At 32.7% G+C, this 114,413-nt stretch overlaps 15 protein-coding genes and 1 non-coding gene across 18 annotated transcripts; 8 read left to right on the forward strand and 8 right to left on the reverse strand.

The window, feature by feature from the left end:
- Positions 1 to 2,777: 2,777 nt before the first annotated feature.
- LOC122606970 (40S ribosomal protein S4-like) lies at positions 2,778 to 5,270 on the reverse strand. Its single transcript, XM_043779876.1, has 5 exons — positions 5,169 to 5,270; positions 4,497 to 4,574; positions 4,227 to 4,407; positions 3,908 to 4,005; positions 2,778 to 3,382 (listed from the first exon to the last, which is right to left on the reverse strand). The coding sequence occupies exons 1-5, from the start codon at positions 5,169 to 5,171 to the stop codon at positions 2,951 to 2,953; spliced, it is 792 nt and encodes a 263-aa protein (XP_043635811.1). The 5' UTR covers positions 5,172 to 5,270; the 3' UTR covers positions 2,778 to 2,950.
- Positions 5,271 to 10,775: 5,505 nt separating this feature from the next.
- Positions 10,776 to 11,925, reverse strand: LOC122608146. The gene is made up of 2 exons (XM_043781238.1): positions 11,210 to 11,925; positions 10,776 to 11,101 (listed from the first exon to the last, which is right to left on the reverse strand). Exons 1-2 carry the CDS (start codon positions 11,793 to 11,795, stop codon positions 11,037 to 11,039), a joined length of 651 nt encoding a protein of 216 aa, XP_043637173.1. The 5' UTR covers positions 11,796 to 11,925; the 3' UTR covers positions 10,776 to 11,036.
- Positions 11,926 to 14,568: 2,643 nt separating this feature from the next.
- On the reverse strand, positions 14,569 to 20,264 carry LOC122607806 (protein TIC 56, chloroplastic). The gene is made up of 5 exons (XM_043780857.1): positions 19,493 to 20,264; positions 18,408 to 18,605; positions 17,220 to 17,502; positions 16,222 to 16,384; positions 14,569 to 14,983 (listed from the first exon to the last, which is right to left on the reverse strand). Exons 1-5 carry the CDS (start codon positions 20,193 to 20,195, stop codon positions 14,768 to 14,770), a joined length of 1,563 nt encoding a protein of 520 aa, XP_043636792.1. The 5' UTR covers positions 20,196 to 20,264; the 3' UTR covers positions 14,569 to 14,767.
- A 3,714-nt stretch (positions 20,265 to 23,978) lies between these two features.
- On the forward strand, positions 23,979 to 41,832 carry LOC122607625 (gamma-interferon-responsive lysosomal thiol protein-like). Of its 2 annotated transcripts, none has more exons than XM_043780641.1 (5): positions 23,979 to 24,324; positions 24,663 to 24,728; positions 40,938 to 41,078; positions 41,289 to 41,381; positions 41,536 to 41,832. In XM_043780641.1, exons 1-5 carry the CDS (start codon positions 24,082 to 24,084, stop codon positions 41,704 to 41,706), a joined length of 714 nt encoding a protein of 237 aa, XP_043636576.1. In that variant the 5' UTR covers positions 23,979 to 24,081; the 3' UTR covers positions 41,707 to 41,832. The 2 variants fall into 2 exon arrangements, with proteins under 2 accessions (XP_043636576.1, XP_043636574.1); XM_043780639.1 differs by lacking the exons at positions 40,938 to 41,078; positions 41,289 to 41,381; positions 41,536 to 41,832 and adding exons at positions 26,451 to 26,591; positions 27,172 to 27,264; positions 27,430 to 27,763 and having other exon boundaries at positions 24,035 to 24,324.
- Positions 41,833 to 42,940: 1,108 nt separating this feature from the next.
- Positions 42,941 to 44,236, forward strand: LOC122609501 (protein NODULATION SIGNALING PATHWAY 2-like). Its single transcript, XM_043782540.1, has one exon. The coding sequence runs from the start codon at positions 42,941 to 42,943 to the stop codon at positions 44,234 to 44,236; it is 1,296 nt and encodes a 431-aa protein (XP_043638475.1).
- A 2,432-nt stretch (positions 44,237 to 46,668) lies between these two features.
- On the forward strand, positions 46,669 to 48,105 carry LOC122609502 (protein NODULATION SIGNALING PATHWAY 2-like). The gene has a single exon (XM_043782542.1). It carries the CDS (start codon positions 46,669 to 46,671, stop codon positions 48,103 to 48,105), a length of 1,437 nt encoding a protein of 478 aa, XP_043638477.1.
- Positions 48,106 to 50,153: 2,048 nt separating this feature from the next.
- Positions 50,154 to 51,596, forward strand: LOC122609503 (protein NODULATION SIGNALING PATHWAY 2-like). The gene has a single exon (XM_043782543.1). The coding sequence runs from the start codon at positions 50,154 to 50,156 to the stop codon at positions 51,594 to 51,596; it is 1,443 nt and encodes a 480-aa protein (XP_043638478.1).
- Positions 51,597 to 52,203: 607 nt separating this feature from the next.
- Positions 52,204 to 52,285, reverse strand: TRNAS-CGA. The gene has a single exon. It is a non-coding gene; the product is annotated as a tRNA-Ser (tRNA).
- Positions 52,286 to 54,861: 2,576 nt separating this feature from the next.
- LOC122609504 (protein NODULATION SIGNALING PATHWAY 2-like) lies at positions 54,862 to 56,289 on the forward strand. The gene has a single exon (XM_043782544.1). It carries the CDS (start codon positions 54,862 to 54,864, stop codon positions 56,287 to 56,289), a length of 1,428 nt encoding a protein of 475 aa, XP_043638479.1.
- Positions 56,290 to 56,978: 689 nt separating this feature from the next.
- LOC122608438 lies at positions 56,979 to 57,884 on the forward strand. The gene has a single exon (XM_043781548.1). It carries the CDS (start codon positions 57,034 to 57,036, stop codon positions 57,694 to 57,696), a length of 663 nt encoding a protein of 220 aa, XP_043637483.1. The 5' UTR covers positions 56,979 to 57,033; the 3' UTR covers positions 57,697 to 57,884.
- A 488-nt stretch (positions 57,885 to 58,372) lies between these two features.
- Positions 58,373 to 63,249, reverse strand: LOC122607299 (BAG family molecular chaperone regulator 4-like). 2 transcript variants are annotated; one of them, XM_043780244.1, is made up of 5 exons: positions 63,011 to 63,249; positions 61,288 to 61,556; positions 60,519 to 60,665; positions 59,024 to 59,140; positions 58,373 to 58,692 (listed from the first exon to the last, which is right to left on the reverse strand). In XM_043780244.1, exons 1-5 carry the CDS (start codon positions 63,141 to 63,143, stop codon positions 58,687 to 58,689), a joined length of 672 nt encoding a protein of 223 aa, XP_043636179.1. In that variant the 5' UTR covers positions 63,144 to 63,249; the 3' UTR covers positions 58,373 to 58,686. The 2 variants fall into 2 exon arrangements, with proteins under 2 accessions (XP_043636179.1, XP_043636178.1); XM_043780243.1 differs by lacking the exon at positions 58,373 to 58,692 and having other exon boundaries at positions 58,788 to 59,140; positions 63,011 to 63,247.
- Positions 63,250 to 65,195: 1,946 nt separating this feature from the next.
- On the forward strand, positions 65,196 to 69,147 carry LOC122607808 (septin and tuftelin-interacting protein 1 homolog 1). Its single transcript, XM_043780859.1, has 2 exons — positions 65,196 to 65,343; positions 66,278 to 69,147. The coding sequence occupies exon 2, from the start codon at positions 66,305 to 66,307 to the stop codon at positions 68,867 to 68,869; it is 2,565 nt and encodes an 854-aa protein (XP_043636794.1). The 5' UTR covers positions 65,196 to 65,343; positions 66,278 to 66,304; the 3' UTR covers positions 68,870 to 69,147.
- Positions 69,148 to 69,873: 726 nt separating this feature from the next.
- On the reverse strand, positions 69,874 to 71,670 carry LOC122608047 (UPF0098 protein TC_0109-like). The gene is made up of 3 exons (XM_043781130.1): positions 71,403 to 71,670; positions 70,299 to 70,639; positions 69,874 to 70,124 (listed from the first exon to the last, which is right to left on the reverse strand). The coding sequence occupies exons 1-3, from the start codon at positions 71,491 to 71,493 to the stop codon at positions 70,050 to 70,052; spliced, it is 507 nt and encodes a 168-aa protein (XP_043637065.1). The 5' UTR covers positions 71,494 to 71,670; the 3' UTR covers positions 69,874 to 70,049.
- Positions 71,671 to 75,760: 4,090 nt separating this feature from the next.
- Positions 75,761 to 77,162, reverse strand: LOC122608668 (UPF0098 protein TC_0109-like). Its single transcript, XM_043781760.1, has 3 exons — positions 76,985 to 77,162; positions 76,339 to 76,679; positions 75,761 to 75,935 (listed from the first exon to the last, which is right to left on the reverse strand). Exons 1-3 carry the CDS (start codon positions 77,073 to 77,075, stop codon positions 75,861 to 75,863), a joined length of 507 nt encoding a protein of 168 aa, XP_043637695.1. The 5' UTR covers positions 77,076 to 77,162; the 3' UTR covers positions 75,761 to 75,860.
- A 1,532-nt stretch (positions 77,163 to 78,694) lies between these two features.
- On the reverse strand, positions 78,695 to 82,337 carry LOC122606560 (receptor-like protein 7). Its single transcript, XM_043779404.1, has one exon. The coding sequence runs from the start codon at positions 82,276 to 82,278 to the stop codon at positions 78,865 to 78,867; it is 3,414 nt and encodes a 1,137-aa protein (XP_043635339.1). The 5' UTR covers positions 82,279 to 82,337; the 3' UTR covers positions 78,695 to 78,864.
- A 24,205-nt stretch (positions 82,338 to 106,542) lies between these two features.
- LOC122609505 (receptor-like protein 34) lies at positions 106,543 to 109,608 on the forward strand. The gene has a single exon (XM_043782545.1). The coding sequence runs from the start codon at positions 106,543 to 106,545 to the stop codon at positions 109,606 to 109,608; it is 3,066 nt and encodes a 1,021-aa protein (XP_043638480.1).
- Positions 109,609 to 114,413: the final 4,805 nt, after the last annotated feature.

The following is a 114,413-nucleotide window of genomic DNA, read 5'->3' on the forward strand; positions in this document are numbered from 1 at the left end:
GGTGTCCATACATGAGTGTTTGTAGGAAAGGATTATGAAGGATGCAATGTTTTAATTACTGGTAAATACCGGCCGATATTACCGGTACCGGAGACCACGCCGGTATTTTAAGTCTAGTATTTTTCCGGTATTTTCACTATTCAATACCGGCCGGTATTTTCCGGTATTACCATACCGGTATTTCCGGTATTTTCACCAAATAATTTTGATTTTTTTAAAAAATTATTTTTATGATACTTTAATGTTATTTTTTGTTATTTGTGAACTTTAAAACCTATATTTTGTTATGAAATACATATTTGGTATTATTTTTGAGTAAATTATAATTGCATTTTAACTATTTTTGTTAAATTGTAACAAGTTTTGTAGGATTTTTACACAAAAAATATAATAAATTAAAAATAGTCGTACCGGCCGGTATTTCCGGTAATACCAGAAAATTTTTCCACGCCGGTATAACTAAAATACCGGTTTTTAAAACATTGGAAGGATGAAGAGAGAGAGAAAGAGAGAGATTGTTTGTGTGTGTATGTATATAATAATTGTATATATAATAATTGGATATTTGTAGAAAGAATGAATATATTATTGTTATGAGTGAAAAATGTTTGTGAAAAGGATGTATTGAAAGCTGATGTGTCATGTTGATGCGATAGTCTTATGTCCTTTGGGTAAAAAAGTTCAAGATTTAGTCTTGTGAAAGTAGTGCAACTTAATACATATAGACATTATTTATACATTCAGCATATTAATACACTCAGTACTTAGTGACTAAATCAGAAACTGGCCCTAACTAACTTACAATACACTCTTCTATGGGTTATGAGTCTTAACATCATTTTTTATGAGTTATGAGTCTTAATACCACTTTATGTTTTCGTTAATTTCAGTGTTCATTCATGATTAAAGTTTCAGTCTCAATACCACTTTATGTATATATCTATCCCTAAACACTATTAAAGTTTTTTGTTAAATTATAAATAAATACAAAACTTAACTTCTATTTCAGAAAAAGACAGATATTGAAATTGTGTTTAACTTATCCAATCATGCATCACTAAGTTTCTGTTTCTTAAATATTTATTTGGCAAGCTTAATTCTTTTGAAACTTCTTAAAATTTAGTATAATTTGTAACATTAGGCTTCTTGTCTCTATGGGTGTTCCTTTGTTCTTTGTCCATTGCTATTTGTATTGTAGCAATAAAACCTTCCCTTTTAATATACATATAATTATGCGCACACACATAATATATATAGTTAGTGAGGTGATGGAGTTGACTTAGAGTTGTGGACAATGGGGAGGTGGAAGTGCTGGTATTGCTTCAAATACAAAAACTCTTTTCTTTCATCAACAAAAGGCTTACTTTTCAAGTTAAGATCATGTCTCACAAACAAAGCTAAAGGTAATATATAGACACTAGATCTATCTTTATCTCTATCTCTAGCTCTCTGCATTCTCGCTTTATGACTCTTATGTTTGTACGGGAACATTTTGCAGGGCACAAGAATGGGCTAGTGACTATTTACAAAGACATGGAGGCTTGTGCCGGATATGAAGATATACAAGTTATGTGGGAGATGATTCAATCTTCGTGTCCCCCTTCGAATGTCAAATACATCAAACGAAACGACAATGCCCCTTATTGGAGATTTTGTTTTGCTACAACTTAGTTTTTTTTTTTCCTCCTCAATTTCATCAAATAAGTCACGCTTTTCGACTTTGGTTGCTAGTATAATATAATCTATTTGAATAAGTGGAGAAAATTATTCGCCTCCATGGACCTATTATGTTCAATGGAGATGTGGAGTATTTTTTAATTTATGAAATGTAGTAAACCAGGAGAGGAGATGTCTACGGTCATATTGAGTAAAGAAATATAGTGTCGATATCCAGCCAAAAGACATTTCCCTTTATTGAATAGACCAATCAAACTATCAACTTTACCGCACGACATTTTACTATGATATTTGTTAATTGGTTGTATGGCTATTATTACTTAAGAGGGTGAAAATGAGAGCATTTTACTATTGTTATACATTTGAAAAAAGCTAATGCATGCATTTTTTTTTTCTTGGCAATGCTTATTTACTGAAAAAGACTCCTTTGGCAAAATTCAGAAACTTGAAAGCAAAGAGAGCATTATACAACTGTAGAGTCTTCAATCTTAAGGGCAAAGGTTTAGTGTCAAATCCTTGGTAAATTGACAAGTTTTCCACCAATAGAAGCATGTCAAGTGTTCAAACCAAAAACAAGCCAAAACTAAAAAAAAAAAACATGGTGTAGTGTGTTTGTTGCCAATTTTTTTGGCAAAAATAAAATATATAAAAAAAAAAAACAAAATTCACACTTCCACATGCCTTATATCAGCCAAAATGGCCATGTGGTCTTGCTTAACGTTCACTTTCATCAGCCAAAACTAGCCAATGTATCTTGCCAATGTTTGCCGATTAAACTTGCCGATAAAAGCCGATGCACCTGCTATAGTATACCCGAAAAACCGATGTTTGCCGATGGTACTTGCCGATAAAACAAGCCGCCTACACCCTTGCCCCTTACAAGTTCATGACTGTTTTCACACGCAAATCGTTCATCTTAAAAAACTTGAATTTCATTCTCTTATCATGACTGCTTCATCCTTTACCAACCTGTAACAGACTCGTGAGGGCGTTTGGGTTTTTATTTATCACATGATTATGTTAGACCCAACCATCAAAGCTACATACAAAGATACGTGTGTCGCATAACGAAAACAGCACGAGAGGAACACCAAAACGAATTTTAAGAACACCACAACGCATTTAAAGAAAGTTTACAATAGGTTCAAATATAACTAACAGTGAACAAGTTTAGCAAAAGCTGTATGAGAAGTCCACATGTTCAAAATTGTACTAATATCAAAGCAAGAAATGAACTTCCCATCAATATGTAAGAAAGAACAAAACAACCGATCTAAGCAAGGGCTTCCTGGGCTAACCGCCTTTTCCTAGCTTCTTCAATGATGGTTAGCTTGATACCTTTGCCCTTAGGTAGGGACACCCAAGGCTTTGAACCCTTCCCAAGAGTGAAGACATTACCCAAACGGGTAGCAAACTCATGGCCGGTAGCATCTTGAATGTGAACTGTCTCAAAGCTGCCCTTATGTTTTTCCCTGTTCTTCAGGATACCAACACGACCTGTGTTTCTTCCACCAGTCACCATAACAACATTTCCAACATCAAACTTAATAAAATCAACAATCTTGTTTGAGTCTAGATCAAGCTTGATGGTGTCATTGGCCTTGATAAGAGGATCAGGATAGCGGATTGTCCGTCCATCATAGGTGTTAATGTAGGGAATGCCCTTTGAGCCAAACTGAACTGACCGAACCTTGCATAGCTTGAACTGCAAAATAAAGTTTATTTAGTTAGCTTAAGATATTATAATTTAAACCAAAAAAGTATTCCAGAAAACAATGTAACATGTATATGTTGCTATATAGACTCGCTAGCCTATTAATGTGTCACTTTAAGTTTACCTGTTTAAAATGAACAATCAAGGAAATAAAATTACCAACAGAATCATAATTAGTTAGTATCAAGGAAATAAAATTACCCAGAATCAAGGAAATAAAATTACCCAGAATCTATTTTTTAGCAACAAAAACTGTAGATTCATTATCCAACCAATACACCAGTGACCAATTTTTGCAAGTTACCCGCCACCTAATCAGGCTAGCCGATTTTATCACAGTATATTAGAAGCAGCTAAACTAACATAATGGCATCCCAAACAAAAGAGGCTAGACATAAACATACAAATTATATTAAGAGTAACATAATGTTTATATTAAGTCAACAAAATTCAAGAAAGATAGTTTGACACAACACATACAAGATGCAAAAATTTATTGAAGACACATTTACAAACCTTTGACTCCTCGTCCCTGATAGAGTGAAGTCTGAATCTGCCTTTAGTATCATAGAGAAGACGGAAGCTTTCATTGGTCTTGGGGATGGATACAACATCTGATACAAACAGAAACCAACAACATAAAGCCCTATACTTTAAAAAAAAACACAAAATCAAACTACAAACTAAAATTTCATTTGATAATTTGATTCATAAAACAAAACATGAATGGCAATTAAGCAAACTCCTAGAAAAATCGCATTACAGGACACATGACAAGCAAACATAGCAAACAAAACATCAAAAACGGTAACGTAAAGATGTCAAGTATACTAACCCATGAAACCAGCAGGGTAAGTCTTGTCAGTCCTGACTTTGTTGTCAACAAGAACATGTCGTTGCATCAAGATAGATTGAACCTCACGGTATGTCAACGCATACTTCAACCTATTCCTCAAAATGAGAATCAAAGGCAAACATTCACGAGATTTGTGAGGTCCAGATGATGGTTTGGGGGCCTGGTTAAACAAATAGTAACAATTAGTAAACTAACAACCTAGAACAAAACACAAGTTGCAGGAAAAAGAACGATAACGAATAAACTTACAAAAGCACCACCGAGTTTATCGAGCATCCAATGCTTAGGGGCATTAAGCCTCTTCATATGTTTCTTCAATCCACGAGCCTTAAATACAGTACAAAATACTGTTAGTGTCAAGCAAACTAAATAGATTCAATCGAATACGATTGTCACGACTAACTACGAACAACATTTTATCTTCCTTGTAACTTTCTTAAATTCAGCTTATCGCCTTATCGATAATAACAAATTTCAAGGATGAGTTTGGTCATTAAATATCCAGTTACAAAACCAAAAATTAAAAAATGGGCTTTCTTGTGTAACCCATTTTTTTCATTAAAAATTTAAACTTTACCACATATTTCATAATTTTTTCCTAGAAAATTCTCTACAACCAAATAACCCTTTAATATTAACAAAACATAATCCAATGTTCTATATTTGTTTCAGAATTTTTAAATGAATTATCTATTATACAGATCCAGAAATCTAGATATATATATACACACACACACATATACTTGCATATAAAAAAGATAGCCAAAAAAATAAATCCACTTTCACAATATAAAAGGACTGACATTTATCTAAATGTAAATTAACAACATTACTAATAAAAAACAATTGTAAAAACAACAATAATGGCAATAAAAACGAAACAAGTGAAAAAAATTTATAATAATAAAAAATGAAACAAACCATGATTGATGTGTCTGATAGGAGATGAAATCTCCAGATAAATTGTGTTTTTAATCTCTCTAAAAATCACTGCTACACGCCCACACTGTATAACCAAAACCCTAGGTCATATATCTATCTATATATACAAACGTGGGCTTCATTATAGGTAAAATGGGTTTTATCACTTGGGCCCATTTATTAGGTTTTGGGTTTTATCACTTGCGCCCATTTAAAATGGGTCAAGGTATGGATGCTCTCGAGACTTTGTATGGATTTGTCCACTATTTAGAGCCTTAGGGATGTTTAACATAGACGTGTCAAAAAAAAAAAAAAAAAAAAAAAAAGTTTCCAAAAAAGCCGAATGAGAAAAAAAAAAGCGAAAATCGAAAAAAAAATAGATTCTTGATAAACCAATTCTTGTCCATGAAAAAACGCCGATTTGGACCGGTTCCAATTTTCGGTCCCAAAAATCGGTTTCTACCAGTTTTAAGTTGACTCGGTTTCCAACTTTTGGGGAAAAAATCGAGAGAAAAAAAAAAGTCAAAGGTTGACCAAAACCGGTTATGATTTAGTCAAAACCGATTTTTAGTCGCAATGGCTTCCGGTTTGGAACTGGCATCTGGAGGAACCCATTTTTGGCCATGCCTAGTTTGGCCTAGTTTTTTCGTTTGAAAATGTTATGTTTACAAATTAAATACAAACAAATATTTATAAAATGATTTGCTAAATTAGGTGGACCTATTATATGCTAACTTATTTTCTTTTCTCAATTCCCTCTTGATTGTATTGGTTATATATGAGTTTGTAAATATTTGTTTGTAATTAGTTTGTAACTCTAATATTGTTTTTTCTTTTTGTTCTTTTAGCCTTTTTGGTTAATCTTCTTACAATTAAGCTTTTTTGGTTTGTAAAAGCCATGAGTTAATCCAGAAATTAAAGAAAGAAAGCAAAAAGTTACTTACAAAATATAAGTATAAATCAAAACAGAAAAAACAAATAATAAAAAAAATTAGACCAAACACCCACTCATTGTTATTGACTTATTGGTATTCCATATACAAGATTTAAGTCTTGTAAAGATTAATCTTGTTATTTCATTAGATATTTGTTTCCATTAAAAACTTATGAAATAATAAATGTATATTTGCCCATGTAAAAGGTTAGTGACGTAGCTTGTTGTCTGCTTACCTTTTATTCTTATGTAAAATTTTCAAGTGAAACGAAAATTAGATGTTTGTAATTTTCTAAAAATGAGTTTTATAGTTTTACAATGTTTGATGGATATATTCATATATATATACACAATGATGATGCTCGTGTTTTCTAAAAATGAGTTTGTTATGTATGATGGCCTTAAATAGTTTTTGTTTCTTCGATTTGAACAACAAAATTAAAGAAGCATAAAAAATTGCATTCCATAAAAATGTGCATTTCATCGTGACATCATAATTAGTTAGTATCAAAGAAAGCAAGATGACCACAGGTAACAGCGTTTTTGTTTCTTCACTTTGACAATTGTATCAAGCAATCATCATAGTTAATAGAAGAAATCAGAATGATTATTTGAGTTCACATATTAACACTAATTATTATTATTATTATAGTCATATATGTAGCAAATTATGTGGATAGTAGTAAATACTTGTGACGATAAGGAAGATGGTGCCTTTTAGTTCTTCCATAATATGTATCTTTCATTAAAAGCATGATATATCTATACATTTCTTCAAGGCAGGAAAGCTTTAATTATTATTGTGAATGACATGATAATGATAGGATAAGATGATGTATTATATCCTTTATTAAGACAAATGGATGTTAGACAAATGGACGTATATCAAATTTAGCAAATTTAAAACAAAGTATATGTTAGTAAACTTTGTTAACAAAAGTTTGTTTGTTACTCTAGCATTATTCTTTTTTATTTATGTTTAGCACTCTCATATTTTGTTTCTGGCTTTCTTTTCCTTTTGGATTTGAAAATGTCAATCTAGCCCTTTTTTTTTCTTTCTCTATGTAATTGAAATTCTATTTTTAAAATATATTTTTGTATATTTTATTGTAATATATATATTTATTTAGTTTTTGACTTTTGTTTTATTTTTCAATCTTTTTTCCCATGATTTTTATCTTTGATTTTTTTATTTTAGCATTTTTATTTTCTTAATTCCTTTTCTGATTTTGGGTTTTTAAACATATTTTTCCTTACTTAAAAAAAAAAGTAAATGATCACTATTTCAAAACGTGATTATCTTTAACAGTGTCTTTATTTATTGTACACTCACACAGTTGAAACGAAAATGTACTATCCGTTAACGAAAATATCGGACCTAGTTAGCAGTCAACAATTATCAAAGGAAACAATGAATCTGACTAAACTATATGTATATAAATCAACCAATATGAAGAACATCATTAACATTAGGATAATGATGAGCTCCAAACTAATCAATATATAATCGACGAATCGATAGTAGCTTTTAGAAAAAAAGTCTTCATAAAATATTGATAGAAGTGATAGAAGTTGCAATCAACTAAGGCAATCGACGAATGTTATAAATATTTCTCCCAAAATAATTAGAATAACATCTTGAGATATGTAAAGTAGCAAATTGGAAATCATTACCAACTTCAATGCCAAAATTTCAAAAACAAGTAATACAAGCGAAGCCTAATTTTGAGGAACAACTTAGTTGACTTATATATGAAACTAGTGTTTAGTCTGGACGGGTAATCTTAAAATATATTAATCAAATTTAAAAAAATTGAAATTCAAGTATATTAAATCCCCATGACCAATATCACAATTTAATCAATACGAAAAATAAAGAAAGAAACGTATGAAAATTAACTCCATACAAATATTGATTCCAGTTTACTTTTTTTTTTTCCAACTATAGTTAAATAAACAATTTGCAAGTTGTAATATCTAAACTTTAGATTAAACGATTTAGAGTTAAGCTCAACAAATAGACGGATAGTTTCAAAACAGTAACTTGAAATAGTTTCAACATGTCTTGTGAGATAAAAGCTAAATTATAGTAATGGTTTCAAAATACTAACTTATAGTAATGGTTTCAGTAACTATACAACCACTTGTGCATCTACTGATCAAAAGTCTTGCAAGATGACCAACTACACTAATTTTGGACTGCATATAGAAACATAGAGCTTGGGTAGAACCGAACAGAGGCAGTAAGCATATCAATGGCAGTGAATCGACATAAAAGATCAAAAGACAACAGTAACATAAGTTGCTATGTGTTGCATTCCATTGATCAAACTAAGTCTTGACAAAAACATTATTAATGTTGATGGCCTAAAAGGGACAAATAAAGAACTATGTAGAGGTCTTAAAGAAAAAAACCCTTTATTATATCATCAAAAAAATTACATAACCAATCCAATTTTCTATGAAGGACATCCTAAACACTTGATAATTAGGATCAAATAGTCACCTATACTATAATGAAAACTATCAAATACAAATACTGACTATAAATATCAATATATCTAAAAAAAAAATTAATTCAATTTCTATACTCAAGACATCAATTAACCATAAGAATAACAGTTTCAGTCCAGTCCAGGTCTATGCAAAATATTCCTCATAAACCTCCCAATTGCTTCTTAACACATTCCAAGTCTATAGCCTGCAATTTTTAAACTTAAATACGTATAATTGATTGAACTTTAACAAATGTGTGATCAAACAAAATGCAATCAAGCATATGAGTAAAATACTAAAATGACAATACCTTAAAAGATAGATGGCAACATGGTGGGAAGAAACTTAGAATTTTATAAGATTTTTCACTCACATCTCACGTATTATTGATTTCTTTCACAAACATAATAACATAATTACTGCCTCGCCTCTATCTTTTGATGGCTACAAAGAGCTTGTATCTAGTGGCGAAGCCACTTAATTGGTTTAGGAAAGGCCAAAAAAAATTCCGGCACTAGCTAGTCACAAAGGTTTAAAAGAATTAATAAAATCAAAGGTCTAAAAGAATTAATAAACCAATTCCCAATTTAAAGATGTTAAATTATTCCATACTTTATAATGAATTAAAATAAATAAATATTAAATAAGTCATACTTATAACTAAAGAAGCATTGATTTATGCTATCACAATCACAATCCAGTAATATGTAAGGAAAACCTATATAGGTTTGTAAATTGAGAATATTGTAAAGTTCAACTTAAAGAAAACAGTAATGTCACTTGTTTTGAAAGCTCCAGTGACACGTTTGAAAGCTCCAGTGACACGTTTTGAAAACAGTAATGTCACTTGTTTTGAGAGCTACACTATATTTTATTCATTTGTTAGAGAGAAAATTAAATTCGAAACTTGACAACTTTATTATTTTGTAAGATCATGACTCAAAAGTGTAAAGCTCATAAAATAATTCAAGAAGGTCCAGTTTAGTGTTTGTACGTCAAATCAGAGTATTATGATAAATATAGTTCACCTAGCCATAATCGAGAGAAGTCATTGTTGAATATTTAAGAAATTAACCATATAATCAACAAACCTTGAAGCTTTTGGAAGATCGACTGGAAGATGGAGTATATGGTTATTCAATCTGCACACCATATAAAAGAGAATTGGGTTTAGGGTTATATGCTTGAGAAGTTTTGCCGGAAAATATTATGATAGCATCTAGAGGCGGTATCTGAAAAAAATTCCATAGGGGCAAAATTAAAAAACTTATAAAGTAAATTTAAAAGGGAACAAAATGTTAAAAAATAAAAACCTATAGAAAAAATTTTTAAAATCTACAATATTTTTAAAAATACATGACAAAATTTAAATTTTTAAAGGGCATTGAACCCCCTTGCGCCCCCCCCCCCACCCCCCACACACACCCTATAGCATCTATTAATTAATCTATTATTAACCAAATAAAAATAATCAAAAAATTAAAGAAAATAAGAAAAGGCGTATCGTATGGAGTGCCAAGTGTACAACAACTTGCCGTTAAAAAAAAAAAAAGTGTGCAACAACTTAGTTACTCATATTAAAAGGGATTAGGAGTGTCAAGTGTACAATAACTTAGTCACTCGTATTAAAGACCTTAAGAAAATAACAAAAGAAGATTTGGATCTACAACTCGAACTGAGGAGCTCCCTCTACAAAGCCAGTGCCTCCACCACTTCTTCTAAAAATGCTTTTGATTCTCCTCCATGTATCATTTATTATAATGATCGGGTGTTACTGTTCATTCACTTTTACTGTTCATCAATCCATTTAAGTTAATATAGCTACGGTATATATAATTATCTTATATTCTACTTTCAGTTGTATTTTAGTGAGATCCAAATTATTTTTCAATATAAAATGAGTTATATATTTAGTTAAAACGATAATTGAGACAAAAAAATTTTGTTGTTGTTTTTTTTGGTAGCTGATGGTCAATAATTTCGTAAATAATTGATAATTGAAACATTTAAGTCACTCTATAATAAAACAGATATAAAAAGTGTAAATCATTTCCAATTTTATATATATAACTGATACATTGTGTTGTAGAATAGAAACTTAATAGCATTCATCATTTCATAATTAAAAAGTTTATAAAGTTCAAATTACACAACTTTATATCTTAAAATTAACAATATCTAATTAAATCTCATCCATTAGGTAAATCTTTTGAAAGACAAAGAACGTACATATAGCGCGGATTACAGGAACTAATTATAAGTCTATTGTGTGATTAGTACAAATTACATATATGAAAACTTAAAACTACCAAACTGTCGTATCGAAGTCTCTTTGATAAACAACAAGCTAGCTCTTGGATATTGTTGGACTCCTTCGAAGCTTCCCACATAGGTCGAATATATATGGTCATTAATTAGTTGCGTTCTACTTAATTCGATCAATTGTTGTTCAAGAAAAATACTCTTTCGGAATAATCATCTGGCTTCATTTTCGACTTGTTTCCTGTTACATTAATTATTGTTGTACATATATATATACATCATAAAATATAATATCAAGAATAACGAATTGATTTATATAATTAAGGGAATATAGAAATGAAATATATACCTGCTTCAAGATCTTTACTAGGCAAATGATCAGACCCTACTACTACATCGTGCTTCTCGACTAGCTTTTCAGCATTATTAAGATCCTTTAGTTCTTCACCACCACCATTTTCGAAGTTGCCATCAATATATATAGTACCTACCTCGTCTTCCTTTTTGTCCACAACTTCGTTAACAGGATCATTTTTTGCTTCATTAATGTTATCATCATTTCCATTACGTTGAAATATGTTTGAAAAGAAATCTTTGATGACGACGACTCCACCTTCTCCTCCTCCTTCACGACCACCATTTTCGACATTCTCATCGACACCTAAACTGTCTCCTTTGTCTTCGACTACTTCACATTCTTCTTTTGTAGTAACACTTTCATTATTCTTATTGTGAAACACATTTGAAATGAAAGTGTCAATAATACCACCATTATTTTGTTTTCCTTCTTCATCAACACCTAAAATTCCACTTGGCCTCTTTTCTAGCCTTCCCAAAACGATTTCTTCATCACCATTTCTATCTCTCTTGTTGCCAATAATATTTACTTTCTCATCAAATGCCATACTTGGCCTATCTATCATACTATCTTCCATAACTTAATTTCTTTTGAAAATTAACCTTAAGAATCTGAGAAAAAGCTAGCAAGTTTAACTTTTAAGAGTCTAATGGTACTCTTGTTCAAAAGCAATAGTGTTATCTATTCTCTTATCTTCTCACTTGCACACACATATATATAAGCAGAAAAAGTATATGTTGGTATATAATAAAAAGACTAGTATTTGCCTTGTCATCCTAAACTTATATGTAATATCTTATTATCAATAAAGCGTTTTGAAATAGTCTTTGATGATAAGATAAAGCCAATAGTAGTGTCATGGGAAAGAAAGAAAATGACATAAAACTTAATTATATGATTTTTTTTATATACTCAATAAAGATAGAAAAAGAAAACTTAAACAACTTCAAATCCAAATATTCATGTATTCTAAGAAAGATATATACCTTGCATTAAAAAATTGCATATCTTAAAGTTTTTGTCGGTTCAATGGATTTTGTTCGCGAGGTGCTTGACTAACTTTTAATGTTTCATATTTGATTCCATTTCTTTGTTTTTTTCCCCTCTTAATAGAAAATATAGTACAATTTTAACTATCACGTGCGAATGATGTTGCGGAGGACACGCCGATTAATGGACGTGTGAGTGGTCGGTGGCTTTATGGATAACACTTTTATTAAAAAATAGTTTACATAAAAAGTATATATCTATATCTATATTTATATCTATATTAGGATACAGATGTGTCCATTATGCAATAAAGTATTAAGTATTTAGCGTTAGGTTAAAATGTAAATTGATGATAAAAAATTAAAAAAATGTAAATTAATTTAAACATATGGTAATTTAATTCATTTTGAAAATTGAGAGTTGTGATTAGTCAATAACTATTAGGTCAATTGTCTTATGTCACTGTAAGAATTTGAACCACTAACCAACTAACACTCTGGTAAAAAAAATAAGGTAAGATAATATTAGTTAATTTAAAGGATAAAATAATTAAAAACATAGTTTGGTTACGTCTTTTTAGCTAGTATTAGTAGTTTACTATTTTTAAAACATAATGCTAACAAAAAAAAAAAACGTGTTGATTAAAAGTTATGTCACCTTGTTTCAAGACCCTTCAATCATGTTTTAGACTTTTAGTATAATGATAGATAAGTAGATAACTATGAACATACTTTTTAAATAAAATCCTAAATTAAACCAACTAATGAAACAAAATAATCATCAAAGTTATTATGGATATATTTGAAAAAATTAATTGTAACTTGTAGTTATATTTTGTAGCTTTTAATCGTAGCTCTATTTTTTATACAAAACTTTTAGTTAAAGCTTTTATTTTTCAAAAATATTTAATATGATAGCTATAACTACAATTTCAATAAAAATTTATAGAGTTTTTAAATATTGAAAGCTTCATAAGACCATGGATAGTTTTTTTGTTTCGGTTGGTTGAAGATAGTGGGAAGTTTATGGTGGGGACCATGTAATATCCGATCCACCCGTTCGATTAACCGACTGTAGACTACATTGTATATATTTGGTACACGTATATTTTTTTTATATGATGACGATGGTGCCTTTGCTATAACTTCCAACGTGACATTTCAATTTACAATGTACTCTTAAAATGAAGTTACTGTAATTCTGCAAACTTTTATGTTTTACGAGTACTTTTTATCGTTTGATTTTTGATATATAGTAATTTGTTTGTAGGTAAAGTTACTTGCAATGAAATGACTAATTGATTATGATGTAGTTGTTTTTCTCAGTTTTTTACCTTCTAAGTATATCATTTAATTTATATTTATATATAAAATAATTTATTTATTTTGTTAAATATGTATAATGAAAGTGAAATATTTTTATAATCCAATTAATATATTTTATTGTTGATGATAAATACCTTAATTTTTATATAAAAAAATGTTTTTTATCTTTCTTTTTTTAACTAACTTTGAATATATGAAATGTTAATTATATAACATTATTATTTATTAAAAATATAGTTTGGGTGAGTTGTGAATGGGGTGTAAAAGTTAGATTTAGTTGGGTTGGTCAAATATAAGTAGGGTTGTAAACGAACCGAACGAACACGAACAAGACCTTGTTCATGTTCGTTCGTTTAACTTAATGAACGGTTCACGAACAAATAAACGAACAAAATGATTTGTTCATGTTCGTTCGTTTGTGTTCATGAAGGACTGTTCACGAACACAAACGAACGAACATTAATGAACGAACATAAACGAACGAAATATTTATAAATTAAATGTATTTATTTAAACTTTTTCTTAAATAGTTAGGTATTAATAATATATATAGATGTTATATAAAGTAAATATTTATGTTTGTAAATAAACATAAGGAACAAATGTTCACGAACATAAACAAACTATTGTTCACGAACGACGATTCATGAACAGAAACGAACGAACGTTCACGAACAGATTCATGAACAGAAACGAACGAACGTTCACGAACAAATTATCGAATGTTCACGAACGTAAACGAACGAACGAGAGCTTTGTTCATGTTCGTCGAACGAACACGAACGAACTTCCCGCTGAACAGTTCATGAACTGTTCGTGAACTGTTTAGTTCGTTTACAGCCCTAAATATAAGAGAGAAAAATTAGTTTCTTAATGAATAATATTAGTTGGTTGGGTTGTGAATGAGGATGATCTGAGAACTTTATGTTTATTCATGTTCTTTTGCTCATTCTCTCTTTTGCCTTATCATATCAACAAATTCTTGACAAACAAATATTTGGTAATAATTCATTTTCACGTAATCGATCTCCCAGCTAAGACATAATGCTAATTTCCTTGAAACCAACTTCAAACCATACAACAAAAATGGAACACAAGTAGGATTAATGTAACATCTAGACCTAGTTACAACGCACTTATCAGGTACATAACCTACCAATATAGCTGATAGCCCGTGATGTGAACCTCCAAAATCAGTTTCTTTGATAAGAAAGAAAGAGAATTACATAATAGCTCATAGATCATCTTCATCGTCATCGGGATCAACTCGTTTTGGGCGTCGAGCCCGCTTTATTGCTTCAATCTTTTTCTTCCCGCTTTCCATCCGTCTTCTGTATTTCTCCTCAGCTTCTGCATCAACCTTGTCCAATACCTTGTCGAACCCAGGAATAGCTTCTTCCAAAAACTCACACATCACTTCAGTGAATTGTTGGTACGAGTCAATGAAGTCCTGAAATAGTCAAACAAGAAAACTAGATGTAGATGGAAACCATTTACCGAGTACTAAAGATGTAGCAATGTGATAACGGGTCAAAATTGATCACTTTTCAAAACAGGCCGGGTCGGGCTGGCCTGTCAATACTATGTGGCGGTTCTTAAGACTAAGCAATAATACATTACATTAGATTGAGTAAAATAGAATATAATCTTGTTAAGACTATGACATGTCTGGTCTCTTTTGTAGTTCGCTAATAAACTACTCATATTCTCACCACTCGGGTTCTGGTCAAAACATGTAACACTTTTGAGTTACTCTATTAATTATGATTACAAAAAAAAACTTTGTCAATATAAAATGAATATTTAAGATAAAGTGTTTAGAAGGTACAGAATTAAGCAAGTGAAAACCCTTTTGAGTAATTTTAACTCTTTTGAACGAGTTGACCCGTTTTCATTATAGATACATTTCAAAACTTTACAGATCGAATACATACATATATATATATATATATATATATATTACAGCCCGAAGTTACCACTTATAGGTGAATGGGATTGTAATTCTCACCTCTATATACTATGGACACGCATGTGGGTCTTTGTACAAAGTTTCTTTTGTATTTTGATATTACATTATTCTAGCAAGGTTAAAATCATTCTTACAGGTCCGTACTATTCCCAATATATGGTTAAAGATAACTGACCTTGTGCCCTAAACACTAAACCCCCCGACTGTTTCTGGACTATATAAATACGAAGTAATTCGATGTTTTCCTATATTGCTGATCTTTCATTAAAAGATTGGATGAAGAGTAGATTTTTCAATTCCTATTTTGCCAATAAAAGTTACTGATTGTATCATCTCTACCGGGCCAAATGAGGTAGGTTAAACGATTTAACGAAGAAAAGAAACATGTAAAACAGGTCCAAAGTCATTTGACATGTATTCAAATACACAAAACCTTCTACATTGGTCAATAGCAAAAAGATATCCCTTCGGATATTATTCAAATGACATAACTTGTTGATCAGAATTAAACATTAGTTATGCATCAGTTTGGAAATGAGAAAAATGGTCTTTGCAGGTTGGACCAACCCACCACGAACCAATCTGAAAAACTACCATTTTTGATCCATTACCTGACCGGTCATTCAGTCTCATTCAAAGTTGTAAATTCAACAGGTTTTTCCAGACAGGGTATAACATTGTCTAAAAGATTCAAAACAACTGTGAAGACTATTAAATACCTCGACATCTTCATTCCAATCCTGAATGTATGGAGGCCCGGTTGTATATGCACCAAGAGGTTCACGATACCATTCACCGCCATACGTTATCTGATCCATGGCTTGTTCTACACTTAGTACCTCCCATGGCCTCAACCCTGGAATAGCTTTTTGCAGCTGTTTCCTGTTCTCCATAGAAAAAAGAAAGACTTCGTAAAGAAACAGATTTTAACATGTACAAAAAGACCATGCCACTCCATTTTAGATTAGAAATTTAGAATAGCATTAGTTAACAAATGATCTTTATAAACAATGACAAGATAAACCCACCCTTACTAATGTTTCAGGTTTTTTTGAACATAATTAGCCTTAAGAATAACGGTACAGTGGTTTTAGTAATGATTTCTGAACTTCAGTGACTAAAGAACTGAAGTGTAGCCTACTGCTATCTATTGCCCTACCACAGCTGATTAACTTTTGTAAAACACTTTTCACATGAAAACTTAAAGTGTTAAGGGAGATAATATCGGTTAATATGTAAGATTGAAGCAAAGAATTTGAATATTTGTAGCTCATATCTATGATTCTCATTAACAGAAGCAAGCGATAGAGAATACTAGTTGTATTGACATCTGAAAACATGACGGCAAATAAGGAAAAACAAATTTTCCGTGTGCATGCAAAGAAACTTGAGGTGGCAATGCTGATCCATTTCACGATATTCAGGTTTTTTATCTCTACCTGGTAAAACTAGTAAAATGAAAATAAAACTGAAAAGAAAATAGAATGAATGAAAACTCGCCCAAAGTGTCTTTCAATGTATAAAACCACCCAAGCCATCTTATAACTTGTATCTCTAATAAGAATATTATCATATTATAATACAACTTGTAATCATATCTTACACACCAACTGTTAACATTTATTGGATAAGATAAGTTTAAATTGATACCCAATGGCTCAACCCACCCATCTTGCCACCTCGGATGCAATCAAACCATGCAAAACAATGGCATTACCTCATATCTTTCGGTATGTATTTGTTGGGCATGTGGTCTTGTTCCAAAATTGTTGTGAGCTCAGCGCCACTGGCCCAAAGAAACAGAGCATGACTAGGGATTCTCACGCCCGGCCAGATCCCATCATTAGCTTCTAGTACAGCTAAATCCCGTTTCTTGCTTTCATATGCTTCATCCTGAAGTTGCTTAAGGCTTTTTTTCTCGAAACCTTTTAGGGGGGCCCATGGAGGTATACCCTTTTGCAGTTTGTGAATGAAAGCGGTGGCTGCAGCACCCAATCTCACTGACAATTAAACTAAGTCAGCATAGAAATTTCACCTTGTGGTCGACTTGCATAAATCAAATAATAGCACGAAAGAATACCGAGTTCGGGTTTTTATTAGATCTAGAGATGACAATTTTGACCCATACACCTATAAATTTGGTTGATTTGGTTAAATTTATCTCTAACAGGTTAAGCTAGAAAATTGAAGTAAAAACAAAACTGTTCAAATGGGTGAAAAGTCATCAATAGTATTTCAATTACATAAACCTCTTAAATTGCTTCCTTAGATAAATGGCTGGATTGTATGTAATCAGAATAACATGCTTTTGTAACCTCATTCAACGAATTAACTACTAACAGATGTTACTGAAATTGGATAAAAAAAAATGTTTGCAGATGCGCCTGAAAAACCAACTGTTGTGACCGGAACACATACACACCCATTACCCAGCCTGCCCATTTTTCCACCTCTAATTAGCTCCTAAGCCGACTTTCATGATTATTCAAATCCGCTGTGCACAATATATGATGCTACAACCCTAGCAAACTATCATTTCATATGAACTTATCTCACTATGCACTACAAATATCATTTAAAAAGTAAAGAGAATGTTTGGAGGGGTGACTAAAACTTCAATAATCAAACCAAATAGGCAGAAAATCAGTCGCTTAAAGTGAATGATAGTCGCATAGATTTCAACATTTATTTCACTACTCCTTTAATGATTATCTAAAGCTTAAATATCATTTTAAATGCACAATCCAAAGGCCACATAAATATATTATGAACTTTCAATGCTCGGCGAGTCCACTTCATCGACCGTTTAGTGCAAAAATAAAAAGAAAAAGCTCTTACAAAAAGCAAGATATGGAAAGACATTGCAAGGAGGTATTTAATGGTTTAAGGGGACACAGAGACAAACCTTCCCAAGTGGCAATTGCACGCTCCATACCATAAAGCATACCGATTGGGACCCACTCATCCAAGTCTTCGCCCCAAATAAAAGTATGTTTATCAATAATTCCAGCGCCCCATGCGGTCTTAAGCTGTATCAATTCACAGGGTCCTCTTGTTCGACCTATCCGGTCTTTGTAGTAAAATCCACCAGACCTCATAATAACTAGAACAAAAGGAATATCTCAAAACTCGGTTGTCAAAATCAAATAGGTAAAAATTTGATACTGACTCATCCTATTCAAGCCATGTGTTTTTCTTCCAATATATATTATTATAAAGGTCTCAGGAGAGGCTTATTTCAGATAGCATAACACCTCTTAACTTCCGAATGCGATTGGAATTCAGCCATTCTTGTTTTTTTTTTAAAATTTTTGCAATGCTTATTTGCTAAAGTGGACAAAATGAAGCACATTTCGGCAAATTTCAGAAACTCGTCAGCAAAAAGTGCATTGTACGACTGTACAAGCATTTTGTATCTTACATTCTTCATTCTTAAAAGACGAGTTCATGATTGTTTTCACACGCAAATCGTTCAAGCTGTTTAAAAAACTTGATCTTCATTTTCTCTGATCATGACCACTCCATCCTATACCTACCTAAGACACTCGTATGATGATGCTTGGGTTTGCTTATTTGTAAGTGCTTATCGCATTCAAGATAAGACACAGCCACGGTCCTTAAATATACATACTTTTTTTAGTGTAAAAATAAGCTAAAACACCTAAAACCCACATTTCAGCTTTCAAAATATGCAATAAGCGTAAGCACTGATTATCATTCATTAGCAGATATATTTCAACTCGAAGCTTAACCTTATAAATTTCATTTAAACTTGACACAACTTTGTCTCGAACGTACAAGATTCATTCTAATTGGACAATGTCGATTCAACAAAGTCCATCACCGTATTCACTACATTTTATCTAAATACTTCTACCTATATATCTCATGGCAGAACCTAAAGATAATAAGTCTTATAGTACACAATATATACAATTTCTATGCATACACACAATTTACGATATAACAAACATATATACAAAAACTTACAATCATAATATCTTTTCTCAAGCCTCTTATACCCAACAGCCTGAGAAACATCAATGGGCCTGCCCGGCGGATACGGGCGTTGCCTAAAACCCCACAACCCGAAAAAAAACTGCTTAGCAAAATCCCAAAACTTATCATCAGATTCTTTCTTAGTCTTTATAGCTTTCCTAACCATAGGTCTACCATCTGGGCCAATCACATGTGGTATGGATTTCCAATACTTTTTATCCTCCCATCGATACGGTTCCGAATTCGCCTTAAGTTCCATGTCATTTAGCTCATCTGCAACTTCCTCTGCCCGGACCAAAAATTTCACAACTGGGTTTTCTCTAAACTCCTTTAACCATCTCTCATTCTCTTCAATCTCTTCTCGGGTCGGGTTTTCTTTGATTTCAAAAAACGGGTCATCTTTCAAAACCTTTTCAACTTCAGGGGTGTGTCTATAATCAGGCCGGTTTTCAGATTCCCAGTAGAACTGTTCAAGCATTTTCTTGTAAGTTCCGGGTTTGGGTCTTTCGGGTTCTGGGTCGGGCTTTTTCTTGAATGGGTTGGAAATGGAAATAGCTGCAAATGGGCTGGAATTGGAATTGGGTTTAAATGGGTTTAAAGATTCTGTTAAAGATTGGAAATTTATGGGTTGTAAAGGGTTTGGGGGTTTCTTGAACCAGTTTTCACCAAATGGGTTGAAATTAATTGATGCCATTTTTAGTGACTGTAAGTTGTTGGTTGAGAGATGAGGAAGATAGCAGGCGGAGTAGTGAGGTTTGATGGTGTTTGTTTCTGGGGGAATTTACAAATCAATGAAATGGGTAAACGGGTTGATGGGTCACTGATTTGGGCCAACTTTTTTAGTTCAAAGCCCTATAAGATAAGCTATCAATAATCCACTTAACATCTAAACTAAGCCTCATTGTCTTTGTGTAAAACTTAAAAATATGACACTTTACACTAGAGGTGCACAAAAAAAACCGGTTAACTGAACCGATTCGAAAGTTAACCTATAACCGAAACCAGTTAGTAACCGATACCGTACAAATCGATTATAGATTAGGAAAAACCGCAGGTTAGTAATCGATTTGAACTTTCAAAAACAAAAACCGATTCTTAATCGGTTAATCGAAAACCGGTTATTTTTTTTTTAAATATAAAGATTAATTGGTACCTTAATTTATTATTTTAGAATATTTAGTTAGCCACCGAATCACCGATCTACTCTCCCAGTCTCCCACTCTCCAAATTGATAGATCAATTCCCAATTCAATCCCCAAATCCAAAAAAACCCCAATTCAATCCCCAATAAATCAATCGATCGATCAATCCCCAGTCTCCCACTCTCCCAATTCAATGCAGTTGATGTTGCTCCTATTGCTGTTTGTGTTGCTGCTTGATGTTGGCTGTTGTTTCTGTTTGTGTTCCTGCTTAATTTATGTTTCTGTTTTGTTTCTGGTTCTTGTTTCTGGTTCTGTTCTGTTGTGGTTCTGTTTGTTTAATACATATAATTAGTCCTGTCCTGCTTAATTAGTTTTGGCTACTGCTTAATTAGTTTTGGACTTTTGGCTACTGTTAAACACTCTGTTATGTTCCTGGTTAATTAGTTTTGGAACTGTCCTGTTTCTGGTTTTGTTCTGTTTCGTTTTGGAATTCTGCTTAATTAGTTTTGGTTCTGTTCCTGCTTAATTTGTTTGTTTCTGGTTCTGTTCTGTTTCGTTTAGGAATTCTGCTAATGTGGATTTCCGGTTAACTGGTCAGTTAATCAGAAGCAGTTAACCGATTATTTAAAACCGAAATCGGGTCCACCAGTTAGAACTTCCATACATAGTAACCGGTTATTAACGGTACCGGTTAACCGGAATTGGTTAATTTTTTATAAAAAAAAACGAATACGATTACTAAAATAATTAACCGAAACTGGTTAACTAGTTTTTACACCTCTACTTTAAACTTCACATCATTATATAACGTGCTAAATAAATACTCGTAACTTTTTAAATGTCATTGCAAAACACCATCGATGTGGTGAACTACTCCCTTCATTTTCAACTAGATTTCATTGATAGATATAGTAATTAAAATAAAAATAAAAGGCAAACGTGCAATCCTAGATCTTTTCATCGTTAAATGTTAATGTTAATCATTTTTTGTGTTTTTTATTTATTTTTTTTAACGGCATTTGATCTTGCTTTTATTTTTTTGTTGTTAATTATCATACTCTAAATGTTTACTTTTGAAATTTAATTATTAGTTTAAATTATATAAATGAAAATAATTGTAAATTTCTAAGATAATAATTTTTGTACATACAAGTATACAACTACCTTTAAAGCTCAAGTAGTCATATATTATAGCCAAAAACCATTTTATTCATTTTCATTAAAAACTTAATTTAGTTAAATATAAAGATCTAGAATAGGAAAAGGAAGCAATATTTAAACGTCTTTATATTATTTTTATCTTTATTTAATAACTTAAATATTCTCACATAATATATTTATAATACTTTTAATGATATATTTTATCTATAACATAAATTACTCAATTGTAAATAACTATATCACTACACAACCACCGCCACCGCCACCACCACTGTTGCCCCAAACTACCCGACGCCACGACTATCGGTACCACTCTTTGTCACCACCGCCGACGCCCACCGCCAACACCCGTCGACATCACATAGTAGTGGCTCAAGGGTAAAGCAAATGAAGCAAGGGCTTTAGGCCCAAGTATCCGAAAACCTCATATTTTTCTAGTTATGCATGTAACTATGTAGTAATGAGAATTAGAACTTAATTTTTATCAATTAGGTGATAGTTGTTTCGGCGGATACAAATTTTTAAAAACTCAACTTATGCAAAGATTAAATGAAATAACAATTCTATCAATTAGGAGTGATTTATTATTTTAAGTTAGTGTTTGAAATAAACTCTATTCAAAATATCAATAATTTTGTTACTTGAAAAATGCTCCAATAATAAGTACTTGATTTAGGCCTCCGATTTGATTGGGCCGCCACTGACATCACAACGCGCATGTATGCTTTTTATTAGTTATAATTTATTGGAACCATATTTATAAAACATCTTGTAATAATTAAACATAAAAAGTTTTTTGAAAACACTTACCAAAATTCCTGATTATATATCTGAAAAGAAAAAACCACTAATATGCTAATATTTATCACTTTATTACCGAACTATTTCGCAACGTATGTTGGTAAGTAAATGGGAATGACTACACAACTACCGCCCTTTAACTCTTATTTATTTGACTTGGTTGTTTTAGAATCATCAATGTATCCTTATAAAGAAAACGTTTTTTGTTGACGTATAAACAGCCTTTATAGGCCATATTATTTTAATTATTTTAAGTATCTTTGAAGTTTACATGTAATTTGCATAACGGTACAAGTTTTTTATATCTAAAGTCTAAACACATGTATTGTGTGATTAGGCGCCACAAAAAACGAAAAATAGTGCAATAGTTTTTAGCGCTCTTTCGACACAACACTTGTGATGATGGTACAACATGTTGGATGCTCCTTATGCATTAACAGTTCTACAGTGACAAATTTGTAGGTTTTTAACTTTTAAAATTCTAAGTATTCGTTTTTTTTTTTATCTTATCATTTAATGTTATATTGTTTTTATATATAAATTTGCATAATCAACTTTAATTTTTAATACTCTAGCAATAATAACACACATTTTTATTTACCCTTTAATTATTAGACAGTTTAAAACCTATGGTGGCTTATCACCATCATTTTTTGACGCATATACCGTGTGAAGTTAAAGAATATTATGAACATTACAAAAATACATTTTCCTTTTAAAAATTAAAACTTAAGCCACACCATACGTTGCTGAGTACATTTTTAGTTTACACAATGTGGACTCGATCAAGAAAAAAACATTCCATTATAATGGGAGTTTTGATAATAAAAACTTACGATTTTTATTTTTTTAATTTTTTTTTTCAAAGTGGTCACAAAATATTCTATCGGAATGAAGTAACAAATAAAATAAATGCGATATAAATTCTGTTTGACTCATTCAAACACATTAAAGAACAGAAAAAATAAAAAAAAAGTTTTACCAAATATTTACTGCCAAACCATTATGGGATTTGCTAATTAGTGTCCCTAGTGCACTAGTTAAGAAGCATTTAATGAACATGTTATTTCCTTATTAAATAAAAATTGTATTTAATGTGTATTAATTCAACTTAACAATTTTTATTTTTAAATCAATAATTAATACATATTTTCATATTTAATGAAAGTTGGACTTCATTAAATACTTTATTAAATACTTCTTAACTAGTGCACTAGGGGCACTAGTTAGCAAATCCCAACCATTATTTACCCACAAAAATTACGTACCTTATCTAGTTGACATACTTTTATGCAATTAAAACTTATACAATATGTTTGAAAAGCTGAACTTTACACCATACCCCAATTATTTCATCACCCACAAAAAAGTGTTTGACCCAAGAAAGCTAAATATGAAACAAAGTAAGATCCACTTCTATATAAAGGCAAGAAATTCTTGTATTAGATAATTCTCAAACACTATCAAAGAAAAACTATGGCCTCTTCTTATAAGATGCTTATATTGTTCTTCATATTGACAATGGCAAAATCATATTGTGTTAAGGAGAAAGTGAGTGTAGCATTGTACTATGAAGCTTTATGTCCATATTGTTCAGATTTCATTGTGAATCAACTTGGGAAAGCATTGTTTCAAGACAATCTAGTCTCTATTGTAGACCTTAAGATGGTCCCTTGGGGTAATACACAATTAGCCCCTAACAATGCTTGGATTTGTCAAGTAAGTACTACATCTTTTAATACATGTTGTACATTGTAATGTTTTGAACATGTGATGATGATCCATCAATTAACATAGATGGATAACATTTAAATATTTATGGATAAAAGAATCCAGTCTTTTGGATTTTTCAATTATTGATATGAGAAAATCGTGGAGTATAAAACTATAACAAAAGGCTTAGATATATATATATATATATATATGTAATGTTTATATTACTTGTATTATATGTCACCTTTGTACATAGATTATTTTACCAAATGGTTTAAAATAACTAATCTGTCATTTTAACAATTGAACGTGATATAAACAAACTTATATTATCAATTTTGCAGCATGGCCCTGATGAATGTTCGATTGACGTAGCAGAAGCTTGTGCAATCGAGTTGTTGCCTCAACAGGTACGTACGATTTAAGTTGTAGACTAATTCTAGTAAAGCATATGGATTTCAGTTTCACTTTTTCACTGTTGAATTCTATCCCATTAAGAAATAATGCTGGCAACATTTAATATTTTTGGTTAGTATAAGACGTTTTTGTAAATTGCGTAACCGTACGTTCAAGAATTACAAGTAGTTACTGGTATCTAATTATGACTTTTACTGTTTTACATTCCATTTAAAGGTTTATTGTTCCAAGTATTTGTCAGATTTTCCAAATTAAACCAGAACCATGAATTCAATTTAATGATAACAAAATAGATAAATCTTTTTAAAAACTTTATAAAAAAGTAGCAAATCAAAAGTATAATGTCAAAATGAAAAAATAAAATACTAGTGTGTAATTTGGTTCAGGCTTTCAGGGCATCTTATCATTATACCATATCTTACTCTTGGAATTTTTCTAAAAATTGATATTAATTTCGGTCTCATTTCTCATTCGATATTATTTTCAGTCCCATAGTTTCAAGTATTGCGAACTAACAAAAGTGAGTCTCATTACCATTCCAGATATCCAGATTGAAACGATACTAATTAAGACAAGACAAATATACTTAAAGAAATATTATTCATACCAATAGTATATTAAGTGTGTTATCACGTTACATCTATCTATTAATCTATCTAACTATAATAAATAAAAGTAGAATATTGCTGTCGAATTTTAAAGTAAAACTATATTCTTTTCTTATATATATTTTGTACATAATATCATGTATAACTCTTAAATACAATCGCCATTAGAGTGTTACACTAGCGGTTTATTTCACAATATGTTTTTTTTTAGGTCTCAGGTTCGAATCTAGCCACATGCAAATGTGGTGAATGAGTCTTATCAACACTATACCCATTCAACACATGTAGAGCAAACCCTTTAGGGTATTATTAGGGCTCGAATCAGTGCACTGAGACGTCTTAGTCATTTAGCCGTCGTTGATGACTTTCGAAAAAAAAAAACACCTCTTAAATACAATCATTATATTTGAATACACCTTTTTAAGCTAACATAATCAATAACGCATCAACATTAAATTTTCATTAAGCCAACATAATACTCGTAATCAAAATGTAACTGATTTTTCATTCTTAATTACACAACCCCCATCAAGATACCCACATGGAAGCCACGTGCATCAGCTGACAAAAGTTAAGAAGTGCCAAATATGTGATATACTACAGTAATCTTTTGTTTTGTAATAATGTATTTCTATAGTCTTATTAATGATATATGATAGTGCATCCATTTATATTACTCTGTCGATCCTTTCGTGTCTAAAAAACAAAAACAAATTCATATTTGAAGTTGTTGTCATAGTAAAATCAACTAGGACCTTCATTATCGACTTCTTTTTTATTAGTAAAATGTTAAGATTCATGTTCCGGTTACTCGATATGTCAAATGTCTAGTTCTGATGTAGGTGGTCTAAATGATATTCTCGTTTTGTAAACCTATTTTTTCTTGATATTGGCTTATTGCATAATGCTAACCCTATAAGGTGTGAATATATCTGAGTTTTTTCTGAAACTTTCAGAATGCCTATATCCTATATCCCAAACCCGTTTTGACCCGCATTTCTTAAGTGACCCGCTTAAACTCGCACCTGCTTTGACCTGTTATCCAAACCCGCCCGACCCGTCCACTTGCCAGGCCTAATTTTAATTCATATATATATTTTTTAACAGGGACAAGGGTTTAAGTTGATTGAGTGCATTGAAAACTTGAATTTGGAAGGAAGGCATAATGAATGGAAATCTTGTATGGGCTTACTAAAAGTGAACCCAAAACCCATCATGGATTGTCATCAAACTAAACAGGGCTTTGATGTAAGTACATCTATTCTTATATATCCTTTTACTTTATAGTAGTGTGTATCTCTTTTTTAAAACTTTTTCCATGTGATGCTGTATGCTTTGTCCACCATTTAAAATGCTCACATGGTGGTGAGTTGGTGACATAAAACACCAGCTTTAAAAAGGATGACGCCGCTACTATAAATGCTAGTACCTTACCATTTTTTTTATCTAATATATCATCAAATTTTATATAATGAAGTTGTATATATCATATATATGATGACACACAATATGATTTGATAGTGTATGGATGAAAATGTTAGGTCATGTGTTGTCACTCATTCATTAATACAACTAATTGATGAAGTAGATCGACACCTCTCATCACTAGAAGAAAGCTTAATGGTTATGTTAAGATGCAGCTATTCTGGCAACACTATTTTAAAATTCCCTCAAATGCAAAAAAGTTGTACCATTTCTTGTAGGAAAACACGTATGCCATAAATATTCACGTATATTTAAATTTAAAATTTGCTTATCGATCATAGTTTGAAATTTCGTGTGCATCCATATTTATTCATGTTGTGGTGCGATATATATAATAATGCAGCTTGAGCTAAAGTTTGCTGAGGAGACAAACCAACTGAAACCACCTCATAGATTTGTACCATGGGTTCTGGTCAATAACAACCCACTTCAAGAGGTAAATTCTCTGTTCAACTACTGTACCTCATTTCGCCGAAAATTGGCATATATATATGGAAGAATAAACCAACTAAAGTCTGCTATAAAAAACTGTTATTATATGATCATGGTAGTATAAGATTGTACTAATTAATTAACAAGTAACCGAAATTATATGCTGCAGGATTACCCAAATTTTGCTGCATACGTTTGCAAAGCCTACAATGGACAAAACAGACCGAAAGCTTGTGAGCAACATGTACTCGAGGCTAATTCTGTCAAAGAGAGAAACTCCAGCGTTTGCTATCGTGGTGAAAACAGGCACTCCTCCATACCGTTCAACTATAACTTCTAGCTTATGTAAACTCATAAGTTACTATAACATATTGATTCTAGATTTGACAACGATTTGTTGACTCTTATTCAAGTACGATGGTAGCGATCTAAAGCTAAAAATCAGCTTTGTGCTAATTATCTGAAATCTTAGTGGAAATATATGCGTTTAATTAACGTTTGAATTTTTAGTTGTTAACATTTCATAAGTACATTGTTGTATGCAGTTGATACCCAGTGTGCATAAGGATTTTTGCAGGACAAACTCACCCTGCGAAATTATATATATAACAATTCACGAAAAGGCGGCTGTGAGAGCTTTCACTTTAGCTAAGGCTACTGTAGCTAAGCACTGTAGTAATTTTTATTTTTTTCCCTATCAACTTTAAATTTTTACATCTTTCAATTATTACCACATAAACTTTTGAGTTTTTAACTTTGGCCACAACCTTCTCTCTTTTTTTTACTTGTAACCCTTCAATTTCCTTCAACCATATACCAGTACAATTATTCAGCCCACCACCGCCGGCCAGCTACCTTGACCACAACCAAAACTGCCGGTCAAAAACTTTGACCACCACCATCGATAACCACCTGAACTGGATCTATAAAACTGATGACAAAACACCACCACCAACAATCTTTAAACCATATACCAGCGGTTTGGGGTGGATCTATCATTCGAATCTCATAAACAAATTTAAGTTGTGGGTGGCTGAGATAGACTGATGACGGTGGCGGCCGCAAAATGACGACGGCGCCGGAAAAATAATATCTCCACAATCGGATGAGCATTGACGAACCAAAAACAATAATAATCATAAAATCAACATCGGTAATTTCGTTTACCGTCGGAAAAACCCAAAACGGGAAACCATTTTCTTTATTTTGGCCCAGATAGCAAAAAAGAAATTGACATAATGATATTGGTGAATGATTTTGTTGCAAAAATAAGGATGAGATAATTTTTTGTGAGCAGAGTAAAAGAGGTTTGAATACATATAGACTAAATTATAAAATGAGATTTTGTAAATTGTTGATCAGGGTAGGTGTTGATGTGTGCTGGGTAGGTGATGATTTGTGGTGTCAAACTATCAATGTGTCATCCACCCTTTCATAAAACCCACACGTGGTTTTCAATAATAAATACTCGTAAAAGTGTTAATTACAATTTTGGTTGTTGTCGAGGGTTAAAAATTATCGTTTTTATCTCTACCTTTTATATATTACCGTTTTGATAAAAAAAAAAACTTAGTTGTTTAAAGTTGGGATATTATGATCCTGCTAAACAGTAGAGATGCAAATGTTTACAATTTACATCCTAGTACACAAAGAAACTAAGAACTACGGAGTATTTGTATATAGATATATATTGGAAGAATAATAAGAATTGAATGTCATACACAAACAATCAAGTATATCTAAAATAAATTAGGACAGAATAAAGATTAGTCTAATAAAACACAACAACCACATTCATATATTACTCATAAGAATATACAAATAAGATTATACCAATTAAGACAGAGTTTTAATGAAACCAAACTGTTGGACATTTATAACAGCTGTAATATTTTTCCTAATAGGTCAAACTATTCTTCATCATGAAAAAAAACACATAGGATTCATGGGACCCACATGCAAGGTGCATCCACAATATCATTCCATCTTCAAGGGAATGACCAAGAAATGATTAATTAGTAAGATGTCAAATGAAAGGAAACTCACCCTATAAGTAATGGAGAAAAAAGATTCTTGGTGTAGAATTGAACAATATAATATCAGAAAAACACAAGATCCTTTCAAGGTAATAATCAAGAACAAATTAAGTAAAATGAGAGTAAAAAGAAGGGAAACTATTACTTCAAAAAGAAGAGAGGAACAAGATAGGATATATATAACATAGAATTAAGACGAAAAAAATGACTTCGTTAAGAAGTTTACTTGCTTCAAGTCCTAAATATATAAGCCTTAGTTTTAACGTTTATGTCGACATTCTTTGGCATATAAAAAACCAGCATACAATTATTGTAACTCAAGAATTTATCTGTTTTTACACATAGCTTAACATCATGATACAGAACAAAAGGGATGATGCAATTAGGACCTATGGATCAGCCTTTTTGGCTGATTTCCTCTTATGAATGTCCTTTGATATCTGATGATGTATACAGATGGTTATGTGATAACGATGTTGATCAACAGATTCAAAGGTTTAGGAGTTTTTATGCATGTAAAAGGACATTAAGAGAAATCTTTTTGACCCGTTAGATATATAAAGTTTAATCCAAATCAACCCAAATCTCACCACTGACAAAATCTCTTGCATGCTTTGTTGATCAGCTGAAGTATATCATCCACATACCTAAATGAAAAGAATAAAGTGAAAAAGTCATATACATAAGTTAAAGGATGAAACATACAAAGGCACCGGAACGTTATGTAGAGAAAATGCAAACCATGATAGACCAGGAGCAAATTTCTCGGCAAGAATAGCAGAGCTTCCAAAGCCAAATCTTCACTATTGCAAAATCTGGTGGGGCAAGTTACTACAACGAGGTGTTTGTTAGTTGCATGCCAAATTGGCTTCCACGTACGTGACTTAACGTCTGGACCTATAATAATAACAATAGGAGTAAAAGAAATGGAGAAGATATATCCTGTAAATGTGAACCTGCAATAATTATTCAACAATATATGTCTTTGGCGTTTGAAACATCACACATGACAAGAACGTATATTCGGAAGATGGTCAAGCAGGCAGGAAATAAGGTAACTTAAGATCTCATATAGAGAATGTAAATTAACTAGCCGAGCTCAGCTTGCTCCGAGCCTTAAACGAGAAGCAATGAGAAACTTCAAAACAACGTTCACCACCTTAAACATGGTCTTTCTTTATGGGCGGTTTACTCATTTCAAAGTGAATTCAGCGATCACTGAAGAGCTCAGCGGTTTACTCATTTCTTTATGGGCGGTTCACCACCACATTAGTTTGCCATACGTGGAAACAATTCACATAGTTGACTTTGACTTATGTGAAGGAAGTCAGTGGCCTCCACTCATGGAAGCCATAGCACAAATGAACAAATCATTGATCATCATACATAACAAAACCTAATCAACTTTAGGCAACTTTCCTTTGCAAGAAGATTTGGTGCAATTAAGAGATGGATATCTCACAAACTGGCACGAAATGAAGGGACAAGAGTTTGTAGTCTTTAACTCTATGTTTGACCTACCACATATGGGACAAAACAGAGATGAAGTTACAGATTTCCTAAAACAAGCAATAGCAGTTTTAGCCAGAAACAAAGGAATTATAACCTTTGAAGATGGAAAAAGAATGCGAAAAAAAAAAAAAAAATTTTCAGATTTTTCTTCATATTTTTAGCAAGAGCTTAACACACTACAAAGCAGTACACAAATCAATGGAATGAGGTTATCCAAGCAACCTCAATGAAGCAAAGTTAACTATGGAGACCCTTTTTGTCGAGCCTTTTATATCATCCAAATCTTGGTTCCAAAAGTGGGCGGGAGAAAGAAAGAGAACACGTGGCTTTCCAAATGGGCTTAGTCTAAAAGGATGGCCAATGAGTAGAAAAAGCTTATATGAAGCCAGGGAACTGGTGAAGGAAGGAGACAATGGGAATACGATGGTGTTGGAATGGAAGGGTACTCCACTTATGACAGTTTCCGTTTGGATGTAGATAGCTTAATAGAACTGCCAGTAACTAATTTGATTGTGGATATGGATTCTTGGCTTCATTCAAATTTGTATATTTTTATGATTTTTTATATAAAGTTAGTTGTTTTTGTGAATTTGTGTAATTTAATATATATACAACTAAGATATATACGCATAGTATAGAAAAATAGATCATTTTTTTTCTTCCTGAAAGGTAAAATTATAGAATATTTTGATTGTTAGATCTGGAAAAGAAGGTCAAAGAGGAGTAAAGAGTATTTTAGATGGTGTATCAAAGAAGAAGATAACTAAATAACTAAAATACTCTTATGTGCAATGCACGTGAGGAGTATAACGAAGGGTTACAAACAACTCATAGACGGAGGAGTGTCTAATGATAGAAAAAGTCACAATAGAATGATGTAATAATAAAAAAAAATTACGGGATTGAAACTTGATAAAATGACAAAACTATATGATGATGTAATGAAATTTTCTCTTTTGATTATCTCATAATTATGAGGATAATTAAGCTATTTGGTTAGAAAGACTAATCATTTCTCTTTTCTCATAGACGCATGATCATAATGGAGGATTTTGATTAGTTTTGGATATATACATTGGGAATAATGACGTACACATGTGTAATTCTCGAACAATTTCGATACAATTTTACGTGACAGACATGCTAATTTGAAATAATTTTTGAAATTTTAATTGATGAAAATTCTAATTTTTATTTTTAATTTTTATATATTATTAGTATTAAATAGAATAAAATTATAAATATAAAAGGGGGAAACGAAAGATATTTTGTTCTACCACGGAAAATTATTCGATTCTTGCTTTTCAAAGAATTTTCATGATATACAAGAACAATCGTTTTTTTAAATCCCTCCCAATAATGACGTACACGTGTGTAATTCTCAAACAATTTCGATGCAATATTCTAAATTCTAAAATAAAACAAAATTCGAACTAAATAATTTTTCTAAAATTCTTTTAACTATGAGATCATGAGGCCCAATAAAATCAAAAGATGAAGTTAAAAAAGATAATAAATGAACTACACTTAGATAAAATCAATAGATGAGATTAAAAAAAAATGAATTACACTTATTATGTTTTAAAGATTTTAGAACAATTATTAAGCAAATTCTTAAAACAATATATCATTTTTCGAATTTTAAAAAACAAAAACTACTCAACAAAATACATATGTCAAAGTTTGAATATTAAACTTTTTCATTATTGGTATCGTTACTTTTAATTGATTTACCGCACTTCACAAGTATTATTACATGTTTTAATACAGTAATAATTAATTTTTTTGTCGCTTATATATGTTCAAATAAAATACCTTCTACATAAATGATAAATGGATTATTGTTAAGAAATACTAAATATAAGAAAACTGCAACAAAACATGGTATTCATTTTCCTAATTGACACCCATTAAAAAAAGTAAAACCTTAGTAAACATTACTACCAAACAAATGTCAAAATGTATGAAAAGCTAAAATTTACACCATATGTCCATATCCAATTATTTTATCACCCACACAAAGGAGTTTGGCCCAAAAAAAGCTATTTCTATATAAAGGCAAGGATTTCTTGTACGTATTTCATAATTCTCAAAACACTTCAAAGAAAAGCTATGGCTTCTTGTTTTAAGATGCTTATATTGTTCGTCTTGATGACATTGCCTAAATCATATTGTGTTAATGAGAAAGTGAGTGTAGCATTGTACTATGAAGCTTTATGTCCATATTGTTCATATTTCATTGTGAACCAACTTGGGAAAGCATTGTTTCAAGACAATCTAATCTCCATTGTAGACCTTAAGATGGTCCCTTGGGGTAATACCCATATAGCTCCTAACAATGCTTGGATCTGTCAAGTAAGTACCGCTTTTAATACATGAAATCGATTAGTATAAAACCACGGTAAATACCTAAAGAGTGAAAACCGATGGCTTGACCTCTTTAGGTGGGGTTTTTTCTCATGTCCCCAGTGACGTGAGTCTTTTCATCCTTTTACTTTCCTCGCAATTAAGGTTTTTTTTTAGAGTTGAGTTTGTTAAATTATTGTTATAACTCTTCTAGTTCTTTTTGTAATTTTTGTACACTAATCGACTAGTGTCTTGCTAGAATGCTAGTTCTGTTGATTTTAATATATAATTTTATTCTGCCGTTCCAAAAAATAGAAACTATAACTGAAGGCGTAAAAATGAGTTAGGCATATTTTTTGTATTTATGTAATGTTTATGTCACATTTAATTGTAACTAGATTATTTACCAAATTGTTTAAAATAATGGGATATTGTTAACATGACTTACACCTGCATAATTATCTGTCTCGTTGGTAATGAAATATGATAACAAACGTATTAACAATTTTGCAGCATGGTCCTGATGAATGTTCGATTGACATAGCAGAAGCTTGTGCAATCGAGTTGTTGCCTCAACAGGTATGATTTAAGTTGTATTCGTTTATTACGTTTGTATGTTATTTTTATGAGTCTTAATATGATAAAAAATTAAGTTTATCATAGATTACAAATATCATTATCCTAAAAAGTCACGGCTGTAGGATCTATATCTATACTACTCGTAGTATATAAAACATTTGGCTATGGTTTTATACCATACGCTTGACCTAACAATTATTATTACTATTACTATTATATATTAATACTAGTGCCCAGTTTCAAAATATATTAATCACCGTCCCCACCACCGTCACCACCTCCGCCATCACTATCCGTTGCCGCCACATTTGCGCGGGCATAAGTATAATAATTTCAAGTTTTGAGACATTTCTCACTAATTACGGGTGGTTGGCAAATACAGACGTCGGACGTCTTTAGTTGTATTTCTAAGCTGAAACGTACGTACTGCCACACATTATTATGTGAGTATAGGTCTAGTTATAAGTTCAAAGCGTATGGATTTCTGTATCATTTTTTTAATTACTCTATCCCATCTATATCTATAATTTTATATTATATTATAAAAGAATCTTTCATGTTAGAAAATTATATGGGAGAAAATGTCTAAAATACCTTTAATAATCATATAACACTATTAGTCCATCATCATTTAAAATATCTGTATTAATCTTTTATATCAATTACCTTAACATTAATTATATACATTACTCGACGCCGCATCTAACAACAATAGCCGTCCTCCACCACCACATGGTCGCCGCCACAATACCGCCGCATTCCGCGGGTACCGTGCTAGTCAAAATTGAAGTGTTGGCAACATTTGATATTTTCTGGTTAATATAAAACATATCTTCTAAGTTCTAAGTTTTGAAATTGACAATTAGGTGTATATAAAAATAAATAAATAAAAATGTTGTTGAGTTGCAAAATATAAATTAACCATTTGAATAAAAAAAAATTATCCGCTCAAGAGTTGCAAAATATACTGGTATCTAAATACAGTATGATTTTGACCTTCCATGTAAAGAATTTTATTAAAATTATTTGTCAGATTATTAAAATTCAAACCAATACCATGAACTCAATTTTATATACAATAATACATTTTAATGATAATAAAGGTAGAATATCTTTTTAGAAATTTTAAACAAATTAAATGTAAAGTATAATGCCATCTCATAAGGTAACATGTAAACAGAAAAAATAAAATACTAGTATCTAAATTGTTAGTTGAATTTTAAGTATGACTTAACCTTTTTTTTTTTTTTTTTTTCATGTAGCTTATCACAGCTCTATGATTGTTATTGACATGTATGGAATAGTTATAAGCTTTTTCATAACATTGAAAGGGCGAGCTTTTGAAAAATACAATTTCTTTATGTATGATAACAACAACTCATTGTATGAAATTCTGATTTTTTTATAGAGATAATGACTTGTGAATATATTGAAATATGGCAAAATGTCTATGTTATGTATTGATCTACTCGGGGTCTATGTTATGTAACGAACTTACCAAAACTGTCTAAGTGATGTATGTTACCTGTAAATTTACATGTTGCCGGTTACCTTTAACTTGAAATTCATTTTCCCTTTAATTATTGCTGATGTGGATTTACCATGTCATTTACTTTGCTTAGTCACCTATATATGTGTGTAAAGAAATGTTATAAAAAAAAAAAAGATACTCGTATGAAGCAGAAGACATGGAAATAGATAGATTAATACATATATAAGTGTGTGTAATTGAATAAGTACTACTGTATATATTAGGTGACTAAGCAAAGTAAATGACATGGTAAATTCACATCAGTAATAATTAAAGGGAAAATGAATTTCAAAATTAAAGGTAACCGACAACCTGTAAATTTACATGTAACATATATCACTTAGACAGTTTTGGTAAGTTCGTTACATAACATACACCCCCGAGTAGATGAATACATAACATAGACATTTTGTCATAGTTGATTACATATACAGGTCATTATCCCTTTTAAGTGATCTTTTAAAATTTCATAATGCCATCGACTTGGGAAGCCACAAGCTGACAAACAGTTGAGAAAGTATGTGAAATTATAAACTTTTGTTCTTATTATGATAGTGATTTTTATTTTTTTCTATCAATCATCCTTTCATATCTAAAAGAAAAATATGATGTTGAATTGTTGTCATAGTAAAATTAAATGGGACCTGCATCATCGACTTCTTCTTTTAGTAAATAGATTTCTTTTTCTATTAAAACTTTTATAAGTAATATATGTAAAGATCTGGATTCATTATATTATACATGTCATTTTATAAGTGTTTAAATAATAAAAAAATCTACTTTCTTAGGGGGAGGGAATACCCCTCGGCTTCGAGTCGGGTTCAGTGAAGCCGATCGGCAACACCGCCGCCACCATTCTGGTACGATTCGGGTAAGGCAAATCGGTATCAATTTGATTAGTGAAACTGAGAGTTGGGTATGCATTTTTCGACCGTTGCTTGTATGGAATATATATATATATATATATATATATATATATATATATATATATATATATATATATATATAGGAAAAGGTTCAAATGAGAACCATTTGAATTGGAAGAACCATGAGAACTTTTAATTATAACTTGTTGTTCATATGTGAATCGTCTATGTGAACAAATTCATACACATATGAACATGTCAAGATATAACTAATATTACCTATGTTCATATACGAATGATTCTCAAATGAATCTACGTGAACGGATATGTTCACATATACCTATCACATATGAACAACAAGTTATAATATAATAGTTCTCATGGTTCTTCCAATTTAAATGGTTCTTAATTGAACCTTACCCTATATTTACCCTATATATATAGGCCAATTAGAACGGAGAGAAGGGAGAGAAGGTCCTATAGGCCAATTAGAACGCGAAATGGGTCAAAATTAAAAAAAAATGCACGGTGGCATTTTTGTAAATAAATCAAACTTTTGTCTGCCTGGTTTTGGGTCAGCTTGGGTCTGGGTCAGCTTGAGTTATGATCAGCTTGGTAGGTCAGCTTGGTTTGGTCAGCTTGGGTTCTGGGTCAGGTTGAGTGGTCAGCTTGGTCTGGGTCAGCTTGGGTTCTGATTAGCTTGGTTGGTCAGCATGATCAGTTTGGTCAGATTTGGGTCACGGTCTGATTGGGTCAGCTTGGGGTCAGGTTAGGTCAGGTTGGGTTAGCTTGGGGTTGGGTCAGCTTGGGGTTGGGTTGGGTCAGCTTGGGGTCTGGGTCAGGTTGGGTCAGCTTGGGTTGGGTCAGCTTGACACAATCTACACAGATGTAGATTATGGGTTTTGGGTCAGCTTGGGGTCAGGTCGTTGGGTCAGCTTGGGGTTGGGTTGGGTCAGCTTGGGGTCTGGGTCAGGTTGAGTCAGGTTGGGTGAGCTTGGGTTGGGTCAGCTTGACACAATCTACACAAATGTAGATTAATCTACACAAATGTAGATTATAAGTTTTGGGTCAGCTTGGAGTCAAGTTGGGTCAGCTTATGGTTTGGGTTGGGTTAGCTTGGGGTCTGGGTCAGGTTGGGTCAGCTTGGTTAGCGTGGGTTGGGTCAGCTTGACACAAAACTACACATAATCTACACAAATGTAGATCCCAAGCTGACCCAGATTCTAGACTGACCAAGCTGACCCATAACCCAGGCTGACCATTCTGACCCAACCAAGCTGACAAACCAAGCTGATCATAACTCAAGCTGACCCAGACCCAAGTTGACCCAAAACCAGGCTGACAAAAGTTTGATTTATTTACAAAAATGCCACCACGTTCTTTTTTTTTAAAATCTACATGTCGCGTTCTGATTGGTTCATAAGACCTTCTCTCCCTTCTCTGCTAAAAAAAACATTTTCTCCACATTTCACCTTTTAATTTTAAACACACAACATACACACAAATTATTCACATACCACCTCTACCAAATAATCAATACTTTTTTACAGTACAACTTAAAAATGTCTTCAACTTCTTCGGAATCTCGGTATGTCGTTGTCGATTCGAAATCGTCATCAGAGACCGATGTTGGGTTCTTGCAAAACGCGCTTCAATGGATGCAAGACACGACATCCTCCAACAACGTTCAACACCGCCAAACCGTAAATCGGCAACAGGAAATTGCTCATCAAATTTTACTAAATGATTGGTTTGTTGACGAACCAAAATACGATGAAGCTTACTTTTGAAAGAAATTTCGAATGGATAAAAGCATGCTTTTGAAAATCGTCGACGACATCGAGGCGAACGTTCCATATTTTCAAGAGGGGATCGATGCACGTGGGAGAAGAAGTTTCAAGACGCTCAAAAAAGTCACCTCAGTCGTACGCCAACTCGCAACAGGCAATCCGCCCAACGAGTACGATAAGTACTTACATATGGCCGCTCGAACCGCGCGCGAGTGCCTTACTCATTTTTGTGACATCATCATTAAGTTGTATGGTCATGAGTACTTATGTAGGCCTACTCAACACGACGTGGCTCGCATTTTCCATGTCCATGAAGAGCGCCATCACATGCCGGGGATGCTTGGTAGCATCAATTGTACACATGTCGAGTGGTTAAATTGTCCTAGACACTTGAAAGGACAATATATGAGAGGCGACCATGGTGTTCCCACTATTATGCTTGAGATAACCGCTTTTCAAGATATGTGGATTTGACATGCTTATTTTGGTGCTCCTAGTTCAAACAATGACATCAACGTGTTGAACCAATCCGACTTGTATCTTAGGGAGCGAAATGGCACGACACCGGACACTTCATTCTACGTTAACAACCGCTATTACAAACGCGGTTATATCTAACCGATGGTATCTACAACAAGTACTCGACGTTTGTTAAAGCATACCCGTATCCTACTAACTCGAAGGAGAAAAGACTCAAGAAGTTACAAGAGGGGGCGAGGAAAGATGTGGAACGTACTTTTGGGGTTCTAAAAGGGAAACGAAAAATTCTTAGGCGTCCTCTCCAACCGATGACCAAAGATAAGATTGGGCAGTATGTTTACATAATGAACCCGCCGGTCCAACCGGTGTTCGACGATAGCGTGTTAGGGGAGTTATTAAACGAAGACATCCATCATCGTCTTCGCTATGACCTCACTGAACACGTGTTGGCTCAAGACTTGGCATATCTCGACGATTAGTTTTGTTTTTTTTAATAACTATAGTGTATTTATTTTAATGTAGTTTTTTAATTTTATTATTGATTTTTTTACGTGTTATGTAATGTTTATTTAAGTTTTTAATAAAAAGTTTAATTAATATATATATGTAATAAAAAAATGAAAAACAAAATGAAATTGAGAAAGTTTAATGAATTGGGTATATTATGCTTAGGATTTAGATAAGAATTAGGTTGTTGTAAGTTGGAAAATTTTGATTGAAGGAGAAATTGGGTAAGAATACTTTGTTAGGTACCATTCCCCCCCCCCCCCCCCTACTCCCTACCTCGTTATAATAAGTTTTTAGAATAACTAAAATCCTCCTTATATCGTATGATTGACCACAAAATAGTATTTGAGTTTTGAATATCAAAAAACTCATAAAGCAAACCTAAAACTCACAAATCACAGCTATTTTGCTCGACTCGTGATAATGAGATCCGATATAAATAATTGACTATCTGTCGAGTTAAGATTTAACCACACAGTAAGAAAGTGTTTGAAATAAAAAGAGTTTTGTTAATGATAGCCCTTAGGGCTGTCAGTATTAATTAATTTGATGCATTAAAATTTGTAATTTGTCTTGCGAAAATTCAGGGGGCGGTTATTAATACATAAAGTACTACTTTTTATGCATGTAATAACCTGCTAATGACAACCCTTAGGGCTGTCATTATCATTTTCCAAAAAAAATAAATAATACATAAGGGGGTTGGCAACGGATGGAAGATAGGCGAGTGGTGGGCGTGGCACCACGTTGGAACACCGCCACCTACCTTCTAGCACGAGTGGTGGCGTCGGTTTGAGTGGTCAGACCATACAAGTGAACTTGTGCGTGCGTGAGGATCGAGGCAACTAAAGGCTCTTTTTGACTGAAATTTGCAAATATAATTTTAAGTTTTAAATAAAAATGAAAAAGGCAGTGAGTGGTGGAGTAAGTGGTCGGATGCCAATAAAATTTGGATGAGTGTTGGGTGAGTGGTAGAGATGAGGTGACATAAAGTGATTGGTTGAAAGTGAGTGGTGAGTAGGGGTGAGCAAAAACCGAACCGAAAACCCAAAAACCGAAAAAACCCGAAAATCGAACGAAATCCATTGGTTTGGTTTTTGTTTTCCAAAAACTGAACGGATCGGTTCGGTTTTCGGTTTCATATGTTAAAAAACCGATCAAAAACCGAACCGAACCGAACCCATTATATTTTAATTTATTTTATATTTATATCATATTACATTTATATTTATTACTTATAATTTGTAAATATGTTAATATATTTAAATTTTTTTTTATCTTTTTAGTGTACAAATCTATATAAATTATATGTTTTAGATGAAAATGTACAATAAAATCAATTCGTTGTATAAAAGTTATATCAATTACAACACCTAAAAAGTATAATTAGTTACTAAAAAACAGATCTATATTTTAGTTTCTATATCATAATTGTTTTTGTTAACAATTGAAAATTAAATATATAACATCATAAACAAAAAAGTAATTTAAAAAAAAAAAAAAAAAAACCCCGAACAAAAACCGAAACCGATCCAAACCGAACAAAAAAACCGAACCGAACAAAAACCGAATCCAACGGTTTTGATTTTCTAAAAAACGAATTGATCGGTTAGGAGGTCGGTTTTAGCCAAAAACCGATCCAAACCGACCCATACTCACCCCTAGTGGTGAGATAAAAAATGCTCCGACCAATGCCAACGCCTTAAGTACAATATAATGAAGTTTATTGGGGGGTTGACCACCCGTGGGCCCGTCTGTTCCGGCCAATTCTACTATAATTATCAAATAATAGCTTCCCATTTTCTAGATTATATTCGCTAAAGTATAGTGATTTTATTACAAAGGTTAGTTAAATTTCATATACCAAGTAAAACTACAGGATTCCTGTTGAGGTTACTCAAGGTACGTCACGTGTTTAATTTGTCTCTAATGTAGGTGGTCTAAATTATATTCTCGATATCGTGTCAAATCTTTATTTTGTCTCTTGATATTGCAAAATGTTAATCCTATAAATATTATTTTGTTAACAGGGACAAGGGTTTAAGTTCATAGAGTGCATTGAAAAGTTGAACTTGGAAAGAAGGCATAAAGAATGGAAATCTTGTATAGGATCACTAAATTTGAACCCAAAGCCCATCTTGGATTGCTACCAAACTAGAAAGGGTATTGATGTAAGTACATTTAAGCATACTATTTAGGCATATTAATTATTTTCCAATACTCATTGTTATCCTCTTACTTTAAAATGCATCTCTTTTAAAATTTTTACAATGTGATTCTGTGTGCTTACACAAAATTTTTATGTTAGTTATTAACTTTAAAAAGGATATATGATTATCATGCCACTATGGTTAATCTTGTGGTTCAATATATATATGCAGCTTGAGCTAAAATTTGCTGATGAGACAAACCAACTGAAACCACGTCATAGATTTGTACCATGGGTTCTGGTCAATAACAACCCACTTCAAGAGGTAAATTCTCTGTTCAATTGTACCTTATTTCACCGAAAATTGACATATATAGAAGTATAAACCAACTAAAGTCTGCTATAAATAACTGTTATTATATGATCATGGTAGTATGAGATTGTATTAATTTACAAGTAAACGAAATTATATGCTGCAGGATTACCCGAATTTTGCTGCATACATCTGCAAAGCCTACAACGGACAAAACAGACCAAAAGCGTGTGAGCAACATATACTCGAGGCTAATTATGTCAAAGAGAGAAACTCCAGCGTTTGCTATCGTGGTGAAAACAGGCACTCCTCCATACCGTTCAACTATAACTTCTAGCGTACAAGTCATTGGTTGACTGATATTCAAGTATGATTGTAGTTGATCTAAAGCTAAAAAAACTTTTTTGCGCTAATTATCTGAAATCTTAGTGGAAATATATGCGTTTTAAAGTTTGAACTTTAAGTATTAACATCTCATTAGTACATTGTGGGAGATAACCACGGTAAAGCGTATACACTATACAATATGCATTAACCAGCAGGTACTTAGCATACATACATGTTGTATGTACTTTGTGACATCTTAAAAGCCATGGTGACGAATGACGATGAACGTGTCACTTCACTATAGAGGCATAAGGATTTTTGCAGGACAAGTCACCCACTCACCCTGTAAATTTTGAATATATTTTAGGGTCATTGTGTTTTAAAAGGCCATGCATACGAAATAATGATCAAGATCATACAGTCAGTAAACTGTTGTAACAAAATGGATCGCAGAAGATAGTGTTCGATGTACCTTTTTGTTTAAAGTTGTGATATTATGATCCTGCTAAACAGAGATGCAAATGTTAGAAGAATAATAAGAACTGAATGTCATACATACGGACATACCAATCATATATATCTAAATCAAATTAGGTTAAAATACAGATGAGCCTAATAAAACACATCAATCACTTTCATATATTATTCATAATAAACAAGTAAGACTATACCAAGAAAGAGTTTTCAGGGAACCAAACTGTTTGACATATTTAACTACTGATGTAGTATTTTATCTAATAAGTCAAACTATTCTTCAACACGAAAGAAAACACGTAGGATTCGTGGGCCCTGCAGGCAAGATTTGTTCATAATATCATTCCATCTTCAAGGTAATGACCAAGAAATGATTAATTAGTAGGATGTAAAATGAAAGGAAAGTTGCCCTCTGAATAAGAAATGGATAAAAAAGATTCTTGATGTAGAAATGAACAATAATATAATATCAGAAAAACACAAAACACAAGTTCTTTTCAAGGTAATACTCAAGAAATAATCAAGCAAAATGAGTGTAAAAAGAAGAGAAACTCACACTTGAAAAAGAAATGAAGTGCACGATAAAATATAATATAGGATTAAGACGAAAAATGACTTCATTAAGAAGTTTACTCGCTTCAATTTCTAAATATCTAAACCTTAATTTTAACGTTTATTATGACATTCTATCGCGTATAAAAGAACTATCATACTATGACCGTACCTCAAGAAATATATCTGTTTTTACACATAGCAATAATTAGGCTACTATGGATCAACCTTCTTGGTCAATTCCCTCTTATGACTGTCCTTCCATATTTGACGATGTATGCAGATGGTTATGTGAGAATGATGTTGATCAACAGATGGAAGAGATTTCAATTGATAGCTATATATGGGACCAAAGCGTCTCCAACAACTCAAGTGATGTGTGTGCATATGTCCCATATGAACTGCAATCATCCGTTGTACATGAAGATGATGCCATAGAAACGGAGTCATGTTTGGGACTCGAGAACTTACTCATGGCTCAAGCAGAGGCCATGGGGTTAGGACAAATAAAGCTAGCCGAGGTGATACAAAATTGTGTAAGTCAAAAGGCTAGCCCTGTGGGTTTAGCTCTTGAACGTTTAGCCCTTAACTTGTTTAAAAGCCAAGAAGAGGAGTACCTTAAACAAGAAGCAATGAAAATCTTCAAGAAAGCATTCACAACCTTCTATACAGTCTTTCCTTATGGGCGGCTTGCTCATTTCACAGCGAATTCAGTGATCACTGAAGAGGTTCCACCCTACGTCGAAACAATTCACATAGTTGACTTTGACTTATGTGAAGGAAGTCAATGGCCTCCAGTCATGGAAGCCATAGCAAAAATGCACAAATCATTGATCATCATACGTATCAAACCTAATCAAGATCACGACTCTCAATTTGAACAAACAAAGAGGCAACTTTGTAGCTTTGCAAGAAGTATTGGGCTAACTTTTAAGGTGCAGGAGATGGATATCTCACAAATTGGCACGAAAATGGAGGGAAAAGAGTTTGTGGTGTTTAACTGTATGGTTGACCTACCACATATGGGAAGGACACGAAACAGAAATGAAGTTACGGATTTCCTAAAACAAGCAAGAGCAATTTTAACCAAAAACAAAGGGATCATAACCTTTGGAGATGGAGAAGAATGCGAAAGAATGAAAAATTCTTCCGATTTTTCTTCATTTTTTAACAAGAACTTAACACACTACAAAGCACTATACGAATCAATGGAATGGGGTTTTCCAAGCAACCTTACTGAAGCAAGGATGACTATGGAGACCCTTTTTGTTGCGCCTTTTATATCATCCAAATCTTGGTTCCAAAAGTGGGAGGAACAAAGAGAACATATGGCTCTCCAAATGGGTTTCGGTCTAAAAGGACGACCAATGAGTAGAGAAAGCTTCAATGAAGCCAGGGAACTAGTGAGGGAAGGAGAAAGCCCTTATGAAATCAGAATCGAAGGTCAAAATGGGAATGAGATGGTGTTGGAATGGAAGGGTACTCCACTTGTGAGAGTTTCTGCTTGGATGTAGATAGCACTGCACAGAAACTAGGTGTTACTGAACATATATAGTCAACATACTCCTATTAAAGATTAGCTGATTTCAACTATTTTCCAATGTGGATCAGTTATTTATGTAAAATTATGTTACACCATTATAATCTGCTAAGATTGTAATAAATTGCATTTCATTTAGGATATGATCCTGCATATATGATCTGTAAATAATTATATTTCAAAGCACATACTTACATTTTTTTTAAACGAATATCCAATCAGATTGCCATTCACTCAGAAGATCTTGCTAGGAATCAAACTATCCATACGGTTAACAAGGGTAATCTTTCTCAAAACAGGTCAAGTTAAGATTCAAGAAAAAAACTGTTACGGATATGTGGGTCCCACAAACAATAACCAGTCACAATATCATTCAATCTACGAGCTATTACTCAACTCCAAGACTGAGCTGAAAACAAAAAGATAATAAAATAAACAAATATATGTGGTTAATGTTGTGTTCTGCATTTAAAAATATTCTCTCATGACTTTTATCATCGTAAATAACTGAATTGCCACAAGAAAATCATTCTTGATTTAGACATGAACGGTTATCTAATGAGATTCTGATTGATAACTTAAGAGTATACTATAGGAAAGCCATCACTAGGGGAAATTCCAAAAAAAATGAGTGAATACCAAAAATGGCTTATATGAGTAGTTAAGTTGCTTCAAATTCTATTGTTTTAAATCCTAGTTTTTGACTATCTATCGACGTCTTTCAAGTGATATAGTACTAGTGCATAATGGAAAACCCCAAACAAACATGATAAATCAAAGCCACTAGGACTCTTTGAATTTGGATTTTAAATCATCAGAAAGACAAAACTGTGATGAAAGCTGGCATTTGCTTTAGCTTCCTTGACCAACTCACTCTAAGTTTGACTGAATGGTCTAAACATGGACTTTTATATAATAAGGTTAGTGTTTGTTCATATTTAGGTCACTAATACAGCAGGTTCGTTTCTAGAACTTCCAAACCAAGGTTACCGGTTTGTTCAAGAACTTTAAGCCCAAACGGGTCAAACGGGGCGGGCACATTCATAGATGGTCAGATGGAAGCAAATTAATATATAAATTCTAAATACCATTCTGGTCTAAAATATGTTCTATGGTGTATACTCACAAGAGCAGATTTATCAAAAGGAGATGCTAGGTTAATATCTACAGGGCCTAATTCGGCAAAAGCTTACCCAAGTACTTGGAGTTGTTTTGCCGACAAGAATCTAAAGGGCAGAAAGTATTTCATCCAACCCTCAGGACTATCGATCAATAGACAAAACAAGAACTCCAAACAAAAAGATTCATAAAAAGATAAAACCCTATCAAATCAAGATATTATATTTTAAGAGAAAATATATCAGGATGGCTGCAGATATCATATATAACCAGTATATCCAAAATCCAATTTTTTAGAGTGCAAATCACATTAAACTTCATTAAAATATCACAATAAACTAATAAGATTATTACAAGAAAGAGTTTGTAAGAAACCAAAGACTGTTATGTTCTCTAAATAGAGCAAATTTCATAAATGGAGATTACAAATGACAAATTAGCATTATGGGGGGCCCTATAGACCGCAAGCAGCCATGATTTCATTCAACCAAACAAGTGAATAGACAATTACCTCAATCACTTACTACCAACAAGATTAGATAGATTAGTATATCAGAATATATACATGTACATTCTTATTGGATGAAAACATTTCCATTACTTTAAGTCCACTAGAAGTATATATTTGGGATCTTGTGATTGATCAAAACAACATATCTAAGTTGGTTAAGTCTATATCAAAGACTATATCGTTGAGCCGTACCTAAGCAAAAATGAAAGTTTGAGAGACGAGCATTTGGTACTGATATAAACCCCATGGCCTTTTCTTTTCCTAAGCATTTGGCTCTGATATATCAAAGTCTGTATCGTTGAGCCATACCTAAAGCAAAGTAACATTTCTAAATTGGTAAAGTCTATATCATAATATAATTCATTAAGTTTGCCACCAATATGAGCAAAGGAACTATGCTAGCTTAAATTTGGGCAAAGAGGAAAAGTTTGCTGCAAAGAATTGACATGCTAAAGTTTAACTTTGTTGTAAATTGTAAATTTTCTGGAAAATTGATTGATTGAGATTTTTCCAGTATAATATAAGAGTGATGGTACAGCTAACCAACCTCAAGAAAATTCCAAGCTAATAGGAAGACAAATGGTGAGGTAACTAAGTAGTTAGCTTGATTCAAATTCTACTTCTTATATCCACTTTTAACTTTTATGCTGAATTCTACTAATATAGATGATATATAAATATATCAAGAAATACGTCAATAATCATCAAACCTCAACGGTGCATAATTCTCTCTACTTGGCTGCAGAATCATCTTCAAGAAAGAAAAGAAACAGAAGATGATGCAGTCTGAGGTTCTCGTTCAAACTACTTGGCCATTTCATTCTTGTTTTGATACAGATCTTGATCATTATGAGAGTGATCACCATGAATCTCTTTCTTCAATCAGCAACTCACCTGAAAGCTCATTGATTACATCTGAGTCATATGGAAATGTAGAATATCCAGTTTTGGGTTATGATCAAATGCAACACCTCTCACCGGCTGACAATGATTCGCAGAACATAATGGATCTTGATGATGTGTGCCGATGGTTGTGTGAAGAAGACCAAGATAAGGAAGAAATTCAATCAAATGACGTTTCTGATTGTGTACTACCTGAAGAACAGTCACCCATGGAAGAACCATATGATGTCATGGAACCCGAAATGGGCCTCCAAAATCTACTAAAGGCTTATGCAGAAGCCATGGCAGTGGGACAGACAGAACTAGCACAAGTGATCATCAGATGCACAAGTGAAAGAATAAACCCCATTGGCTCAGCTTTCGAACGCATAGCCTTTAATATGTTCCAGTGTGCTGAAAATCAAGAAGAGTACTTACAACAAGAATCTACAAGAAACTTCAAGTCAGCGTTCAGAGCATTCTATGAGATCTTTCCTTATGGTCGGTTTGCTCATTTCACAGCAAATTCAGCCATCCTTGAGGCGATTCCAACCCATGTGGAGTCGATTCACATAGTTGACTTTGACTTAGGCAAAGGGAGTCAATGGCCAACATTCATAGAAGCCGTAGCACGAATGAAAAAATCATTGATCATCACAAATATCAAACTTGATCAAGATAAAAGCTCGCAATTTGAACAAACAAAGAGGCTACTTGGTAGCTTTGCAAGAAATTGTGGTCTAAATTTGGAAGTTCAAGAGATGGAATTCGCACAAATTGAAAGCGAAATGAAGGGAAGAGAATTTGTGGCCTTTAATTGTATTGTTGACCTTCCACATATGGGAAAAACAAGCAAAAGAAGTCAAGTTATGGACTTCCTAAAAGTAGCAAAAGGGTTGCTAGTGAAAAATAAAGGGATTGTAACATTTGCAGATGGAGACGAATGTGGAAGAGTTATAAATTCTTCAGATTTTTCATCATATTTCAACAAGAACTTAATACACTACAAAGCTTTATACGAATCAATGGAATGGGGTTTTCCAAGCAACCTCACTGAAGCAATGATGACTTTGGAGACCCTTTTTGTTGCGCCGTTTATATCATCCAAATCTTGGTTACAACAGTGGGACAAAGAAAGACAAAATATGGTTTTCCATATGGGTCTCGGTCTAAAAGGACGACCAATGAGCAGAGAAAGCTTCAACGAAGCTAGGCAACTGGTGAAGGATGCAGAAAGCCCATACGGGATCAAAATTGAAGGAGACAACGGGAATGAAATGGTGCTGTCGTGGAATGGAACTTCTCTTGTCAGAGTTTGTTCTTGGATGTAGATACTATGACAGCATAATAGATCTGCACAAAAACTAGTTGTATTCGTACATAATTTAAGAACTCAATATACAGATCAACTGATTCCAATTATTTTCCAATAATTCATCAGTTAACATAGGCAAAGTATGTTACTACATTGAAATGTGTTTAGACAGTAACTAACTATATATGTCTGTTAGGATACAATCCTACTTCAAAACATAAAGACATCAAGGACGACATATTACATTAAAGCAAAGGTACTAAAACTAGATGGATGATAACTAAAACAGGTTAATACATACCAGGATCTTGCAGGAAATCAAACTGTCCATATGGTTAACAAGGTTAATCACTTAATCTTTCTCGTAACGGGTCAAAAGATTATTCAAGAAAAAGAATGGTATGGATCCCACGAATGATAAGAAGACAAAACATCATTCAATCTTCAAGTTAGTACCTAATTCCACCATTGACTTGAAAATGAAAAGCATAAAATAAGTACATATATATTCATGTGGCAGAAGTTATGTTTCTACATTTGAAAATATTCCCATGACTATTACCATCATAATAGTTAAAATTTAACCATAGACATGGATAGTTATCTAATAAGATTCTTGGTTAAGAATTTCATTTAAATGTATAAGGAGTGGGGAAATTCCAAAGCACGAGAGAAGACTAATCACGATTTCTTTAAGTAGTTAACTTGCACCGAATTCTAACATTTTGAAACCCAGTTTTCATTTATCAGTCAGCCTTTTTTTCAGACGAGGAACTACAAACACACATAAGCTCAAATCGGATATGATAAATACATGGCTGTCTCCAACTGGTCGTTTTGGTATATAAAGTCTCAAACCAAAGTTGATGGGTTTGGCCGTTTTGTCAACAACTTAAGCTCAAATCGGCCATCTGAACCGTGACATCCCTAAAGGAAGCAAGTGTCATACTATGCATATAACTATTACCCAAAATTTTTGTTTAAACAAAGTGCGAATATATATAAGTAAGGTTAGTATCAGTAAGACTTAATCCAGTAGAACCTCAACAAGTATTTTGAGAATTCTTCTAAGAATTGTTCTACTAACAGTAACATCTATGCTACCTGAAGGGGATAAACGTCTCATCCGGCTCTTTATGCTACCTGACATTCGACAATAGACAAATTCTTATCATAAACAATGTACAATTAATAAGAAAAGCATTATCACAACAGAATATTATAGTTAAAGGGAGTACCAGATAACATAATAAAATGCCTGAAGATATCATTTTGAACAAGCATATCTAAAAACACACTTTGACCAACTAATTCCAATTCCATTATCCAAATCCAGAAAATGTCACAACTCACATCCATATCCATAATAAAGTAATAAGATTATAACAAGATAGAGTTTGTAGGAAACCAAAGACTTAATACCAACAAGACAAGTTATCGATCCAGGACCCCACAGACAGCAAAAGCCACAATATCATTCAACTAATAAGTGAATACCCAATTACCTCAAACACTTAATACCAACAAAAAACCACCACCAAGGTCTCCTAGTGATAAGGCATCTTGATGTCCTCACAAGAGGTCTCAAGTTCGAAATTCACTAAGTAATAATCTTGGGGGTTAAGCCACGGACATCTGAGGCAAAGACTCATCTTACCTTAGTAACTTGAACTGAAAAAATCTATATCATACACTAACTAAGCAATACATATGACATACAAAAGCTGAGTTTCCGTTGTAAAATGTAATCGTAATTTACTGAAAAAATTGATTGATTGAGATTTTTGAAGTTTAATATAAGAATGATGGCTACAGCTGACCAAACTTAAAAACTTCCAAGCTATAAAGAAAGACAAATAATGAGGTCTCTAAGTAGTTAACTTAATTCAAATTCTAATTCTAATTCTAATTCTTATATCCACTTTAACTTTTCTGTTGACTCCTATTAGACAAGATTGGTATATATACACATTAAGAACCATCACTAGAATCATCTAAACTAGAAGGCAGATAGTCCTCTCTTCTGGGCTGCAAAAACATCTTCGAGAAAAGAAAGAAAAAAAGATGATGCAGTCTGAGGTTCAAATCCAACCTTCTTGGCCTATTCATACTTATTTCAATACAAATCTTGATCATTATGCGAGTCATCACCATGAATTTCCTTCATCAATCAACAGCACCCCGGAAAACTCATTCATATCCTCAGAGTCATATGGCTATGTAGAATATCCGTTGCTGGGTTATGATCAGATGCAACAGTCTTCATCAGATACCAATGATTCACAGAACATGATGGTACTTGAAAACATGAATCGATGGTTGTGTGATGAAGATCAAGACATCGAAGAAATTCAGTTGAGTGACATTTCTGGATGTGTACCATCAGAAGAAATGTCACCCATGGAAGAAGTGAGTGATACCATGGAACTTGAATCCCAAACGGGCCTCCAAAGTTTACTAAAGGCCTATGCAGAAGCCATGGAAATGGGACAGACAGAACTTGCACAAGTTATTGTAAGTTGCATAAGTGAAAAGATATACCCCATTGGTCCAGCCATCGAACGCATAGCCTTTAATTTGTTCCAGTCTGCAGAAAATCAAGAAGAATACTTAAAACGAGAATCTGTGAGAAACTTCAAGTCGGCATTCAGAGCTTTTTACGAGATCTTTCCTTATGGAAGATTTGCCCATTTTACAGCTAATTCAGCCATCTGTGAAGCTGTTCCAACCCATGTGAAATCAGTTGACATAATTGACTTTGATCTCCTCGAAGGAAGTCAATGGCCTGTTGTGATAGAGGCCATAGCACAGCAAAGAAAATCTTTGACCATTACAAGTGTCAAACTCGAAGATCACAATTCACAGTTTGAACACATAAAGCGGGATCTTTGTAGCTTTGCGAGAACTTTTGGGCTAAACTTGAAGATACAAGATGTGGATATGGCACAAATTGTAAACAAAATGGAGGGAAAAGAATTTGTGGTCTTTAACTGTATGGTTGGCCTTCCACATATGGGAAGGACAAGAGAAACAAGTCAAGTTATGGACTTTCTAAAAATAGCAAGAGCGGTTTTAGCCAAAAACAAAGGGATCATAACCGTTGGAGATGGAGCAGGTGGCAGACTCGCAACTTCCTCAAACTATACTTCATTCTTTAATGAAAATTTGGCTCATTACAAAGCCTTATACGAGTCAATGGAGTGTGGTTTTCCAAGCTACCTCAATGAAGCAAGGACGGCTATGGAGACACTTTTTGTTGCACCTTTTATATCATCTGAATCTTGGTTTCAAAAGTGGGAGGAAGGAAGAGAAAACACGACTTCCATCAAGGGACTCGGGCTGAAAGGAAGAACAATGAGCATAAACAGCTTAAATGAAGCCCGGGAGCTGGTGAAGGAAGGGGAAAGCCCATATGGAATCAGAATCGAGGGTCAAAACGGGAACGAAATGGTGTTGAAATGGAATGCAACTCCACTAGTGAAAGTATCTGTTTGGGAATGTAACTAAAAGATTTTAGAATCTTGATACTTTAACATGGATAGTTCTAACTGTACAAAATTAGTTAGTATTATACAAACTGGATTCATAATAGATATCAATTTTACTTTATTCAATCTATATGATCTCAACAAGAATGTATGTCAGCCTAACCAATTCCGCATTATCCAAAAGTCAGTATGGCCCCAGACCAAAAACTTGAACTAGGTCAATTTATGAAACTCGAGTCAAGGCTAGGGTCAAAAACTTTTGAACGACTCGGGTAGGCTTGATTCTTATGAACGACTCAATTTATGAGACTTGAACGCACGACCAACAGGTGGCATTCCTTCCTGGCCGAGGCGATCGGCTGTTTGTGAAAACAACACCAGTGTAGGATATAAACTGTCAAATTTTGTTCTAAATTAATGTAGGGTTTAAACTTTTAAAAATATCAATGTAGGTAATATACTATCAAAAAAATATTACTTCAGTATGTAGGTAAACAAACCCTTATCAATAACAATAATAAGTACAGTAGTCCGTAATAGAAAGATTGAGAATCTAGACAATCAAATAAACGTAAAAGATAAATCAAATGAAGGAAAAAGCAAAATGAGCCAAAAAAGCAAATAAACGTCGACAGCAGGATTCGAACCTGCGCAGGCAAAGCCCAACAGATTTCGAGTCTGTCTCCTTAACCACTCGGACATATCGACCTGCTTTTTTCAGTAACTCGGTTTATATTGTCTTAAATCTTTAAATAAAGTGAGTTTGTTTTTACAACTTTACTATTTTCATTTTTTCTTGTTTTTATTTTTCCTTAATAAAAATAATAACAAGTTTAATTTATGTTTTTAGATAAAATGTCTACATTATGAATGTACGAGAGATAGTGTCCGCGCGTTACGGCGGTGAGATGATGGCGTGATAGGTCATAGGAGGTGATAAGTCATAGAATGTAATAGCTAAATGCTTTAGCCGTGCGGGCTCCGCCATCGAATTTAAAATTTTTTCAAAAGTATATCGTATGAAATCTCTAATGAAAGAGCATGAAATTTTAAAAACACGCATACAATTTTTATAATTTATCGATATACGGTTTTTGAGATAAAATATTTGAATGAATTAGATAAATAAAATGATTTATGGAGAAGAGAGAAAAAAATGAGTGATTGAGATTTGAGGAGATGGAAAAAAAATGAATGGTTATGATTCAAAGTTATTATAGGTATATTAGATAGAAATGTTTAAATTAATGAATAAGGAATAAGAGTATTTTTGATAGTTCAAATCATCTTTTCTTAAAAAAAAAAAAAACAAAATGTTTTATAAGATAGTATTAGTCTATTAGATATGGGTAAACAAAACCTTTTACCTAAAATCATTTACGAAATTCTTATATTTTTTTTTTATCATATGAGTTTTTTCAGACTCGCCATTTGAATTTTGTATACGTATAGACACAATTAGGCCATTATAAGTCGAATAAAACACATCATGTGACGCTAAAGTCATTACCTAATCAAGTAAACTAATAGAAATTTATAAAAGGGAGTTTGTTAAGGACCAATTGGAAGTTGGTTTAGTCAAACTCAAATGTAATGAGCTTATCAACTTTATTAATGTTTTCATATGAGTACTTACATGTACATTCATCCATATTTGAAGACAAAACCAATGAAAACAAATTAAAAATAATATCATATCGTATCACATCACTAATCACAAATTAAGTAATAATGCTAATATGACAAGAAATTAGAGTTTGTTAAAAACCAAACTCTTATATGATTAACATGTGTATATGTATGTTCTGAGTCAATTGGTCAGATCGTAACCATCTAAATTAATAAAGAAACATTTAGAGAATACGTGGACGGTGGACTTAATTCATAGACAGCAAAACAACCACAAGTCATTTAACATTTTCTATGTGTCATGACATGAGAACTCAAACAATAATAGGGGCTAACTTTATCCATGGTAGAAAGCCAAAAATAGATAAAAACACAACCAATGTAATACCAAAAAATTAACTGGGTTGGATCAGTGGTTGGAGCTCATGTCTCTAGAAACAGAGGTTATAGGTTCAATCTTCATGCCCAGCAAGGCTAGAGGTCCTATTCTACCTATAGTAGAACCTGGAAGCAGCCTCTCTACCTTTGGTAAGGATAAGATTGTCTACATATCAACCTCCCCCATACACCGTCGAAGACGGTATTGGGATCCAAAACCCGTAAAAAACGGCATTGGGAATTATTTTTTTTACAACCAATGTAGCTAATCAATGAAAACATAGTAGCTAATTATTTCAAATTCATGTTCATCTGTATCTATACTATTATATAAAGCATCAACCTCTTTACTTTTTTTCAAATTATAACTTTAAACTATTCAAAATAAAATTATAACTTAAACTACTCACAATAGTTCTTTATTTATTAATTTAAACATCTCTACATAATTTACCTATGATACTCTTAATAAAATAATTTAACTTAACAACATAAATCCTTTTTACTTTTAAAATAACTACATTACCACCTCTAACATAAATTACTTTAACATTTAACATCATTGTCCCCCCATCAGGCCACCACCCGTCACTGCCACCACTTTCGACATTGACACCCCCCATTGATGCCGCCGCCACCATCCTGCGCCGGCGCGCCGCCACCATAATCATCGTCGCATTGTGCGAGCATATTATCTTTTGGTCACATATTATCTTTATGTTCCATTTTTATTCGTTTTTCGTATCTAATTAAGTTGTTTAAATGTGCAAAATCGTATTTCATTAACTATAAAACATGTTATATCGTCAATTATATAAACTAGCTTTATGTTAACTTTTATCATAATTGACTCAAAAAAATAAAAATAAAATATAATTTATGATAATTTACTTCTTTTTAACATGTCATCAGATTCTACTAATTCGAAACAAACTATTAGTCCAAACCAAATTAATTAATTATGATGATCTTGCTTTCCAAAAAATTCTTGATGGTGATCTTGATACTAATATATTAGTTGTGATGGGTATCGAGGCCTACTTCAAAGAAAACTACAAAGTCATTTGAACATGATAGAAGAGGAACAATGACTTCATTTGGAAAGCTACTTGCTTCAAATTTCCAATTTTGTAACGCCAACTTTTAACTTTTTAGTTGACAATTTTCAACCAAGATGATGTATATATAAAATATATATCAAAAAAATACACAAGATCAATGATAATTCAAACCCACAAAGCTTTCTCTAAACTTGATTAACTTTGAGATCATCAATCATGGAGTTATCTGAGCTAACAACTTCTTGGCCAACTCACTCTTATTTTCGTTCAAATCTCGACCCATATGATCCAAAAATGATGAACGGTTACGACAGTAACTGTTATGACTCTTCAATTATCACCATGACCACCCCGGAAAACTCATCGATTTCATCCGTTAACTTCTCCATGGTATGTGATGATTCTAGTTATGGTCATGAAGATATACATAACCCTCCATTGGTTAACATGGAAGGAATTGATGATGTATGCAAATGGTTATACGATGATAGAAATGGTCATGGGACAGATGAGGCTTCCGTTTGTGTGGTAGAGGATGATGCCATGGAAAATGATTCTCAAACAGGAATCAAGAATCTACTCATGGCTTATGCGGATGCCAAGGGGATGGAGCATGAAGAATTAGCTAAAGTGATTGCTAAATGCTTAAGTGAAAAGGCAAATCCGATTGGTTCACCTCTAGAACGTGTAACATTTAACTTGTTCCAACAAGAAGAACATGAAGAAGAAGCATATCTTAAACAAGAATCTGTGAGAAACTTCAATCAGGCATTTAGAGCTTTCTATGATATCTTTCCTTATGGGAAGTTTGCTCATTTAATGGCGGGTTCAGCCATCATTGAAGCAGTACCAACCCATGTGGTATCGATTGTCATAATTGACTTTGACTTATGTGAAGGAAGTCAATGGCCTCCGGTCATAGAAGCCATGGCCCGGATGAAGAAATCATTGACCATCATAAGTATCAAACTCGATCAAGATCAAAACTCGCGCTTTGAAGAAACAAAGAAGCATCTTTGTAACTTTGCAAGAAGTTTAGGTCTAAATTTGAAGGTACAAGAGATGGACATGGCACAAATTTTCAATAAAATGGTTGGGAGAGAATTTGTGGCCTTCAATTGTATGGTTGGCCTTCCACATATGAGAAGCTCAAGAAATAAAACTCAAGTGATGAGCTTCCTAAGAATGGCGAAAAGGGTTTTAGCGAAAAACGAAGGGATCATAACCTTTGGAGATGGAGAAGGATATGAAAATACCAGAAATTCTTCGGACTTCTCTTCGTTTTTCAACAAGTTTTTAGCGCGCTACAAAGCACTATACGAGTCAATGGAATGGGGATTTCCTAGTTATCTTAGTGAGGCAAGGATAACTATGGAGACACTTTTTCTTGCACCTTTTGTATCATCAAACTCTTGGTTTCAAAAGTGGGAAGAACAAAGAGAAGACATGGCTTTTGATATGAACTTGCATACCGGGTATGGGTTAAAAGGCCAAAGAATGAGTCAAGAAAGCCGAAATGAGGCTAGGGAACTGGTGAAGGCGGGAGAAACTCCATATAAGATTAGAATTAAAGGAGATGATGAGAATGAAATGGTGTTGGAATGGAGAGGAACTTCATTAGTAAGGGTTTCTTCTTGGAAGTAAATAATATAAGATGAAGAATTTTCAATCAATAGTAGATATATATAGAATTATACTGTAGTTTTTATATAGATGTGTGTATATATATAAACCATTAAATCAGTACATACATACTATTACTTTGATCTTTCACTTTCCAGGATCAATCTTTCTCACAATTATAATTTGTTCACAATCTATTCAAGATTTCAAGCTTCATTAGTGATTATCATTATAGAATGCTTAAATTAACAACTATCCAGAATTGAGTTTTGTATTGAAAAATGATAATCCTCATAAAAATTAGCCTAAACTTTTACTGGCAATAGAAGAATGACTAATTTAAGTGTATCCAAGCTAAAGACTTAAAATCAACTTGCCACAATAGTAGAGGGTTCATAGGATTGTAGGAAGGATTCTGCTTGAAATACCTTCTTCACAAATTTAAGGACATATATTCAAACCATGTGTTGTACAAGTGTTGGATTGCTTATTCCAAACTTAAATTTGAGCCAAGTTTAGGTGCATGTCACCTAGGAAAAGTGAAGAAAACTAAAAGTAATTTGGGTGAGCACAAGTCCTTTTCAACATCTGTGAGGTTTTCTAAAGTTGCACTTTTTAGAAGATTTGCACGAGATGCATATAACTCCCAGCTGTTCTTTACCTATATAAAACTTTCTTCTACTTCTATTTACTAAAAGTTTCACCAATTAAGTTTCTAATCTCTTAAACCCCAAGAGCCATCATCACCATAAGCTTTTCTATTCAATGGCTACGACACGCCCGAAAGACCCAAGAAAACTGAACTTGGATGCACCGTTACTATCAACTAGACGACCCAATGGGCCAAATAATCAATCTCTTTCACGAGTAGGTTCATGGGATTCGCGCAACAGGGTTCCTTTTTCATGGGAACAAAGTGCTGGTAAGCCAAAAGACACGGGATCAACTAGAGACGTAGATGAGTTTCATGTCCCTCCTCCACGACTACCTCCTGGGAGAAAACTTCCTGAAAATGAATACGACGGTGATGATGATTTCTCAGATGCTATCGACACGTTTTCTTTGTCTGCAGCCATTGACATAGTGGAATCAGCAGAGATGGCAAAACGGAATGGAAATATGTTAGATGGTGTGAGTTTGGATTCAGGTGGCAATCAGTCTCCTACTTTTATCATCCAAAGGTTCCTTTCAGATGCTAAAGCACTTGCTATTTCATCTGGTTTACCCATTCCAAAGAACATCAGTAACCAAACTGAAAAGTATCAGCCTCGAATGATCAACACTGCACCTAAAGGATGTGGGTTAGGAATCAATAGTTTATTCCCTTGGCGTACAAAGAACAAAGTGCCATGCAGTGTTAAAAGTCCAGTCAGGGTAACTTCTGCAAGTGTTAAATCTCAATGGGGATGGAAACCAAGACCGAAGTAGTAGTAGTTAAGCAAATAAGATGTGTATTGTCTCTTTGTTAAACCAAAAACCTCATCCTCATGGTAGTAAAATGAGAGATAGAAACCATTAGATTTGACTGCAAACAAGTGGTTATTTATCTATAACTTGCTGGAATGAGTCGCAATGTAATCTTGTGGATGATTGTATGCAAAGATTTTTGTTAAGTATATGCACAAAGATACTTTTGTCGGAAATCTGTAGCCTGTTTTTGGATATTTAATTTCTCACCGGTGAAAGTAAGCAGATCTTAAACAAGTATTTATCAATTTTTATCTATTTAAGTCTAACTTAAAATACAACATCATAATAATTTTCTTATAAAAAATTCTGTAGCAATAAGTTGTTTATTTATTTAATATTTACTGTTAATTTAAGATTACTAGATCATTATCATTAGCAATTTATCCAATTACCATTATAAAATGTGATGTGCAATATCATTATCATTAGCGCTGTATTCATCACGAATTTACGACTACTTCTGATTGTTTGAGGGGCAAATTTTCTAATGAAGAATAGCATTATTATTACATTTAAAAAGAAAAAAAAAACACTTCAAAAATTCACTTTTTTCCAAGCAGATATTATAAAATTAATATGGGTTAAAGGCTTAAAGATTTGTAACATAAGAGAAAATAAAATAACATCTAGGTCGTTCTTTAAAAACCAAATTTACTGTAAAAGCTGATTGTTCAAAATTTAATCTTTAACCCCCTCAAAATAATCAGGCAATCAATATTTTACTTTACCCAACTACTAAAAAGTAGAAACTGATTACCTCAGTAATCAAAGTACTCGGTTTCATAAGGCTGTACATCTTATCAAGAACTCCTGACTTTAACCAATGTACAAGTACGTAAGCACTTAGTACAGCATACAAGCAGAAATTCCTAGTCTTCAAAACGGTTGCTTGCCCGCCTAGCAGCTGAAACACAGGTTGACTTGTCTAGTCGTCTTTTCTCAATGCTCTTACATCTGCCAATAGTTGTACCACAATCACATTCACATTTTTTCAAAGAATACTGACGACACTCACGGACCCACAAACGAAACTGATGACCAAGAAAAGAAACAGGATAAAGCATCTATATTTTCATTTGATATATTTCGGCCATTACAAAACTTTAGCCAATACAAACAGGGAATAGAATATATATTTTCATTTAAAAATAAACTGCAAGTATCTTGGACTCCAATTGTAGCCATTGATATTTTGCACAAAACCCTCGTATTTGCAATATTGACGAGTACAGCCAAAAAAAAAAGAGATTTATTACGACTCAAATACTTCCCACTCTTGAGTCACCTTTGAAGATTGCAATGAAGATTCACTTGAAGCTGTTTCAGGGGTCTCGACACTTAGCTTGGAGTTTACTGTCTTAAGATCATCCAGTTTATCAACAAGGGCTTGCACACGACGCACCTGGAGCAATTTAATGTTAAAAGTATCCTTTAATTTAAAGCCCAATCAAAATTAATGTTAACAGGATAAAAAATAAAGACAATATGCTGGCTCCTAATCTTTAAGTTTAACAATTGATATGCAACACACAAGACAAATTCTAAATTTGTATATAGGATAGCTGAAAAGCTAAAAAAATATGCTGCATATTAGATTAAATTACTAATACATACACAAAGTTGAACATTGAACTATTTGAGAGAGAAGGAATGTACGAAAAACTAAAAAACTAACAGAATGGAGCTATTGCTTTACTCCCGTTGAAAACAGTCGGAAACATGGGATGAACAAGTTTATTTCCTTGTCTAACAAAAAAAGAGAAGATGATATACTTGACCAAAAGACGCTTAGAAATGCATAACTAGAAAGATGGAGATGAGTAAATTTAGAACTGACAGGCCCTTACAAATATGTCTTCCGAATCAAAAACATATAGATTTAACTTTATTGCACCGACACTCTCTTTACCCAAACAATGATAATCTAGATTGTTCGGGAACAAATTTACACGTTACTTGTTTTCATATAAATGAACTGAAATTCCCTTTTATGCTTACAAGGGTAAGACAATTAACCAGAGCTTCGCTCAGACAACAGTACACAATCCAGGTGAATGTCTTTTTTACAGGACGCAATTTCAACCCATCTACTTATAATATGGGGTAGACCAGGAGATGCTATATCTCTGGAAAGGAAACACCTCGAATTGTTCTGACGCTCAAAAGTTATGTATTTTTTACTTTGGTAATGATAGTGTGTTATTGATACACTAACTGTTCATACAAAAGATTTTAAAAACAAGTGTTAGGTGTCGACCCGGCCTAACTTGTACAGCAATTTCCATTTAACGCATTACCCGGCCCGTCTGACCAATCACCAGTTTGACACACTGCCCCGCCTGTCTAACCAGTCTATCTGCCCATCCAATATTTTCCAATATCCACAATGCTATTTAGGGATGAGCAAAAGACCTGGAAACCCGCGCCCGACCTGGAACCAACCCAAACCGACTCGCCCAACGCCCTAAAGGGCCGGGTCACGGGTCACGTTTTTAGTGCATTTCCGGGTCACGGGTTGGACGGGTCGGGTGAAGCCAAAAACTGACAAATTGTGAAGCAAACCCGCGACCCGTCCGAACCCGACCCGAACCTTCACAGGATGGGTCACAGTTCCATTTTTCATGCTCTTGCGGGTCACGGGTCATCCTGGTTCGGGCCAGGTCGGGTTTCGACCCGTACACATCCCTAACTCTATTTAATAATTTTGTGCTAATATATACCAATCAAGCAATAACAAAAAAAAAAAATAAAGAGGTTCCAAATCAATTGTAAGAACTAACCTCCAACTTTCTTTGTGTTCTCCCCTCTCCTTGAGCATCAATTTCATCCAATTTCAGCAACTGTCTCATGAGCATCTCAGTTAAAAAAACAAAATCTTTATCAGCAACCTGTGTCCCAGAGCTAACTACAGCCTCTAAACTTGCCACCTTCAATAAGAGAAAGAATCAACAATTCAACATCTGGCAATTATTAGGCTAAAAAGAATATGATTAACTTTTGAAACCATCAATATTGCAAAAATACAAAAGAAACCCTACACTTTGCATGAACAGTTTCGAGAATAAGTGTCAAGCATGATAAGTTTCTCAACGATAAACAATTATTTCCCGAGGCAGAAGTTAGTTTATTAAGGCAGGCCATAACAATTTTGAATAGCCGTGGGTGTTTAAATTTACATTTGGAAGATATGAAATACCTAGTTTATGATGTCTACTATATAAGAAAACATGTACTAAATATTGTTTCAATGTGCTTCTGTATTATAAAGTTAGAAAGTTACGATAATCAGATATTTAACTATTTGTCAAAAATAATAATCAACTATTTGATAAAAAATAAATTGACCAAAAGAGAGATCACTGTATAATGTAGAAACTTGGACTTTTGATAACTTAATATTGATATTATGTCAAAAACTCTAGTAACTACACTAATGATGGAAATTATTCTAGAAGGCATAAGCAGGACAGATAATTAGATAAATACATAAATTCCCAAAATCACACTCATAATCAAATCACCATACCCAACTACCAAAAATGGCTTTACCTGTTCTGCGAATTCATCGTTCTCCTTCCTTACTAGACTAACAGCCTCAACCCCTCTAGATATCTCTTCAACTTTTTCCTCTATTTCTTCATCCTTTACAATATCCACTTCTTTACCAAGTGGTTTCTCCATCACTATCACCTTCGTATTGTCCTTCACACCTGCCATGTCCAAGCCTTCTTGGTCATCTTTTTCCTTTCCTCTGAATAACAAGTTTTGCACTTCAGGATCTAACCCAGTTGTTTTAGCAATCACGTTCTTCAAATCAGCTTTACAAACAAAAAGATTTTTGATAAGTATAAGCAATTAAAAATATAAGAAACCATATAGAGGAATTGTTGAAACATTTTCTAAAGAGCCACTAATGTCTACTATCATAGTAACCATTATGCAAAATTACCTCAAGGGTACATGCACAAAGACATCTGGAGCGTTAAGATTATAAAGTTGTGAGGTTTTAAGGCCTTCTTTCTTTTTGGAAAAACAGCTATCAATTCTCATTAGACAACCAGTGCTAAAAAAATATTGTAGATCAGTTATGATTTGCCTCTTACTGGATAGAATAAAATAAAAGTAGCATGTCCTATAAGGCCATAACTACCTTTTTGTAATTCGAGGAGAACATTGGAACATTAAGTCACATAAACCCAAAGAAAATTTGAGAAGCGAGATAATACCATTTTAAATTACTCACAAACTGATCTTGTAAAAAGAGACAGTGCTATACCTATTGAACTTAAGGAGGAAGCTTAGAAAAAACACAGCTTATAAGCTACTCAGTATGTTGTATCCAAAGAAAATGCAAGAGACAGTATCTGGATTTGTTTCGGCTTATTTCATATGAGCAGAAGCTCTTACATATAAGCTGCTCCAACACTGCTTATTAAACACTCATACAAGTAAATAGAAGTATAGTGTGTGGTTATATTAACACAAACAAGAGTGCTTATTACTTTAACAGATCACAATAAGGAGTGTTTGGATCATCTTATTTTAGCTTATTTGGCTTTAAAAGATAAGTCCTGTTTTTATGACTCATTTTTAGAGTTACAAGCTTATCATGACTTGCAATTGCAATATGAGCTGATAAGTCCAAAAATAAGCCACAAAAATGCGGTTATCAAACACAAGTCAAAATCAAAATAAGCTTGAAAATAAATATCAAAATTGCAACGAATCGTTTATATCCAGCCTCCAACCTACTATCTCTTATTCTACGTATCAAATTTTCACACAGTACTACTGCATATATCCGACCTCCTATAACTTATAAACCACTTGTGTAACACCGATTTCAATGATCCAACAACTTACATGACTGCCACATCGTTAAAAAGCACCGGCTACCTAATATACAGGTAACTGGATACATACAATTGCAAAACATAACAAACTATATACGTTTTCGTGTATCCTAACTTGTCGCGTCCTGGTATCGTGCGTATCCGACTTCTAAACTATCTATCACTATATATATATATATGATCTCTAATAACTTATAACCCACTCGTTTATCACCGATTTCAATAACGCAACAACTTACATGACTGCCACATCAGAAACTCCATAATACACACAATAGCAAAATGTAAACTATATATACATTTTGAAGTACTTAACCTAATATATAAACATAATTTTAAAACTAATTTTAATTTATTTCACATAATAATATAATATAACAAATGAGATTTGATAAATAAAAAAGGAAGTAATTATATACCGAAAGTGGATTGAGGAGAGATGAGGACGTCGAAGTCGTTTGAACCATAAGATACTTTGACTTTGATGTTGCCGGAACCGCCGTCTTCAGCTCCGGCAACCGTAGAGGCGGTGGCTTCACCGTTATCTTCCATCGCCGAATGAAGAGTAAAATTACTGTGTGTTGGTGAAGTTGGAAATTATTAGGGTTTGAGATAGATATAGGTCGGAATGTATGTATAGGTGATGTGTTTTATTTCTTTGCTAATTTTATTCAGCGGGTGAAAGTAAAAATTGTAGGTAGGGCCGTAGGACTGTAGGAGTGTCCAACTGTCCATAACTATTTGTTATCTGAATTTTGGAATTTGATTTGATTTTTATTCACACTAGAAGGTATCCGTACGTTGTAACGGCGATGGTTTATAACTTTTGAGATGTTGTACGATAATACAATTTGTTTATGATACTTTCATGAGATGTGATGATGAGACATCTAACCGTGATTATCCTTCTAAATATAAGTCTTGGATTATATACAAAAAAATAATAAGGTGCAAAAACTAATCATTCTAAATATATTTGTCAGGGTTAGTTTGATAATATTGAAAAAATGACTGAATTTCATAAAATAGAGAGTCAATATATTTTATAAGGGATTACATAAATCAAATTATTTTTCGAAGAAAAAATCCATATTTTTTCATTCCATTGATCACCTTTTATTTTTAAAAGTTTTATTTTTAAACTTTGACACAAATATATATATCTATACTACCTACATAAACAATCTACCCCCTTCCCCATTCAATTCTCTACCTTTGAATTACCTATATACCCTCTATATTTAAACTACCTCCACACACCTTATCCCTGAAATTCCGAAATTACCCTTAATAAAAAAAACCCTACAATTACCTAAAACCTCTATTGTTATAAAATCTTCATTAACTCTAAAATTATTGCTGAAGGTATTGCTACAGATAAGAAAAAAACATCTTAATTGTCATAGATTATATTACAAAATGTTTAAACAATAATTACCTTTTTATAACTCATGAAATTACGAACCAATTATGTCCTTTGTATATTCGTATTAAATTTTAATCATTGATTATTTATTTTTTTAATTGTCTTGTTTCCTCCCCTACAATTGTAAATTTGTATGTGGTTATTTTTCATGGTTAATGTTTGCACTTCATTATTTTTTGCACCTAATACGCGGCTTATTTTTAGAATGATATATACGGTTAGATCCGGCATTGACGCATCTCATGAAAGTAAACTGCACGCTATAAACTGTTACGGTGTCTAAAACATTATAGACCGTCGCCGCTGCAACGCGCGGGCACACTCTAATATATATATATATATATATATATTATGTTATATAAAGAACGTAATAAAGTTTATACCAACGAAAACAGTTTTAAAAAAAAAAAATTCAAATAACTTTAAACAAATATTATCAAACGATACAAACTTAATTAATGTCAAAGTTTATTAACGTTTATGTTAAAATAAACTTAATTAACCCTTTAATATGTTACGTAGAAAACTAAAATACCAAATATAACATTTATATTATTCAAATAAATTTGTTTTTTTTGGTAAATATCAAATTCTTAACATAACAGTAAGCATGTTTATTAACCTTAAATAATAACAAAGTTTATATATAAATTAGTTTTAAAACAAAAACTAAAAATATTTATACAAGATCTATTTTTATAACTAAAATCTTAAAATATACATATATTTACTAATTAGGGGTATGACGATTGGACAATGTTTGTTGAAATCACTTAAATTAAATCAAAAAAGATTTCAAAATGTTAATTGTAAAATTGGTTATTGTGGTTTTACCAATTTAATAATCAAGGTCCTCTTTTGAGTTCCCTAGCAATAGGGGTCCTTTTTTGTGTTGTAAAGGATGACGATATTGCCCTGCATGTGATGACCTCATAAAGATTTAACAACCCTCTCTAACGTTTTTATTAAAAAGAATGGAAAAATGATCCGTATTGCAGATTTTACCTAAACTTAAATACTGTCACATTAAAAAAAGTTACATATTAAATCTTTAAATTTGATAAACATACATAACCTCCTTAAATTTTACGCTTTACCTAACCGTTGCCTTAAAAGAAAACCAAACAATGTTGCAATCAACTCAAAATAAAAAGGAAAGAAACCTTATACAAATACAAACTTCCCTTGGTACCCAAATGGCGGTTATAGCCGGGTTTGATACTTGAAAACGGGTTATATTTACCCATCCCCCCTTAATTACAAACTGATTCACAAAACAAATCCTTCTTCGTCCCTCTTCTTGAAATCTGTTATTCGTATCAACAGGTATGTATCCCTCTACATATATATTATTTACATAATATTTTTTATAGACTTGTTGTAATTTGTTAATTCTTTGTTTCTCAATTTCTTCCCCCTTATAAAAATTAGGGTTTTTTATACTTATTTCATAAAAAGAAAGCGATTAATTCTGGGAACTTAAGAAATTTATCTGCTTGTTTTGAATTTTGCTATCAGACTGTGTTTTTGAATAATAATAATAATAATAGAAGGCAGACTTTATGTTCATATGGATTCAGGAATTCGTTTAAATGCAAAACTGTTTTGACTCGTTACGCAGCCTGACCTTTTCGTTAGGCTGATATTCCTACAATTTATAGTATCTGTATATCTATATCTATATATATTGGTAGATTGCTTTTCTGTATGTTTCCTGTTCCAAATTTTAAGTTTAAGGTTCTTACTAGTACAACATTCCGGATACATAGGTTTGTTTGTGTGTAAGTGTTTCTAGATGGTTCAAAGTACCGTAGGCAATGATTAGTAAAATTCGATATTCATTGGGTTATGCGTGGTTTTTTTCCGTAGGATACAAAGAAAGATGATTATTCTTGCACCTGGCTGGTCTCTTGCATCCTTAATATGTTCCTAAATTGGGCGTTCCTCGCATTTTTTAGCAAAGACGTGCAAGTATTGGGTTATAGATGGGTCAATTTCGTAGGATACGTGAAGAAAAATGGTGTTTTTTTGCACCTAGCTGGTTCTTTATTAGCAAATGCGTTCCTGGCGTTTTTAACCCAATATGTGTGTATTTTAGGAAATCCAGAGATTTATAGGAAAACCAGAACCCTTTTTGATCTGATTTGGATTCTACAGCTAATAGTATTTGTATCCATCTTGGTTATAATTAAGTACTTACTTGTCTGTTTTCTGTTCAGATTTCAGAGTTCTGACATTCTTACTGATGATTTTGTTGCAGCCTTGCAGGTTTGTTCTCTGAAAAATCATGGAGGAAGACCAAGAAAGGGAGAGATTTGGAATGGAGAACGATTATGAAGATGGTCAGTGGATTGGTGGTGAATTTTATGGGAAGCGCAAGGAAAAACGCCATCAAAGCAAAGATGATGTTCTCTATGGTATATTTGCTTCTGGTGATAGTGATAGTGATTCTGAAGGTGGCTATGGTAAGAAAAAACGGAGAAAAGGTTTGTCTAGGAAACAAGATCTTACCAAGCCACTAAATTTCGTTTCTAGTGGTGTTGTGATGCCAATTCAAGAAATTGATCAGATTTCCAAAGCAGAAAATGAAAGAGAGGATCAAGATGATGGTCAACGACCTGGTTTAGGTCTAGGGGCATCTGGTCCAGGGCTCGGTTTTAATGGGTCTAAAGAAGCAGATGTCGATGACACTGAGATTGACTTTCTTCCTACTGCGTTTGGCAAGAAGATCAAAGAAGGTGCTCTTCAGAGGCGTCAGAAGGAACTAGAGAAATTCATGTTAAACAAAAAGTCGTCTCAAGTAAAATTGGGAGGTAGAGAAGCAAAAGATGATGGAAATGTAGGTGTTTTCGAAAAGCACACAAAAGGAATCGGGCTGAAATTACTTATGAAAATGGGATATGGAGGTGCTGGCTTAGGGAAAAATGCACAAGGTATTGTAGCTCCAATTGAAGCGAAGTTGCGTCCCAAGCAAATGGGAATAGGGTTCAACGACTACAAAGAGGCATCTAACATTCCAGCATTACAAGAACCATTAGAAGAACATAAGGGTCCGACTCAACCTCTTGGGATTCAATCGAAAGAGAAGACATGGGCAAAGCAAGGTCGGTCAAAAAAGAAGAAGAAAGACTATGTAACTGCAGAGGAGTTGCTGGTTAAGAAACAAGAACAGGGATTTGATGTAGTTCAGACAGTGCTTGATATGAGAGGCCCACAGGTTCGGGTTCTGACAAATTTAGAGAATTTGAATGCTGAAGAGAAATCAAGAGAGAATAATATCCCAATGCCTGAGCTACAACATAATGTGAGACTAATACTTGATATGGCTGAACTTGATATACAGAAAATCGACCAGGATTTGAGAAATGAAAGGGAGACGGTTGTCACTTTGCAGAAAGAGAGAGAAAAACTTGAAGTGGATGCTAATCGGCAAAAAAGGCAGCTTGATAGTATGGAAGAAATTATAAATGTGCTAGAACGACTGGATAAAGAGAGCCATTTGGGAACATTGACTCTTGAGTCGCTTGCTAAGTCATTTGGGAACCTGCAAAAGCGATTTCCTGATGAGTACAAGCTAGGTAGCTTGTCTACGATTGCATGTTCATTTGCTTTGCCTCTGTTCTTCAGAGAATTTCAAGGGTGGGACCCGCTGAAAAACCCAGAAAACCACTTGAGTGTTTTATCATTTTGGAAAGATTTGTTGCATGGGGACGAGATATTTGATTCTCCCTACACTCAGCTTTTCATGGAAGTCGTTTTTCCGGCTGTAAGGATATCCAGTACCAACACGTGGCAAGCTAAACAGCCTGAACCATTGCTGAAGTTTCTTGATTGTTGGGAACAGTTACTACCTCCCTCGGCTCTTCAAACTATACTTGACCACATTGTCATGCCAAAGTTATCGGCTGCAGTTGACTCATGGGACCCACGTCGGGATACGGTCCCCATACATTTCTGGGTTCATCCATGGCTACCATTACTGGGTCAAAAGCTTGAGACTCTGCATCATACTATACGGGCCCGACTCGAAAGTGTTCTTCATGCTTGGCATCCAAGTGATGTGTCGGCTTACACGATATTATCACCTTGGAAACCTGTTTTTGATCCGGGAAGCTGGGAACAGATAATGGTTCGGTTTATCATTCCCAAGCTGTTGGCTGTCATGCATGAATTTCAAGTCAATCCAGCTGACCAGAAGCTTGACCAGTTCTATTGGGTCATGAGATGGGCTGATGTCATTCCTGCTCACCATATGATTCATATAATGGATGTGTTCTTCAACAAATGGCAACAAGTTTTGTATCAATGGTTATGTTCAAAACCAAATTTTCAGGAAGTTACGAATTGGTTTTTGGGTTGGAAGGATCTTATTCCGGCCGAGCTGTTATCTAATGAACATGTACGACTGCAGCTCAATAACAGTCTAGAAATGATGAACCAGGCAGCTGAGGGTTTGGAGGTGGTTCAACCGGGTGTGAGAGAAAACATTAGCTTCTTGAAAGCACGTGAACAGCGGCAGTTTGAAGCCCAGAGGGCAGCTGCTCAGGCTGCAAAGTTCCAGCAACGGGTTCCTGCAGGTTTTAATGCAGCCCAATTGGATGATATGGGTAGTGGTGGTGACATGAGCTTGAAAGATGTAATTGAAGTTCATGCACAACATAATAATTTGCTATTTAAGCCCAAACCAGGAAGAATGCAAGATGGTCATCAGGTATACGGGTTTGGAAACATTAGTATTATCATCGACTCCTTAAATCAGAAGGTGTTTGCTCAAGTTGAAGATAGATGGACTCTTGTAAGCCTTGAGCAGTTAGTGAAGCTGGAAAAGAACTCGATATTGAGAAGGCGATAAGATTTGAAGCTTTGAGGTGATTTTAAAGCTATGTTAGCTTATCTTGATAACCTTTTTGACATTAAAGACTGTGTCATATTCTATGATATTGTTTCACGCGATTATGAATTTTGATTTGATAGGGTTGCCGGGTCAAAGCACATTATGCAATTATGTATGATGAAGTTAAGATTTTTGACCTAAATTTGTAGAACAAGAACTTGTATGAACAAAAAGATCTCCCTGTTTGTATTTGGTATTTTGGTGAGATATAAAACGAGTGATGGGATAAAGTACTATTTATATTGTAAGTAGGATTTCTTAAGAAATTTAGCAAAAACTTTAAGTAATTATATTCTAGTTGTTGATCACAAGAAGATTGTTCAATTCTAGCTGTTGGGTCATGAGATGGACTAATTATGTCATTGGTCATGTAAACATATGATTGTTGATTCATATAATGATGGATGTGTTTTTTTAACAAGTGTATCAAATTAGTGATAATGGCCATCATCGTTCATCAAGACAGGATGGAGAAGAAGTTATATTAAAGAATCTGTCATATCGTCGACTTTGACCATTAAAATTATTGTTTGTGTTTTATAATACTTGACGAAAGTCATATGAATATAAAATACATTTAAAACTTAATCAATTCATATATATTACATTATTTATTACATAATAAAATTAAAAATCTAAACAGTCAGAGTTAAATAAGAAAGATCCAAAATATTTATGATATTTAAATCGGGATGGAGGTATACTTTTGCTTCCTATCTGAATGTTTATTTTTCCTTTATAGAGAGAAGTATTTCCAACGTATTTTTCTTGAGTTTTAGAAGGTCATGGAGTATGAGTTTGAAACAAATTATTCAAGGACATCAAGTATATTCATTAACATTAGTAAAAACATATGGCTCAAGTTAAAGAAGATCGATGGTTTCTGTATCTAAAAAAATGGGATTCTGATGTAGAATTGACTAAATGTCTAAATGTATTGAATCTTATTTATACCCCAACTGTTAAGCATTTAACTAAAACTTAATTAAGTGGTCCTTTAACATACATATAGTAGAAAGAGTACTACTACATATACACGCTTTTCAAGATGATGACAGACGGATGACAAGGTCTAAAGCAACCATCTACATAAACAAAAACAAACGATACGCAACACCCGCAATGTAGTTTTGATCAATTAATATATGGCCACCAAAACAGCTTCTCCAAGTACATGCCCATCAATTGCCTCTAGTAGCTTCTCCTTCGTCACCTATATTGATGAACATATAACCAATTATTTAGACATGTAGTAGTATATATGAGTACTTGATAATGTTTACGAATATGCTTTATTGTAAGAAAATTAAGTAAATGCATAGAAATTAGCATAATATTAATAAAACAAACACATGTAAACAAAAAATGAAAAATGTACTATATATACCTTATTCCCCAAATCAATTTCATCATCCAATGCATAGAGTTTGAACTCAAACCGATGTCCCGCTGATGGCATTGTTGGGCAACGCCATCCTGGTACCTTACAATCGTTATTCCCTTCTTTAATTTTAGCATAATCGCTTCCCGTTTTGTCCTCTTTGCCTGAAAACCCCTCAGGTAGTCCTTTCAAGTTCGGTGGTATACTGATCACCACCCACAAGGTCCATGGAACAAGCGAGCTATTTGGTTCCGTTTCATCTATATCTTCCACCACTAGTGCTAATGTTTTAGCCTCATTTGGGACATTATACCATTCCAAGGGTGGTGATATTCCACTTTTTGCACCTGCCATGGAGATATCCAACAACAATGAACATATCAATTAAGTTGTCGAACTATAATTAATTGATGTTCTTGGTAACTTTCAAAAAATAATACTAAATAATTAATGGTCTTGCTGCACTATTGTTAGGTCGGAAGTTCGGAACTCACGATGGTCATGTCCAATAATTAATGGTCTTGCTGCACTATATGTTGGTAACATTTTGTTATGAGTCATTAAAAGATTCAAAGTTCCAAGTAATGTTGCAAATAAAGGGTTTAGCGTGCCATATGTCTTGTAACATTAGTTGAACATTGTTAAAAGTTACTCGTATCACTCTAGCTAAGATATTCACTACAACAATGTACAAATTTACCAATATATTAAAAGAAAATTTAAGCATTTCTAAAGCAACATGTAGACTTTTGTTTAATGGACACGTAATTTTTGATGGGGAAATTAATGGGTATACTTATAGGAATTTCACACGTATAATTTCAATAAAAAAGATAATTGCTATATAGTGTAGAAAAGTAGAAACCTAATCAATTAATTTCTTTACGAAAACTTCATAACATAATCAATTCATTTATTAATTTATTATATGTTGCACTAAACATTGTAATATCTAATAATATCATATCAAAAGCTCGCTGACTGATTACAGTTATCTATATCATGTTCATTACATTGTTCTTTAAAGTATAAAAATAAAAAATTAAGGTATTTGAGACAAAATATGAACATTTAAAATGTATATATCATGTATGTAGCTAGTATGTGTACCTTGACCTTCACTTGTGTATTTTCGTGGCAGCCTGCCTTCATGGTCTATGCCAGATGATGCTAGCCTAAACTCATCACTTGCATTTGCCATTTTTTTTGCACCTCGATTAAAAATTATTATTTCAACTTTCCTGATAGTTTTCTCCTTGTTTTTTTGCTAATCTTTTTCTTGGATATATGAATATGTATGTTTTGTGACGATTTTATAGAATTTGTAGAAGATCGATGTTGGGATATTTTAAATTGTCGACAGGTGTGTGGAATCAAGAGTGGTAGTGTTCTGGAGAACCTTACTGGCATGTCGACGTCTTTTTATATATATCTTTCTTATGAAGCAGGCATGTCGACACACTTTTCCTTTTCAATCTGTTGTCGTTTTCAAGTTTCTATCTTAATAGAATATGCCGTTTAGTCAATTATCTACTTTTCTAAACAAGATATCTCTTAACTCTTGTCACCTATAGTACGTATATTGTTTGATATTTGTATTTATGAAAATTATTTATATGTACGAGAGATAGTGCTCGTACGTTGCAGCGGTGAGATGGTGATAGATAAAATCATAGAGTATGATAGTCAAATTCTTAACCGTACGGACTCTGCCCTCGAATTTAATTCTTCAAAAGTATATCGAATGACATCTCTAATGAAATTAAGAGCATAAATTTTAAAAACACCCATACAATTTTTATAATTTATCGAATATACGGTTTTTGAGATAAAAGATTTTGAATGAATTAGAGGAATAAAATGATTTATGGAGGAGAGAGAAAAAAATGAGTGGTTGAGATTTGAGGAGAGGGGAAAATGAATGGTTGAGATTTAAGGGTGTTATAGGTATATTAGGTAGAGATGTTTTAAATTACTTCCTCTGTGTCATTTTAATTGTCTTATTTTGACTTGTCAAGTTTTTTTCTTCCAATTTTGACCGTAAATATCTTTGTTTGTATTATATATTAGTTGATCAAAGTTATATCAATAAAAAATACATTTAAAACTCAATCAATTCATATATGTTATATTAAGTGTTACATTACATAACCAAAAATATTTACAGTCAAAGTTGAAAGAAAAACACTCAAAAAGTTAAACTATGATACTTAATATGAGACAGAGAAGTAGTAAATAAAGAAGGGTAACTTAGGTAATGAGATTTAAAAAAAGCAAATCTATAATACTATCTATATAAACAAACTCCCTCCCTCAAAATTTAACACTCTACCTTTAAAATCTCTAATTTACCCTTTTAATCTATATTAACATCAAACACTTTATCCCTAAAATTCCAAAAATACCCTTAAAAAAAACTCTTACGCATGTCTCTTCCCTTCCCTGCAGTTGTTCACATAGTATACCAAAAAAACACACATGTGTTACTAAATTTAATAATAAATCAACGTAAAAATCGCTCACTCTAAAACAACAACGGCGGTTTGCACTTTCAGCCGGACTAAGAAACACTTGAGTTGAATCATACATTCATGTAATAACACACTACCATTACTTAACTAACGTTTTTTTCCTATATCTCGCCGCATAGCGCGGGTACAAGGCTAGTTGTTTTATAAGATAATATTAGATATATATTTTAGGAAAAGAGTACGTTTGTGCGGAATCTGTTCTTAACTTGAGTTATCAAAAAATAATACAAGGCACGTGGAATTTGGAATGTAATCCGTTGTAGATAAGAGATGGACCCATCATTTTTTATTTTTTAACAGTTAGTCGGTATTCGACATCAAGGAACACCTCATCATATAATAATGAAGCCATGCATGTACTCTAGACTACGAGATGTAGACTATAAGCCATTACAGGTGATTTAGGGGAAAAAAAACCCACGGATTTGTCACTCATAAGAATCGAACCGAAGACTTGTGAGAAAAATTAAAGATGCATCTGTCCGTTCAGATAACTTCATTTGCCCGGACCCATCAATTTTACTAACAAAGACTAAGTTTATTTTTTCTTTTTTTTTTCATTTATATATTTTATATTAATACTCATATAATGTACGGATTAATTATATATATTCACGGTTGGTTTTCTATAATAATAAAAAAAAAAAAGTTTAAAGATAATTGATCACATGCATTTGACCACTTCAATGATAACTTAATAGTGACAAACATATATCAAGATTCAATATTACCTTTGAGATTCGTAATTCTATCACTTAATCGAAACATATAATGTAAAACAAACTTCGCATCATTTCATGTTTCATTATACTAATAGATGAGTAATAAATAGATAATCAGTAATATTAGTTTAAAAGTTAAAATATAAATATGTTTTTAACTTATGGAATTTTTTTTATACAAGTTGCAAACTAATAACTATTCAAAATGGATGGTATTTCAACCACGATAATCTTGGTTGGTGTCAAATCCGATAATGATTCTTTCGATTCGTATTAGAGTGATGACCCCTATTTCACTAATAGCTGGGAAGGGAATACGTTCTCTAATCGGCATGTATTAACCATTTTCTATTCTTCGAATGAAATCTCGAGATTTAAGAGAAGATGGATCAGGTCTTTTATTAAAAGGTGGACCTTGAAGCAATCATTGTCATTGTGGATTTGGGGGTTCTAAACCAGAGGACAGGCAGCGAAAGAAGAGAAGCTTACTCTATTCCAGAAGCAGGAATATCAGGACGGAGATGAAAGGAGTCTTGCATTAGTAAAGGAAAAAATTAAAATTACTATCGAAAATAATAATGATGATGAAAATCCATATTAATTTAAAGTTCAATTATATATGGTATCTTAAAAAATAACATTTTTCAATATAAATTGAAAGGGATGTGTGTCGTTTAAAGATAGAAAATTTTCATTCCTGTTTAAATTTATATATAAATATATTTCAAATGTATATGTAGAATTTTTTTAATTTCCCAATTAATTGAGAAAAAATTTTATATATACCCATATAACCTTTACATTTTTATAAGAGTTTAATACTCTTACCTTCTAAAAAAGTTACAAAAAAATTAGACTAAACACGACCCATTTATTAAATACTTGCTTACTCAATTTATCATTAACGACGAATTAATATACCCTTTAAACCTTATTAACTAATTTACATTTTGGGCCTTATTTTTTAACATATTTTCACTATCACCACCTGTATTCACCGTCACCAATTCTCGACTAACAACCATCATCACATTACGCGGGTAGCATGCTAGTATATCATTATATTTACTACAGAGTTTTTTTTTTTTCAATTCATTGTATACCTTTTATTAAAAAAATTCAGTTATATTTTGTCAAATTCTTGAATAAATGTTTTCTGTTACAACTACCGTTAGCTTTGCTTGGACATATGTCATATATTCATGTAAATATATATATGTATGTATAGAGTTTTGTATTTTGAGAACCATTTTTTTTAAGAACTATGAGAACTCTTAACATATATGTTTGTTTATATGTTTTTTTTGTTCATTAACATGTGAAATAATATAAAAAATGTTTTTTTTTTCATTAACATGTGAAATAATATAAAAATGTATGTTGTAGAAGAAATTTTTTGAAGAAACTTTCAAAAGTAGCCTTTTGTAAACTTATGAATGAATTTGTTCACGTTTTCTGTTCACATATGACAAATGACTATAAATAAGGTTTTGAAATTTTTTTTCTTAAGCAATATATATTTTTATAACGTTTCACATGTTAATGAAAAAAAACATATAATCCAGTATAAAATTTAAAAATTCTCACCGTTTTTAAAAAAAATGAATTCTCAAAATAAAAATATCATATATATATATATATGATCCTAATCATATAAATGTACAGTACGTGTACGTGCTTTCCAACAATTAGCAACAAGCTAGTTGTGTATACTGAAGATCGACGACCGAATGGTGGACAAGCAATGAGTTGGCATGTATCCCAGATGAGTTTTGTCCAATGAACATATATATATATACGGTAGTACTGGCTTATAACATATATAGGTTGCAACATGTAAACACTAGGAACTGGCTGAGGCTGTAGATGGTCCAGACGAATATAGGATATAGAAGGTCGTGGAGTACAATTCAGTTTGGAAGAAATTATACAAGTTCATAAGCCGCAATGAGGAAGAATGCAAGCTAGATGGTAATCAAGTATATATATTCATTAATTCACGTACATTAGTAATTTCGTACCATCATCTATATATATAGCTCAAATTGAAGTAGATAGATAGTCCCTCGCTCGTAACCCTTAATAAAAACGTACAACTATATATTAGAGCTACACAAAAGTTTGGTTAATTTATGTGTCAAAATAAAGGGATTAATCGAAGCCTAATTAAATGTATTGAATCTTATTATATATACCCCAACTGTACGTAATAAACTTAATCAAGTGGTCTTTTAACATGCATACATATGGAGAATAAATAGTACAGCTACGAACATTAATTAGTACGTAGATACATATATTATACTTTTGATCGATTAATATATGGCCACCAGAACAGCTTCGCCAAGTACATGCCCATCAATTGCCTCTAGTAGCTTTTCCTTCGTCACCTGTATTGATAGATGAACATATAACCAATTATTTAGACACGGCACAAAACAAATTAAATAGTTCTATATTGGTCGATCATCTGGTTCGGTCAAGCAAGATGGACTCTTGGGTTGATCACCTAAAAGGCTAAAACTAATTTTTCATTTGAGTTGTTTAATTAAGATGAAACACAATCCATAGAAACGATCGAAGACACAACTCATAAGTAGGCATTTAGCCCATATAGAGTTATGGACTAAACCTAACAACCTGACTGAAGAATAAAAACCCAACTTATAAATAGGCATATGCCGGCCCAATAACAACCTACAGGCCGTGGGTAACATTTGATACTCGTAGAGTCGTAGTTGATAACTTTTACGAATTATTTATCATCTTGTAGTTGATGGAGAATATATATACCTTATTTCCCAAATCGATTTCATCATCCAATGCATAGAGTTTGAACTCAAACCGATGTCCGGGTGTTGGTATTGTTGGGCAGCGCCATCCTGGTACCTTCAAATCGTTATTCCCTTCTTTAATTTTCGCATAATCCCCTCCCATTTCGTCCTCGTTGCCTGAAAACCCCTCAGGCAGTCCTTTCAAATTCGGTGGTATACTGGTCACCACCCATACGGTCCATGGAACAAGGGGGCTATTTGGGTCGGGTGCATCTATATCTTCCACCACTAGTGCTAATGTTTTAGTCCCATTCGGGACATTATACCATTCTAAAGGTGGTGATATTCTACTTTTTGCACCTGCCGTGGAGATCGATTTCCAACAACGATTAATGGATCAAGTATTCGAACTAATTAATGGACATGTCCAATAGTTGCAATTAAGGCTAATTGTGATTATTCAATTTTGATCCAATTAACATTTTGGCAATTATTTTGTTTGGTGACATAAATTTTTTTTAAAGTTTCTGAGTAATTTTGTAAGTAAATTGTTTAGTGTGCCATGTATGTAAGTTGTACTAATTAATTCTACATATTAATATACTAAAGTGATAAATGATTAATCAATGAAAGGTAAATATATATATCATGTACGTAGTACGTACCTTGACCTTCATCTGTGTATTTTCGTGGCAGCCTACCTTCATGGTCGATGCCAGAAGATGCTAGCCTAAACTCATCACTTGCATTTGCCATTTTCTTGAACCTCAACTTAATAAAATTATTCCAAAACTTTCCTAACTTCCTCCTTAGAAATGAAACCCGGTTATCTTAATTTGTGTATCTTATTTGGATATGGATAGATGAATATGCATCTTTTGTGATGGTTTTTATAGTGTTTGTAGATGATTAGGATATAGTGGGTTGTTAACACGTGTAATCAAGAGTTGTAGTGTTTTGGAGAACCTGCTGGCATGTTGACACTTTTACATGTACGTGGTTGCTATCTACAACTAGAAATAATGATACTTACGTTTTCAACCGGTTGTCGTTTTCGACTTTCTATTGTTATTGTGTCATTTATTTCGTTAAAATTCAAGATATCTCTCGAGTCTTTGACATCTAATATTGGTTGATTTTTTCGTAAGGAAATCGTTAAATAAGGTAATCAAATATATAAATTAAAAAAAGATTTATAATCAAGTAAGTGTTTGTGATTATCGTAAAAGAAATGAAACAATACATTAGAGCTAGGCCAATTATTATATGAGATTTATGATGTGAAAGAAGCATATTTTTTAAAGGTGTGAATCGAATATAAGGCAGGAGGTTTAGACTATGTTAAATTCACCGAGTTCAAGTTGGAGAGCTTTTCTTCCAATATATAACAAGAAAACCTCTAATAATTTGTCCGAATGCACGACAACATATTAGAAAAATAACATGTCTTCTAAAACTTGAAACTAGATCTCATCAAATCCTAGTCTTAGTAGAATTACTTTCTTACTATTAGACTATTAACCTAATGATTAATAAATCGATATAAACATTATAAGTTATCCATAATAAAATCAGTTATTGTTGGTACCCTATTTATTTTTACATTAAACTAACTTAAACATTCAAGTGAAATCTAAATAACTACTTTTTCTTATAAGTAACTTTCGAATAGAGACAAATCCTTTCATCATGAAATGATAGAAGCCTAATACCAAACCTTGTGAAATTTAATTTTGGGCAATGGTTGAGATTGATTAATTATTAACTTCAATAAGATTTTAATTAAACAAATATTATATTTTTAATTGTCTGATCGTATTTAACGTGTTTAAAATATATATAGAGTTACTTTAAAATTTAAGATGTAGGTTTTTTATTTGAAAAATATAACTATTTTTATGCACGTTAACTACGATATTTAAGGTTGTATTTAACGTTTTTCTAATTATTTATTAATAAATTTTGTGAACATTTTTGTTAGCATAAATATAAAGCTAAAATATGAAATGTAAATGAGTCAAAAATCAGAAGTTTAACCATTTATTAAAGCGTAAGGACCAAAAATGTGAATCACTAAAAAATTATTAAATCTATGAATATTGGCTGGAAGATACTAGTACTCAGCAAGAAGTACAATGAATTCCCCATTGATGATCAGATTTTTTTCCTGGTACATATACATATCCCTTTTTATCGTCAGTAAATCAATGAAATATCAATATAGAATCATGAGGTGACATAAGTATTTTTTTATGGTTGCCCACCATGTGTTTGATGAAATTCCTGAATGAATATTATATAGTTGAGTTTTTTTTTTTTTTTTTTTTTTTGTTAAAGATTTAAGTTGGATATAAGCTAAAATTTGAGAATAAATATTAGGCAAAATAAAATGTAGATTCTTATTAAGCTAATAGTATGTCAAATAATAATCCTTATTACTTCTTTTCCATATATCGTACCTCAATAATTCACATTGTGTATCTATCTATATACAACATTGAAAAATTTAAAAAACTAAAAGAAAGAATTTTTAGGCATCAAAATCTCACAGTTTGGTGAATGGAGACTCTGCTTCGGAACACGATGTAGTTGACGAAGAAGTAGATAATGGATTCAATCGGTCAAAGCAACTGCATTTTGTATCGTGTATGGCTTGTTTTCTTGAGAAATCAAGTTTAGTACAGAATACACAGTATCTGCCCTTAGATTGATCGTATTCTGACTCGAAGTCACTTTCGTCCGTGCTTTCATACATGTCCAGTGTCTCGGTTTCATCATCTTTGTTCTCGTTAAATAAACCACAGCTAGCGTAATGGATGCCTAGAGCCAAACAGATCATCTTTACAAGTTTGTTTGTGTACTCGTCCCAGATATGCCGACCTTTTTTAGACATCATAAGAGGCCCCATAACAATGGCTGCACCTGAACCAAATCCCACCCCAGTGAGTATGAACTGCCAGTCATATCCGTTATCCGAGTCTTTAAAAGTTTGTTCATAATTTTGTTCGGGTAGGTTTCGACTAGTACAAGTTACGTTCAATGGAAATCCGCATAATTCCTTGTTTCCTAAGTAGGAATTTTCCTCAAAGGTCTGAAGTTGGCTGCCTGTTGGGATTCTTCCATTTAACTGATTGTATGACAAATTAAGGGAAGAAAGGAATGTGAGACTTGTGAGTGTCTGCGGGATCACTCCGGTTAATCTGTTTCGTGACATATCTAATGCTTCTAGCTGACTCAAATTCCCCATATATGATGGGATCGGGCCAGTGAACTCATTATTTGATACATTGAGAAGATAAAGTGCTCCGAGTCTTCCAATTGTGGTTGGAATTTCCCCTGAAAAATGGTTACTTGAGATATCAATGGATGTGAAGAGTGTCAGAATTTTGACTAGTTCCACCTCGAGTCCTTTGACTGTGACTGTAACCGTATCTTGATAGTAGAACTCAGTAAGTTGTAACACCCTAAAACTAAGGTGCTTCTTGCTTGATAGATCATCAGTCATCATAGCTGCCCAGTGCGAGAAACTTTCAGTGGGAACTTTACCACTTAAATTGTTGGAAGCGATGTCTAGAATCTGAAGCTTTGACCAATTATTGTGGTGGTTTTCACCACAACTCACGTTTCCATATAACCTGTTGGATCTCAGAACAAGAACACGCAAGTTGGTGTTGTTACCCAAAGAACACGGATACTTGTCATATATTTTGTTGCTCCCGAGATTCAACACTTCCAGCATTGTGCAATTGAATAAAGATTTAGGAATCTTCCCTTCTAAAGAATTTCCATGCAAATCTAGAGTGTTTAGCCCACAGGTGCTTGGAAATGTACCCTCTATGTGACCACTAAGACTATTGTTACCCAAGTTTAGTACCCCCAGACTGCTACCGAATTCAAATAAACATTTTGGTATCCTTCCACTTAAATTGTTGTTTGACAAATCAAGAACCCTTAGGTAGGAAGCATTGCATATGGTGTCCGGAATAGGCCCAGTAAGTAGATTGTCAGAAACCGAAAAAAAGTAAGCAACACTGAGGTTTGTCCCCGTGGCTGCAGGGAGAATCGAGTTGAAACGATTTTTTGAATAGTCGATGAAGGTAGCCGTTTGTGGAGGAACCGGAATCACCCCACTGAGAAGATTGGAATGCAAGTCGAGTACCAAAAGATCAGGAAAATGATATGGCTCTTGGATACCAGTTAACCGGTTATTAGAAAGGTTCAGATAGGAAAGGTCTCCGTTTCCAATTCTCCATATCCAGCTTGGTATCTCTCCTTCAATTTTGTTGTTAGAAAGATCAAGATTTATCAATCTCGATTGGTTTCTTAGATTAGGGAACATTTGAAGATTGCAAGAAGCCAACTTTAAGGAAGAAAAGTTTGGAAGGCGATTCACTAGCGTGAGATTTGCGGTTGTAACAATGGATAAATTATTGAATGAAAGATCGAGAGTCGTTAGGTTGGTCAAGCGACCCTGAAAATCTATGGTTCTTATGCTTCCACTTAGTTTATTTAATGATAATAACAAGATACTTAGCTTTCCAAGTTCAAACAAAGATTTTGGAATTTCTCCGTCCAGTCTGTTACTTCTTAAATCAAGTGTATCCAATAAAGATGCAGACGGATTAGAAAAGTTAGGAATTAAACCATCAAAATTGTTATTGGAAAGCTGTATCTTTTGAACTTGTTGCAGAGAAAACAAAGATGGAGGTATGCTTCCATTAAAAGCATTGAACCTTAAATCAACATAAACAAGACTTTGAAGATCTTGAAAGTGAACAGAAGGGATCGTACCGGATAAACCATTCCTTGATAGGTCAACATGGGTAAGATTCTTGCACATCTGAAATGATGGGATTTCGCCACTAAAGTTGTTTGATGACAGATCTAGGTACGCCAATCGGGTGAGTTTTTCCATAGACTTCGGTATCTGTCCACTGAAATTACTCTTTGGCAGCTCAATTCTCGATAGATTCTTTAGATTTCCAATAGTGTCAGATATCCCGCCAGAAAAGTTTGTGTTACTGAGTACCAAACTTCGAAGCGACCCATTAATGGGAAAATCCGGTAAAGAACCAAAAAGATTCATATTAACGGATAAATCAAGAAGCTGTAGTTTCTGCAGCTGGAAGACTTTTTGAGGAAATGTTCCGTTCAAGTTACAAGCACCAAGATTCAGTACTGTCAGATTCTTGAAACTTGCAAAGAAATCAGGAACTGGAGCACTTAAGTTGTTTAGACCTAGACGAATTTCGGAAAGTGACTGTAATCTCTGAAGGGAATCATCTAAAGGGCCCGAAAGTTGACAATTTGACAAGCTTAAAACTTCCAGCTTAAGCAAAGATGAAGACAAACCCTTTGACCAATCAAATCTTTGTGATGATATATTCACATTATTAAGATAAAGACCTGTTAACCTTGTGAGGTTTTGCACAAGTGTTGATAGATTCGGTTTCTCCAGTTTCAGTGAGCGACTTCCGAATGAGAAAGGCTCAGAAAGATCAAGAACTTCTAGTTTTGTCAGCCATGACAATTCTACCGGAATCTGACCCGAAAACCTTGAATTCGACAAGTTCAAATACGACAAACTTGAAAGACTACCGAATAGTGAAGGAATCTGTGAGAAGTTGAAGTTATTTCCAGCAAGATTCAGGCTTTCAAGATTGTCTAGATCAAAAAGAGCACTAGAATCATCTATTGGACTCGATATCGTTTCGTTGCTTAAATCTAGTCCAATAACCTGACCCTGTGTGCTGCAGTTGACACCTATCCAGTTGCAACAATCTGTTGTGACATTTGGGTCCCAAGAAACCAGTTTTGTTGAAACTAAAGAATTGAAGGTGAGATTGTTCTTGAATTGGATCAAGATGGATTGCTGTCTGATTTGACATTGACCAGAAACATTAAACAGAATCAAGTAAAATGGTATGAAGAAAATGTGTAAACAGAAATGGATTCTCATTGGAAACTAGAATTTGAGACACCCATATGATGCTTATAAAATATAGAAGCTACTGTATAAAATTAATGCCTCTCAACTATAATACAAATATAGATATATATTTCTGGGATGAAAGTACAAAATTCCAAGAAGTGTTTGTTCAAAGAACATAGAAAGATAGATTGAAAGAGAGAGAGAGAAGAAAGACAAAGGTTGAATATTTGGTATTGGGTGTGGTTGGCATCAATCTGTTTTGTTTACCTGGTCCTTTGGTTGACTTATGACTACACTGAATTTGATATTTGCTCTTTAACCCCCATAATAAAAGTTAGGATTTTTTTTATTTTTATTTATAATTTAATAATTCGTTGCTCATAAGATGCATACAAAATAATCCATGTAATGAATGTTACCACTTCTATAAAAAAAAGTTATATAAAAATAAATGTATTTTAAAATCAACTTTTAACCATAATCTTAAGGGTTAGGAATAACAAACTCCATACATGTTTATGTAAAGTTGTGACATAGACGTGCTGTAAAGTTTTGATGTCGAGTCAAAATGAGTAATTCGTTAATACGGATCATAATAAATAGTCCGCTAGTACGGGTCAAAAAAGTATGTTGTTATAACAGATAGAAATGAATCGGACTTTAGCGTTAGGCAGAGTTGCACCAAAAATCCTTTGTCCACTTTTCTGGGATTTTTTGAACTACTCAACTAGTAAGAGGCTACCCAATTGGTAAAACTCATCCCTCAAACGCTAGTCTCTGTCAGCGTCACATCAACAAAAAACACTCCAAGGACCAATTCCTCCAAAATCCATTCATCCCTCAAGTATTAGTCGTGGACTCACCAATTATTTAATTTTATACATTCAATAATAATAATAATAATAATAATAATAATAATAATAATAATAATAATAATAATAATAATAATAATAATAATAATAATATTTATTTAGAGAAAAAAAGAGTTTATATATTTTAGGGTCATTTTTAAACTAACATTAAAGTGTAGGTTATAAATTGGAAATTTTACACATAAAAGACATATACATAAAAACAAATCTTGAACCCTTCTTCTTCATTTCAACTTCGGCTGCTGCTTCTCCATTTTCCGACCGCCGGAAAAAATTAAAAACTCACCATCTGCTTCTTCTTCATTAAACACACACGTATATCTATTTATTTATGTATATATATGGGGGAAAAAATCACACACAAACACTCGTCCCTGCATGGACTAATCAACCGGACGAGACCCGCGCACGAGCGAGGGACGAGTCCCACCCAACGGTATGGACTCATCCAAGGATGCCGAACGAACCCAGGGACGAACCCATTGGGTAGCCTCTAATCTAACTGTAACAACCCTCATTTTCCAATTAGGACTATTTACTTATACTTGTCTAGGTATCGATCCCGAGAGGTTCGTTAGGGAAATTGACCTTCTAGACATTTAGGCATATTGACAATTGCCCTCTAGTACGGTGAAATGCCTTAGAAATGCCATAAACAATAACTAGAATCATCCGAGATAATCTCAAGCAATAAACTAGTTTTAAATGAACTTCATAAAATACCTTTGAACAAAAATTTTTATTGTTAATCAATTAAGTTATATAAACAATAAAGTAAGACTCACAAGTTGAGATAACAATCAAAATTCATATAAGTCGTCCAACAAATTAAACACCAAACCAAATCAAGTAAATATAATCTTGGTGAATAAAATTTCCAACTAAAAATATAATTGGAAGTTATATGTGCGTAAAAGCGTCGAAACCTTAATGAGTAAGTATATATATGCTTAAAAATAAATACAAGTTTACAACTAATGGCTTATGTAACCAACTAAAAATACAAGAATATATCCATGCATACATATATACATGACATATACATACACTTATATATTTTTAACCAAAACAACTAATTACCTACATTTAACTAACATAACACTTACAAAACAAATACCCACTTAACCTATACTTACACTACAATATATACACTAATTTTTATACAAAAAAAAAGAGAAAACCCTTCCCTCTCCCCTTATTTGGCCGTCCCCCATACATCCACACACATACATCTCCCTTTCAAATTTTGCATGTCTTTTTAGTCTTGGAACTCACCACAAACACATACTAAACACCACTTTACACACACAAGTCATTTACTCTCTCAAAACAACTTTCTCCTCTCTTTTTCTCTCTTATTTTCGGCTGGAAAAAGGGCAAGAAAAGCAAGAAAAATCAACATAAACACATACTAATAATAAGGGTTTAAGATAGATTAAGTAAGGGTTATTGTAAGCATAGTTTAAGGGTTGTATTAAGGTGTGAATAAGGGTTATTGGAGGCTTTAAGGGGTCACGAAAATCTGCCTATTACCATCTTCAAAAAGTGATTCTTCAAGGGTATAATCTTCCCTCCTTTCACTAGATTAAATCTTGTTTATGTTTATGCTTAAAGGTGTTATCAAAAACTCATGTTTTCTTTATGAATCTTCAAGTTTTCTTTTGAATATACACTTGATGAGGGCAAGTTAATAGAACCTTTTCTTTCATGCTATTGCATGTCAAGATCTAAAGAAAAGATTCAAGGATTCAACAAGTTTAAGACCCAAAAGTGTTGTTATAGATTAAATAACTTTTAAAGTGATTTTTCCTTTGAAATATGGTCATATTTTTATATAGTTTGATGAATATATTTCTGGAGTTTTTCATAAAAAAATATGTTTTTAAGTTGTTGAATTAAATATGGATAAAGATTTGTTGTTAATATGATGAGATGATTACATGCATGCTTAGATTTGCACTAGTTTAAGTTGTTTTGATTTGAGATTTGAGATGGGTCTTTAATTGATGATTTCATATATATTTTGATGTTAAAATACATGTTAATAATCTGGGATTTATGAAGTTAGTACAAGAAATAAGGATTTTATAAGAATTCAAGACAAAACCATGCATAAAAACCACTAACCGAAATCACAAGAACACAAATATAAATTCATCACTTTCATCACATGATTCGTCCATAAAATATGAAATAAAATCTGGTGAAAACACTAATGAAAGATGAAGAGATGAATTAGGATGAACAAAATGTATTGGGTTTGCCAAAATAAGTATTGGGTAAAGCCATAAAGTAAAGGCATGCATTGGGCAAACAAAGCAAGCAGACAGAATTGATCTTCTGTCTTTGAACGGGAAAACTGGGCATGTGAGGGCATTTTCAAGAAAGACTATCAAAATAAAAGTTGTAGACAAATGAGTTAAGATTAACCTCCAACTGGAATTACTCAAAAATACTGAACCAAACGAAAGATATGATTTTTCTACTGAAACTGGTCAAAACTGCAATTTTGTATGAATATTTTATAAACTTTAACAATTTTTATCTCCTAACCCATAAAGTTCCAGGAAGTCATACTTGGTGGAAAGTAATTTCAATGTGTTTTGAACTCAAAATAAAATCATGGGATTTTTCTAACAATCAGAACATCAAGAACTTTTATAAAACTTCTGATGTCGCAAGCAGTGCCCATTCGGGACACTTAGTGTTTGGATAATTTTTACGGACACCAAACATCATCTAAAAATTCATCAAAAATTCACGAAAATACTAGATACGTATAAGTCACTGTGTAAAAATCATGAAGGTCCAAATAATTCGGCTTGACCCCAAATTGGTAGCCAACATTTCATAAAAATCTGAATTAAAAACAGAAAATTTGAAAGGAAACTAACCATTTGTATAATGGGCTAAAAGATGCACTAGAGACCATAATGGGCTAACCCGGCCCAAATACCAAACCCATAGAACCATAAATCAGTAGGCCCACTTGGCCCAACAAACCATAAAATCCAATAACCAATATAACCTATTAAGCACATAACCCAAATAAGGTTAAGCCCAATAACTAAATTAAGCCCAAGTCACTTAAGAACTCATCACATTTTGGCCCAATTGATAATGGCCCATAACACTTAAACGAATTTCATGAGATAAGTGTAATCAAAATAAAACAAAGATAATTAAGTGAGATTGACATAAGTAATTATGTTAACCAAGCTATATATTGATATCACAAATGTTAACTCGCGCTAAAATCGGTTACACAACAAATGATGAATAAGGATAACATAACTTAATAAGATATTTCTACATGATGACCTAAGATGCCAAGTGAAACCACAGATGAAGCCAAATTACCAAAAACTTAACAACTTATAACTACGCATGTCATTAAAGTAACCTTTTTCACCATCAATCGCTACAACCAAAACAATGCAAATGTGGGCAATATACTTGGATTCCACAATTGATAGCAATATAATGAAAGTGGCATTTCTAAGTGATGGCTTAAGATAGGAACTTACGTATATTAGTCCTATCGTAGGGATAGTCTTGGCTTGAAATATGATGGAGGAACATAATGGATATATGGTCAAGGAAGCTATAGATGGGAAGTACCCATTTTGGATAGATGAGTATAATATGCGGCATATCAAGGTGAGTCATAGCCCCCTTTCAAACTCTTTTACGTGTTTTACTTTCGGGGTGAAAAGCATGATAAATGAAACTACTTTCTATATATGCAATGTTTCTTGAAAGAGAGTTTGTTACAATGAAATGATTCTTGATATATGAGTATGAAATGATATTAAAGGATTTATGTGATGAGCTTGAGTTCTGTCAAACCGCGGCGTTCGGTACACTACTATTTACTCCGAAAGTGGAGGCCTGTAGTTAGTTAGTTGCGCAACTAGGTTTCGTCCGCCCACCCAAAGCGTACCGTTGGAAGGTTGGTTGCCTTCGTGACAACCTCCACTTCTAGTCTGGCCCCCGGGTGTTCTAACTACCTTAAGATAATCGGGCGTCTCCATGGCACGACCCATTATCATTATTGACATTATTATTACGGCACTTGATTGACAACTTGTGCTATGAATTGAGTTATTGGATTGTAATCGGACTTGAATAAAATGGTAGTAGTAGTGGCTCAAGCATTTACTCATCAAAATTATGTAAATTATGCCTTTGTGGCTAAATGAAATTTGACATTGAATTATGCCTTGTGGTTAAGTGAAATTGATATTAATATTGTTGATAATTGGAAATTGTTTGAACATACGAATTGGGTATCGTCCCTCATATGATATCTTGAAAGACGTTGAAATTGGTGATATTGAAATGATTTTGGTAACCGAATGATTTTGGTATGATATATGAGTAATCAATTTATATACTTTTTCTCTCATGGTGATCTGATAAATGAGAACCTGACATTTTACTATGGATTTTTCCAAAGTCTTGATATGACATTATGGTATACGGAAACTTGATAACATGATGTGAAAATTTTGTCGATCATATGGTTTGGATATTTCGAAATGTAATAGTAATCAGTTTTTCTAAGTATTAAAATGGTGATGTACCAAGATTTATATAAAAACCTATGCACTCACCAACTACGTTTTCGTAGTTGACACTTCTTCTTCATGCTTTTCAGGAATTAGCATAAGCTTGAGGATTTATATGCATCATGATTATTTGCATTGCACTTTGGAGTCAAAGATCAAACCTTGTGATAGGCAATGGAATCCGCCTTGATCATTGTAGTATACTACTTCATGTGCTTGTTATTTGTTTCGTGAACTTAATATTCAAGTACGGTGGACGCATTTGTATTTGGAAGTTGGTTCACATGCTTGTACATTTGTAAATTCTTTTATCAAATAAAACTATGGTGAATGTTATTTATAATCCTTTGTTCAGAATACTCGACTTTCTGTACATCTCATTGTTCCGCCTTAGTTGGGGTGTTACACTAACTTCTGTATAATGAGTAACTTCAGTTCGTTTTATGAAGTTGATGATAACTTGTGGTGTGTCACTCTTTTCATGAAGAAAATAAACCCAAGTGTAACGAGAGAAGTCATCAACAATGACCAGAATGTATCGTTTCTTATTGATACTTTGAACACGCATAGGTCCACATAAATCCATGTGGAGAAGATGGAGAGGGGCATCAGTGCTCAAGTGTTTCTTTGGTCGGTGAGACGCTTTCTTAAGTTTACCCACGGCACATGCGGAACAAACATGATTGGTGTCATATTTGAAGTCCGGTAGACCATCAACTAGTTGTTTGTCTACAAGAGCGTTGATAGAATGAAAATTAAGATGAGAAAGACGTCTATGACATAACCAAGATTGTTGTGCTGAAGCTTTTGACAGAAGGCAAATCTCCGAAGTAGGAGAAGGAATACAATTCAAATCTATGGTAAATAAATTGTCATCTCTAGACCCAGTGAGAATATCGATTCCATCTTCAGTTTGTACTTTGCACTCATATCGTTTAAAAAGAACTTGAAGATCGTTGTCACAAAATTGACCAACACTAAACAGATTGTGACCAAGACCTTCCACATATGAAACACGTTTGATAGTGATCCCATTCTGAATAATGTCTCCATAACCAAGTATAGGAGCAATATGATCATTGCCAAAACGAACTGTGCCCAAAAACTTTTCAACAAAGTTCCGAAGAAGGGATTTATTGCCAGTCATGTGTCTGGAACATCCGGAATCGATATACCAGACACAAATAAGGAATTCCTGTAAAAACAGGAAGTATGGGTTTAGGTCCCCACTTTAAACTAGGTCCATAAGTGGTTAGAAGATGATTCGTAAAGAAGTAAGATAGCAGAAAGATATAGGAGTCTGGAAACAAAAACATAGTATGACCAAAATGCATGAACTACATAACAAGCACACAATACATCTAAACATTTATTGAAAAATAAAAGCACACACATACGAGTTCAAATATGAAATACAAATTACAGACATATGAAAAATTAAAGTGTTTTGAGAAGGATAAAAATTAATCGGAGCTAGTCCTACATGACTTGAAACTATCTAGAGAACTAATCCTACGCCGAACCCAAACTTGTTTCTCAGAAGGTGACTGTTTATCAGACTTGACTCTCCTAGATGCATGTAAATGTCTATCTTTAGGAAGCCAAACACTTCGACAGTTTAAGCATAAGTCACCTGTAACATGAACAGTTTTAGAATTAGAAGAAGACTGTTTGTGATGAACAGGAGATACTCGTTTCTTTGGAGTGGAAGAAAACCAACCATATTGATCTTGGTATCTAGTTATTCCTACAGCTTCATCTCTAAACACTTTTAAGGTGTACCTAAGTGTGGTTAGAGATTGTTTATGGGAACTAGAAAACTTTCGATCCTTGGGTTGCTTTTGAAGATTCATTTTAGTGTTGGGAGAAAAGTTGGTGTGGACTGTAGAAGTCTTGGGGGTTTTGTTCTTGCGACTGTCAGACAAGTTCCTTGGTCTGGTAATGATTACTTTTTGTTTTGGAGTCTTTCTTGGTAATGAAGCTGCTTTCAAGGGATGTGAGAGTGGAGTCTTTTTCAAAGAATGTTTGTTTTTCTTGAAAAATTTATTTTCAAAATCCGGATCATAAGTATTATTTTCTTCCAAAAATTTGTTTAGATCAGGGATTTTAGAAATATTCAGATTAAAACAGTTGTTCTTTGAATCGGAATCTACAGTCACGTTAGAAACTGGAGTCTTCAGAGAACTTGAAGTCTCTTTGTTTGAATTTGATGCATTGTCATTTGGACAAACAGGTTTGTGGCTCATTAGTTCTTGAATGATTTTACAGTATCGTTTTTCTCTTGTTTCAAAAAGTGTAGACTTAATTTGAAATTCCTTTTTCACTTTTTCTAATGAGATGTTCAATGCATCAATTTCATCCAAATAGACTTGGACATTGATTTGAGAGGTGGTCGAGTTGATGGAGGAGCATGAAGTATCATTAGATGATTTTGAGTCATGAGACAAATGTGGTGGAGTCACATTGGACACAAATTTTGAAAATGGACCTGAGGACAGTAACTGTGTTGCCTTTTCAGTATTGTTATCCACAAAGGCTTGAAGTATAATGTTTTTATACTCCATTTCCATCCTAAGTTTATTAAGATCAGTGAGCAAATTCAGTCTTTGATTTCTTTCAAATTCATATTGCTTGGAAAGAGCGTTAAACTCGTTACAATACGACTCAGTTTCTTTCGAAAACTTGATTGACTCAGTATCAAATAGATTTGGAAAAATGTGTTCAATTTTATCCACCGACATTTGTTCATCATAATCTTCATCATATACACAATCAATGTTAGAAATACAATCATCTTCAGTTTGGGTGGCAACAGAATTGGTCTTGATTGAATCCCAGTTGGGTTGCACAGAAACATCGTCAATGTCACACACTTCATCATTGAAGGAGCAATTGTTGGGATTCACAATGACACACATTGGTTGTTTAAGATCAGAACAGTCATAAACAACACTGGATGTGCTATCGGGAACAGATTTGTTATGGTGATTTTGAGACAAGAGAACATTTATCACATCTTGTTTTTCAATTATAGTTTGTTTCAAATCTTCTATTTGTTTTTCCAAAACACTTTGTGGAATATATGGTCGAACTGGAGCTGGTTTTGGATGAACGATTACTTTTTCAAGTTTGTTCTCACTTGTATGAACAACAGATTGTTTTTCAGTTGAGTCTGTACTTGAGTTTTCATCCAGTTCAACTATAGTAACAGAGTGTTTTTTAGGTTTAGGACAAAGTGGAAGATTAAACAAATCATAAGAATCATTGATTTGATCATAGTTAATTTTGACTTCACATTTGAATAACTGTTCTTCTGTTTCAAAATCGTCATAACTGGGTCGAACAAATTGGGTTAGCAAACCATATCGCATCATGGTTTCATCATACAGGGGTGGTATGATTTGTTTACCCTTGAGTAAGTTCTTGGGATCTTCAAATCCTAACCCTTTGGTGAAATCTTCAAAATCTCTTGGTTTGTTTAAAAAGATTTGTTTGTTGGATTGATCAATTCTGTAAACCTTAACTTTATAAAACTTGATTTCATCAGTGAGTTCATCAATTTTATTTTCAAGTTTTTGGTTCTGAGAATCCTTGATGCAACATGCATGATTAAATCAGAGATTTGATTTTGTAATTCTTTCACAGAAGGGTTGGAAATGTTGAACTTAGACTGGAGGGCTTCAAGATCTTCAGCCAAAGCATTCGCTCTAAACATTTCATTTGACTGAGCAATTTTTAATTCTTTGATGGTTTTGTTTAGTTCAAATACTTTGAGCTCAAGTTCTTGATTAGCAAGATGTAATTCAGAAAAAGCAGTCTAAGAGACCGATGCATTACTGGTTGAAAGATCTTTAAAGTCCTTTTGTAGGGTTTGAAATTTGTTTTGAAAATCAGTTAAAGAGGTTTCTTTTTCTTGTAAAGCATTGGTTAAGTTTGCTACTTATTCTTTTAAAGATGTGTTAGTGAGAGCAGTTTGTTCACATTCATGCAATAATTGATCTAAAGCAAGTTTCGGAAATTCGCATACCTCATCATCATCAGTTTCCGATTTGTTACCTTCATCAATCTGCTCATTGGAACGCTTGATCTTAGTCATGAAGCACACATTAGCAGCAAGTTCTTCAGTTTCTTCATCAGAGAGGTGTAGCCATTTGTCATCTTCAGCAAGAAGAGCAACTCCACTTTCTTGTTGCTTTACTAACATGAGTTTGTTTTGATAGTATGTGGAGTTCTTCTGACGAGGCTTGGAACAATTGATTGCTAAATGACCAGTTTGACCACAATTGTAGCATTTCCTTTCTTCTGGTTTCCGTTCAGCAACTTTCTTCTCGAGTGACCTTGGAGATTCAAACTTCTTATCACCAGTTGTGCTTCTCGGGTACTGATCAAATTTGGTAGCTTGGTTGTTCTTGACATAAGATGAAACAGAAGATGTTTGAAGCTGATTGTTGGTCGGTCTTCTTGTCATATACTTTTTCTTGAAGGATCGAGTAAAGTATGCAAGATCTCTGCACATCCCCTTTTCTTTATCATCCATGTCAGATTCAATGAGATCATTATCACCAAGATCAGAAAAAGTGTTGTCATCATTGGAGTTCATAGAGAGATGTGACATTCTGTTGGCCACAAGAGCAAGAGGATCAGAGGAAGAACTTTCTTGAAATTTTGCTTGTTGTTTCGGAACAGCTTTTTCATTCAGTCTCAACTTCTCGTAGAGATTGTGAATGTTAAGCTTATTGAAATCTGGTTGGACGTTTATCTGTGTGCCATAAGGTTCCCAGACTTCTTCCAAGCATCGGAGAAACTTCACATTGAGCTCAATCTCAGTTTTGTTCACCTTTTCTTTTCTTAAATCATTGATCACATTGCAGAAACGATCATATGTTTTCACTAATGGTTCTCCCTTTTCCTGTTTGAAGGTCTCATACTGATCAATTACAAAAGATAGTCGAATGGTTGTTGAGATTTCTGACCCTTGAAACTGTTTTTCAAGTTCATCCCAAATTTCTTTTCCAGTGGTGTATGAATCAACGTTTCAATATATCTCATTAGGAAGAGCAAAGTAAAGATATGTAACAGCAAGATCATCTACTTGGGATCGGTTTCTCTGAGTGGTATTCTAACTCTCGGGTGGTAAAAGTTCTTTAGTTACAGGATTTCTGTGAACAGCCAGTCCTTCTGTGAGAGATGTCTTTACATCTGCCCCATTAGGTTGTTTAGCAACCTAGTTCAGAAAACGATTCCTCCATTGAGGATAGCAGTCACGATAGAGGACAGGTGGGCGAGTTTCAGAACCAATTATCAAAGAATCTTGAGAAGCCATGATACAGTGTAAGGAACTGGTAATCAAGCTGAAAATTGAGCAGTGTAACTTTTCCAAAAAATTGATGAAAAGAGCACAAATACCGGTTTTGGTATAAACCAGGTATTACAACATACAATCACTCAGCAAAGCACAACAGAAACCGGTTTTTCAGAAAGGAAGAACTAATACCGGTATTCGTAAGTAGGAATACCGGTTTTTTAAGAAAGAAATTGAACAGAGTTTTGATTAAGGAAAATGATTAATGAAGGAACAAATACCGGTTTTGGAGTAAACCTGGTATTAATACATTCAAAACACAACTTAAGCCAACAATCCTTGACTAAAACCGGTAATCAGTAATAAGGGTACATATACCGGTTTTCTTAAAAAAAAAATGAAGATAATAACAGCTTGAAATTTAACTATTAGAGGAACAAATACCAGTTTTGGGGTAAACCAGGTATTATAGCATTCAAACAATGAATCAAGTACTAATACCGGTATTCTGAGAGTAACAGAAAACCGGTTTTTGAGAAATTAAATCAAGATTAATTAGAGTTTTAATAACTTGTAAATGAAAGAACAAATACCTGTTTTGGTGTAAACCAGGTATTCTTAATGAAATTAAAAGTTCTTGAGAAAAGTAAAACCGGTATAGAAACCCGGTTTTAGTATGTCCAAAACAGACAGAAACCCGGTAATAGTACTGAGAAGAAAAACCGTAAATGAATCGCGGTTTTTGAAACAGAAACCTTAAATTTTGATTTCAAGACATTGTGTTTAGAGATAGGAAAAGATACTTTATGGGTGATATCTTGGGATGATAAGGAGTGAATTAACACAAGAAATTTGATTACTTTAACAAGGTAAAGAGAAAAAGATTGAGGATTTCGGTATGAAAGTAAAAACACAAGTTAGCACAAGAAAAAACAAAATCAAGCAATGGATCTCTCACACGTTGTGATTTTGATCTGATACCAAGTGTAAACTATGCTAATATGTGTAATGAACCTTTATGTGAAATGGGAAAGTAGGTATTTAAGGAGAATGTAGGTATTATAACTATGAAAGATTAATTGGTCAAAAGGTTAACTTTTCATTACATGTGGAGGTTTATATAGCCACACAAATTGCTATAAAACCCCTTGGATAATTACAAACAAGTACAAGTCTAATTACATGATAAATCCTTCACCATAACATAATAAACATAAAGGACAAGACAATTGTTAATATACAAAACACGCACTACAAATTATAAAGCTAACAATATATCATATATAATTAATTTAATATAATTAATATACATTTTTATAAATAAATATGAATAGGATTTATGTTTAATCTACATGGAATAAGTTTTTTAGAACAACAATTTTAACTATGTTTAATGTCAGAAAATTATGTTTAATCTGTTAAGATATGTATAAAAGTGTTTGACGTTGCACTATAACCATTCCATGTACATAAATATTGAAATACAACTAATATATGTATACTTGTATTTAGTTCCGTCTATTGGACGGTTAGTCTCAAAATATATTAATCAAAGTTAAAAAATTGAAATTCAAGTATATTAAATCTCTATGACCAATATTACAACTTAATCAATACGAAAACTAAAAAAGTGAACACATTAAAATTAACTCCATATAAATATTGATTCCAGCTTACCCTTTTTTTAACCTTAGTTAAATATAAAATTTGCAGTTTGTTAAATCTAAATTTACTACAGACATAAACAACAATTTTAGACTAAACGATTTAGAGCTAATCTCAATAAAAAGAGAAACAAAAAGTGTACAGTATATAATTTGACAAATGCATACTTTTCATCAACAAAGACGATCTCGATCGTTTTGAATTTTTTCGGGTTAATTTGAATATTTTGTGAAGAAAAATAATTAACATTAAAAATTAATTAAAAGTTTGGAAGAAGTTGTACTTGAAACTTACCCAGGGGAATTTATAATGGGGTTTGACTGAGAGTTAGTTTGTAGGATATCAAATTAAAATGATGGAATTTAGTTCATGGATACGCCGATAAACATGACTTAAATATTTAAAAATAAATGTAGTAGTTTCCTAATAAAATTAGGATTAATTAATAATTAATAATGATATAGGTGATCAGGTAATTTTTTTGTATGGAATTAATTATTGGGACTAATTTGTATGTAAAAAAATATAGAAAAATAAAAGATTAATAAGGATTAAGCATCAGGCTAAAGGAGGAGGATTAGAGGTGTCAAGTGTACCCCAACCCCCTTTTTTAATTATATTATTATTATTATAGATAGATAGATAGATCCTTAATAAATTAATCATGACCCAGGTGGTATTTTAAGTGTCGAGTCGTATATAATGATTTAGAAAACGTAAATTTTGCCGTTGGATTTTGACCGATAAGAATAGGGTGATAGATACGTTAGTGGCCTTTTCTAAACATAAGGAACGTTGGCAACCCACCCGAAGACTTTAATTGCGTGTTTATAACTTTTTGTTTTTACTACAATATATTATTTATTTATTTTTTCGGCAAGGCAAATAAAATAGAATAAATATTATTCCGATTTTTAATATTAAATTCTACTTTATATAATTTAATTAAAAAGTATATTCTTGACTAGATCAAAAGTAAGATTAGCAATATTCACATTAAACTAAAATGGGTATTAAAATAATAAAAGAATATGGAATAATTATATTTTTCTGGAACACAAATTTTGATATTTAAAAAGTTAATGTAATAATATATGCAAACAAACTTATGTGCAAAAAGTTTTAACAAGAAAAAAAAAGTAACCACATGGGTTTTATTAATTACTCTAAATTTGTAGGTGTCAAGATCAAAATTTTTTTTAACGAGAAATGTTACATTTTCGTGATTTAAAACTCAATAGTGATTTTTAAGGTAGATAGTATTCTTGAAGTTGTCAAGATTTTAATCTTTAATATGTTATAAAAAGTCTTTCATGGTTGTATTGTTTTTACACTAACTAGGGTGCGTAGACATTACTAAGACGAGACCGATAGGGTGCGTAGACATTACTAAGACAAGACCGAAATAACTTAAATTACTTTATAATATTTTTGGTTTTTCGAGTTTTTTAGTGGAGTTGAGATAAAACAATATAAATTCTTAAGGCATCTCTAATGATTAAGTTGTATAAAAGCTTTTTTATAAAATTACATAAAAAATTTCTACTCCAATGATAAAAAAAAAAAAGTTTTTAAAGACTATTTATTAAAAAAAAATTCCATTATATTACAATTAATTTAGGTGATAGGGAATGTTTATTTCCATCAATAGATTGAGCCATTGAAAAATTTCAACCTATTCATTAAAAAGGACATCTTATCCAATAGTAAAAAACTAAATTTTTTGAAACAAAAGAAAGTTTTGTATCAAGTTCTCATTGGAGATATTCTATTGAGTTTGAGTTTAAAACAAATGCAAGTCATGTGAAAATCGAGAGCAAATTTGTAAATAGTAAATTACACTATACAAAACATAGGGTTAATTGAAAAAATCGTCCTTGTGGTTTACCTATTTTCGTGGTTGACAAACTCTCTTCACGAATTTTGGTGGTATTGGTCCAAATTCGATAATTTTGTTGCAAGTTACATTCTTACGTCTTTTTATTTTCATTAAATCCCATCACATGCCGCTTACATGTGGACATCTTAGTCATTTTCACTTACTTTTTTTTTAATAAAAAGTTACAGTTAGTAGTTAGCATTCGAGATATCACAACAACCAATTGGGCATCAGATTCTTGGATGAATTCATCATTTTTTCGATCTTATGGAGTTGAGCCATGGATGAAAAGTGTGTAGTCATAGATGTGGGACAGAATGAGATCTGTGGTGATTTATTTGTAGAGAAGGACGGAGGCGTTGATTATACAACATCGAATAAAACGTCTTTGGGGTGGCCTTGCCATGTTTGTGGTGATTTCAAATGATGAGGGTTACCTCTTTGGTGTTGTACAATTCAAGAGATTATTCTTATCAAAGTTTCAGTTTTCATTTGTTTGGGTTACATATCTAATATGGTCGGTGGTGATAACTGATTTAAAAATATAATTTTTTTGTGTAATTAAAACTTTGAGGATAATTTGTGTAGGTGTGAGAGAGAATACAACATGGAGTAGGGATGGGGGTAGGGTTTATCATTAGCTAATGACAAATCTCAAAGTAGAAGGCAAAAGGAAAAGACTAAAGTTGCCTTTAAGTGAAGAGTATAGGAATGAGATTTAACAATAGATGTAATTTGCAACAAAACGGTCAAGTTTGAACCAATTTAACTAAAATTCGTGAAGAGGAATGCGAATCATGAAATGAATAAACCCCAAAACAATTCTTGCAATTAACTCTAAAACATATAAATATTGCAGTTAGTTATTCTACATATCATACTATTTTTAGAATACATGTTAATCTATATCTATATATCTAATAAAACAATAGTTATCCTAACTTTTTAAAGTCATCCAACTCAACTTAAAGCTATATTTAGATTTTGCCACATAAGATATTTCCTATGTGTCATTTTTATACATTTTTCCTATTTAATATATACTACATTCCTTTTTTGTTACAATATCAATAAAATAAAATCACAACATATTATGAATAAAATAATCAATTTTTAATTTGTTTCCAAATAAATAATTGCTAGCATCTTTTTTCCAATATATAAGTTTGTTAATTACTAACATATAAAAGCATCAATATATGTTTTATACTAAATCAATATAACAAGTTTATTTCACAAAATTGTTGTTGCTAATTGTTTAAATGTATTCTAATATTTTGTTTGTCCACTCATTTATGCAGTGGATTTGACTATTAAGAAAATTTTGAATATTTGATTTTTAAATATTTTTAATTATTTTATATAATTTTTTTTTATCTAAACGTTACTTATTAGATATTTTATTGATTCAATAATAAAAGTTTTGAAAATATAATTCAAGAGCCGCGCATCGTGCGGGGTAAAAATCCTTGTATAGTATATAACTAGATTATTATTTTGCATGTTACACACGAAAATATATCTAATAGTATTAGTATACATTTTCAAAGATGTGAAGTCGTCGACATTATATATCGTAAAGTAGTAACTCAGTTGTAATTTCTAGAAAATATAACTATTTGTAAATATGTCATGAGGAAATGGCCGGTTAGATCAAGCTATGCGATATATAAACATTCACCTGAATATGGAATTGTAATTGTAAACTATGTGTATGCTATGATGATTTAGTAAGATCCTAGTTTTTGTTCCCGGACGTTGTCCCGAGAGACATTTCGTAACATCTACACATGTGGCGAAAATTATATAAAATGAAACTTTCGTGGCAAAAGTTAAAAAGTGAAAAGTTATAGAAAATGAAACTTTCGTGAAAAAGGTTACAAATTTGAAAGTTATGTGGCGAAAACACAAAGTTTTATGCTAAAAAGTAAAGTAAATAAAACTTTTGTAAAAAAGCGACAAAAGTTGAAAAACTAAAAGTATAAAAAGTAAATAAAACAAAACCTTTGTGCGGAAAGTAGAAGAAACGAAAAGTGATTTGACAAAAAGTAAAAGGGTGAAAACTTTAGTAAATTTATGTGATAAAAAGTAAAGAGAATGGAACTTTAATGGCAAAAGTTAGAAAAATAAAAGTTTAAAAAGTAAATAAAACAAAAATCTCATGCCAAAAGTAAAAGTAATAAAACTTATGTGACAAAAACTAAAAGTTTAAAAGATTATGTGATAAAAAGTAAAAAGAATGAAAGTTTTGTGGCAAAAGTTAGAAAAACAAAAGTTTAAAAACAAAATAAAACAAAACTTTCGTGCTAAAAGTAAATGAAAATAAAGTTAGGTGACAAAAAATAAAAGGTTAAAAGTTTATGTGATAAAAAGTAAGGAGATTGAAACTTTTGTGGCAAAACTTAAAAAAACAAAAGTTTAAAACTAAATAAAACAAAACTTTCATGCCAAAAGTAAAAAAAATTAAAGTTATTTTAAAAGATTAAAGTTATGTGACAAAAATTAAAAAATCTAAAATTCTAAATAAACTAAGTTTGTATTAGAAATAGAAGATATGGAAGTTTGGTATAAAAGTGTGAAACAATAGAAGTTAAAAAAAAATGGGCACGTAAAACGATTCATGGTTTTTAGAATATACTAGATACATCACCCGCGCGTTGCAGCGGGACGAATTATTAAGGAGGGTGATAATCATGTCTCGTATGCCTAGTCGTTCCTAACAATCTACCAATAATATATACTCATATTATGTCATGCGTAACTCATATCTAACCATGCCTAGCTTATGACAACCATGTCTTAACATATTTTAAATAATTATTAAATTAGGCATACTCAAGTTAAGTTAAATATTTTATAATTTAAAGTTTAGCCATCTAGTATACTATCAATAATTTATTATTAATTAATGTAATAGTTTATGAGGATAAATAAAGGAAAAACAATTTGTAGTGAAGTAATGTTAAAAAGAAAAATGGTAGTGAAGTAAATATTTCCCATTTACACGTGTTGTATACCACCTTACATTTAGCCACACAGATGGTTTAAAATCAAAAGTATAAAGTCTTCCCTAGTCAGCAACCTATACCTTTAACTCATTGTTTTCTTACCCACAGAATGTTGGAATTAATATGATTTGTATTGTATATATGATGAAAACACGATAATAATATGAGAATACCTGACGATCCAGAGGACCCTGTAAGAGCAAGAATATTTTCCATTTGATTGTCGGGTTCCCAAAACGAGATGATTGTTTAATGATGAGATAGAAAATAATGGGGAGAGAATTACACACACAAAGAGGTGAAAAATTAGAGTAGAAATTATTGTAAATGGCTCTCTATTTATAAAGAGAGCATTTACACTTTAGACCCTGGTGTTTAGTATGTGTGTTATAAGTCCCTGTAGTTCCAATCATTTAATGGGAAACCCTATAATATGTCTTTAAGAGTAAATACGCCCATCGTATATTTACTAGACATAGGATTTCAGTTATCGTCAATTATCATATCACGAATGATAAACGATCAGTGACGGTCACATTTAACGTGGTTCCAACACAGAATTCCACGTCTTTTACAACTACCCTTTTCCAAAAGACACACATAGATGAAGACCAAGAAAGAAAAACACACATATATTTCAGATTTCTCATACTCAAATTTATTATTTGATGTTTGTATTCTTAAATCTTGGAAAGTTGAAATACGTGTCGATGAGGAATTGATGATGATTAAAGTAAGTATTTCCATATCTATGGGGAAACTCTTTGGTTTATGCTTTATATTCTTCTTATTTGTTCATAGTCAGTGTTTTTGTAAGTAATAATATTACGATTTCTTCTCATATATTTTTTTATTTGATCTTCTACTAATTAGAAAAATGGTTTCCTTTTGTTCTCTAGCATTTGATTTATCCAAAAGCTTCTCGACAGGGTACTTTAAGCCAACGGTTTTCGACACTGGGGAGTAAAAATTTGGTCAGGTGTACCGGATGCAAAAAAGAATGTAAACACATTCAAAGAAAAGTTAGTAAACTTGCACATAGAAAATTTGTACTATGCATAAAAAGATGTACCGACGGTGTTTTCTGGTGAGTGGCGATGAACTCAAAGGAAGAAGATGAAGATAGATTAATTGAAGAAGACGAAGGTCGAAGATAGATGCATATGGTGTTGTTTGTGTTAACAACTTGTAGAGATTGAAAAAGTGTACCTTTTTTTCATAACAATTGTACCAAATAATCAAATGTATCTGGAAAGTCAAAAGTTGTATTTTATGTTTATAGAATTGTACCAAGTATATGCATAAAGTAGTTGAACTTGTAGCTTTTAAAAAGGTAAAAAATAAGTTAGTTTTTAGTATACTGGGTAAATATAATAATATAAAGGATTAATATAAGGGATTTGTTAACTACTGCACCTAGTGCACTAGTTAAGCAGCATTTAATAAAGCATTTAATGAAGTTCAACTTTCCTAAAATATGAAAATATGTATTAATTATTTATTTAAAAATAGAAATTGCTAAGTTGAATTAATATTAAATACAATTTTTGATTAATAAGAAAATAACAAGTAATCAAATGCTTCTTAACTAGTGCACTAAGGGCACTAATTAGCAAATCTCTTAACATAATACCTTTTTTGTTCCACCCATAAAGTTCAGATGGCAAAATATGTGGATTTAAGCTCGAATGCATTTAAAACTAACTTTCAATACCGTCTTTCATAAGTTTTGGGTTCCAATATCGTCTTCAACGATTTATGGGGAGGTTGATATGTAGACAGCCTTACCCCTACCAAAGATAGAGAAGCTGCTTCCAGGTTCCACCAAAGTAGAAAAGGACCTCCAACCTTGCTAGACATACAGATTGAACTTATGACCTCTGTTTTTAGAGACAAGGTATCAATCACTAATCCAACCCTGTTGTTTTATGTTCGAATGCATTTGATGAATCCAATTTAATTTGGTATGCCTGTCAATTTGTCATTTGCTGGTTTTAATATTTGTAAAGCTATACAATATCCTATATTCCATGTAAATTTAAGTGTGTGTTGCAAAAATGGGTCAAACATGTTCCAATTAATGGAATAATATATATACTCGTAATAGATATAAGAAAATAGTCAAACAACTTGAATTTAAATACTCGTAATACAAAAGATTCTGAATTAATAAATTATTAAAGTTATGGCCAATATCATATTATAAAGCCACCTGTATAGAAGCAACTCTACATTTTGTCAATAGATATATAGCTAAAATACTTACAAATTAGTGAAAAAACGTTGTCCGATAATTTGCGAAAGTTTTGTGATCATTTCATGAACTAAACGGACCTTCACAATTTCACATTTGACAAGTTTATAGGTAACTCATCTAGAGTAAAATTGCCATTAAAACAATTAAAATATACAAAATAATTAACGGAACTAAAAATATTATGTTTGGCGAAACTAGCTGGTAGCTGAAAGTTATTTACGGTCAAAGTTAGTCAACATGACAACTAAAATGGAACGGAGGAAGTATTTATTAGTTGGTATAGTACTATCATGTATTACGTTTAGATGTCTGCGGCAAAAAAATAAAAATAAATTAACAATCAAAACCAAAAATCTATATTACTCGTACTAACATGCGAAAGGGTAGTTAAATAATTTAATACACTAAAAGCTTGTAACTACTGGAATACTGGATAACGCTAGTATATGTAGCGTTAGAATATAGAGCTTTTAGATATATCTAAAAGCTCAAACCTCTTCTAACCAAACGAAGCTTTTTATTAAGTGTGAGCTTTTTCTTAAAAGCTTAAAGCTTGTAGCTCCTAAAAGTTCTTTGCCAAACACATTCATTATCTTGGAACATACACGGCTCCATTTACAAGAAAAGTAACTCCCAATGCCGTCTTCCACGGGTTTTGGGTCCCAATACCGTCTTCGACGGTGTATGGGGGAGGTTGATATGTAGACAGCCTTACCCTTACCAAAGGTAGAGAGACTGCTTTCAGGTTCTACCATAGGTAGAAAAAGACCTCCAGCCTTGCTGAGCATGAAGATCGAACCTATGATCTCTGTTTCCAGAGATATGAGCTTCAATCACTGATCCAACACATTTACATGGCTCCATTTACAAGCTGATGCAATATTAGTATATAGAGATTTGATTGGTATATATCAATATGTGATAGAAATCCTTTATAAAATAGGATTTTATTGTATTCTTATGTACATGTCTAGTAGGTGGTAGGCATTGTTCATGCCTATGTGATGTTAAACTTTTTTGTATGAAGTTTGTAAAAAGGCAGTGTCCTCTTTGGGTTAAGAAAAAATGAGCATTGTACCCGCGTAATACAACGATGGTTGTGACGATAACGGCGTGGTGATGGGGCAACTATTGGTGAAGTCAACGTCGAGTGGTGTAGATGATTGATATAAAAACAATTAATTTAAAGGGCTACTAGATATATTTTAAAAAATAAATGACTGCTAATGTAGTTTAATCCTTAATGTTAAGGAGATAGTATCTGTAAATATATTTTAAAGGGTGTTAGATGAACTTATTACATAGTTTGAATAAGGATGACATTTTAAACATTTCTTCTTATGTAACTTAAAAAAAGTGTTTTTTTAATAAGTAATATAGATAAAATTAAGAAAAAATAGTTATTTTGGCCAACTTTTTCAGGTTTCCATAATTAACTTACAAATTTACAATACGAAATCAAACTCGTCATGTGAAATCGAAAATCCCAAAGCAAAATATTGAAAATGTTATTTATAAAATGGTCGTCAAGTGATTATCTATCGAAACAAAATCCCATCAAAATCGGATATTCCTCATTGTGATTTCGAAGTCGCAAGAAATTGTATAATTGCAATATAAGGATAATGAAAAGCACATTGTTATTTAGCATTGCAATTTCGACAATGATATTTACGAATTCGTGAATTCACTCCGGGAAGATTTTAATTTCGCATGATTAATGCATGGTGATTTTGTTGCAAAATAATCTGATTAAAATTGTATATCGTAAAAGCCCAAAATCCTTGTTAGTTGTTAAAAGAGTAATGAGATTTTTTGAGGAAACTTTTCGTAGTATCAATGGTTTAGTTTATTGCATTTAGTTACATAATTAGGTAACATGAAAATTTTCTTGTTACGAACAACAAACGAGTATTTAATTGACTCAGATACATGTGGTTTTATTAAAGTATTTTTGATTTTTAAATAACTATATTCTAAATTTTTTCTCGACCATCTCTAAGATAATGATTATTTTTTTCAATTTGAGACCTTTTATAAAGATTTCGGGATTATAATTTATATTCTTGTAGCCTTTTACTTACATGCTCAACAGGAAAAACAAAAAGGTCATTTTTTTGCCATGCGTATTAAGTTTCTTACTTTCTTGTTTATAAATTATTGAGATCGTTCAGATTATTTATTTTTGAAACAAATCAAGTTTAGTTTGTAAGGTCTTTGCTAATAATAATCTTATGGCCTTATGACTTGTCATTGATGTATATAAAATCATAAAATCTAAAAGATGGATTTTTGATATGAATGATATATATATATATACATTTTTTTTTAATTTGTTGTTAATTTTCTTTTGCATGTTCGAACTTCTATACGTCCTTTTACTTGTTTACTCATTTGACCGATTCTATATACTGTGAGTCTGTCACTTTCTTTTCATTTCATCCATTATAGTCTTTCTAGTAAGAATAGAATCAAAAACCAAAACAATATTTTCTTCCTTAGTTTTTAGTTATTTTTGTCATAGTAGTTACATTGACTCACAATTAAGTCACCTCAACGACTTTGATGGATGTAACAATGGGTTTGGTTTGCATCCAAGTTGTTACTTGCTAAAAACATATGTTACAATGTTACATAATCACTTACCGTCATGTTGATCCCCTGAAGAATCTCGAACCACGTACAGTTGTCCATTTTGCCTCATGTTAATGACAATTACTTGAAAAATCTCGAACCATGTACGGTTGTCCGCTTTGACTCATGTTAACGACCATAGTTTGTAGTCTTGACGAGTAATTAAATAAAACCTTTAGTTGGGAAACTACATATCTTTATTAGCCGATTAGAGAATGAATTTCTTGATGCCTATATTAGTGTCGTTTATACTTTACTATAATAATACATATAAACCAACAATAAGCATGTTAGATTGATTTGGAAATAATGGTCATTCGGTTTTCTTTTGGCATTTAATTAAATGTAAAGTATATGGGTTTTGCTAAACAAAGACCTCACGACTATAGTAAAATTATTAAATAGGTATACACTTGTTGTTCCAAAAAAAAAAAAAAAAGTACGATTGTTTATGCACCTTAATTGCAGCCAAACATGTTACTAAAAATACAATTTTACATTTTCTTTTGAATACAAAAATAATAAAAATCTTGAGAAAAACCTTAAAAAATGTTATCCAAAAATAGATAAGAAATTAATATAAGAGCCCATATAATTGAAATTGGGTTAGAACGACTTCATCAAACTTGTCTAGCTCAAGTTAGTGGCCGGGCTTGTTTTGGGCTCAAGTTTTAGAGCCTATGTTTTAGGAAATAGTTTACAGAGATGAGAAATGTAAAAATGTTTGTTTGAGAAAAATAAAAAATGTCAGGAAATGATCTGCTCATGCTGGACGTCTTCCCCACGCTCTTAACATATTTTACAATTAATATTCGGAAGAGAAAATTACTTGTTATTACTAGCACTCCTAGCGGCCCATATATGGACCTCTCTTTAGAATTTCATCAAATTTGGATGAAATTGTTTTTTATTTTGCAGATGCTTTTATAACAGTAACTCAGTAAGTAACAAAGTAATATCAGTTAACTGGAGTTAATACCCAAAATGGTGTATTTGATAATAATAATTATTAAAATGGTGTAGTTTCAAATGTATTTACCAAAATGGTGTTTTTAAAAAAAATATTTACCAAAGTGGTATTTATATAAATTTTATATGAATTTGTCTAAAACTAAATTGTTTCTTTTTGCCAACTCTAACCATTGTAATATTATTATTACATTATAATTTAGAAACAACTTTAATTATATCTATCTATGTAATTTTATTAAATAAAATGATATACGATCTTAATAAATCATATGAATATAATTGTTAAACAACTAAATAACATAGCATTCAATATTGAAATTTAATTAGAACAGTACCTTACAAATGAAATAATGTCATATGATAAATTTTAACCCATTGCTTAATCACCCCTAAACCAACTTCGAATGATATTTAAAACCATGAGAGCTTATAATCGTTATAGCATGTTCGTATAACGAGAATAAAAAAAAGGAAGTAATGAATGCATAAGAGGTTTCAGATTATTTTTCATCTTTGTTTCTAAATTATAATGTAATAATAATATTACAATGGTTAAAGTTGACAAAAAGAAACAATTTAGTTTTAGATAAATTCATATAAATTTATAAAAACACCATTTTGGTAAATATTTTTTAAAAAATCACCATTTTGATAAATACTTTTTAAACTATACCATTTTGATAATTATTTTTATCAAATACACCATTTTGGGTATTAACTCCAGTTAACTGATCAAACAGAACATATAACAAAGACTATTGACATTAGCAGTCTATAACCGTTTTGCATGTATCTTATGTGTAAACACACACACACACAATTTTCTGTCCCATATCTTCTGTACTAGTTAAGGCATTTGGGTACACTTAAAAGTAAACGGTCAAGTCAATAGCATTTACTTGGTATTCCTACATTATGTTTCTTTGTTACAAGGGCCTTTGGCTCAACAAATCCGTAACATTCACGCATAAAATTTTGTTCCACATAACCGGAAAATTATAACCTTTTCTTCGCTTCACAACTGATAAGTTATTTGATTTTTTGCTTCTAAATTTGGAATTCAAAATGACCACCCGACTCTTCTTTCATACTTGCGTAATATACTTTTACCTTATCCTTTTTTGGGTCGATATGATATTGGTTTCTGGTCAATGTCAAATCAGACAGCAATCCATCTTGATCCAATTCAAGAACAATCTCACCTTCAATTCTTTAGTTTCAACAAAACTGGTTTCTTGGGACCCAAATGTCACAACAGATTGTTGCAACTGGACGGGTGTCGTCTGCAGCACCCAGGGTCAGGTTATTGGACTAGATTTAAGCAAAGAAACGATATCGAGTCCAATAGATGATTCTAGTGCTCTTTTTGATCTAGACAATCTTAAAAGCCTGAATCTTGCTGGAAACTACTTCAACTTCATGCAGATTCCTTCAAGATTTGGCAGTCTTTCAACTTTGTCGTATTTGAATTTATCGAATTCAAGGTTTACGGGTCAGATTCCAGGGGAATTGTCATGGCTGACAAAACTAGAAGTTCTTGATCTTTCTGAGCCTTTCTCATTCGGAACTCGCTCACTGAAACTGGAGAAACCGAATCTATCAACACTTGTGCAAAACCTCACAAGGTTAACAGGTCTTTATCTTAATAATGTGAATATATCATCACAAAGATTTGATTGGTCAAAGGGTTTGTCTTCATCTTTGCTTAAGCTGGAAGTTTTAAGCTTGTCAAATTGTCAACTTTCGGGCCCTTTAGATGATTCCCTTCAGAGATTACAGTCACTTTCCGAAATTCGTCTAGGTCTAAACAACTTAAGTGCTCCAGTTCCTGATTTCTTTGCAAGTTTCAAGAATCTGACAGTACTGAATCTTGGTGCTTGTAACTTGAACGGAACATTTCCTCAAAAAGTCTTCCAGCTGCAGAAACTACAGCTTCTTGATTTATCCGTTAATATGAATCTTTTTGGTTCTTTACCGGATTTTCCCATTAATGGGTCGCTTCGATGTTTGGTACTCAGTAACACAAACTTTTCTGGCGGGATATCTGACACTATTGGAAATCTAAAGAATCTATCGAGAATTGAGCTGCCAAAGAGTAATTTCAGTGGACAGATACCGAAGTCTATGGAAAAACTCACCCGATTGGCGTACCTAGATCTGTCATCAAATTACTTTAGTGGCGAAATCCCATCATTTCAGATGTGCAAGAATCTTACCCATGTTGACCTATCAAGGAATGGTTTATCGGGTACGATCCCTTCTGTTCACTTTCAAGATCTTCAAAGTCTTGTTTATGTTGATTTAAGGTTCAATGTTTTTAATGGAAGCATACCTCCATCTTTGTTTTCTCTGCAACAAGTTCGAAAGATACAGCTTTCCAATAACAATTTTGATGGTTTAATTCCTAATTTTTCTAACCCGTCTGCATCTTCATTGGATACACTGGATTTAAGCAGTAACAAATTGGGAGGAGAAATTCCGAAATCTTTGTTTAAACTTGGAAAGCTAAATATCTTGTTATTATCATCAAATAACCTGAGTGGAAGCATAAAAACCATAGATTTTCAGGGTCACTTGACCAACCTAACGACTCTCGATCTTTCATTCAATTATTTGTCCATTATTACAACCACAAATCTCACTCTAGTGAATCGCCTTCCAAACTTTTCTTCCTTAAAGTTGGCTTCTTGCAATCTTCAAATGTTCCCTAATCTAAGAAACCAATCGAGATTGATAAATCTTGATCTTTCTAACAACAAAATTGGAGGAGAGATACCAAGCTGGATATGGAGAATTGGAAACGGAGACCTTTCCTATCTGAATCTTTCTAATAACCGGTTAACTGCTCTCCAAGAGCCATATCATTTTCCCGATCTTTTAGTACTCGACTTGCATTCCAATCTTCTCAATGGGTCGATTCCAGTTCCTCCACAAACGGCTACCTTCATCGACTATTCAAAAAATCGTTTCAACTCGATTCTCCCTGAAGCCATGGGGACAAATCTCAGTTTTGCTTATTATTTTTCGGTTTCTGACAATCTGCTCACTGGTAATATTCCGAACACCATATGCAACGCTGCCTACCTAAGGGTTCTTGATTTGTCAAACAACAAGTTAAGTGGAAGGATACCAAAATGTTTATTTGAATTTGGTAGCAGTCTGGGGGTACTAAACTTGGGTAACAACAGACTTTTTGGTCAAATAGAGGGTACATTTCCAAGCACCTGTGGGCTAAACACTCTAGATTTGCATGGAAATTCTTTAGAAGGGAAGATTCCAAAATCTTTAGTCAATTGCACAATGCTGGAAGTGTTAAACCTCGGGAGCAACAAAATATATGACAAGTATCCGTGTTCTTTGGGTAACAACACCAACTTGCGTGTTCTTGTTCTGAGATCCAACAGGTTATATGGAAACGTAAGTTGTGGTGAAAACCAGCACAATAATTGGTCAAAGCTTCAGATTCTAGACATCGCTTCCAACAATTTAAGTGGTAAAGTTCCCACTGAAAGTTTCTCGCACTGGGCAGCTATGATGACTGATGATCTATCAAGCAAGAAGCACCTTAGTTTTAGGGTGTTACAACTTACTGAGTTCTACTATCAAGATACGGTTACAGTCACAGTCAAAGGACTCGAGGTGGAACTAGTCAAAATTCTGACACTCTTCACATCCATTGATATCTCAAGTAACCATTTTTCAGGGGACATACCAACCTCAATTGGAAGACTCGGAGCACTTTATCTTCTCAATGTATCAAATAATGAGTTCACAGGCCCAATCCCATCATCCATGGGAAATTTGAGTCAACTAGAAGCATTAGATATGTCACAAAACAGATTAACCGGAGTGATCCCAGAGACACTCACAAGTCTCGAATTCCTTTCTTCCCTTAACTTGTCATACAATCAGTTAAATGGAAGAATCCCAATAGGCAGCCAATTTCAGACCTTTGTAACCAATTCTTACTTAGGAAACAAGGAATTATGCGGGCTTCCATTGAACATAACTTGTACTAGTTCAATCCTACCCATACCCAAAGACCCAAAAATCTCCCAGGAATCTAAAAAAGGGAATGATTGGCTGACCGTATTTCATGGAATGGGAGCTGGGGCAGGAACATCGATTGTTATAGCCGTTTTGTATTCTATATACAAGAGAAATACTTCTGGTAGAAGCAGACAAACAAACTTCTGAAGATGATCTCTCTCGCTTTGGGTATGCGGTTTGTAGATGTTTAATGTCATATGTTGGTTTATGTATGTTATATTTTCGATACTCCACATTAGCTTTTTCAGCAATTTCTGCATAAAATATTGAAATTTATTAGCCTTCAAAATTCCTTGAACATCACCACCACCCATTTGTAAGTTCTATACACCCGATATGCAATCAAGGGGTTCGTTTTCTCAACATTGTACTGTTATGCTTCAACTAAAACCATATTTCTGATTACGTAAAAACAACTACATTGATTAGATTCATTCAGACATTTCATCAAACAGTTAATGAGCATCCATTCAAAGACAAGATGACAACTTATATCAAAAAGGTCTAAACAACTGTCTAGGATTATAATGTTTTTGCATATCAAAAAGGTGCAAATTAATTACATGAAAAGTATTCGCAGAAAGATGTCTCAAGCTAAGCTTTTATTGTTATTTTTTCCATCTCGATCTTTTGGTGTCTTGGCTCTTTATATGCATTATCTGGGGAATGGAAGGATGTTTTTCCAGTAACAGAACATATGTAAATATATTGGACATAGTTTTTTCTTGCTTGATCTTGAAAAATCTAAAATTGTTTTTTATTATTAAAAAAAAAAGAAGAAGAAGAAGAAGAAAATATTACCGGTTTAATTTCCATGGTATCCAATTCATTGATTTGCTTTATGCCACATACCTCTTCTATCAAAGCTCATAACGCATAGGTTAAACTAGGGGTGTTAGAAAATAACCAAACCCAAATAATCGACCCGACCTGAATGAGTTTGGATGAAACGGGTTAGGTTATTTGGTTTGTGGGTCGTCATTTGGGTCAACCCGAATAACCCAAACCTTAATTGGTTTGGGTTGTGGGTAAAATTTTTATAACTTGGGTCAACCCAAATAATCCAAATAAGATGTGTTTATATATATATACACACACTAATAGAACACATTAAATTTATTTAAAGTATATATTTTTTGAATATTAAATTTTTATTTATAAACAAAATCAGGATCATCCAAAGTTAAATAATAATAGATGTTTAAAAATACACTAATAAAAGATGATAACAATACGAATACAAGAAGAGACATATATTGTCATAATTTGTTTATTTAATATCATTAGTTTTTATATTTTTATATAGTTTATAATTTTTTTGTTTTGTCTATGACTTTTATTCTAATAATACAATTATTTTTTCATGCAAGAATTCCAAAAACGCACAATCAAAAGCGTTTGGATATAATGAACTTAATCAATATAAGTATCACTGTTATTCAAGTTTTCGAAATTGAAATTATATTATTGCAATGTTGCGTAATTAATGCATGTAAGTTCAATCAAATTTTATTTGGGTTACTGATATCGCCTATTTTGTATATATTTATTTATGCGATATTGTTTCATTTATTTATTTTATGTTTGTATTATCGTCAATTTTATAGACTTTTATACTTAATATGTGATTTATATGATTATAGGTTTACAAGATAAAAGTTGACGAAAATGTATTCAATAAAGATTAATTATGAAGAAATTGAAGAGTAGAGCTGTAAGCCCGAAGAACATGATACATTTATCCATTTGAAGACATTGGACCAAGTGAACTATATGGAAAATTTTATTCCAACAGAATATTTGGTTTCGGCTAGACATAATATATTATGGAACAACAAAGTATAATATTAGAAGAGTAAATGGTGGTGTCGTGGTCTTCTCCAGCCGAAAAGAAGAAAAGAAAGAAGTGGGTTTGAGCCCTTTTGTTTGTTCATTGACTTGCCAAAGAAATTAAAAGAAGAATGGGCCAAAGCCCTTTGTTTTGCGAAGGAGTTCTGCGAGCAGCAGGTAAAAGGCCCACATGGCCATACACCGACCTCAATTCCTATATATTGATTTGAAGGGAATTAATGAAGGTGTGCTCTTGGTAAGGAATTTTGGTACGTAAGAGTTTTTTTTAGTTTTTAGGGATCATAATATTCGTAAAGGTCGGTTTGTAAGGGAATTGGAGGAGATGTACGTGGGATTGAAGGCGCATCAAGTTAGCAAGTGGAGCCGCCGAATATTCAGAACAAAATTAATTGGTGTTTTGGTATTGGTTTCGCGAAATTGCAGCTACAATTCGAGATCACAGCCACAAATTCTAAAATCAATCCTTAACAGTGTTCGATTTCTCAATTAATTTCTTTAGCATGAGTTAAAAATTGTTGCAAAGTGTAACCTATTATCCAACCAACTTATCACTTAAAATCTCTTCTATGTTTGATACCACTTCTAAAACCAATTAGATTTTCCAATTGGAATTCCTCCATGTCCTATAAGTTGTAAGTCGGTTAAATTAGTGACATAAGTCTTAATGATGTGGGTCTTGAGGCAATTTATATAACTCTAACAAAATAAAATTTAATAAGTTTAACTGTGTAAATTTACACAATAGTAGGGCATAGTTGTCAAAAGCAAAGGCGAACTCAAAGCGCAAAGACCCTAAATGGGGCGAAGGCGAAAGGCGCAATAAAAGCGCACGCCCGGGAAAAAAAAGCGCACCAAAGTAAAAACCAAACCAAATGCCTTTCAAATTAGCAAATTCCAGCTAAATAACACATAATGCATTAAGCCATAAAAGTTCAAGACAAATTGTTAACACAGAAAGTTCATAACCATTGACAAAACTTAATTAGAACCACGAACTATGCCTTGCCATCATCGTTAAATGTGTCGAGCTCTTCTTCCTCAGAATCATCAGTTAAGCATACATAAGTTGTAGGTCTTGATGATGAAGGGTTTTATGGAAAATAATAAATAGACAGGATAAAATTAAACAATAGTAGTTTAATGCTATTAAATCGCTTCTTGTTAACCAAAGGATTTTATGAAAAATAGTAGTTAGCCGCCTAAATTGTTGTTGGGCCTGGGCCTAGGTTTTTAGGCGGCAAAGTGTTGCCTCGCCATCGCCTTGCGCCTAGGCGGCCTAGGCGCACACCTTTAACAACACTGTTGTAGGGGTAAAAAACAACTCTTCACAAATGTCTCTAGTGGTGTCTTGTACACAGTTGACAGCTTTATACGTTAGAATAAATACAACAGCATAAACAAGAAAGAACAATGAGCACCACTACTAATGCCTATGAGGACTGAGCAGGAGACCTTTGGAAGCTAACGACACAAAGTCTGTTGCTACAACTTTGCTAAATGCATTTATGGATACGGAAATAATTTGACTTTTACATAGAAAAGCATAAGCTAGGTCCCTAGTCTATAGCCCAAACATGAGACTGCATTCTGTTCCTCCATGGTCTACGTAAGTTTTCTTGTAGATGTTTTCATGAATATAACCTCATTTAATGCTTTAAACAAACTCAACTGGAATATCTTCAAATCCAAAGAAACACTAAAACATAACTAAAAATTAATAAAATATGATAGCACAAGCTAACTAATCTGCATAAATCAATCTAGAAAAAAAAACGTTAAGTACTTGGTTATAACAAAATAACTTTTGTAGAGACTCGCATAAAATTTATACAAAAGAAAATCATTATAAAAAAAACACTTTTGTTGAGACTCGCATAAAATTTATACAATACAATATCATTATTAAAAAATAAAATAAAAAACTTTTGTTGAGACTCACATAAAATTTATACAAAACAAAATTATTACATTCTGTTGAGACTCACAAAAACAGGTTTGTCAAGATTAAAACTTTACCATAAGATTGTTTAGATGGAAAGGCTAAAAGTGGATACTAATAAACTTTTGTCGATTTAAACTTTACTATAAAAAAGTAATTATATTACAAAACAATACACGTAGATAATCTAAAGGTAGCAAAATGGCCTAGGCAGGATATAGGTCAAAGGGGTTCTTGTAAAAACAGGTGTAAAGTTTATGGGTTGAAGCGGGTCAGGTTGAGATGACCTGAATTGCTTTTTGTGGAGAGGTTTTTAATCGTCTTTAACACATTATTTAATCGTAGAATTTTAAAGACTCAAACTTGCGGTTACACGTTTTAACACAAACCCATTTCCCAACACGCCACTATTTTAACCACCTCTGGCTTTCCTAAGGCTTACCTATATACCCAGTCATATCTAACGCCGACAACATAAAATGAAAATATACTTTAATAGAACACAGATTCATGGTTCTTTTACTTGCTTTATACCAAGAAGTTTTCAGTTTCTACCACTAAAGAATGTATCACTTTGAATCATATACTTCCTTAAATCAAAATTTAGAAGTTACTATACGTAGAAATGCTCCTAGTATCATGTATGTACTAATAATGCTTGACAAAGTATCTAATACCTGACAATATGAGTTTGTGCTGCCTTCTCAAGATTGTGTTCACTTAAACTAAGACATCTTACTTTATTAGTATCCACTTTTAGCCTTTCCATCTAAACCATCCTTTCCCTTTCCAGCATGTATGTCGATTGAACTCTTGTATTCAGTAGCTGTCAATTTCAATATCTTCATCATCATTGTCGTTGTCTCAATCATCATCGTGGAAGAACAAAGTTATTTGCGACTTGCGGAGGAACCCACAAGACCTTTCTATTAAATGAAGTTGATATAAGAAGGTGATATTAGCGTTAGAAACTTCAGCTGGTTACATCAACGGTAGATGGGAGTTGTTGTCAATCTTAAACGGGTCAAATAAATAAGCTTATAAAGTTATGGGTCAAGTTGGTGAATATAAGATTGTACCAACCCGTTATAACTTATAGTAATTGTGAAATTAATAGGCATACCATTTGGAAAATTTAGCAGCCTGCACCATATGGAAAATT

The sequence above is a fragment of the Erigeron canadensis genome, chromosome 7, assembly GCF_010389155.1.
Source record: "Erigeron canadensis isolate Cc75 chromosome 7, C_canadensis_v1, whole genome shotgun sequence".
Classification (NCBI taxonomy): domain Eukaryota; kingdom Viridiplantae; phylum Streptophyta; class Magnoliopsida; order Asterales; family Asteraceae; genus Erigeron; species Erigeron canadensis.

Coding starts and splice junctions, on each gene's coding strand:
- LOC122608438 (XM_043781548.1), top strand. CDS start 57,034: ATGGCTACGACACGCCCGAAAGACCCAAGAAAACTGAACTTGGATGCA.
- LOC122606560 (XM_043779404.1), bottom strand. CDS start 82,278: ATGAGAATCCATTTCTGTTTACACATTTTCTTCATACCATTTTACTTG.
- LOC122608047 (XM_043781130.1), bottom strand. CDS start 71,493: ATGGCAAATGCAAGTGATGAGTTTAGGCTAGCATCATCTGGCATAGAC. Junction 70,640..71,402: donor ATACACAAGTGAAGGTCAAG/GTACACATACTA, acceptor TCTCCATGGCAG/GTGCAAAAAGTGGAATATCA. Junction 70,125..70,298: donor AAATTGATTTGGGGAATAAG/GTATATATAGTA, acceptor TCATCAATATAG/GTGACGAAGGAGAAGCTACT.
- LOC122609501 (XM_043782540.1), top strand. CDS start 42,941: ATGGATCAACCTTCTTGGTCAATTCCCTCTTATGACTGTCCTTCCATA.
- LOC122609505 (XM_043782545.1), top strand. CDS start 106,543: ATGATATTGGTTTCTGGTCAATGTCAAATCAGACAGCAATCCATCTTG.
- LOC122608668 (XM_043781760.1), bottom strand. CDS start 77,075: ATGGCAAATGCAAGTGATGAGTTTAGGCTAGCATCTTCTGGCATCGAC. Junction 76,680..76,984: donor ATACACAGATGAAGGTCAAG/GTACGTACTACG, acceptor TCTCCACGGCAG/GTGCAAAAAGTAGAATATCA. Junction 75,936..76,338: donor AAATCGATTTGGGAAATAAG/GTATATATATTC, acceptor CTATCAATACAG/GTGACGAAGGAAAAGCTACT.
- LOC122609503 (XM_043782543.1), top strand. CDS start 50,154: ATGATGCAGTCTGAGGTTCAAATCCAACCTTCTTGGCCTATTCATACT.
- LOC122607808 (XM_043780859.1), top strand. CDS start 66,305: ATGGAGGAAGACCAAGAAAGGGAGAGATTTGGAATGGAGAACGATTAT.
- LOC122607625 (XM_043780641.1), top strand. CDS start 24,082: ATGGCCTCTTCTTATAAGATGCTTATATTGTTCTTCATATTGACAATG. Junction 24,325..24,662: donor ACAATGCTTGGATTTGTCAA/GTAAGTACTACA, acceptor TCAATTTTGCAG/CATGGCCCTGATGAATGTTC. Junction 41,382..41,535: donor ATAACAACCCACTTCAAGAG/GTAAATTCTCTG, acceptor TATATGCTGCAG/GATTACCCGAATTTTGCTGC.
- LOC122609504 (XM_043782544.1), top strand. CDS start 54,862: ATGGAGTTATCTGAGCTAACAACTTCTTGGCCAACTCACTCTTATTTT.
- LOC122608146 (XM_043781238.1), bottom strand. CDS start 11,795: ATGGAAGATAGTATGATAGATAGGCCAAGTATGGCATTTGATGAGAAA. Junction 11,102..11,209: donor TAGTAAAGATCTTGAAGCAG/GTATATATTTCA, acceptor TTAATGTAACAG/GAAACAAGTCGAAAATGAAG.
- LOC122607806 (XM_043780857.1), bottom strand. CDS start 20,195: ATGGCATCAATTAATTTCAACCCATTTGGTGAAAACTGGTTCAAGAAA. Junction 16,385..17,219: donor TACATACCGAAAGATATGAG/GTAATGCCATTG, acceptor TATGGAGAACAG/GAAACAGCTGCAAAAAGCTA. Junction 14,984..16,221: donor ATTGGAATGAAGATGTCGAG/GTATTTAATAGT, acceptor TGACTATTTCAG/GACTTCATTGACTCGTACCA.
- LOC122606970 (XM_043779876.1), bottom strand. Junction 4,006..4,226: donor TTACCCTGCTGGTTTCATGG/GTTAGTATACTT, acceptor TGTTTGTATCAG/ATGTTGTATCCATCCCCAAG. Junction 3,383..3,907: donor TCAGGGACGAGGAGTCAAAG/GTTTGTAAATGT, acceptor TTTATTTTGCAG/TTCAAGCTATGCAAGGTTCG.
- LOC122607299 (XM_043780243.1), bottom strand. CDS start 63,143: ATGGAAGATAACGGTGAAGCCACCGCCTCTACGGTTGCCGGAGCTGAA. Junction 61,557..63,010: donor CTCTCCTCAATCCACTTTCG/GTATATAATTAC, acceptor TTGTTTGTAAAG/CTGATTTGAAGAACGTGATT. Junction 59,141..60,518: donor GAACACAAAGAAAGTTGGAG/GTTAGTTCTTAC, acceptor AAATTGCTCCAG/GTGCGTCGTGTGCAAGCCCT.
- LOC122609502 (XM_043782542.1), top strand. CDS start 46,669: ATGATGCAGTCTGAGGTTCTCGTTCAAACTACTTGGCCATTTCATTCT.